The sequence below is a fragment of the Rattus rattus genome, chromosome X (genome assembly GCF_011064425.1).
Source record: "Rattus rattus isolate New Zealand chromosome X, Rrattus_CSIRO_v1, whole genome shotgun sequence".
Taxonomy (NCBI): Eukaryota; Metazoa; Chordata; class Mammalia; order Rodentia; family Muridae; genus Rattus; species Rattus rattus.
The window spans coordinates 64,845,627-64,989,805 of record NC_046172.1 but is presented as its reverse complement, the minus strand read 5'-3'; the positions used below and the strand labels follow the sequence as shown (position 1 = coordinate 64,989,805).

Genomic DNA, 144,179 nt, shown 5'->3' with positions numbered 1-144,179 from the left:
GAGGACCAGCAGTCTCAACTATCCTGTACACCTGAGATCTCTCAGACAGTGGATCACCAATCAGGCAGCACACACCAGCTGATATGAGGCCTCCAACACATATACAGCAGAGGACTCCCGGGTCTGAACTCAAGTCAGAGAAGATGCAGCTAACCCCAAGAGACTGGATGCTCCAGGGGAGTAGGGAGGTGTGGGTGAGTGGGAGTTAGGGGGGGGACATCCTTGGGAGACAGGGATGGGGAGGTATGGGATGTGGAACAGTGAGAGGGTGGACCAGAGAGGGTTAAAATCTGGAGCATAAAAATAAATACTTTTTTTTTTAAAAAGGAAAGAGAGAGAGAGAGAGAGAGAGAGAGAGAGAGGGTCCCAGTGGCAAAGCCAAGACTGCTTAGAATCCAGTAATCAGGTAGGTGTGTCACTGTATCTCACACAGATCTATGTCTTTCCTCTACACTCATTCCTTACTTATTTAACAACGAATGTCAACTTAGCAGGCCAGGGATAAAGAGAGAGTTCACCAATCAGGAGCACTTGCTCTACTTGCAGAGGAGCAGAGTTTGGTTCCCAGCATCCACCCTATGTATCTCACAGTGGCCAGTATCTCCAGCTCCAGGAGATATGATGCCCTCTGGTCTTTGAAGGCACTGGCATGCACATGGACATTCGTATAAACAGACACATAAAATGAAAAGAATAATCTTTTTCTAGCTCAGTTCTGCCTCATTTTTCTCCTTTCTTGCACTTTCCCTTTTCTTTTTTCTCTCCCTTGGCTAACACAGGTTTCCTTTTTTTTTTATCAATGCTAACAGCAAAGTTTATTGAAAATGAAATTCATAGGAATGCCTGTAGGCATTCCCGAGAGCAGAGGTAAGACCAATTCTTCTGCCAAGTGACCCACCTGGTGGCCTGAGGACACACAAAAGCAGAAGTCATCTGGAACAGGACACTCCGGGTTTCTACCTGGCCCAGAGCTGAACCACTCCCACGGCTGTATCCAAATCCCATGGGGGAGAGAGCTGGACTCTCAGAAGTACTGACAATCCTGAGAGCCCAGGGGAGACCTCCACTTCTGCTCACATACCAGGCCCAAGAAAAACATGACTAGTGCCCCCCCAGATACCTGAACCCTAGAGCAGTCAGGGACAGGACCCTTCCTGTTTCTGCAAGCACGCAGAGAGCTCAAAGCCATCGCCTGAAGCACTGACACACCTGAGAGCAGAGATAAGACCAAATCTTCTGCTCCAAGACCCCCACCTGGAGGCTTCAAACACACAAAACCAAGGAGCAGCTCTGTTTCCCAGATCCAGCTGAAAGAAAACGGGTCTTCAGGAAGTGCTGAGACCCAGGCTTACAGGGGAGTTGTCAAGGCACTGTCAGAGACAACAAGACAAGCAAGCATCAGAGACAACCTGATGGTGACAGAAAGGCAACCTAAGCAACAGAAACCAAGACTACTTGGCATCACCAGAGCCCAGTTTTGCCACCAAAGCAAATACTGGATATCCCAACATACCAGAAAGGCAAGATTTGGATTTAAAATCACATCTCATGATGATGATAGAGGAATTTAAGAAGGACATAAATAACTCCCTTAAAAAAAAATACAGGAGAACATAGGTAAACAAGTAGAAGCCCTTAAGGAGGAAACACAAAAATCCCTTAAAGAATTATAGGAAAATACAACAAAACAGGTGAAGGAATTGAACAAAACAATCCAGGATTTAAAAATGGAAATAGAAACAATAAAGAAAGCACAAAGGGAGAAAACCCTGGAGATAGAAAGTCCAGGAAAGAGATCGGGAGTCTAGACACGAGCATCACCAACAGAATACAAAAGATAGAAGAAAGAATCTCAGGGGCAGAAGATACCATAGAAAACATCAACACAACCATCAAAGATAATGTAAAGGCAAAGAGCACCTAAACCAAAACATCCAGGAAATCCAGGACACAATGAGAAGATCAAACCTAAGTATAATAGGTATTGAAGAAAGTGAAGACTCCCAACTTAAAGGGCCAGTAAATATCTTCAACAAAATTATAGAAGAAAACTTTCCTAACCCAAAGAAAGAGATGCCCATAAACATAAAAGAAGCCAACAGAACTCTAAATAGATTGGACCAGAAAAAAATTCCTCCCGTCACATAATAGTCAAAACACTAAATGCACAAAACAAAGAAAGAATATTAAAAACAGTGAGGGAAAAAAGGTCCAAGTAACATATAAAGCAGACCCTAATCAAATTACACCAGACTTCTCACCAGAGACTATGAAGCCAGAAGATCCTGGACAGATGTCATACAGACCCCAAAGAACAAAATGCCACAGCCCAGGTTACTGTATAAAAACTCTCAACATAGATGGAGAAATCAATATATTTCATGACAAAACCAAATTTAGACAATATCTTTCCACAAATCTAGCCCTACAAGTATAATAGATGGAAAACTCCAACACAAGGAGGGAAACTACCCCATACAAAAAGCAAGAAAGTCATTTCTTTGCAAGGAACCCAAAAGAAGAGAGACACATAAACATAATTCCACCTCTAACAACAAATTAGCAGGAAACAACAATCGCTATTCTTTAATATCTCTCAACATCAATGGACTCAATTCCCCAATAAAAAGACATAGACTAACAGACAGGATTTGGAAAGAGGACCCAGCATTTTGTTGCATACAGGAAACATACCTCAGTGATAAAGACAGACACTTCCTCAGAGTAAAAGGCTGGAAAACAATTTTCCAGCAAATGTTCTGAAGAAACTAGCTGGAGTAGCCATTCTAATATCGAATAAAATCTATACTCAACCAAAAGTAATCAACAAAGATAATGAAGGACACTTCATATTCATCAAAGAAAAAAATCCACCAAGAGGAACACTCAATCCAGAATATCTATGCTAAAAATGGAAGGGTGCTTACATTCATAAAAGAAACCTTACTAAAAGCTCGAAGCCCACATTGCACCTCACACAATAACAGTGGGAGATTTCAAGGCCCCACTCTCATCAATGGACAGATCATGGAAACAGAAACTAAACAGTGAAACTTACAGAAGTTATGAATGAAATGGATTTAACAGATATCTATAGAACACTTCATCCTAAAACAAAAGAATATACCTTCTTCTCGGCATCTCATAGTACCTTCTTCAAAATTGAACATATAGTCAGTCACAAACATATAGTCAGTCAGGCCTCAACAGATACAAGAAAATAGAAATAACCCCATGCATCTTATCAGATCACCATGGACTAAGACTGGTCTTCAATAACAACAATAACTACAAAAAGCCCACAAATACGTGGAAGTTAAACAACACTCTATCCAATGATAACTTGGTCAATGAAGAAACAAAGAAAGTAAGACTTTTTCGAATTTAATGAAAATAAAGACAGAACATGCTCAAACTTATGGTACACAATGAAATAAGTGCTAAGAGAAAACTCATAGTTCTGAGTGCCTCCAAAAAGAAACAGGAGAGAGCATTCATTAGCAGCTTGACAGTACACCTAAAAGCTCTAGAAAAAAAGATAAGCAAATACACCCAAGAGGAATAGAAGGCAGAAAATAAAACTCAGGGCTAAAAGCAACCAAATAGAAACAAAAAGAACTACACAAAGAATCAACAAAACCAGGAGCTCGTTCCTTGAGAAAATCAACAGGATAGATAAATCCTTAGCCAAACTAACCTGAGGGCACAGAGAGAGTATCCAAATTTACAAAATCAGAAAATGAAAAGGGAGACATAACAATAGAATCTGAAGAAATTTAAAAACTCAGATCCTACTACAAAAGACTATATTCAACAAAACTGGAAAAATCTGGATGAAATGAACAATTTTCTAGACAGATACCAGTTACCAAAGTTAAATCAGGATTAGATAAACCATCTAAAACAGTCCCATAATTCCCAAAGAAATAGAAACAGTTAATAAAAGTCTCCCAATCACAAAAAAGCCCAGGACCAGATGGGTTTAGTGGAGATTTCTATCAGAACTTCATAGAAGACCTAATACCAATACTGTCCAAATTATTCCACAAAATAGAAACAGAAGGAATACTAACAATTTCCTTCTATGAAGCCACAATTTTGCTTATACCTAACCACACAAAGACCCAACAAAGAAAGAAAACTTCAAACCAATTTCCCTTATGAATATCAACTCAAAAATACTCAATAAAATTCTCACAAACCGAATCCAAGAACACATCAAAACCATCATCCATCATGATCAAGTACGCTTCATACCAGTGATGCAGGGATAGTTTAATATATGGAAATCCATCAATGTAATCCACTATGTAAACAAACTCAAACAAAAAAAAACCCACACATGATCATCTCAGTAGATGCTAAGAAAGCATTTGACAAAACTCAACACCCCTTCATGGTAAAAGTCTTGGAAAGATCAGGAATTGAAGGCCCATAGCTAAACAAAGTAAAAGCAATATACAGCGAACCTGTAGGCAACATCAAACTAAATGGAGAGAAACTTGAAGCAATCCCACTAAAATCAGGGACTAGCTACTCTCTTTTTACCTATTCAACACAGTATTCAAAGTCCTAACCAGAGCAATCAGACTACAAAAGGAAGTCAAATGGATACAAATTGGAATGGAAGAAGTCAGACTATCACTACTTGCAGATGATATGATAGTATACTTAAATGACCCCAAAAGTTCTAACAGAGAACTACTAGACCTGATAAACAACTTCAGCAAAGTGGCTGGGTATAAAATTAACTCAAACAAATCAGTAGCCTTCCTCTACTCAAAGGACAAACAAGCTGAGAAAGAAATTAGGGAAGTGACAACATTCACAGTAGTCACAAATAACATAAAATAACTAAGTGTGGCTCTAACCAAGGAAGTGAAAGATCTATATGACAAGAACTTCAAGACTCTGAAAAAAGAAATTGAAGAAGATCTCAGAAGATGGAAAAACCTCCCATGCTCATGGATTGGCAAGATTAATATAGTAAAAATGGCCATTTTGCCAAAAGTTATCTACAGATTCAATGCAACCCCTATCAAAATTCCAACTAATTCTTCATAGAGTTAGAAAGAGCAATTTGCAAATTCATTTGGAATAATAAAACCCAGGGTATAGCAAAAAAAACCCTCAACAATAAAGAACTTGGGGAATGCCATCCCTGACCTCAAGCAGTATTACAGAGCAATAGTGATAGAAACCCTATGGTATTTGTACAGAGACAGGCAGGTAGATCAGTGAAACAGAATTGAAGACCCAGGAATGAACCCACACACATATAGTCACTTGATCTTTGAAAAAGGAGCTAAAACCATCCAGTGGAAAAAAGCATTTTCAAAAAATCGGTGCTGGTTCAACTGGAGGTCAGAATGTCAAAAATGCAAATCGATCCATTCTCTTTGCCCTATACAAAGCTCAAGTCCAAGTGGATCAAGGACCCCCCCCACATAAAACCAGATACACTCAAACTAATAGAAGAAAAACTGGGGAAGAACTTCCTACACATGGGCACTGGGGAAATTTTCCTGAACAAAACACCAATGGCTTATGCTCTAAGATCAAGAATCGACAAATGGGACCTCATAAAACTGCAAAGCTTCTGTAAGGCAGAGGACACTGTCATTAGGACAAAATGGCAACCAACAGATTGGGAAAAAATCTTTACCAATCCTACATCTGAAAGAGGGCTAATACCCAATATATACAAAGAACTCAAGAAGTTAGACTCCAAAAAGCCAATATTCCTATTAAAAATGGTTTACAGAGCAAAAACAAAAATATTCTCAGCTGATTAAAATGGGGTGAAGAGTTAAAAAACGTTCAACATCTTATCTCAAAAGGCTGAGAAGCAAATAAAAAAAGAAAAGAATCCTGAGATCGTACCAGTCAAGATGGCTAAGATCAAAAAACTCAGGTGACAACGGTAGACTGGCGAGGATGTGGAGAAAGAGGAACACTCTCCATTGTTGGTGGGATTGCAGACTGGTACAAACCATTTCTGGAAATCAGTCTGAGGTTCCTCAGAAAATTGGACATTGCACTATCTGAGGACCCAATTATACCTCTCTTGGGTATATACCCAAAAGATGCCCCAACATATAACAAAGACACATGTTCCACTATGTTCATAGCAGCCTTATTTATAACAGCCAGAAGCTGGAAAGAACCCAGATACCCTTCAACAGAGGAATGGATAAAGAAAATGTGGTACATCTACACAATGGAATACTACTCAGCTATCAAAAACAATGACTTTATGAAATTCATAGGCAAATGGATGGAAGTGGAAATATCATCCTGAGGAGGTAACTTCAATCACAGAAAACACATGTATGCACTCATTGGATAAGTGGGTTCTTGAGCCCAAAATTTTGAATTACCCAACATGTAATCCACAGACCACAGGAAGCTGAAGAAGGATGACTAAAATGTTGATGCCCAAACCTTCTTTAAAGCGGAAACAAAAAATATCCATAGAAGGTGAATGGAGGCAAAGTTTGAGCAAACTAAGAATGCCATTCAGAGCAGTGCCCTACCTAGGGGATCCAGCCCAATTATACAGCCACCAAACCCTAGACAATATTGATGAAGCCAAGAAGTTATTGACAGGAGCCTGATGACCCTGTCTCTTTGAGAGGCTTAGGCATGACAATGCAGAGGAATGCCCAACAAAACTAAACCGAGAACGAGTCCCATTGAGGAATTAGAGAAAGGACTGGAAGGAGCCCTTGGGAACAACTATACCAACCAACCAGAGGCCTAGGGCCAAATCACTACCCCAAACCACACCGAAACAGACTCATGGTTGCAGCTGCATACGTAGCAGAGGATGGCCTTGTTGGGCACAAGTGGGAGGAGAGGCCCTTGGTCCTGCCAAGGCTGGACCCCCAGTGTAGGGAATGTCAGGGTGGAGTAAGGGAAGAAGAGTGGTTGGGGAGGGGAATACCCTTATAGAAAAAAGGGGGGATGGGATGGGGGCTTATGGACCGAAACCAGGAAAGTGAATAACATTTGAAGTGTAAATAAAAAATAGCCAATAAAAAGAAAGAAAATGAAATTTAATTTAAATTAAAATAAAATTCCAGTAAGATAGTACTGAAACAAAAATTAAGAGCAGTTGGGGCATCATTGGAAGAAGAGTGAGGTAAATTAGTGTGGATTTAGGCAGAAGATATAGAACTTATAGGTCGATTTTTGTACTTTTGCAAAAATATCATGGTGATGTTGAAAGCAAGATTGAGGATGGAGTCTGGTGCTCTGAGCCCCAATCTAACAGAGAAAAACTGTACCTCAATCCTACTACAACTAGGTCCATCCCAAACACTGTAAACAAATCTACTGAAAGAATAAATTTGACTTAAATAAAATTCCACCAGTGCTCTAACTCCAGATGTATGCATCTCAGTGGAGAAAATATCCACAAGTACAGCTAAAAATCAGGATAAAATATATTCCCCCCCCAATGTGCTATTCCACAGTAATGGCCCAGATGATAGTGAATTAAGCAAAATTGCAAAGAATTTAGAAGAATAAGAGTAGATATGTTTAAAAAATAAAAGAGTACATAAGCTTCTGGAATAAATTTCAAAAGAATACAAACATACGAATGAAATAAAGAATTTAATACAATATATAAAAATGGAATTCAATAAAGGTATAGAAACAGCCTCAGAATGGATCATGGGGGAAACAGAATACCAGGGCTAGAAGAAAATGTAAATGAATTGGAACATTCATCCATGAACAAACATAGATTAAGAAAAACATTAATGGAACATGTAAGATCTTTTGGGACACCATAAAAAGATACAATCTATAAATTGCGGGCATAAAAGAAGTCCATGCTAAACAGCAGAGAAAATATTTTTAGCTATATTGTAACAGAAAAACTTGCAAATCTATGAAGAGATGTGCCCATCCAAATGCAAGAGGCATATAGAGCACAAAATGACAAAACAAAAAAAGGAAGTCCCTAGGTCTACTGCATTTAAAGTGCAAATATACAAAAGAAGGAGAGTTATGGAAAGCTGCAAGAGAAAAGCACTAAGGCACATATAAACAAAGCCCATCACATCAAAAATTATTTCTCAACAAAAACTATAAAGGCCAGAAAGACTTGGAATTATATATTTCAAGTTCTGAAATGCCACAGGTGCCAACCAAAGCAGAGGAACAGAGTTTGGTTCCCAGCATACTTCCGATGTATTTCACCAAGGTGACCACAGGAAACCCTGTCATGGTTGAAGAAAAAAATCCATGATAAAAGTGGGCTAAAGTAATTTATTACTACATATGAAACCCTAAAGCATCCCATCCAGACACTTTCAGAGTGTGGTATTTCTCAGCATCACACAGAATTTTCTCTCAAAAGGCCAGATATGAAAGTACAACACACATTTCGGCAAGTATAGGAAAACCAAAATAGTTTCTTATATTTTAAATGGTGGAATTACCATCAAATTTATTACCACCATTAACAATTACAAATTCTTAAAAATAATTACAAGTAGTTGTTATCATTACCATGATGGAACAAGGTTAGAAATCAATAGCAAGAAAAAATACAGAAATTCAAAAAGATTAAACAACACCCTATTGAATGATGAATGTATCGCTGAGAAAACCAAGACATTTTAAAATTCCTGGAATATACAGTAAAAGATTTTAAAATGTATCAAAGCTTATGATTCAATAAAAATAGCCCTAAGAGGAGAGTTTAAATTTATAAGGGCCTGTATTTTTAAAAAATGATGCACCTTTAGTCAGTGAAAGATAAAATTAAGCTAAGGTCAAGTTCAGTACATCAAAAAGTAATCTCAGTGTATAAATTGGTGAAATAAACACACAAAAAATTCAAAGGAAAAAAAAGAGTTGGTTCTTTGAAAAGATAATCAAGATCAGCAAACCTTTAGACAAACTAATGAAAAGAAAGTGAAAAGATCCAAACTAATAAAATTAGGAATAAGGATATAACAGATACAAACAAAATTCAGAAAATCATAAGGATATACAATAAAAACTTATGATCCACTAAATTGCAAAATCTAAAAGAAATAGATAAATTTCTAGACACATATGATATAAGATCAAAAAAGAAAATCATTGGCCAGTTTCACTGTTGGAGAGGCAAACATTCAAGAATGAATCAAAAAGATCATTCACCATGATCAAGTCGACTCAATTCCCAGGTTACATGGGTATTTCAACATATGCAAATAAATAAATATAATATGTTATATGTGCTACTTCCAGTTTATTCTTTGTATTTCTGCTTTCAATAAAGGATATACGCTCTCGTATCCTGTTCTTGACACCATGCCTGCAGTTTGTTGCCATGCCTTCCTACCGTGATTGGTCCTTATCTTGCTGAACTATAAGCCAAAATAAAACTCTTCTGTAAGTTGTTCATGGTCATTGTGCTTCATCACAACAGAAAAGTAACTTATTTCCAAAGACTGATGTGGCTATCTACTTTGGTTAGAGGAACTTCCCTTTACTGCAGCAAATAACATCTGCAAAGATATATAACTGGTCCAAGTGAGAAGAATGAGTAACTGTTGAATGCTCAGCTGAAAGTGGGACATCTCTGTTATGCCCTCCAAGGCTCAGGGAACATCAGAGAAGAGAGGGTGGTAGAAATAAAAGAGCTGGCAGAATGAATGGAGTGTTTTGGAACACTGTCTTCTGGGCTCAACACAGCCATTGCACTCTCGAAATCATAGCATCTGTGATTGTGGGGCTAAGACTTGTACCTGATCAGTCTGGTCCATTAGTATAGTCCACCATGAAGGGAGAAGATGAGACCCCATCCCTCTCTAATGCTTGGCACCTATGCACATGTAAACAAGCCTAATGAAACTGATGGGATTATACAAAGAAAGGTTAAAAGGGAGCTAGTTGGAAAGAAGAGGATTGGTGCAAGTGAAAAGGAGACAGAATGTAATGCGGGTGGTGACCATGATAAGATATATTTATACATATATGCCAATATCATATTGGAACCCATTATTATGCATAATTAATATGCACTAGATAACAAAAATTAATATGGATTTTTATAGTTAAGGTTTGTGGGAAGGTTTATTTTATATGACATGAAGTCAAAAATAAAATAGCAATGACTGATACTTGACTACATAAAATCATAAAACAGCATAAAGTATAATGATAATATAAGATAGAATAAACAAAACTAAGATATTTTAATACTAGAGACTATAACTGTCACGACAACATGGTAGATAACTCTTGCAAATTTTTCAAAACTCGGTGAAAGCAGTTGTGTTAGTCAGGTTACGGGAAGCTGTACTATGACATAAAAATATTTCAATAGTTTACCTCTAACACACATTCCTGTCAGGTGAGCTGTGGCTTTGTGGTCTCCTCAACTCCACAATCCAAGCTGAAAAAGCATCTGATAGGTAAGACATTCGTGGTGTCATGGCAGAGGAAAGTTGAATAACACAAACATCAAGCATTTCTCCTAAGTAGGTTACATCGCTTGCACCTACTTCTTATTAGGCACTGTAATTACAAGCCAACCCTGATGTCTATGGGATAGGAGTATAAACCTATTCTAGGTAGGGGGACCCGTGGGGAAAAATAACAAACATTTCGTGTAATAATCAATATATGATAGACAAAGGGCTATAATCCCCAGTCATCTCCCACCATGAACAACACAGCATATAATAAAATTCTGTTTATTGGTGTAAACTCCCCAGTAAGGTCTTCATGGTGCCCCACCATCAGGCCCATGCCCATAGGCAGAGACTCTGGATGAGCCCTATCAGGTAAGACAATAACCCCAGTGAGTTGTGCTTTTCTATTCCAGATCACTTCACTTGTGTCAGGTTGTAGCAGTCTTAGACCACAAACCTACTGCAGCAATAGACAGTGCAAATCAACATGGTTCTTGGTACTACCTAGTGCCGTGCTGGTCTCAGCAGGCTCTGGGCTCAGGGTGTGATTGCAGAGTCTATGGTCATAGGCATTATATAGGAGACTGGAGCTGATCCTTCCAAGATCAGCTGTGAGACATTAGCATAATCCCAATGCCTGAGACACTCTGTGGTGGTGAATGACACGGTTTGGCTTACGTAGATCACAGGAAATTGGTTATTAGGAAATATTATCTCTAAAGTGCTCCTGGAATTTATGCTGAATAGCCTATCAGTGGCAGATTTAGAGAAAACCTGAGCGTGGGTTGCCCTCTAGTGCCAAAACAGTAAGAACACACCACAACAGGCAGACAGGAGATCTGGACTTGCAGCACAATGAAATGCTGAGATTGCAGAAATAAGTAAGAAACTAAGCAAACCGTTAGAATTTAACAGAAGACAGGCACATACACAAAGCCAGATGATAATACTTAACCCTTCAGTGTGCAGATGACACTGGATACCAACAAGTATCAAAAAATTTGCAGGTAGTCAGCTATAATAGCATATATTTGTATTCCCCATACTCAGGAAGCTGAGGCGGGAAGATCGTAAGTTCTAGGCCAGCTTGGACTACAAAATGTAGCAGTGACTCTGAGTCAGAAGAAAAGGAGGAGGAAGAGGAAGCAGAAAACTTACAAGAAGTAAGTTTTTAACTGATCAAAATAAGGTACTGAGAAACTGGCAAGGCAGGAAGCAGGAACATTGACTTCTGGGAATTTAAAAGAAACTCAATGAGCGTCAAGAAAACATGGAAATGACTCAGTACTTTCCCAGAAAAAAATTAAGACAAAGAATTCCTTGATCTGAAAAATTAGCCTAGTGGAATTTAGGATGCTATAGGAGGACTCAGTAGCCAGATAGATTAAAAACAGAATGTAGAGCTAGTGAATTTGAAGACAAGCTATGTGGAAATACACAACAGGAATAGAGATGAACTTTTACAAACTCGTGAAAATTTCAAGACTGTATTTAGAATGACAGATACCCAGGTGTAATAGTTAGTTTTGAATGCCAGCTGAATGGAATGAAGACTGAATTAGAAGACATGTTTCTGGGTGCGTATGTCAGAGCATTTCCAGATAGAACTGAAAGAAAACTCACCCTCAAAGTGGACAGACCCTTCCCACAGAGGGCCAGGCTATAAAGAAGACTGAAGAAGCAAGTTTGGTTGCTGATCAGCATGTCCCATCCCTAGTCTGCATCTTCCTCCCTCCTCCTCCTCCTCCTCCCTCCTCCCTCCTCCTCCCTCCTCCTTCCTCCCCTCCCCTCCTCCTCTTCTCTCTCTGCTTCCCTCTTCCACAACCAATGCTGCTCCTGCCACCCTGCCCTGACAGCAGCTTCTTTGACCTAACACTGTAGACTGCAGACCAGCAGCTCCCAGAGAATCTTCAAGGCCTTCAGCAGCAGATTGAAATTGCTGTGACATCCAACTTCTTGGACTAAGCTACTGTTGAGTTCTCAGTTTCTTTAACATGCAGACAGCTATTGTTGAACTACCCAACTCCTGATATGAAAGCTACTCCAGTACACACACACACACACACACACACACACACACACACACACACACACACACACACACACAGATACACACACACAAATACATACACACACAAATACACACACACAGACACATACACAAATACACACAGAGATACATACACACAGACACACACACAGATACACACAGACAGACAGACAGACACACACACACACACACACATAAACTCTATCTGTTCCATTCTAGAGAATTCTATCTAGTGTACCAGGTTATTGCAGTTCAAGAGGGACTTGTAATGTCAAAAAGGCCAAAAGGTTATTTAAAGAGATATAATAATAATAATAATAATAATAATAATAATAATAATAATAATAATATATCCCTAGGCCCAGAGAAGGATAAAAATATCCAGGTACAAAAGATTACCAGAAATTTAACCTGACCATGCCCACAACATAGTGAAATTATGCTCTCAGAGGTAAAAAGATGAGGTCAACACAAATAGGGGAAATTTCACAAGGCCAGCCTATGATGAAGAACTACATCCAGTCAAAGTTCGGTCAAAGGAAAATTAAATTTCAGGATGAGGACCCTGCTAAATGGTTATCCAATTCCAAGTGATCAGCCCTAAAAACATACACATATGGTGAACTCTAAATGGAATCAGTAAGTTGTGTATGTACATATCTATGCATGTTTGTACATGTGTGTGAAACAATAGTTAAAGAAGGGGTTATGAATATGAAAGGTACTGAGTGGCACAGAAGGAAGAAGGGAAAGATGAGGGTAGAAAATGATATAAACACAATACTAAAAAAATCAAAATAATTACATTTTTAAAAAAGTGACTTCTAGTAATGGGGGACACAGACTCTCAACTGACCATCTCTTTTAGTCAGGTGAAGCTTCGAGTGGTGGGACTAGGTTGCATTTAGCTGAGTTGCTGGCCAAGAGATTTCCATGAAATTCCCCCAAACAACCCAGCCTGTTGCTCAGACAAAAGTTTGCTCGCCAAAAATTTACATCATGGTTCCATTGCCAAAGACAACACTGAGTCAGCTTATTGAACATGGAGAAGCTGAGCAGGGAGACCTCAGCCCTATGCTCTCGTCTCTGGTGCAGGAAGGTACTGAAACATGCACACCAACACAGCCACAAAACTTTTAGCCTACAATCTGTCCTACCTTTAAAATATGCTAGGACAATGGTGGCTCAGAACTTCTGGGAGTAGCCAACCAAAATCTGATTTGACTTAAGGCACACTCCATGAGAAGGAACCCATACCTGACATGGCTTAGGTAACCACGAACTAGAGATAGATAGCTCCGAAACTAACTCCTAACAATATCCTACTTTACATGAGTATATATCCAGTCATCATCAGAGAGGCTTTCTCTGGCAGCAGATGGGAGCAGATGCAGAGACCCACAGCCAGACAATGTGCAGAGAGTGAGTCTGAATGGGAGGTCTCCATCAAATCCTTCCCCTCAGTGCTCAGGGAATCCTGTGGAAGAGGAGGTGGAAAGAATGTAAGAACCAGAGGGGATAGGGGACACTAAAAAAATGGCCCTCTGAATCAACGAAGCAAAGCACATATGAGTTCACGGAGACTGGAGAAGCAAGCACAGAGCCTACAAAAGTCTGCACAAGATCCTCTGCTTATATATTACAGTTATCAGCTTAGTGTTTTTATTGGACTCCTGACTATGAAAACAATTGGGTCTCTGACTCTTTCCTTTTTTTACCCATTACTATTGCCATTTTTTATTTAAGCTCTTGAGAATGATAATTCATTTATTTAGTATTACTCACTTTACATCCCGATCACTGATCCCTCCCAGTCACCCCTTTTCAACAATCCTTCCCCTCTGAGAGGGTGAGGACCCCTGGGTATCCCCCACCCTAGCACTTCACGTCTCTGCAGAGCTAGACGCATCCTCTCCCACTGAGGCCAGACAAAGAAGCCCAGCTAGAACAACATATCCTACACACAAGCAACAGCTTTGGGATAGCCCCGGCTCCAGTTGTTCGGGACCCACATGAAGACCAAGACATCTACACATATGTGCTTGAGGAGGCCTAGGTCCAGCCTGTGTATGTTTTTCTGTATATGTTCTGTGTATGTATTTCTGGTTCAGACTCAGAGCCCCCAAGTGTCCAGGTTAGTTGACTCTGCTGGTCTTTCTATGGAGTTCCTATCCCCTTAAGTGCCACAATCCTTCCTTCTATTTTCCCATAAGACTACCCAAGCTCTATCCACTGTTTGGCTGTGGGTGTCTGCACCTGTCTGAGTCAGCTGCTGGGTGGAGCCTCTCAGAGGACAGTCATACTGGTAGCCTTCCTCTACTCAAAGGATAAACAGGCTGAGAAAGAAATTAGGCAAATGACACCCTTCATAATAATCACAAATAACATAAAATACCTCAGTGTGACTCTAACCAAGCAAGTGATAGAGCTGTATGACAAGAACTGTATTAGTTAATTTACATCAGGTCATATCACCAAGACATGGAATATGACCTTCCTTTGACTTTCCTCCCATAGGAACATCAATTCAAATTATCAGTTCACACAGGAAAATGCTTTCACAAGACATAAGGACATCAAGTGAATGAGTACAGCATTGAAATCAGAAATGAAGGAAGGAAGGAAGGAAGGAAGGAAGGAAGGACAATTTCACATTATGTGTATTCTCTCTACTCAATATCAGATGTCACATCCTAAAACGATATCTTCTAAGTAGGAGAGAGAGAAGAAAGTGAGCATGGGACACTCCAAACTCACCCTCCAAATAAAAATCAACATAGTCCCTCACATAAGATGAACACGGACAGGTTAGTTTTTTCTTTTTTAAATCAGCAATTGTTTAATTCTGAAAGGCAACAAAAGTCTCAAGAGAAATTATCTTCCCGTATACTTGTTAGTTGATCTGATTTTGGCTGATGAAACTTTTTAAAGTTCTTTTCTCTGGGAAATTTCTTGAGAACTATTACATTGGAAGTTTCTTTAGTTTTTCATTTTGACCATGGAAGGCACTACGCAGACACTTGCAGCACCATCATAGCAATATTTGGTCTTTACTGTTGTGTCTATGATCCGTAAGCCAGCAATCTGTATCACTCCTAGCTGAACGCACATTAGTGTCAGGGTAAATGAAATAGATGAACCTGGAATCAGCTTGCCAAGGTAGCTTCCTGAACGTCCAAACCAGCGAACAGGAGGTGTATTGTGCATTCTTACAATCAGGCTCATTATCCTGTCAGAGCAGTTTGTTATCTTGAAGGTCATTTGAAATGGTTCTTCTATGACTACAGTATCTGGAATTTTTTCCAAAGATAGCTTTAGGTCTCCACAACTTTGAGCTTCTCTTTCAAGTGGGACTGTGTATAGCATTGCCATCTCGCCAAGTTCCCTTTTCCACATGATCTTTACACTTCCCATTTTTGTTAGGCCACTAAGGGGTCTTGCGCTGTTCGAATCTTCTTCCTTGACCTGCAGGTGGTATAAGTAGCAGCGTCCTTCTGTTGCCTGTAAAAATGTCCTGGTTCCAAACGTAGATTCATCTCTCCCATCCAGATTGACAGTGTTTAATGGTTTGTGGGTGTACTTTTCAGGTAGCTCCAAAGAAACATTTTGTATAAACACAGTTGCAGATGAAATGTTTTGAATCTGAACTTCAAGAAATAAGTCATCCTTGTCTGAGTTGTGAAACTTGGTTTTGACATCCAGTGGTTGGGAAGGAGAAAATACACATAGTTTCCTTAAAAACATCTCTGCTCAATGAGTTGAATAGACATTGGACTCAAGTAACAACTCTCTCAAAGTCCATTATTTTGTCATGAATGATACATCAATAGTACAGTGTTCTGCCACTATAGCTATGGAAACTGAAAATATGTAAAAGGCTGAATTTTTTCAGTATTATTTTGATATGACTTGCCATCAATTGGATATCCTCACATGACTGTAATTTTCCTTTCTTCTTGGCAATGTCAGCTTATGAGGATTTAAAGTGATGTCAGTCTTCCCTTCAAACATTTACATTTGTGGTACAGAGCTCCTTCTCATGAGCTAGATACAGAAATTAGCAAGAAATTCAGTATCTTAACATGTCTTGAAAATGGATGAAAGCAATCATGCTTAATAGACAATATCACCTTGAGTAGCAGAAAGAAATTCCTGTCTGTTGTAGGTTCATATATTTGACTACAATTTTGCCTTATTAAAATGTATACAAATATTTTTAACCAATGTTTCAGAAAGGCAAAGAGACAAAATACCTTGGTATAAAATCCTGGACATTTCAATTCTCAGAGAAATATAGTTGAAGAGCCACAAAATATCAGTATTGATCTAGTAAAAAGGATAAATTTCGTGGCATAAGTCTTCATTAGATTTTCCATGAGAAAGGCTAAGCAGAGCAGAGTAAGTGACCTAAAATTGATTACTATGTATACTGTCACAAGACTCAGATTTTTAGGACCTGTCATAGTTGTCTAGTATCTGCTCTTGGCATGCTATTAGGAAAGGTTATAGTGGTAAAACATAAAGGAGATGGTTGACCAGTATGAACTCTGGGTTGACTGGATAGTTCATAATAGGTATACTCCTATGGGAGCTGGTGGCTGTGGATTTATGGACTTCCCTTCCCATAGCCAGCTAAATCTGAGAAGGAGAGCAGGAGGCGAGATTATAGACAGATACTTACTACAATAATTTGATTCACACAGTAGTAGAGACTATTTAAACAGTGCTGTTTGTGATTGGTACAATTGCTTGAATTCCACAAGGGTAGGAATTGGGAAGAGAAGATGATAAACAGATTATAATCTCAAGAGAAAATCTGGGCGTGCAGGGGATGGACCAAATCTCACATTATTGACTGAAAATGGGGCAGGCATTTTGAGGCAAAGCTGAGCATGACACATCATGTTCTTTACTGTCATTTTTTTAACCTTTCAAATGTACACTAAAATGTTCTGACATCTTTCTTTTTTGAACTGTGACCTTAATTTGAACAAGTTCAGTAATGTATATTTAAAGTATGTCCCTATATATTTGTATAATCACTAAATAAGATTGCCATGTTATCATCATTCAAGAATATCATTATCTTGCATAAAACTCCTGTGCTGTCCTTACCTATGCCAAGGCATAGATTCTTTTTAATCTACTCTTTTATTTTCTGGCTATGCTTGATTTTGGCACTGCACTGACCAAGATGTGAACCTATTGCGTTGGTTTACAGTGTCTGTTGTAAATGACTCTGAGACTGACGATGATTGTATCCCTAATTCAGACAGGACTCTTTCCTAGAGCTACAGAGGCACAATTTGCTTGGCTATTGTTTCACCTTGAATTGAGCCAGCATATAACCAATGATTTTATGTTACAAAACTGATGATACCTTCCTCCTACCTTCCAAAATCTAAGGGGAATCCCAAATCTGAAACCATAAAAGAGGAAATAGAAAAAAATGAAGTTCTGGAAAATTTATTTTAGCCCATCAAAGAGAACTTAAGTACAACAACCTCTATTCCTCATATCATGGCTCTGTTGTTGCTAGCACATTTGGGAAACAGGAAGAATTGCTGGTGAAGTATCTTGATTGGTCCCCACAGAATATGCCATCTTCATAGGAGAAGACTGGACCTTTATATGCCACTAATGACTATAAATTGTCATTAAATCAATGTACTTCTTTTGGAGAGATTTTTCCCCAAAAAACTATTGATTTTTCAGCAAGAATAGGAAAAAATGACAAGTAAATGTGTTTTTTTTCTTTTCTGTAGCTTTTGATTAATCCATGTCTGTAATAAAAACAGGAGAAGCTTCTTTTTTTGGATAAAAAGAAGCTTATGAGAGAAGCTTCCTTTTGGAGAAAACAGGGCCTATTACAGAGATCAACAAGTGGTCAGTACAGAGAATAACTGTAGGACGCGTAACTGCAATTGATACATCTACACAGCAACCTCTACATTTAAGACCCAGGAAACATTACAAAACAGGGAGGCAGAAGGACTTTTAAAGCCATAGGACCAGGACACCTGTTGCTTTATAGTGTCTTCCAGACAGGATGGGAACAGTATATGCATGAAATCTCATCAATGTAATAACCAAAATTAAGACCTGTATAATGAATGGCATCGCTGATGTGCCAAAATAAAAGGGTAGGAAAAATTTTACAAAGCCCCTCCTCCAGATGAAGAGTTAAAAGAAATCAATAGCTGCTGAAAAGGAAGAGTCAGTATTCTCTATGGAAGAGGTACTTCACAGGTTAAAGTGGTCAGCTGCAGATAGGTATGCACACAAACAAACAATGCTAAATGAACTCAGTAGTCAATATATATATATATATATGTATATGTATATATATGTGCGTGTGTGTGTGTGTGTGTGTGTGTGTGTGTGTGTATAGTGTATGTAACAATAATTATGAGAGAGTGGGAGTCCATAGTAGGAGTTGGAGGTTGGGAGGGAGAGGAGGAAATTATGTAAATACAGAGGTCATGAATGAAATTCTTTAAAAAGTAAGGAATCGATTCTTGCTATGGCAATAAAATAATAAAAATAAAATAAAAGGAGATCAAGGCAATACAAATTGGAAAGGAAGAAGTCAAAGTATTGCTATTCAAAGGTAACAGGATAATATACATAAGCAACCCCAAAAATTCTACCAGAGAACTCCTACAGCTGAAGTGGCTGGATACAAGATTAATTTTTTTTAAAAATCAGTAGGCTTTCTATATACAAGCAACAAACTGAAGAAATAAGAAAAACAACACCCTTCACAATAAACACAAATAATTGAAAAGATCTTAGGGTAACTCTAACCAAGCAAGTAAAAGACATGCATGACAAGAATGTCAAGCCTTAGAAGAAAGAAACAGAAAAAGATCTCAGAAGACAGAAAGGTGCCCCATGCTCATATATTGGCAGGATTAACATAGTAAAAATGAACATCCTACCAAAAGGAGTTTACAGATTCCATGTAATCCCACCCAAATTCACCATAATTCTTGAAATGACAATTCTCAACTTCATATGGAAAATACAAAACACCAGAGGCTAGCGATAAAAGAACTGCTGCGGACAGCACCATCCATGATGTGAAATTGTAGCACAGAGCTTTGGTGTAAAAAGATCACGGTATTGGCATAAAAACAGTGAAGTTGATCAATAAAATCACATTGAAGATCCAGACATAAATCCACATACCTAGGGACACTTGACTTCTGACAAAGAAGCCAGAACTACACACAGAAGAAAAGAAAACATTTTCATCAAATGGTGCTTGTCTATCTGGATGCCAGAATGAAAATAGATCCAAATCCATTACCCTGCACAAAACAAGTCCACGTGGATCAAAGACCTCAACATAAAACCAGACATGCTGAATCTAATAGAAGGAGAGTGGGAAATAGGCTTGAAAACATTTGCACTGGAGACAACTTCCTAAAGGGAACTCCAATGCCTCAGGCTCTAAGATCAACAATTGATAAATGCAACCTCATGAAACTGAAAAACTTCTGTAAGGCAAAGGACACTAATCAACAGGACAAAACAGCAACCCAGAGGTTGGGAAAAGATCTTCACCAACTTTACATCCAATAAAGGACTAATATTCGAAATAGATAAAGAACTCAAGAAACTAGATATCTAAAAAATGAACCAATTTCAAAATGGGGAACAAATCTGAACAGAATTCTTGATTGAGGAATCTCAAATGACTGAAAACACTTAAAGAAATGTTCAACATCCTTAGCCACCACGGAAATGCAAATCAAAACTACTTTGAGATTCTACCTTACACCTGTCAGAATGGCGAAGATCAATAACCACAAGTGACAGCTTATGCTGGGGAGGGTGTGGAGCAAGGGGAACACCCCTCTACTGCTGGTGGGAGTGCAAGCTTGTAAAGCCACTACAGAAATCAATATGGCAGGTCCACAGAATATTGGAAATCTGTCTACCTCAAGATCCAGTTATACCACTTCTGGCATAGACCCAATGAACACTCCATCCTACCAGAAGGACAACTGTTCAACTATATTCATAGCAGGTTTATTGGTAATAGTAAGAAACTGAAAACACCCTAAATGTCCCTCAACCAAAGGATAAAAGAAAATGTGGTACATCCATTTCCACAGTGGAGTATTATTCAGCTGCTAATAACAATGACATCATGAAATTTGCAGGCAAATGGATAGAACTAGAAAAGATCATCCTGAGTGAGGTAACCCAGTCCCAGAAAGACAAACATGGTATGTACTCACTTTATAAGTAGATAGTAGCTGTAAAGGATAATCATGCTACATCCACAGACCCAGAGAGGCTAAGTAACAAGGAGGGCTCGAGATTGTGGTGGTGCAAAGATCTTCTTGGTCAGGGGAAATAGAATAGATTTCTCAGGTGCACTGGAGGTAGGTGTGGATGGAAACAGTAGGGATAAAGTGGAGGGAAAGGAGGGAGAGAGTACTGGGAGAAACAGGTAGAATTGGGGACCATTTCAATAACAAGGTAAAATCCTAGTGCTATGGAAACTCTCTGGAATCTATGAGGATAAGCCTAGCAATGACTCCTAGTAATGAAGGCTATGGAGCCTGAACTGACAACCTTCCATAACCAGACAAGAGTTCCAGTGGAGAGACTGAGAAACCAACTCAGCCACAAAAGCTTCAACATACAAGTTGTTGTGCCTACAAGATATGCTGAGGAAAAGGTGGCACAGAACTTCTAGGAATGGCCAACCAATGACTGGTCCAAGTTGAGACCCATGCAAAGAGAAGGATCCTCTGCTTGACAGTACCTGGAGAGCCAGGAACCAAAGGCTGGATAGCCCAGAGATCTCACATATAAGCAAACATGACTGGCAAAAAAGTCAATGAAGTATTTTCTTCTACTCTGCTATGTTCAGAGACCACAGAGACAGGAGTCCAGCACAATCATCATCAGAGAGACTCCATCCAGTAACTGATGGAAACAGATGCAGATACCCACAGATAAATATTGGAATGAACTTGGGGAATCCCAGAGAAGATGGGGAGGAAAGACTATTGCAGCCAGAGGGGTCAAGGACACCACAAGAAAACCCACAAAATCAACTCACCTGGGCTCATAAGTACTTACAGAGACTGAACTGACAACCAAGAAGCCTGCATGTATCTGTCTGACCCAGGTCCTCTGCATCTATCTATCTTACGGCCGTGTAGCTTGGTATGCTTGTGATTCTCCTAACAGTGGAAATCGGGCTGTTTCTGATTCTTTTGCCCACTATTGAGGCCCCCTTTCTCCTACTGGATTGTCTCACCCAGCCTTAATATGAGTGAATATACCTCATCTTGTAGTAACTTGTTATGCCATTCTCTCCTCCTATTGATGCCAGACAATGGCATCCTCTGCTACATATACGGCTGGAGCCATGGGTCCCTCCACGTGTACTCTTTGGTTGGTGGTTTAGTCCCTGGAGCTCTAGGGGGTCTGGTTGGTTGCTATTGTTGTTCTTCCTATGGGGTTGCAAATTCCTTCAGTTCCTTCAGTCCTTTCTCTAACTCCTCCATTGGGGACCCCGTATACAGTCAAATGGCTGGCTATGAGCATCCGCCTCTGTATTTGTCAGGCTCTGGCAGAACCTCTCAGGAGACAGCTGTATCAGGTTCCTGTCAGCATGCACTTCTTGGCATTCCCAATACTGTCTGAATTTGGTGTCTATATATGGGATGGATCCCCAGGTGGGACAGTCTCTGTTCCACACTTTGTCCCAGTATTTCCTTTAGACAGGAGCCATTCTTGGTTAAAATTTTGGAGATGAGTGAGTGGCTCCATCCCCCAACCAGGGGCCTTGCCTAACTTCTGGATACGGTCTCTCCAGGTTTCCCTCCCCTTTGTTGGGTATTTCACCTAGTGTCATCACGCATTGGGATGACACTTCCCGAGAAACTTCTTCCTTTTCTGGCATCCGGGACTTCCTAGTGGCTACCCCCAAGTTCCCCCATTTGCTACACACCTCTGTTCAATTTCCTGAACTCTGGATATCACTCCTTTTACCTCCCTTACCTGATCCTGCCCCCCTTTTCCCCTCCCCATCCTCTCTTCAGGGAAGGACTGAAGGAGCTGAGGGGATTTGCAACCCCATAGGAAGAACAACAATATCAACCAACCAGACCTCCCAGAGCTCCCAGGGACTAAACCACCAACCAAAGAGTGCACATGGAGGGACCCATGACTCCAGCTGCATGTGTAGCAGAGGATGGCCTTGTTTGGCACCAATGGGAGGAGAGGCCCTTGGTCCTGTGAAGGCTCGATGCCCCAGTGAAGGGGAATGCTTGGGAGGTGAGGTAGGAGTGGGTTGGTGGGTGGGGGAGAACCCTCATAGAAGCCAGGGGAGGAGGATGTGATAGGTTTGTGGAGGGAGACTGGGAAAGGGGATAACATTAGAAATGCAAATAAATGAAATATCCAATAAAAAAGATAATTTTAAAAACTATTTCTTTTCATTTTTATTTGATTTTTCTATTTACATTTTTTCCCACCATCTTTATTAACTTGGGTATTTCTTATTTACATTTCAATTGTTATTCCCTTTCCCGGTTTCAGGGCCAACATTCCCCTAACCCCTCCCCCCTTCTATATGGGTGTTCCCCTCCCCATCCTCCCCTCATTACCGCCCTCCCCCCAACAATCACGTTCACTTGGGGTTCAGTCTTGGCAGGACCAAGGGCTTCCCCTTCAACTGGTGCTCTTACTAGGCTATTCATTGCTACCTATGCGGTTATGTTATTCCCTTTCCCAGACCCAAACAACCCTGCCAGCCTCCCTGCACTGACATTCCCCACACTGGGGGAGGGTCAGCCTGACCAGGGGCTTCTCTCCCTTTGGCTCCCAACAAGGCATCCTCTGCTACATATGCAGCTGGAGCCATGGGTCTATCCATGTGTACTCTTTGGTTGGTGGTTTATTCCCTGGGAGCTCTGATTGGTTGGTATTATTGTTGTTATGGGGTTGCAAACCCCTAAAAGTCCTTCAATCCTTCCTCTAACTCCTCCTATGGGGACCCCATTCTCAGTTCAATGGTTGGCTGGAAGCATTCACCTCTGTATTTGTCAGTGTTTGGCAAAAGCCTCTCAGGAGACAGCTATATCAGGCTCCTGTCAGCATGCACTTCTTGGCATCTAATATTATCTGGGTTTTGGTGACTGTATGTATATAGGCTGGATCCCAGGTGAGGCAGGCTCTGAATAGCCATTACTTCATCTCTGCTCCAAACTTTGCCTCCATATTTCCTCCTATGAATATTGTTGTTACCCCTTCTAAGAAGGACTGAAGACTATGCACTTTAGTCATCCTTCTTCTTGAGCTTCATGTGGTCTTTGGACTGTACTCTTGGGTAATCGGAGCTATTGGGCTAATAGCAAGTTATCAGTGAGTGCATACCATGTGTGTTTTTTTGTGATTGGGTTACTTCGCTCAGGATGATATTTTCTAGTTACATCCATTTCATGAATTTCATGAAGTCATTGTTTTTAAGAGCTGAGTAGTACTCCATTGTGTAAATGTACCACATTTTCTGGATCCATTCCTCTGTTGAGGGACATCTAGCTTCTTTCCAGCTTCTGGCTATTTTAAATAAGACTGCTATAAACATAGTAGAACATGTGTCCTTGTTATATGTTGTAGCATCTTTTGGGTATATACACAGGAGAGATATAGCTGGATCCTCAGGTTGTACTATGTCCAATTTTGTGAGGAACAGCCGGATTGCTTTCCAGAGTGGTTGTACTAGCTTGTAATCCCACCAACAATGGAGGAGTGTTCCTCTTTCTCCACATCCTCACCAGCATCTGCTTTCACCTGAGTTTTTGATCTTAGCCATTCTGACGGGTGTGAGGTGGAATCTCAGGGTTGTTTTGATTTGTATTTTCCTGATGACTAAGGATGTTGAAAATTTCTTTAGGTACTTCCCAGCATTCAATATTCCTCAGCTGAGAATACCCCATTTTTTAATAGGGCTATTTGACTCTCTGGAATCTAACTTCTTCAGTTCTTTGTATATATTGGGTATTAGCCCTCTTTCAGATGTAGGATTGGTAAAGATCTTTTCCCAATCTGTTGGTTACCATTTTCTCCTAATGACAGTGTCCTTTGCCTTACAGAAGCTTTGCAATTTTATGAGGTCCCGTTTGTCAATTCTTGATCTTAGAGTATAAGATCTTCTGTTCAGGAGATTTTTTTTAGTTTGAGTGTATCTGGTTTAATGTGGAGGTCCTTGATCCACTTGTACTTGAGCTTTGTACCAGGCAATAAGAATGGGTCAATTTGCATTCTTCCACATGCTGACCTCCAGTTGAACCAGCACCATTTGTTGAAAATGCTATCTTTTTTCCACTGGATGGTTTTAGCACTTTTGTCAAAGATCAAATGACCATAGGTGTGTGAATTCATTTCTGGGTCTTCAATTTTATTTCACTGATCTACCTGCCTGTCTCTGTGCCAATACCATACACTTTTTATCACCATTGCTCTGTAATACTGCTTGAGGTCAGGGATGGTGATTCCCCCAAAAGTTCTTTTACTGTTGAGTATAGGTTTCGCTAGCCTGGGTTTTTTGTTATTCCAAATGAATTTACAAATTGCTATTTCTTACTCTATGAAGAATTGAGTTGGAATTTTGATGGGGATTGCATTGAATCTGTAGATTGCTTTTGGCAAAATGGCCATTTTTACTATATTGATCCTGCTAATCCATGAGCATGGGGGATCTTTCCATCTTCTGAGATCTTCTTCAATTTCTTTATTCAGAGACTTGAAGTTCTTGTCATACAAATCTATCCCTTGCTTGGTTAGAGTCACACCAAGGTATTTTATGTTACTTGTGACTATTATGAAGGGTGTCATTCCCCTAATTTCTTTCTCAGTCTGTTTATCCTTTGAGTAGAGGAAGGCTACTGATTATTTGAGTTAATTTTATTCCTAGCCACTTTGCTGAAGCTGTTTATCAGGCTTAGTAGTTCTCTAGTGGAACTTTTGGGGTCACTTAAGAATGCTATCATCTCATCTGCAAATAGCGATATTTTAACTTTTTTCCTTTCCAATTTGTTTTCCTTTGACCTCTTTTCATTATCTGATTGCTGTGGCTAGGACTTTGAGTACTATATTGAATAAATAGGGAGAGAGTGGGCAGCCTTGTCTAGTCCCTGATTTTAGTGGGATTTCTTCACGTTTCTCTCCATTTAGTTTAATTTTGGCTACTGGTTTGCTATATACAGATTCTTTTGTTATGTCTCCTGTTTAATTTTTGATTTTGTTAACTTGGATACTCTTTCTGTGCCCCCTGGTTAGTCTGGTTAAAGGTTTATCTATCTTGTTGATTTTCTCAAAGAACCAGCTCCTGGTTTTGTATAATTCTTTTTGTTTCTACCTGGTTGATTTCAGCCCTGAGTATATTTCTTTTACTATGTTTAGGTATGGGCCTTGAATTCCCGATCTTTCCAGGACTTTTTATCATAAAGGGGTGTTGAATTTTGTCAAATGCTTTTTCAGCATCTAATGAGAGGATCATGTGTTTTTTTTCCTTTGAGTTTGTTTACATAGTAGATTTCATTGCTTGATTTCCATATATTGAACCATCCCTTTATCCCTGGGATGAAGCCTTTTTGATCATGATGGATAATCATTTTTATGTATTCTTGAATTCAGTTTGCAAGATTTATTCGCTTTTTTGCATTGATATTCATAAGGGAAATTGGTCTGAAGTTGTTTTTCTCTGTTGGGTCTTTGGGTGGTTTAGATATAAGCGTAATTGTGGCTTCATAGAAGGAATTGGGTAGTGTTCCTTCTGTTTCTATTTTGTGGAATAGTTTGGACAGTATTGATATGAGTTCTTCTATGATGGTCTGATAGAATTCTCCACTAAACCTATCTAGTCTTGGGCTTTTTTTGGTTGGGAGACTTTTAATAGCTCCTTCTATTTCTTTAGGTGTCATGGGACTGTTTAGATGGTTTGTCTGATCCTGATTTAACTTTGATAACTGGTATCTGTCTACAAAATTGTCCATTTCATCCAGATTTTCTTGGATTTATTCAGATTCTTTTGTTATGTCTCCTGTTTAATTTTTGATTTTGTTAACTTGGATAATCTTTCTGTGCCCCCTGGTTAGTCTGGTTAAGGGTTTATCTATCTTGTTGATTTTCTCAAAGAACCAGCTCCTGGTTTTGTATAGTTCTTTTTTGTTTCTACCTGGTTGATTTCAGCCCTGAGTTTGATTATTTCCTGCCATCTACTTCTCTTGGATAAAAGAGACACATGCAAATATTTACACCCAAGCAGTGGACAGAAACAGGAAAAAGGGAAAATCTGGAAGAAGCTGAGAAGAACAACCCCATAGGAGGACCAACAGTCTCAATTAACCTGGACCCCTGAGATCTCTCAGACACTGAATCACCAGCCAGGCAGCATACAGGAACTGGTTCAAGGTCCCTGACACATATACAGCAGAGGACTGCTGGGTCTGGACTCAGTAAGATGCACCTAACCCTCAAAAGACTGGAGGCCTCAGGGAATGGGGAGGCCTGGAGGGGGTGGAGGGTGGGGATATTCTCTTGGAGACAAGGGCAGGAGTGGGATGAGGAACTGTGGGAGGATGGACTAGGAGAAAGGTAAGGCTAGACTGTAAAAAAATAAAAGCAATTAAAAAATAGTTCTTAGTGCTTACTACAACAGTTGTTACAGGATCTTCTAAAAAAAAAGAAGAAGAAGAAAAAAAGAAAAAAGAAAAGAAAAGGACACCAGTGGATATAGTGTTTGGGAAGAAGGCCAACAGTTTCTTACGGACTCTGGACACACTTCTTGTGTCTTAACCAAGAGCCATAAAACGTTTAGATTCCCAGTCCAGCTAGCTCTCCCCATAACGTATAATTCAACCCTTCTTAACATACTGTGATTAAGTTGTTTTAATATATAGCCAGTGATTTTTAATTATGTAAACAAAGTTTCTGTTGTCTACCTCAGACTTGAGATATATGTTTGTGTTATCTGAATCCAATAGTCACAAAGGCCTATGTTTAGTGTTACAAAGTGGAGATCAGATCCTGGGAGGGAAGTCCTATAATAGAGGTTCCTTCACGGTGTCTACTATTAAAGGCCCAATAGTCAAATAAGAAGATAAATATATTCATTTGGCTTCATCACAGGCTACATTTCTTTCTGCGCTGTGCATTATGGTTTACTATAATTCTTAGTCTAGGACAAAATGTCTACATTATTTTAATGTAATGTTGCCCAGACATAAACAATCATTTGGATAGCCATAAAAATTGTCTTGCTTCCAGGGTCTAAACTAGATCCTATCCTTCTTAAGCCCTGGTAACTGTTATTCTGCTCCTCATATTTGGTCCCTACACTTTTTTTTTACTATAAAATGCAAACTTCCAGATTTCAACAATTTGGTGCTAAAAATATTGTCCTGCAAGATTTCAAAGGCACCTGCAGTTCCTCTGACTGCCACAGATCAGAGACATTTCCTTTCCCTCAATAGGTAGAGTCAACAGCACAATGTCAACTAGTAGCCATTCACCCAAGATTAAGGAATGGAAGTCTCCAAGGGGAGAAATAAGCTAGAGGGGCAGAAAGGGTAAAGAGGCAGATGGCTAATGGCTAAAGGCTGATACAGCTGCAGACTTGTACTACAATAGGACATAATGAGATTAAGCAAACAGTAAAGACAAAACCACACCAAACAAGGTAATAGCAAAGTGGCCAACTGAGAAGATTGCTAATTACCCGTTGCTTCATTGTATTGGGAGCCCTTTATCATTAGCTGTGCAAAATTGTCCTCCCTGTCATACATCTGATTTTTATCCCATATCTGAAAATCCCATAAACGGACAAAAAAGAGAGTAACTTAATTTTCCAGGAAAGTCCCAATCCATTATTGGAATTCCTCACCTCTTCTCCAGCAAAGTTGAATTCACAAAATGAACTGCCCAACACCCCAAGGATGTTTCCTCTCCTCTCTCCCCCTCTCCTCTCTCTCTCTCTCTCCTCTCCTCTCCTCTCCTCCCCCTCCCCTCTCCTCTCCTTTCCTCCCCCCCCCCTGTTCTCTCTCTGTTCTCTCTCTCTCTCCCTGTTTTGTATTATTGGTCTTTTGCTTGTATATTATGATCTCTGATTTAGTGTTTTTGTGTTGTGTGGGGTTTTTTGTTTGTTTGTTTGTTTGCTTGCTTGCTTGCCTGCTTGGTTTTTTGTTGTTGTTGTGCTTATTTGTTCCTTTTTTTTTCTAAAGACAGAGAGAAAGAAAGGACATGGAATTGGGTGGGTGAGGAGGTAGGGAGGATCTAGGAGTAGTTGGAGAAGGGAAAATATTGTATTTACAAAAAAAAAGAAGCCCGCACTCAGCCTTTGAGACTGTTAGTATTGCCCTGTAACAAATTCCACTCAATTCCTTAAAGAAGAAGGATGCATAAATTACAAATGTATACACCCAATATGTGTTCATTTAAATGTATAAAGTAGATATTAATAAATATAAAAGGAGAAGCAGAAATAAAAGTAAGGGACTACTCCACTTTCAACAATGGATATATTATCCAGAGTAATTATAAAGAAACATAGGACTTTCAGTACAATGTAAGTAAAATTCACTTAACACAAATATGTAATCATTCAGTCCAATAGCAGCAGAATACATATTATTTTCAAGCATATGTGGAATATTCTACAGGAAGGACATAAAATTTCTAATAAATTTCAAAAGATAGAACACATATCAAATAACTTTTCTGAACACGGGTACAAAAACTGGCAACATTGAGAATTTAGAGAAATTTGAATATATGGTATGAAATGATCAATGAGACAACAAAGAATTTTTTTAAGAAAATAAAAAGGTATATTGAGAAAAATATGTGGAAACACAACATTTGAAATCTAATGGGATTTACAACTCATAGTAGTTCTAAGAAGAATATTTACAGCATCCATCAAAAAGGCAAGCGGTCAACCAACCTTATGGCTAAAGCTCTAACTGGGTAAAATAAGCACTAAGTTACTTTAAGGAATAAAATAGGATCAGACCAAAGTTAGGAAACTAGAGATTGGAAAAGCAGTATAAAACAAAATAAACTTGACTTTTAAAAAGATAAAGATAGGGGACTGGAGAGATGGCTCAGTGGTTAAGAGCACCTGACTGCTCTTCCAGAGGTCATGAGTTCAATTCCCAGCAACTACATGGTGGCTCACAACCATCTGTAAAGAGATCTGATGCCCTCTTCTGGTGTGTGTGAAGACAGCTACAGTGTACTTATATATAATAAATGAATAAATCTTTAAAAAAAACAGTTTAAAAAAAGATAAAGATAACTGACAAATGTTTATGTAGACTAAGAAAAAGGGAAAAAATATTCAAATAATTAAAAACCACCATGCCACAGGGGCACGTGTTCCACTCTGTTCATAGTGGCATTATTTGTGATAGCCAGAAGCTGATACATCTACACAATGGAATACTACTCAGCTATTAAAAATGAGGACATCCTGAGCTTTGCAGGCAAATGGATGGAACTAGAAAATAAACTGAGTGAGGTAACTCAGACCCAAAAGGACATGCACGGTATGTACTCACTAATATGTGGATATTAGCCAAAAAATAAAGTACAGAATACCCAAAATACAAGTCACAAAACTCAAAAAGATTAACAATTTAAAGGGCCCAAGTGAGGAGCCTCAGTCCCTCTTGGGAGGGAGAAGAAAGCAACTGCAAGGTGGAGGGAGGGACCTGGAGAGGTAAAAGGACAGGAGTGGGGGAGAGAGGAACATGATCAGGCAGAGGTGGGGTGGGGAGGACTGAAGCCCTGAGAGCCAGCAGAAAGAATGGAAACAGGTAACCTCGGGATGAAGAAGGTTGGGAGGACCCTCCAGAATGTACCAGAGACCTGTGAGGTGGGAGACCTTCAGGACTCAAAGTCGGGGGGTGGGGGCTCTAGATGAAACTCCATACAATGGAGAGAGGGAACTTGTAGAACTCACCTCCAGCAGAAAGATGGCATCAAGTGAGGGATTGGGTTGCTATCCCACAGTCAAAACTCTGACCCATAACTGTTCCTTTCTGAAAGAACTGCAGGGATGGAAATGGAGAAGTGCCTGTGGGTACAGCGACAGGCCCAAAGTGGGATCCAGTGCAAAGGATGCTCACAAAAAAAGGACCTATCATGACTGCCCTCCAAAAGACCCAACAAGCAGCTGAAAGAGTCAGATGCAGATATTTGCACCCAACCAATGGACAGAAGCTGCTGACCCCTGTGGTTGAATTAGAGAAAGGCTGGAAGAAGCTGAGGAGGAGGGCCACCCTAGAGGAAGACCAGCAGTCTCAATTAACCTGGACCTCCGAAATCTCTCAGACACTGGATCACCAACCAGGCAGCATACACCAACTGAGATGAGGCCTCCAACAGACATACAGCAGAGGACTCCCAGGTCTGGGTTCAGTCAGAGAAGATACACCTAACCCTCGAGAGACTGGAGGCCCCAGGGAGTTTAGGAGGTCTGGTGGGGTGGGTGGGGTGGGGATGTCCTCGTGGAGATAGGGAGGCGGGGAAGAGGTATGGGATGTGGAACAGTTGGAGGGTGGACCAGGAGGGGAATAAAATTTGAAGTGTAAAAAGAAAGAAAGAAAGAAAGGAAGGAAGGAAGGAAGGAAGGAAGGAAGGAAGGAAGGAAGGAAGGAAGGAAGGAAGGAAGGAAGTCTTAGCTGGAAAGAAAAGTAAATGTTACATTTGAATTGACAACACAGATATAAAGGATGTGAACAATCACACAACAAACTGAATAATTTAGCCTAGATGGATACATTCCTACACTTATACAAGCTCCCAAGACTAAACCAAAATAAAATATAAAATCTGAGTAGACTAGAAGCAAGTAAAGGGTAGAGCCTAGCAAAAAGAAGCCCAGCACAGGCGTATTCCATCAAACGTGGAAAGAAGAACTAACACTGACCCTTGCAAACCTCCCCACCCTCAGATAATTGGGAATAGTTTCAAAAACATCTTACAAAACTAGCAATAGCCTTGTTCCTAAAGCTGAGGAACACAAATTTTTGAAAGTAATCAGTGTAATCTTTAACTAATTGCAATCAACATAGCATTAAAAGAGCCATTCACCAGATTTAAGTTAAATCTGGAACGCATTCCTGGTATTAATAATGCAACATAGGTGAATAAAAAAGGATAAATTCATATGATCATACCAATGGGTGCATAAATAGCTTTTAACAAAATCCAACATTTGTGTAGTATAATTTAAAGCGGGGTGTTTTAATACCTCTAGCCATGTTCCTACTCCTTGAATTGCTTTGGCTACTCATGGCCTTTGTGGTTCCATATGGATTGTTTTTCCTAAATTGGTGAAACATGACATTGGAATTTTGATAAATGCGGTACTATATCTGTATACTGATCTTGGCAGTTTCCAGGACAATATCTGTATTGTCATAACCATCTGTAAGTCCAGTTCCAAGGAATTAATACCTTCTTCTGGATTCTGTGGGTACCAGGCACATGTATAGGGTGCACAGACATATATATATATATATATATATATATATATATATATATGTGTGTGTGTGTGTGTGTGTGTGTGTATGTATATGCAAAATACTCATACATGCAAGATAAAAGTAAATAAATATTTAAATATTATTTTAAGTATCCACACTACCCAGTGTTAGCTAAAGATTTGAAGACAGTCTCTATAAAAATGCCAATATGATTCTTTACAAAAATAGAAAAAAACCATAAAATTTGTATGAACCCAGAAAAGACTAAATAATTGTTCATAATATCCAAGGTGTGGGATCCACTTAAGTGTCTAACAATAAATAAACTAAATGTAATATACATACACAAAGGATGTTTTTAGGAGAGTAATAATATTGATGAATTGGGTGGACATCGTGGTAAATGAAATAAGCCACATACAGAAAGAAAAATACTATTTGATCTCATTCTCATATTGAATCCAAAGAAATTAAAAAATAGAAGGAGAAAGTATAATAGTGGTTACCAGGGACTGGAGGATAATGGATAATGGGTAGATGCTGACAGACTACCAAATTTGAGTTAGACAAACAGAATAAATTCTGAAGATAGATTTTACTGCAAGGTGAGTATAAGTAATAATAATATAGTATCTATTTGACCATTCCTAATATCTTTCCCAGAATATTTTAAATATTCTCACAAAAAGTGGTATATGAGATGATAGATACATAAATTCACTTTATTTACTCCATAATGTATATGTATATAAAAACTTCACATTATATTTCATGGATAATGCAGTGGAGAAATCAATTGCCAATAATGCAGGAAAATGTCCTCAATATAACTGTTAGAAAATGCAAATTAAAATCTCAGTGAAATACTAGGTTTCTACACACTACAGTGAGTATTTTAAAAACTCATAATGTCAATCATTTGTATTTATGCAAAGCACCTTGAAGTGTCATTCGTTGCTGGTGGGAGTCAAAATTGCATAATATTTTGGAAAAAACAGTCACTTTCATATGAACGTTCAATATACACCTACTGTGTGTCCCGGCAATTCTACTTCTGTTGTTTTATTTAGAAACAATAAAAGATGGCAAACTATCTATCATAGCTTTAGTTACAATAAGCAAAACTTGGAATCATGCTAAATATCAATTAAGAGAATATATAGGTTGAGGGAGCACAAAACAGCAGTGGCCACAGGCTCTCAAGGGTCAGTGGAGCAGCCCAGAGGAGCCTGAGAGACTCACGGTACCTCCCAGGGGAAACATGACAGTGAATGAAGAGTCTGCAGAGCCCACAGCATCTCTGGAACAACTTTTTTAAAGGTAGGTTTTATGGGAAGATGCTATTGAAAAGTGGTCTCACGAAATTGGGAAAGAATGATAGTGGAGCCGAGCCACAAGAGAATGGCAAACAAACTAGAGACTCGGTGCCTGTGGTATGGGAGTGCTATGGGAGCTTGGCCCTCAGGACAAGGGAACAGTTTGTTGCTGAGTAGGTCAGGTCCTCAGAGTGAACTAGCAGGGCCACAGAATGGAGTTGCTCACCCTGCTGCAGGGAGGAGAGCATGGGGGCCATGATGCTGGCTCCAGGTACAACAGCCAAACCCCAGTGGGGCAGCCAGCATTGATGGCCTGGAGCCATCAGTGGCCTGGAGTTCTCGCCGATCCTTCTCTGGACACCTTGCCCAGACACAAAATCACGCTGACTTTGGGCAAACAACGGGATATCTGAGAGGAGTCTCCGTGATAGTCCAGTATTTATGGTGCTTCAGAAATCTGAAACCTTGAACCAGACCAATGAGTTTTTACAATAAGTATTTTCATGCAAATCCATTTGGGGAAAAATATATAATGTGTGACACACTGCAGTTTGCAATGCCATAAATAACTAAATTTGTGGTGGAGGGGTGGGAACAATGGCAGAACAGAACAACATGCATGGAGCCGAGAGAGGTAGAGACACAGTAGCAACTGCAGCAGTAACAGAGGCAGAAGCAGGACTCTGGTGGACAGGGGAGCACGTTGTTGCTAAATAGGGCTGGCAGAGTAGTGTGTAGCAGCCTGAAGGAAGGTTCACTTTCGGAATTGGCCCTCCTCAAAAGACCTTTATGGTATGTGCTGCTGCCAGAGGCCATGTGGATATGCATGGTCAGTGTTGGTACCTGAGTCCATGTTGATGTCCATGGTCCTTCCTGCTGCTAGAGACCATGTTGAGTATAGTTGAACCAATTTAAACTTATCCCCATCTAGCTTACAAATGAATGAGACTCAGACTGTGGTTATTTTATTTGACTTTGACAATTACTGGGGGGGGTAACCCCTAATCTACTTTTCTAACTTTTTGCCTGGATACTTCCCCAGTGGTGTACCCCAAATACTTGCTGTTTCTCCTGGCCATGTGCTCATGGCCCATCTCCTCTCATGGCGGCTTCCTCCTCTCTCAAGCATCCTTTACCTCTCTCTCTGCAACTCCCAACCAGGTAACTCAAAACCTTCCTACCTCTAGTCCCTCCAGTAATTGGCTATAGCCATTTTTATGTAGCCAATAGTTTTAAATTTAAAACAAGGTTTCCATGACAAAAGCTGGGAAACATGAGAATTCACTTGTACACCTTGACCTTCAGGTACAGAATTTAGCATTAGAATACATAACGACAGACTAAACCTCAAAAATTTCCCCTTTTTTCCTAAATAAAAAAGGCTATTTCTCTTATAATAATAAACAACATACAGTATGAACAATTATAAGACAGTAGTCCCAGTCCCTAAAGTTGAAGTAAATGGTTTTGGTCATCTTATGAGTTATGGATATGTTGTCATTTTAGGGGATGATTACAAATAATTATGGTCTTGGTCAGGGAGAAAATGAAAGAAGGAGCTTATACTAAGGAATTTTTATCTTTCCTTTCCTTTTCTCTGTCCTTTTTTCTTTTTTAGACAGAGGATGGGGGGGTTGAGAAGAAAAAGGGGAAATATATAATTATAGAAATATACATCCTGGGTTGAGCAGATGATAAATAGCTAGATACAACAATGTTAGCTTGTTCAGATAAGAGACTCACAGAATATGGCATTTAAATGTGTTTTTATTAATTTAAAAAATTTTTGACTTTGAAATAAGTCAGCTCCTGGCAACACCCATTCAATTTGGAAGAAGATGAGCATTGAAAGACCTCCATTTAGATATGGCTTCATTTGTGGCAAGCTAGCCACTGAGCAAAGAAAATGCCCTAACTTCATCTGCAGACAGAATGCTGTCCAGAAAGAGCAAATGGACACAGGGACATCAACTGCTGGACTCTGCCAAGAGAGGCTAAGCAAGTCCTTCATAATTTCTGCTTCACAAAAGATCCTTCAAATATTCTGGGTCATAAGGCTGAAGATGATACTCCAATACTTTAGAGAATATGGGGACTATCCAGGCAGTCAACTGTCACTGTCATTTCTATAATTTTTGGAAGCTGCATCCCTGCACTTCCTAAAAACTCAGGTAATATTTGTCCCTTCTCAGGTCTCTGATGAGGTTGAAAACTTGATCGTCATAGTCATACTATAAGCTTAAAACGTTTATGATTTAAGTGGTATTCTAGGTCTAAAAAGATGGTTTTAGGTTGATAATCCAAGATAGAATAGACGAAATTTTTTCCTTAACTTTCAAATACTATGGACTGCACATTGTTAATATATATCATACCTCATAGTTTTATAATTGTTATAATTGTATTCAATTCATATTTGAAAGAAAAAGAGCCTTTTATTAAACTAAAAAGAGAAACTGTAGTGAGAATAATTTATATATTGTATGGATGTATCACCTGTCAATTAAAAAAATCTATGGCTTTTAGAAAAGTGTAGAATAGAAGGTGGAACATTTGAGAGGCAGAAAATATTTGGGAATAGAAAGAGACACACAGAAGAGATTCACCCTGGAAGATGTCATGAGACAGATAAATGGTGCTGGAGAAGGAGCTGAGTTTTACACCTGGTTCTGAAGGGAACCAGCAGTATACTGTCTTCCACGCAGCTAGGAAGATGGTCTCAATGCTTACCTCCACATTGACACACTTTCCCCAACTAGGCTATACACAGTAGTGATTCTGAAGTTGATTTTCAGACTTTAGATTTATTTTCATGGTAGAGCTATCAGAATTTGTTATCATGCTGGATTTCCCAATATCCTTGAAATCAAAAGGCAGTTTGGTACGATCCCAAGCTTTTATACTGATTATCTGTAAGAATTAACTGACCATCTTTATTTTCAATCAATCTTTTAAGACAAAACAATCTACAGAAAGAACGAAAATGAAAGTGAAGTTCAAGAACTCAAATTTGAGTATTTTAGAATGTAATGTATTTTATACATACAAGAGCAAATTTTGCTAAATTAATTGGATAAGAAAGGGCTTCATGGTGGGAACCAAAACTCTGAGGTTAAAAGTAAAATTTTGACTCTCCAGCATCATAGATAACCTTTAAATCTAGGAAATAATAGATGAGTGAGAATAACTAAAGAGGGATCTAGGCACAGTAAAAGAAAACAAAAACAAGCTCTTTCCTTTCGCTGCTGCGTCCGAAGCCATGAGCATGCTCAGGTTATACAGAAGAGGCTTGCCTCTAGTGTCCTCCACTGTGCTAATGTCCTTGAGTCTGGTTGGACCCCCAAAGAGACCAACAAATCGCCAATGCCAACTCCGATCAGCAGATCAGGAAGCTGATCAAAGATGGGCTGATCATCTGGAAGCATGTGACTGTCCATTCCCGGGCTTGCTGCTGGAAAAATACCTTGGCCCAATGGAAGGGTGGGCATATGGGCATAGGGAAGAGCAAGAGGTGACCTGGATGAGAAGAATGAGGATCCTGCACCGGCTTCTCAGGAGATACCGGGAATCTAAGAAGATTGACCGCCATATGTATCACAGCCAGTACCTGAAGGTCAAAGGGAATGTGTTAAAAAACAAGCGGATTCTCATGGAGCACATTCACAAACTGAAGGCAGACAAGGCCCGCAAGAAACTACTGGCTGACCAGGCTGAGGCTCGCAGGTCTAAGACCAAAGAAGCATGAAAGCGTCGGGAGGAGCGCCTCCAAGCCAAGAAGGAGGAGATCATCAAGACTCTGTCCAAGGAGGAAGAGACCAAGAAATGAAGCTTCCCTCTTGTCTATACATAGTGGCCAGGCTGTGGCCTCACGTGGATCAGCCATTAAAATAAAACAAGCCTTTGTCCTTGAAAAAAAAAAAAGAAAACAAAAACAAAAACAGGCTCTAGGACTAATTCTAGTGTGTTCCTAAAATTTAAAGAGGAAAAATAACTGTTGTTAGTGGAGCGGGAAGATTGTGAAACTATTATTTCAATGTGTGTAATATGTTTAGAGAGGTAAAAAAATAATTATGTCAAAAGTCACTAAAAGATTGGTGCTTGATAAGTGATCAGTGGATTTATCAATTCGTATGTTATTACCTACATTGTGAGCAACCAAAGTAGAGTGGTGGAAGAAAACCCTGGTTGTACAGAGTTTAGGAATAAATTGTAAGAGATAAAAATGAAATGACAATTCCATGTACTCTTCTAGAGAGCTTAGATTTTGCTAGGAATGATGGGCTGTACCTGGAAAAGTAGTCATTTAATCTGAACTCATTAGAAGATAATTTCAGTTAAATCCTGAATGTCAATAATACTACTGTCAAGAAGGGAGGAAGTACAAACACTATTGGATCTTCAGTTTAAGCAACTGCCTTAAAAACTCCTTGCTATTTCCCACTTTTCTCCCTTTTGGCATTTAATGACTGGAATTTCTGGTGGAGTTACCTTTTAGTCTTTGCATTTTGTGTGGTTATCTGAGACCTAAGTATTTCATCCCATCACATATTTTCATCCAGTTTCAATGACTGCCATTTACTTATCAAATTTCTGTCACCGTTTATTGAGATATTCTCACCTAGAAAGAGACAGAACAAAATTATTTCACTTAGCAAAATTCATATTCATCTTTAAAAGAACTACTCTTTTACCTTCTGCTTAATCCACATAATTGACAGTTAACAATCCCATAAGACTTATTTAATTTTATTTATTTATGTATGTGTGTGTGTGTGTGTGTGTGTGTGTGTGCGCGTGTGTTGCACATGAACAAGCACATACATGCATGGAGCTGGAAGAGGCCAGCACAACATATTAGATATCCTAGAGTTACACAAATATACACAAAAAAACTATCCAACATTCTTAACTATCAGAGAAACGTGTACCAAAATTACACTCTGATCCATCTTACCCAGACTGGCTATAATCAAAATAAATAACAAATGCTGGTGAGGATGTAGGGGAAAGCATCCTATATACACTACTTATAGGTGTAAATCAATGTAGTTACTATAGAAATCGATATGGATAGTCCCCTAAAAATAAAATTTAAATTACCTTATTATACAGTTATAATAAGTATTATACAGTTATCCCAGGTATTTATCTTCAGAATTTCAAGTTAGTATGGCACTGAGAATGCCTGCTCACCTATGCTTATTGTGGCCTTGTTCACAAATCAGCAAGTTATATAGTTAGTCTAAGGGTCCTTCAATAGATGGCTAGATAATGAAATGGGCATACATACACAATGTAACCATAAAAGAACATATATTATTGCAGGAAATGGGTGGATCTGAAGATCATCATATTAAGCAAAATAAGCTAGGCCCAGAAAAACAAAACTCTTATGTTTTCTCCCATATACATAATCTATGCATAAATAAAATAGAGTGAGACTTGAAAGGAGAAGGAGAATTATTTAGGAAGAGAAGCAGGACCAGTAGGATGGGTGGGGGAGGGATAAGAGAGTGTGATGAGGTAACAAAGATCAACGTACATGATATATATGCAGGAGAACGTCATAATGAAACCAAATATTTTATACAATTAATATGTGTTACTGCAAAAAAAATTGTACTAAGAACATGGAAAACTGATACAGAGCTTAATTAATAAAAGATATATCAGAATCTTTCTTTCGTGCCCAAAGTAAAATGAGTCATTAATGTGGAAAAATTATTTAATCCCTTTTGATGACCATATAGTGTAAAACAATAACAGAAAGAAAAATTACAGAAGCTGAGGTTAAAGGGCATGAAGCAACAGCTTTAGCGAATGTTATTATATACCACCTGTTGCTTCAACTCTGCAGGATTGAAGTGCTTACTCCTCCAGCACGTGAAAGTGTTGATGGCCACTGGGTTTATACTTAGCACAGCCAGACCACTCTTGCCTGCGAAGAATTGGCTTATCCAGAGGTAAGATACTTTATCAAGAGACAGGATACAGGGGTTGGGGATTTAGCTCAGTGGTAGAGCGCTTGCCTAGGAAGCGCAAGGCCCTGGGTTCGATCCCCAGCTCCGGGAAAAAAAAAAAAAGAGACAGGATACAGCCAATGACTAATCACTATGGAATTATAAAAATTTAGTCCCATTTTTCTAATTTGGGACAATTCCTCTGTGCAACCAACCCTGACTTGAAACTTGCTTTTGGAATCAACTAATCTATTTGCTCTAAATATCACTCTATGTCTGCAAGTTTCTACTTCCTTTGATTTCTTATAGATACTGAACCCAAACACATTACCTAGTAAAAATTTCATGGATATATCCACTTCTCAGTTCTATTTCTGAAAAAGTCAACCTGCAACATCATCCATATATTGCTAACCGTATCTGGTCCTGTTGTATTTTACATGTTACATTTAATTATTACATAATAATAGGCCAGGTAAAATCATCATGCCCATTTTGCAAACAAGATTACTGAAGTGCAAAGTACAAAGTTCAAAATAACTTATTTGATGTCCTATAGCTGATAATCAGGGAGACCATGACTTTTGTGTCAGGTACACAATCTTTTTTTTTTAAGATTTATTTATTTTATGTATATGAGTGCACTGTAGCTGTCTTCAGACACACCAGAAGAGGGCATCAGATCTCATTTACAGATGGTTGTGAGCCACCATGTGGTTGCTGGGAATTGAACTCAGGACCTCTGGAAGAGCAGTCAGTGCTGTTAACCACTGAGCCATCTCTCCAGCCCTAGACCACACAGTCTTAATAATTATGTATTAATTCCTTTAATATCTTCTACAATAAAGATTGTTTTCTCAGGTATTATGTAAAAAAAAAACAGGCTGCCTGGCTCTAACTACTTTAGTAAAAATTTCCTTGAAAATTATACCTTTTAATTAAAGCATCAGGGAAGAAATGCTATCCTTAGAGAATCTGTTTTCCTTGGTCCCTTTGCTTTTCATTACAAGAGTCCATATAATTCTGTCAAAACTACTCCAATCCTTCCACCCCTCAGATCAAAATTTTTCAATAGCTTTTCATCTCACAATAAATACTAAATCCTTATATGGTCAGCTAATTTTTTTGTATTCAAAGCTTGTGTAGCTTCTCAATCAGGCTATATCATTCCTTGGAAGAAGTATACTTTCCTTCCATTGACAGCAAGCTTGATTATTTGACTTGGATTTTGCCAATGGAATATAGTACACCTGAGCAGAAAATTTTAAAAAGCACCATATTATTCTAGTATGGCTATTGTGCCTTTTACTAAAAGAATAGATTTTCTGTATGTAGGCTGCTCCTTTGGTTTGTTTACCTGAATGAAGACAATATAAACAGAACGATGGGGAACCCACGGAGATCATGTAAAATGGGTTCAAAAAGTGTGTTGGGGTATACCACTGAGAATTGAAGATTTGTTTTATTTATCTATCCATGTCTTCATTTATTTAAATATTTACTTTTAATTATGTGTAAGTGCATGTGCATGCATGTTCGTGTGTAGGCCATGTGAGTGCAGGTACCTGTGGAATCCAGAAGAGAGTGTAGGATCCCTGAAGCCGGAGTACCAGGTGGCTGTGAGTTGTTTGGGGTATATTCTGGGAAACTGCACTGAGGTCCTCTAGAAGAGTAGCAAGTGCTCTTAACTTCTGATCCATTTCTCTAGTCCTCTTTTAAATATTAATTTTTATTATTGAGAACATCATACATATATACAATGAACCATATCATAACATACCACCACACCCCAGTTTTCCTTCCAACTTCCTTCGAGTCCTCCCCAACAAGGTCCCTTCCCAATTTGTGTCCTCTTTTTTTATTATTTTTTTTTTGTTCTTTTTTTCCGGAGCTGGGGACCGAACCCAGGGCCTTGCGCTTCCTAGGTAAGGACTCTACCACTGAGCTAAATCCCCAGCCCCTTTTATTTTTTTTTAAAATAACCTACTAAGTCCAATTTGTTCTGCCATTATGTGTGTGGGTAGGGGGCCATCTACTGGAGCATGAAAAAATCTACCAGTGGCCGTGTATGTAAAAAAGATTTATTCTCCCTCCCATAGCAGCTATACATTGCCAATAGTGAGCTCCTCAGTAAAGGTGGAGCCTGGCGAGCGTGCCCCCCATCTATGTGAGAATTTTGGTTACACTGATCTCGTGCAGGCCTTGTGAGGGGAACCACAGCTAGTTTGAATTCATGAATCCAATCGCCATGCCAAGTGCAGAACTTTGCATTCCATAGCACTCTACTTTAAATGCTTTCCATGCTCTATTCCTCTTTTGATGTTCCCTGGACCTTGGTCATAAGGGTGAGAAACACGTACCATTTAGGATTAAGCACTCAGTTTGGGGATGCATATTAAAACTGCAGTATAACTCAGAGAAAGCTGAACTTCCTGAAGGTCTTCCTGAAGAATTTAAGACAAGGCCCTGTCTATCCCAGGCTGGCCTTGAACTCTATGTAGCTCATAACTTTGAACTTCTGGTCCCCTGTCCCTCTATTTCCCAAATGCAGGACTACAGGGCCAAGCCACCATACCTGGTTTATATAGTGCTTGGGACAGCACTTGGGGCCATGTGCAAACACTGAGCTGCATCCCCAGCCTGCTGACTCACATATCTTTTTATTAATGTGCATGTGTATATCTTTGTGTGAGTGTCTCCTGGGGCCAGAAGGTATTGGAACTCCTGGTGCTTGACTTACAGGCAATTGTGAGGTGCCCAAAATGGATGTCAGGATCCAAATATGGGTTCTCTGGGAGGTGTAAGCACAATTAACCCTGAAATATCACTGCAGCCCATGACCAACCATCTTTTTTTTTTTTTTTTTGAGCTGGGGATCGAACCCAGGCCTTGCACTTCCCAGGCAAGCTCCCAACACTGAGCCAAATCCCCAACCTCATCTTTTTTAATCTTTATTAATTTGAGTATTTCTATTTACATTTGATTATTATTCCCTTCCCAGTTTCGGGCCAACGCCCCCTAACCCTTCCTCCCCTCTATTTGGGCTTCCTCTCCCATCCTCCCCCATTACCACCCTCCCCCAACAATCACGTTCACTGGGAGTTCAGTCTTGGGAGGACCAAGGCTTCTTCCACTGGTGCTCTTACTAGGCTATTCATTGCTACCTATGAGGTTGGAGCACAGGGTCAGTCCATGTATAGTCTTTAGGTAGTGGCTTAGTCCCTGGAAGCTCTGGTTGCTTGTCATTGTTGTTCATATGGGGTCTCGAGCCCCTTCAAGCTCTTCCAGACCTTTCTCTGATTCCTTCAACGGGATGACCAACCATCTTAAGGAGATAGCTCTTACCTTGAAATCACTTGACTTCAATCCATACCAGTACTCACTGAAGACTAAAATCCAGATTTGAGTTCATTTACCTCATGTTGTATCAAGATCCCAGTCTTGTCCCCCCACCCCCACCCCCATCCATCATGGTCACCACGGACTATTTAGATTCAGGAATTTGATTGATGTATCTTCTCTTAACTCCCATAGAACTTGCTACATAGGGTACTATATAGCACTTAGTGTATCATAATAAAACTGCTGGTCCTTTAGTTCTAGAAAAGGTGCTATGTCTTGTATATGTCTAGCATACTATAACCAGAATATACCTCTGTGCCCATTATATGAGAGGAATTATATATATATATATATATATATATAAAAAATAAATTAGTGAATTAGTATTATTTTTGATTTATTTATTACACTTTTATTTTCAATACATTTTAGTACAGCAAAGCAATACAGGTAAACATTAGTGTTCTTTACACAATAGCAGACAAGAGGGAAGCCAGCCACAACTTAGTGCTTTGTCAGTTGTTACATATTTGTTTAACATCTGAAGTTAGATCACTTTACTGATGAATTTTTTTCAAGCTTTCAAGGAAAAGTCTATATCTATAGCTATATGCTATATATTCTCTTTCAGACAATGCAACAAGATGGAGAGAGTCCTAAAACACGTTGTAACACTATCAAAACTCTTACAGCACAAAGTACAACAGGGACAGCAAGTGGTCAATCACATTCACGTTACTGGACAGTATTATTAAAACAATGGAAACTTTTCAAGGTACCAAACAAGAACTAAATATGAAAAATACGTAAATGGAACTGGAACACAAATATCAAATACAATACGCAACCCCCCCCAACACGCCCACTCCCAATACACGAGAACCAGGGCTCTAGGCCTGGACATACAAGGCCTCACTGACACATTAATCTATCGCAAGTTACGAACAACCAGTGGCTGGCGCCCAGCTTCAGCTCTATTGGCCTCATCTTCCAACGCCTCCCTGTACTGGTCTGGCCAGTCCTGTGGCTCCTTTCTGTGGATTCGGGCCACATATCGCAGGGCTTTCATCTTGGAGGTTTCCAGGCGGGCTCTAGGGCCCCATACAAAATCATACTGCACCGGATCACTGTCAGGAACCCGCAAACTGTCTATGTAGCGCTGACTCAAATACCTACAGGTAATCACATGCTTTCTCCCATTTTGAACCCCCAAGCCCCTCAGAAAGGCCCAGACTGCAGACTCTCTAGCATGGTTGCCCATTATGAAGATGAAACTCAGAACCTGCATTAAGAAATTGTTGCCGGGCCTGTTTGGACTGTCCATAATCTCTTCCATATCTTCCATTTCTCTTCGGTTGTACAGGGTGTAGGAGTGGTTCCTGGGATCAAGGACCACTAGCTCTGTGCCATACACGTGGTTTAGGGTGCGAGCAGCCCGATTCAGGAGGTCAGGGAACACTTTGCTACACTCTCGACCAATGTAATACAGGATTCCCTTCTTTGGTATAGGCAGCTTAGTTGAATCCATCAGCAGAAATAACTGAACCAATTTCCTTGACTTGCTCTCTAATCTTGACTCAGGCCAAGAATGAGGAGAATATTTTGAAGGACAGCCAGGAGCATCTGAATCGGAAGCCAGTAGTTCTGGAGAAACTTCTTGAAAAAGGGGCCTCCTAAAGTGAGGAACAGCTCGCCGGTTATTAGGAACATCTCTCTCAGCCTCTTCCTCCAGAGCTTCATTGTACTGTGCTGGCCAGTCCATGGGGTCTTTGTTATAGATCCTAGCCATGAACTTCAGAATTTTCATCTTGGTGGTTTCTACATGGGATCGTGGGCCCCAGTAAAACTCATACTCGACTGGTACACAGTCAGTTATCGGCCTGTAGTCCAAGTAACGCTGCCACACAAACTCTACAGACAGAAGTCTCTTCGGGTTCCCAAAAACAGAAAGCCTTCTTTCACGCTGCACTCCGAATCTCCAGAGCATCTCCCAAATATCGGCTTCTCTGGCTTGGTTGCCATTTAGGAAAATCTGTCCCAGAATCATCATCAAGAGGCCCATCTTTGGCCCATTTGGGATGTCTTCTAACCCTTCAAAGGGCACTGGTCCCAGTTTGTTGAGCAGGATGTAGGTGTGCTCCTCAGGGTCTAGCTCCTTCAGTTCAAACCTAAAGATGCACTCCAGGTGGGCCGCTGCTCGTCTGAGGATCTCTGGGAACTGGTTGCGATATTCTTGGACAATGAATTCTCTCATTTCAGATTCCTTGATAGGGTACTTGGTCTGATCCTTCAGTAGCAGAAACTGCAACAATTCTGCTACATTTTGCTCCATGGGATCCTGAGGCTTCAGGGTAAGAGCAACGTGGGCGGTGCCCAGGCCCATAATGGTAATGGAGTTGGAATTCTCACTGTCTCTCAGGACCTGGAAATCCAGGAAGCCTTCTGCACACTTTGGGCGTACAGACGGATCATCAGCTTTTTGCAGAGCAAGGGATGTGCACTCGCATAAGTTCATGCCCACAGAAGCACCACAGCTCAATGCTTCCTCAGGGTTTTCATCTTCAATGGACAACCCAGAAGCGCTTGGGCCCTCTGCAGCTAGGGGCATCTGCGAGATGCTCGACTCCTCCTCCAGGTCACGCAGCCCCGAGGTGCTCGGGCCCTCCCCGCAGGGAAGCAGCTCACAGGTGTCGGATCCCTCCGCGCAGGGCGCTAGCGAGCTGCAGAAGCCCTCAGCAGAAATGGATGACAGGGACGTGCTCAGGCACTCGGCTGAGGGGCTGGGGCTTTCACCGGCAGCTGATCGCTCTGGGGTGCGCCGTCCTTTTCTGGAGGTGGACTGCACCTTGACGCTCTGGACCTCACCGGAGGGGGGCGGCATGGAGGTGCTGAGTCCCTCAGCGGAGGGGGGCGGCACGGAGATGTCGGATTCCTCCGAAGCCGAGAACAGCACAGAGATGCTCAGGCCCTCACTGGAGGTGGGCGGCAGGTTGATGCCCAGTCCATTAGAGGCAGTGGGCGGCACCGAAGTGCTTGGAGCCTTACTAGCGGGGGAGGGCTCGTTGATACCCGCTCCCTCCGAGATGGTGGGCGACACGGAGATGCTCAAGCCCTCCCCAGAGGGCAGCGGCTCGGAAATGCCAGATTCCTCGGAGAAGGTGGGCGGCACCGAGGTTCCCTCACCCTCACCCAGGGTGGGCTGCACGTTAGGGCCCTCATGAGATTGGGGCTGCTCGGAGATGCTCGCCCCTTCTGAGATAGTGAGATGCTCAGAGGCCTTTGAGCCCTTAGGAGCAGTGGGCAGCACTGGGGTACTCGCGCCCTCCGAGGCGGTGATTGACGCAGCGGCGTTCGGCCCCGCGGAGACTGCAGGAGGCCGGCGGGAGCCCCGACCCTTCCTGGAGGTGGGCAGCCGGGAGGTGTTCCGCCCCTCGGAGGTGATGAGCTGCCCAGGGGCGCTTGAGCCCTCTGAGGCGGTGGGCGGCACAGAGGTGCTTGAGCCCCCCCGGGGGGTGGGCAGCACGGAGGTGCCAGGGCCCTCAGTGGCGCCGAGGCCCTGAAGGATCTGAGGATCGCTGCGATCCCGGGGGACGGCTGGCCCTGGCACGGCAGCAGGGCGACCCTTCCCGTTGTTTTTGCGCCCATTGGCCCTTCCACCGCGGCGGCGGCGCGAATTCTGGCTTACCAGCGACATGGTCCTGCCGACCGGTGTGTTGAAGCTGACACTGACAGGCCCGCGATCTCACAGACAAGGGTGCGAGGTTTGTAGGTGCCTCTGCACGGAACCGCTGCTACAGCAGGAGTGATGCTGCTGCCAGCCCCGAGCAAGTCACAGGAGCAGAAATTAGAGGTGGTGGGAAAGAACGAAGGTTCTAGCCAGCAGTGAACGCAGACTAGTCTCAGAATACTCGCCTCTCACACCCCGCCTTCTGCCGCAGTCCGCGCAGGCGCAGTTGGGCTCTGCGACAAGGCGACCCCGCCCCGCCCAGCCCCTCCCGTGGGTTTGCGAAAGTGGACCTGGTGATTCTGCACCAAAACTGCGCAATGGCAGGAGGGAGGCTTGGGTAGGGTGAGACAAGGAGCTTGGAGAAGATGGCTAAATGGAGGTAATACTAGCTATTTCTCAAGAGTCAGGGTACCTATTAAAAGGTGTCTACTCAAGTGTCTTAATAGATTAATAGATTTTCAAAATTGGCAGTTAGTATCCTTAGGATTTGCATATTCCTCCAAACTGTTTATGGGGGAAAATGTGCATGGTGCATGGAATGGTGCAGCTTTCGTCCCTTCCCTTGTCTCCTGTCGTTTTCTCTATTGAACCCTCTAATGCCTCTCAAATTACTGCCAGCTATAAGAGCCTGCCCCTTCTCCAAAAGACCAAAGGGCTGGGGTTTAGCTTTACATAGGAAACCTGTAGCTAGCTAGACATTTTCACTGTGCACAGTCCCAACCCTTACCAATGTAGGAAAATGTAATCTCTTTTGTGGGGTCCTGCAATAGTGCTATTCCAACCACACCCAAAATTAATTATCCTAGGACAGTTAGCCCCATGGCGCCTATTAGGAAAACTCACTGTAAACTGCAATTAGCGTGGTTTACGGAAGCAAGTCTTTGGGAAGGTTTCTATTAGTTACTGAGGAGCTACTGGGATATGAGCCACAGTTAAAGTGCAGGAAACTGTCCAGAATAAGACGGATAATGGATAAAGGGAAACATTTGGTTTCCTTCTAGACCGTGGTAACCTATGCTGCCAGTATTCTGTATGTTACTGTGAAGTTAATCTTGTATAGTTTTGGGCAATACCAACTGGACAGCATATGATGCCATATTCCAACAACATTTTGTTACCCACCTTGCATTCAGCACATGGGTTCACAAAATTGATTATGGGCCTAGCACACCATTACATAAATACGTGTGTCTGATTAGCCTCTGAATCTTGGTTAATGTCTATGGTTAGGAGAGCAGGATCATCTTCATAAGTGAGACTTGTGGGAGAGGTTTCCAAGAGAGATGGATTCTGCTACAAACTACTAAGATCAGGCTGGCCAGAAACAAGCCTAGAATGCAGTTAAAATGCCATGTTTTGTTCTGCCCAGCTGAAGGCACACGTAGATTGGGGAATTGAGTGAGTGCTCCTTCTTGTCCTTATTAGTGTGTTAGAGCTCATGTTTCCTAATGGCTGTCAAGCACACACCAAAAAAAAAAAAAAAAAAAAAAAAAAAAAAAAAAAGGAGTTCTTCTATGGGTCTGCACTAGAATTCCTAGAGATCACAATTTAAATAAAGTTGTTAATTTAATAGCCATACACAAAATTATACCATGTACTATAGAATAGTCATATAGGGACCACTCAGAGGTGGTCACATTATTTGAAAACTAAACACTGTCATACATTTGGCCTATTTCTGTTCCTTCTTATCATGACATAGCTATATTTCAGTGAAGGACCACCTGCTTTATCATAACCACTCACAGGGAAACTTTTCCAGAGAGTTCATTTGTACAGTTTTAACAGCCTTTAGGATTCCTCCCTAGAGGTATAGGAGCACCGGAACACCAACACATTTCTTCTCAGGTCAGCTTGAGCACTGCTATTTTTGTGGTTGTACGTGAGGTAGGTGTGTATTGAGAAACAGCAAACACAACTTGGCAAGGGCTGGACCATATATGAAAGTAGAATTATAATCCACAACTGTTAGAAACCTTTTCAGAAAAGTGACACTTTGATCTACAATAAACCTTCCTGGACACTCACCTGCTGCAAACCAGACCTTGCATGATGTCACTTTGCTAACATTAGTAATGATCTAGGGAGCTAAAAGTAAACTTCTGTAACAATCAGCCCCAAAGGACCAGGACTTGATTAATAATTAACAACTTCCATAATTTTGTGTATTCTTCTAACTTAGGTCCAAAAATAGTCAAATGTACAACTCTGAGAAATCACGCAGGATGGCCCATTTCTAGTTAGCTTGCAGTTCTAGTTAGTTGGCCTGCAGCTTCCCCAAGTTAAGTGCCAATCTGTACACACCAGAATGTACAGATACCCAGTCTGTTCACGTCAACCTGTACATACCATACTTTCCCATTATAACATTTTCTCACTCCTTTTTCTGCCATTGAGTCTCTGCTGAAACAAAAGTAACAGCGGTGGCTCCTTGACACAATAAGCCCTGAATAAAAACTCTTTGCACACTGTGTGATCTTTATTACTTGGACTATCTCTCATTTTAGGATGGCTCAAAAACACTTATATTGGAACTGGGATGTGGCTCAGTGGTAGAATACTTGCCTAGTGTAAGTGAAGCCCTGAGTTTGATCCTCCCCCTCCCTCAAACACACCCAGAAAAGCAACATTGATTAGAAATGCCCTTCAAGTACCTGCCAAAGTTTTATTGCTAATAATGTTTAGTAGGCCTAGCAAATAGCTAGAAGTTGAGCGTTTGGATTGAAAATCTCCTAACATCAGAGAGCTGTTAAGAGTTCTCCATGGAATCTAATATGGTTCTGAGTAAGAGCCATCTTGGTGGTAACATTTAAGAGCTTTGATTATTTAATATGGCAGCCCGCTTTTCAATGGCTGTTAGTCAGTTCCGATTGAGTATATTGAGTTGGTACTGTGAGAAGTTAGGCTTTGGAAGAACATTTAAATTGGGTATGCACTGCATTTTCTTACCTAGTCATATTGCCAGTCATGGTGGAAATACATAATTAAGTGCCTGTAGCCACTTAAACATTGTGTATAATCATAATCATCTCATAAATGTTATATTTTTATTTTGATAATTCTTCAGGTTTTGTTAGTATTGGCTTTGGATTATGGTTCTGTGAGACAGGGTTTTTCTACAATAGGCCAAACTTACCAGGAATTTGTGATCCTTCTGCCTCAGTCTCCAGAGTCCTAAGCTTACACGTATGTGCCTCCATGCTTGGTTCGGGTTACAACATTTTTAAGATGCTTGCACCAATCAAGAGTATCTCAGTTATGATGTTGGTTACATAGTCTGCATGCACATTTCTTAAATAGTATTTAAAATGTATTGAGGCTTTGTTTATTTGATGGCAGTAGTTAATAATAGTTTAATCTAATTTGAAATAAGTTAGATCACAGAACTTGGACGTACTTATGAACAAAAGAGTTACCGTAGAATCCAGCCTAGCCTGAATGCAATGAATAGAAAAGGAAAAAAGAAAGGAACGCTAGCCTTAGTAATGATGACTGTGGTTATTTTATTAAGACTGTCCAACCCAAATGCCTAACAGCGTGATCTTCTTTCTCCTTAATACATTCCACCATTGTATGTCCCCTGCTTGCTTGTAGGAAGCGGCATAAAAAGATGGTGCTGACATCCGGTGGTCGTTTGTGGTAAACAACCTTACAGCGCATGTGTTGGCATACCTCCGGCATCTACAAGGCCAGGGTGATTCATGCTAATGAGGTATTTCATGCTCCACCAATCCCTAGAGGACAAATATACAGCCATAGCCTGTTTTGTATATAAGGCTAGTGCCTTTGTTGCTCGGGGTCCCCGTATCAACAATGAGGTGTTCCTGCAATAAAGGCTGTTGAGAAGAATCCGACAGTGTTGCGTCTTCCTTGCTGGCCGAGGTGGGCGTGACACTTGCTGACACTTGTCAATAGTACACTGCCAGAGCAGTCTGTCTGCCAATGGATATGTAGGTAACACTGAGCATGGTACAGTTTTCTGAAACAAGGAATGGATACAATAACAGAGTAGGAGTCAGAAGTCACAGAGAGTCAGTGCTGGGGGGTTTGGTTGTTTCTTGGATGACGTCTTGTCCAAGGAGATAGCAAGAAAGGAAGAAGTGAAATAGACGCCATAAATTCATCCCAAAACAACTTTTTAAAAGAGCACATGGAAAGGTTTATTTCTATATAGTGTAATTGTTTATATAATATGAAGTATCAAATAATAAGACGATTAATTTCAAAGAAGCCAATTGCTTAATGAGAGAGAAATAACTACAAAACATTTAAAACTGTGAACTGTAAATTAATACTGTGTGCTATATGACAAAAGCAAGGAAAGCAACATCACTTCGCATGGCCAGGCCAGGGTGCACGGAATAGGACATGGCTCAATCAAATGACTTTGAAGGTTCTAAAGCAGCACGCAGCACTTACAAATGATTTCACACCAAGAACGACACAGAAATCTAAAAATAAGAGCACACTCTCAGAAATTGTAAGTCGATCCATGCATATTTAGGGAAGACTAGATGGTGGAGGCGTATCGCAAAGCCAGAGAGCAGGATGGAACCTCGTCGGTGAAAGGGATTTTATGCTAAGAAGAAATCGAATTTTATTCTGAAGTACTCACTTGTTTCTTTACACGTCGGAAAACGCCATGCTTTTCAAATATAGCTATACATAACTTTGGCCAACCTAGCTCCCAGAAAGCAACATCATGTTCAGGTTGAGGGTCCACTACATTCGGTTGCAGAACCTTGGATATTGTATGTACTTCAGACAGGAAATACCAGTTCATTGAATTCTGCCTGAAGTATTGCTGAAACTATGTATAAAAATGTTAAAGCAACCCAGTGTGCAGAGATAAATCACAAATTCAGTTCCTACTCTAAAAATATCAAAGTAGTCGTAATGTCAATGAGCAGAGCTCAGCTGTATATGCAAAACTTATACAAATAACAATGACTACAATTAAAAATAATAATTACATGTAAAGATGCTGATTTTTTATTTTACCTTTTCTATATATGCATCTACATACAGAGACATAAGCGAAAAAAAATCAAATAACCTTTAGAAGCAATCTATAAAAATGGGTGGACATATCTTGTACTAATTTTAAAATAATGTTTTTATCTTTTTATTTATTCTTCCAAAATAATGTTCTTATTAAGCAGAATATAGTGCAAAAAGAGTACGTAACATGTGACATTTCTCTATTATTTACTGTAAAACATCATATTTACATGTTATAAAGATAATGAAAATGTCCTTACAGACTAGATTATATCAATCATCCACATGGATGTTTACAATGATTTTCTTTTCTTGGTAAAAGAACTATCAGTATGGCACGATTTGGTGACTTAAACTGGAAAATTAGAATTTGAACAGAAAGGTGCTATCCTAGGAAAAGTGACAATAGAGGATTATGTTGACAGTCAATTCAGGATTAAATCATTTAGAGTATTGAAAATTCAAGGTACACAGCCTGCTGATTCTTCATGAAGAACTTTTCCTTCCCCCTCCCTCCGTCCCTCCCTTCTCCCCTTTCCCCCTGTACCATCTCCCCTTTTCCGTTTTGTTTTCTCTTCAGTTTGTCCAAATTTGCAAGAGTGCCAGAGTGATTCAATCTAACTTACAGGTCCCGAAGTGAGATTAATGTTTAAACTGAGAGCCAAGGACATGTACATCTAGGCAATTCAAGATAAGGTGTGGTCCTGCCCACTCTAACCCATCCTTGTCTCATTCTATGAGGTGATCTGACAAGTTTTTGCAACTGTGAAACATCTTCCCAAGACACGAGTGTCCCCAGCATAGATTCCCAGGGGAATTCCCATTGTTTGAACACATCCAGTCAGTGCCAGGTAGTCATAACTTCCTAGCTTTTGGTTAACTTAGGGTTGGCACACAGTCCCTTAATTCTCAATATTTCAGCTTCATACGTTCTGTATTGCAAAAATAATTAGTGAATTCTAATTTCAGAATGACTGAAAGAAAAGAAAAATTTTGAGACAGGGTTTCTCTGTGTAGACCTGGCTGTCCTAGAACCTGCTCTCTAGACCAGGCTGGTCTTGAACTCAGACATTCACCTGCCCCTGCCTCCCAAGTGCTAGGATTAAAGGCATGCACCACCACCGCTTGGCTAAGAAATTTCTATATGATAAAAATTCAATTACTTTTTTAAAAATTTATTTATTTTATATATAGGATGAGTACAACTGTAGCTGTCTTCAGACACACCAGAAGAGGGCGCCAGACCCCATTACAGATGGTTGTGAGACACCATGTGGGTGCTGGGAGTTGAACTCAGAACCTCTGGAAGAGCCACCTCTCCAGCCCAAAAATTTAATTACTTTTAATGTACAGTATCTTCATAAGCTTAAAACACACACACAAAAGGTGTGTGTGTGTGTGTGTGTGTGTGTGTGTGTTGTGTGTGCGCGCGCGCGCGTGTGCGTGCATCTTGTCAGAATCATAACTTTTGTTTTGGAATCATAAATATCATTTTGGAAAAAGAAAACCTAAGCTGGACATGGTGTTGCACACCCTTAAATCCCAGAACTTGAGAGGCAGAGGCAGGCAGATCTCTGAGTTTGAGGCCAGCCTGGTCAATAGATCAAGTTCTAGGACACTCAAGGTTACACAGAGAAACCGTGTCTCTTTAAACACCTGCATCCCCCAAGAAAGAACCAAAACAATTAAATAATTCCTTATGATACTGTGCTATACTCATAGATCAGAGAGGCTTCATCCAGCAACTGATAGGAGGAGATGCAGAGACCCACAGCCGAGCATTAGGCAGAGCCCAGGGAATCCTGTAGAAGAGTGGGGAGAAGGATTGTAGGAGTCAGAGGGGGTCAAGGACACCACAACAATATGGCCCATGAATCAACTAAGCAGGGCTCATAGGAGCTCACAGAGACAGAACCGACGATCATGGAGTCTGTATGGTTATAACCTAAGCCCTCTGCATATATGCTATGCTTGTATAGTTTGTGTAGTAGGATTCCTAACTATGGAGGTTGGACTATCTCTGACTCTTTGGCCTCCTCCAGCCTTAATATGAGGGCTTGTGCCCAGTCTTTTTTTTTTTTTTTTGGAGCTGGGGACCGAACCCAGGGCCTTGTGCTTGCTAGGCAAGCGCTCTACCACTGAGCTAAATCCCCAACCCCCCTTGTGCCCAGTCTTATTGTAACTTGTTATACCATATTCGATTGATAATCCCTAGGAAGCCTGTTCTTAAAAAGGCCACATTCTTTAATTCTCAGCCTTAGCAAGTGCTATGCCATATGCAGCACTGTTACTAGTCAGGAAGGTTTACTGTTTTTTAATATAGAAATTCATTTATTTTTATTTTATGTGCTTGAGTGTTTTGCCTCGAATGTATGTTCGTGGACTGCCTATGTGCCTTGTCCCTGAGGAGGTCAGAAGAGGGCACTGGATCCTGTAACTGGAATTAAGGACTGTGGGAAACTGCCATGTTGGTGCTTGGGATCTTCCTCTGGAGAAAACAGCCAGTAAGCACTCTTGACTGTTGAGCCATCTCTCCAGCTCCAGTTGACTGGTTTCTACCTGGCAGTGACTATCAGTAATAATACGTTGTCAAAAGAGGCCACCCCTAGCTGAGACAGTCCATTCAAACAACTAGAAAGGGAATAACTTCGTTGACAACCAGGACACAGGTATCTCCGAATGAAACTAGGCCAGTTTTATAGCTAAGCAGACAGTCAGTCACCTTTATTATCCTTTCCCCAAGCACATGACTTCCTAAAAGGATTCATTTACATTATGAATACTTTCTGGGATTAGGGATGATTGGATATCTCTGTCCAATAGATGTAGGCAGTGTTGTCTATTTTGGAACCCAACCTACTAATAAAATGTGGTATAGAGCGGTTGTCTGCTAGGAAGGCTTACTTCAGCTACCGCTAGTTCCTTAAGTACTGAAGTGAGGGTCCGCTAGCGTCAATTAGAGGCAGGCACAAAGTTAAGACTTTCTGAAATAGAAACCCGCTATCATACTCTAACTCAAAAAAGCATTGGAGCTTGCCTACTGCTTTAACAGGTGTCATCTAAGGGAGCTCCTCTTTGTCCCTCAGAGCCTTCTGTCACCTCCCCTTTCTTCTCCAGGCTCACAAGTAAACAGAACCTTGGCTGTGAATGGTTAGCTTGGCTTCAAAGTACATTGTTTGCAGTACCTGTAATTTGAACCAAACAGGGTATTGTTTATCAGAACTAACAGGCAACATTTGACTCTGAGTCCACTTCTCGTTAGTTTTTATTAAATCGAGAGCAGGCTCAACTCACTGAATTGTTTTCATGTTAGCCATCAACGCTAGTATAGAAGACTTCTGTTCGGCAGACTTCATGAGAAAAAAAAGGGATGGGCTGAATTCAGCCTCCTTTAGACTTTCCACATGATCATGCTACACAACACACCCAACTTAGCCAACTGAGGAAACTGACTTTAGCCAGCTATTTATATTGGCTGTTTGAACAGTCTCTTATGAGGCCTTATATGAGGTAGCAGGCCTCCAGACTTTAACATCACATCAGCTAAACCCACAGAAGTAGAAAGTGGTTAGCAGGGGTCAGGCAGTAAAGGGGGCTGGAGAAAGGATGGACAAGGATGACTCACGATCACAGCTAGATAAAAGGAATAAGCTCAAGGGATCTAGTATACAACATGATAACTATTGTTAATAATGATATTTTGCAATCTTGAAAAGTTAGGAGAAGGAGATGGAGCGGAAGATAGCTCACCGTGAATACCAATTGTTCCTTTTCAGCTCCAGTTATGAAAAATGGCTCCTAACTAGATGCTTCCTTTTTGCTGGGTTCCATATTTAAGTACTTATGAAAAAACAGCAAGTTCTAGTACTGCAGGCATTAACAATCATGCCTGATATTTAAAAAAATGTTTTAAAATAGCTGGTCACACGCACGCGCGTGCGCGTGCGCACACACACACACACACACACACACACACACAGACAGAGAGACAGAGAGAGACAAAGACAGAGAAAGAGACACAGACACAGACACAGACACAGAGAGAAAGCACAAAAATTATCTTCATCACTATCATGATGATATCCTGCCGAGTTTTCCTACAGAGGACAGCAGTTTTCTTCACACAACCCCTACCCTCTGGTTTTCCACACCAAGCCTAAGATCCTACCTTAGCTCCACACAGTGTCCTGGTTTGAAAAGCAGTCTATCACAAAGCCCAGCATGCAACTAGCGGTTTGGACCATCTGTGCAGATGGAGTCCTCAGAGGAACAGGATAAAACTTGTTATCTTTGGTCAACTTCAGGTTTGACAGAAGCAATGAAGGATTCACTGGAAAAAGGATGAGATCGATGACTTCTGGAACAGCAAACTCAAGTGCAACCAGTCAACTCTTTACAAAGGTACCTATTCCAGTTAAACTGAGGAAACTGGCCTCAGCTTTATTTTGTGATATTTGGCACTACATCCACAGGGATGAGGATTTCTGCTCCTCTCAGAAAGCCTCAAAGAGTCAGTGCAATTGCATGGAGATCCTCTCATCATGGTCCATTATGGGGTCAGCAGGCAAGCCACTCCTGATTGAGAGGCAGGCATTCTCTACCCTATTCAGGCCCACTGCCTACCTAGTATGAAACCTAGGCAGGCTTACTGACTCCCTTCTTTAGATTGTCACCTCAAAGCAATTCCAATTGTGTGAGTGTTTGCAAAACATGGTGCTACTACTTGCCAGTTTCATGAGACCGGAGTACACAACAGCACAGAATATACATATCTAACTGATGCATACACATCTCAAAATGTAAGTCCCAATCACGTACCATTTCCACTAAATCTTTTTCCTTTGGATCAGATGAACTCCTTATCATAACCCAATTTTCTCCTTTTATCTTTCCTACTTGCTAGTTTCGGTAATGTAATTGTGTTTTTCCCTAAAAGATAACCACGAGGTGGCAGCAGCACACAATAAACTTCCTGTTACCAACAGAGGTCTTCATGCTGACAGTGGGAAATTACTGGGTTAAAGGGGGTGCAGGCTGTCTTAACATGGAGCCATGAAAGATAACAGAAGGGAACCGACCCAAAAGAAAGGGAATGCGGGATCTTCACGGGGAGAGGAGAATCAGGGTAAGATGAAAGACACATTTATATGTGTAGGTGATGTTGAGAAGCATGAGGGAATCTCTGGAGGCCAGTAGTAGCCTGGGGTCTTCTAGCCCAGGGCTTTTCTTACTTAGGATTAGAAAATGTTCAGTACAGTTTCACAGTGGATATACAATGCCTAGCGCCTGAATAGCTACAAGTCTCTATGTGCTACACCTGTAATAACTGGATATATACATATCTGTGTTTGGAATTATCAGGCTTTTTAAAACTTACCCCACAACCAACACGTTTTTGACCTAATGGATTCTAACCTCTTCTGAATAAGTAAATAACATTCAACCAATATACAGAAACCACATCTTTAATTCAGTTACAAAGTGAGTAGCATTAAGAGATGGAAGGGGAAATGGAGATAAAATGTTCTAAGGTCTTCATGCTATTTGGGAAGAAGTGAAAGGAGCCATTTAAATTAGTAAGTCAATAACACACAATAATAAGTATAAAGATGAGGCTGTGTTTCTGTTACATGTATAATATAGTAATATTCATATGTCTTTCAAAATTAGAGGCTTAAAACAACTATCATATAAGCATGAGTGGGCAAGAATAATGGGCATGGGACAAATTCTTTTGGACACGGTCCGGCTGCAATTACTCTACAGTATGTGGTGTCTGAGGGAATTACTCAATCTACAAGGAGTAGAAAGGATGAGCTAGCAAGGGTCACATGTATGGTAATGTTCATATATTAAGTGATGACTCTTCAGCCTTATTACTGGGTACTCTGGGCATCAGTAGGTTGTTCTCTCAGGATCGTCAATGTCTTATATAGTGACCAACTTCTCCTAGAACAAAACAGAAACTTCTAGATTTAAGACTGGACTGCCTGGTTGGGCCTTAGTGGCAGAGGACGTGTGTGCCCAGTCCTGCTAGGGCTGAATGTCCCAGGGTGGGGTGGTACACAAGGGGGTAGACTTCCCCTTCTCCAAGGAGAAGGGGAGGGTGTAATTGAGGAAGGGGTCTGTAAGGGTGGGACTGGAAAGGGGGTTTTAATAGGGTTATAAAGTGAATCAAAATAGATTATTGAAGAAAAAAAAAGACTAAGCCTGGAGTCTCCACATTTTTTGCTATGCTTTTTCCCCCTAAAGCAAGTAACAAAGACAACATAGATTAAAGATGTAAAGGAGACTGGCCTCCTCCTCCTCCTCCTCCTCCTTCTCTCCCTCTTCCTCTTCCTCCTCCTCCCTCTTCCTCCTCCTCCTCCTTTTATAGTACTGTATATTGAACCTAGGATCTCAATATGCTTAGGCAAGTGTTATTGTCACTGAGTCATATCCCTGGCCCTGTGGGAATGTTTTCCTGAGAAATGTTGTTTTAAACTTGCCTATACAATCAAACTTTCCCTCAACTCATAGCCAAGTTAATAATATACTTTGATATCATTTATAACTATGTACACATTCTGCTTATATACTACGTATTCAACCTGTTCAGAATTAACTGACCTCTAAGAAAAACACTATAATCACTCTTACTATGCTTTCAACACCCTGGTGTACCATGTTCCCTATTTTTCCTTTGTGAGCTATTCATACCCCTGACTCAGAACAATGATTATGTGCAAAGCATATCCTAAGACCATTCAATTGAAAACAACCCTCACAAAACATCAAGAAAAATGCTGAAATCAACAGATTGGCATAGATTGATAACACATATCTGGCTTTTTGTGCTATTCTGAATCAATAGGACCCCAAACTAATTTCCTCCCTTGCGAAACTCCAATTCATAGTTTCATATTCATGCGCTGTTCATAAACAGAGAGGACAGCCTTTGTCTAAGAGTCCAGATTAGTGGAGAGAGATCAGAACTCTCCTGAACAAATCCTGACCACTTGGTTAACCTATAACAAGGGTCAGTGTTTTGGCTTTTGCATTGTGCCAGAACCCTCTTTTTTTTTATTTATTTTTTTTCTTTTTTTCAGAGCTGGGGACTGAACCCAGGGCCTTGATTTTATTTTTAAATTTTGAAACAATCTTGCTACGTTAACAAGGCCAATCTAGAACTTACTTTGTGGCCCAGGTAGGCCTTTTGTGATCCTCTTGTCTTAGTCTCCTGGGCAGCTGGAATTACTGCCCGTGCCAGCTCAAACTTGAAGAATGGAGACACGTATGCATAGAGGGAAGGAACAGGTAAAGGCCATCTCTAGTAGCTGAAATAAAAGCTGGTGCAAAGATATATAAGGACTAATAGGAAAATACTCAATTAAAATGAATCTTTTAGAAAGGAGAATGCAAGAAAGTGAGACAAATAGGAAGCAAGTAGTAAATTGGAATTTTACAACATAAAATCTAATAATTATATTAAATGCAATTATGCTACAGACTACAATAAGACAGAGCAATAGCATGAAATTACAAAAATAAAAATGTCACCTACAGGAATTATTATCTTAAACACAAGTTTATAAAAATATTAAAGAGAGAGAAAAATGTATCATTCAAACACTAATAAAATTAAGCTTTTGGTTGGGGATTTAGCTCAGTGGTAGAGCGCTTGCCAAGCAAGCGCAAGGCCCTGGGTTCTGTCCCCAACTCCAAAAAAAAAAAAAAAAAAAAAAAACTTTAAAAAAAAATTAAGCTTTTGTGGTAACAATAACATTAGGTAACATGAGCTTATTTAAATAAACATGAGCGATACACAAAGACATATTATCATAAAATTGTCATTGTATTATGAAGAAAGCAATTCTAATTCCGTTTATATTAGCAGCATAATAGTACATTATATTAAGCAAAAGTTGACACAATGCAGGGTCGCAGAATAACAATTCTCTCAAATATATCCACGTCCTAATTACCAGGACCTCCAGACATGTGATGTTCCATGGAAAATAAAGAAATTAATATGGTGGATATAAATAATATGATGGTTATAAGTAAATTAATATAGTGGATGAAGTTAAGGTTTCTAATAGCCTGGTCATAGAACAAAAAATAGATCTCAAAGGACCCAAGATAATCTCAAAAATAGAAGAGGGAGGTAGAAGAGACAGCATGGTGTTGAAGAATCGTCTATAGTAGGCTGCTTCTGATTCTTTCTGTGAGTTGTTGCACTTTCAGTTTTCTGAGGACAGTCCATGGTGATTTCCTAAGTGGCTCGATCATGTTCCCACTAGCACTATATAAGCGTTTCTCTTGTGTTCTCACCAACATTAATCATGTTAAACAAGAAAAGCTATATGAACATATGCGTATGTCTAGAAAAAAATGAAATCTACTGAGATTAAAAAAAAAACAAACTAATTGTTGCCTCAGAAAGGAATGGAGAAATGGTGAGTGACTAATCCTAATGAGAACAGGATTTACTTTGGATGTGATAAAACGAGATTTTGAATATTTCTAACACTCTACTGAACATTATATTAGATGTGCCAGCCAATGAAAGAAGGGAAAAATTACCTAAGACTAAAGGCTAGAAACAACTGATTTATTATTTGAGAATGAATGATTAGAGGATGCTATAAATCAACATAAGGCAAAGCTGGGCAGAGTACTAGAACAGAAAGGCTACGCAGAGAGAACTCCGAGTACAAGAGGGACTGATACAGGGACCTACTCTGTGGCTGATTATAATTGGTTTTTTTGTTTAGTTTCTGTGTTATTGTTTCTGTCATTATCTTCAGGTTGTCATATTTCTAGCCTGCTTTCCTTGGAGGTGCCTCTGTGTCAACATAAGTTATTGTTCACCGAGTGTTTAGATGGAGCCGGTGTCTAAACTCTGCTGTCTGCCCGCGACCTTTACTTAGGAGATCAGTGTGTGCTCATTCAGAGCTCAGCCAGTTGACAATGCCGCTTTGACATTTACTTTCTACTTGGGCAAGGTCTCATTTCCATCTAGGGACTTATATGGTGTTTGAAAAATGGTATTCCTCTAAATAATGTTGAGGTTTGCTTTCATATTAAGTTAACTTATTTTAAAACAGTTTGATCTCTTCGGGCTTACTTTTAAGCTTCTTCAGATGAAGGTAGAGTAACAATTATTTTGGGAAAAAAATGTTTTCCCGCTTCTGAGAGGGAAAAAAAAAACCTCTCTAGATTTCTTAACACAGTTTCCAACAAAATTGCCTTCTCTGGATGGTTGGTCATTTCTGGACCTATATTGGTTTCAGGGATTTTGTTTTTCTGTTTTCTATTTTTCCAATAGAATCAACATGGGTGTACTAATCAGTACTAAGCTGATGATTGAAATCTAGAACCCATGTGTTGCTGTTCACACCTGGAATCCTAGCATTCGGGAGGTTTATGCAGTTGGATTGCCATGAATTCCAGGCCACCCTCAGCCACAGAGTAGGTCCCTGTATCAGTCCCTTTGCACTGCTTTGGGAGGCACTGCAATTGATTTCAAAGAGTCTCGGAAACAAGCTTCCCCGCCTCAGAAACCAGGGGGGGTTCAAACATCTTTAAATAAGTTATCTGCTTGGGCCCGGTTGGTTATTCTCAGAAAATACAGAGAGGTAACAAGTGTTAGCTGGCAGGCACGAGGCTCGGCGGCAGTTTTACAGAGTTTGTGGGATCTTGGAGTTGGCACTTGTTCACTTACTGCACTCACAAAATAAGGGCAGTAGCACGAGGGCAGGGGAATGCTGGGGGGCAGAATCTGCTACAGTCCTCCCAGCCTCTTTTACCTTGATGAAAGTCCAACTTATGGTTCTTAGTCTTATTATTCCCCGCCAAAGAAAACTCCGATGAGTTTCTGTATTTGAAGAAAGTGATAAATTATGTTCAAAAAAGTTTATTTTATAATTATTTTATTTATTTACATCCCAAACGTTGCCTTCCATCCTGGCCCCCCATCCCAGAGTTCTTCACCCCTTCTCTTTAGCCTCTGAGAGGGTGCCCTCCCCCAGGCATCCACCTTCTCTGGGGCATCAAATCTCTACAGGATTAGGCTCGTCCCTCCTACTAAGGCTAGACAAAGCAGCCCTACATGTGTAGCAGGGGGGTGTGGGTGGGGTGTGTGGCGTGTGTGTCTCGGACCAGCTCATGTATGATCTTTGGTAGGCGGCTCAGTCTCTGGGAGCTCCCTGGGTCCAGGTTAGAAGATACTGGTGGTCTTCCTATGGGGTTGCCATCCCCTTTAATTCCTCCAATCTGTCCCCTAACTCTCCCACAGGGGCCCCCAACCTCGAAAATACTGTTTCTTAAAGGACATGACTACAGTACCATGTCTTGGTCATTTTTTCTTGACAGTCTTAGCCAAAAGGCCTCGGGTGACCATAAAATTTAAACATCTAGCAGAGACAAATACAATACTGATTGGCTAGTAACCAGGAAAAAAATGTCAGCACTCTCAAAGATCTTTACTTTCATCTTACCAGTAAATTTAAATCAACGTATTTATCAAAGATTAACCCATGTCATGTTAAATAAAAAATACTTGGGCTAATTTATCCTTTTTAATTTACATGAGTACTCACTATAAACCAATTTGGTACCATGGAAATACAGTCACTTGTAGAGATAGTAGACATAGAATAGATAAAACGCCCAAAAGATTTTATAGATTTCATTTAAATTTATCATTTGCCAGTTGAGAGCTTTTTTCCCCCCTAAAGGACAGACTATTGAACTAATGACTTCCTATATACCTCTAAGCAATCTTTAATGCTAAATCTTTACTCTCAGTGGTATGTCAGTTACTAAAAACAAGGTAAAAAATTGCATTTCAAAGACAAACTTATAAATATGATTGATAGGCTGTCTTAGTTATTTTTCTATTGCTGTGAGTTATTTTTCTATTGCTGTGACAAAATACCACGACTGGGGCAATTTACAAAAAACAAAAACAAACAAACAAACAAAAAAAAAAGGAAGTGATTGGGCTTAAAGTTTCAGAGGGTTAGAGTCCTTGAACATGAAGCAATGAATGGCATGGTGGCAGAAACAGCTGAGGGCTCACATCATGATTAGTAAGTAGGAGGCAGTGAGAGCTACTGGGAATGGCATTGGTCTACTTCAAAGCCTGCTCCCAATGTCATGCCTCTTCCGACAAAGCCACACCTTCTGATCCTTTACAGACAGTTCCACCAACTATGGACCAACGACCAAACATTGAGCCTATATGGCCTATTCTCATTTAAACAGCCACTGAGAGGTTTATGTAAAAAACAAAAGGTCAAAAGGTGAAGCTAGTTGTAATATACTTAAGTCTATATTGTTCCTTATTTTAAGAACTAATAGGACTGGGCAGATGGCTCTGTCATCAAAAGTTCATACCTGTGGTGGTTTGAATGGCCCCATATGCTCATATATTTGAATACTTGGACCCAGTTGGTGAAATTATATCAGATTTCACTACATTAACAGAGGCCTATAGAAGAGATTTCCCCACTTTGCTGTAACTTGCTTACCTCATAATTCCACCTATGTATACTGAAGAGTGTCATTTATAATCTGAGTTCTGTGACTATAGAAGTTCATGAAACTTACCACATTGGAACATAGTATTTGAAGTAACATAAATCTGTGTTTCTGGGTCATGGTCAATCATATTTGGATCCAGAATGAACTCATATTCCCTTTGAGCTGAGGATTTTTTTTATAACCACTATACTATCGTCTGACGACTTAACTTTCTTTTCAGATCCCATATTTACTTTATACATATTTAAGTGCTCCAATGATGAGACCATATATTCTTATGCTTGTTACATACTTTGTTGCTCTTTTTGAGCTACAATCTTTATTATTTAGTTTTCCCTGTTGCTATATATGGTGGTTAGAATAGGTATGGCCCCCATGTATTTCAATGCTTGGCCTATACTGAGTGGCTCTATTAGGAGGTGTGGCCTTGTTAGAGGAAGTACGTCACTGTGGAGGCAGGTTTTGAGGTCTCATATATAGGCTCAAGCTACACCCAGTACAGAAGGTAGTCCCTCCTAGTTACCTTTGGATCAAGATGTAGAACTGCTTGTACACTGCCACGCTTCTTGAATGATGATAAGTCTAATCCTTTGAACCTGTAAGGCAGCCCCACTTAAATGTTTTCCTTTATAAGATTGCCTTGGTCATGCTGTCCCTTCACAGCTGTGAAACCCTAACTAAGACACTATGTTGATATATCTTGAGAAGCAGCTTAAGGTATTCTGGTAGGGTTTCGTCAACTAGGCATAAGCTACAGTTATCTTGGAAGAAGAATCTTAACTGAGAAAATGTTTCTGTCAGATGGCCGACAGGCAAGTCTGTACTGCATTTTCTTGATTAATGGGTAAGGTCGAAGTGCCCAATTCACTGGGGTACATGCCATCCCAGGGCTAGTGGTACTGGGTGGTATAAGAAAGCAGGGGTTGGGGATTTAGCTCAGTGGTAGAGCGCCTGCCTAGCCAGCCTGGGTTCGGTCCTCAGCTCCGGAAAAAAAAAAAAAAAAAAAAAAAAAAAAAAAAAAAGAAAAAAAAAAAAGAAAAAAAGAAAGCAGGCTTGGCAAGCCTTGAGGAGATCAAGCCAAAAAGCAGTGTTCCTCCACAGCCTCTGTCATAGTTTCTGCCTCTGGGTTTCTGCATGGAGTTCATGAACTGACTTCCCTCAGTGATAGACTACACTATAAGCCTAAATAACCCCCGTCCTCAGCAAGTTGCTTTGGGTCATGGTATTTCATCACAGCAATGGAAACCCTGAGAGAGAAAAGTTTTATTTTGGCTCAAGTTATCAATACTAACTGTCACAGGGTCACTCTGTAGCCCATAGTAGACTTGAATTTGCTGAGTGTAATTTGAATTTCCTAGTGCAATTGCCTCCCAAGCGCTGAGTTTACAAGTGTGGTCTACTGTGTGTTCAGCTACAATTTTTTTTTTATTTATTTATTATGTATACATCATGCAGCTTTCTGCCTGCATGTACACCTGCAAGCCAGAAGAGGGCATCAGACCTCATTACAGATGGGTGTGAGCCACCATGTGGTTGCTGGGAATTGAACTCAGGACCTCTGGAAGAGCAGTTGGTGCTCTTAACCACTGAGCCATCTCTCCAGCCCCTTAGCTACAATTTTTACACTCATTGATGCTGAGTGGACCATTTTTATCATTTAATAATGCTCTTTTTCCAGTTTTAGGTTTGGGAGTTCTATTTTGCTCACCACAAACATAGCTGTCTCTTTTCCCTTTGTTTTATTCTGGATGGAATATATTTTCCCATTCCTTTGCTTTCAGTATGTATCCCCTTGAAAGTAAGGTGAGTTTCTTTTAGACTACTTATACTTGTGTCTTCTTAAAAATATTCACTAAGGAATGGGTGGGATGGCTCAGTTGTTAAAGGCACTTGCTGCCAAGCCGAGGGACCTGAGTTCAATCACTGAGACCCACAAGGTTGAAGGAGAGAAGCGACTCCTGCAAATTGTTCTTTGACCTCTACCTATATTCCCTGACATGCCTTCTCCCCATAGTAAATAAATAAAAAAAAAATTAATTTAAAAATTAAACTAATGTTACTGGAGAAAACTGGAGGAAGGGGTCCCACAGTTCCCGTATATTGTCACAGAAACTGAGGATCCCCTTTGGGATTCTTGGTCTCATAAAGGGAGGAATTTGAAAATGGACTCAGAAGGCCAAGCAGTCAGGGACAATTGTATTAAGCCTTAAGAGAAAAACAAGATGGGCAGGCAGATATCTGAAGGGAGGCTAGAAAGAAAAAATGCCATGTTTTTAAAGTTAGGACCCCAAAGGTCAGCAAGTTCAGCAATGGAGAACAAGCATCCTAGAGCCTCATGGGAGCTTCCGAAAGAGTGAAAACTCCCAGAGTACCCAGGAAAGCATGCCTGAACATCGGCCAGGAAAGAAAAAAGAAAAGGAAAATTTACACTTTTCTGAGGTACAGCCATATTTGTTTCTGCCTTCCCTAGATCAAAGATCCAACTTATAAGAGGAACCATGTTTAGGTAGATTGTGCTGTGGGACCCTTTCAGTGGTGCTGAGTGATGGATCATGATTCTAGTTTTTCAGGTTCTTGTGAAATCTACCCGGTGCCAGAACCCAGGGCTTCGAAGGGATAGGCTGCCTTGCTAGTGTTATACTTTAGGGGTGGAGCTAGAGCTAAAAAGGACAAATTTTAAGAAAATTAGCCATTTCAAATAAGTCCTGCTACACATAAATCACCCTATTCAAGCTGAGCAAAATCTAATTTCCATTAGCTCTAACTGCTTACAGTGTCGGGCAGCAGCCTGAGTTCCCCTTAAGGACCTTAAGTCAAACCAAAGTGAGTTTGTGGCTTTGTTGCAGAACAGAATCTCAGAAGTGGTCTGTACAAAGCAAATTGGAATTTAATAAAGATATTTTATTAGTAATGTACGTTTAATCATGAGAGTTAAGGGAGAAAGGAGGTCAGGAATAGTGGCATGCAGCTTTAATCCCATGGGAAACTGAGAAAGGCAGGTCTGAGTTTATATGACCAGCCTGGTTTATACAGTGAATTCCAAAGCAAGCTAGTGCTACAAACTGAGACTCTCTATGGTGGTTGTAGTATGGGGGTGGGACAATTCTCAGAAAGCATGACACACCCCAGAATATGCCCTATGAACTTGCTTCTCTTTTAAAAGATTTTTTTAGAAATATATGCCCCATTTGATAGGTTTTTGGAAACCCTATCATCCTGAAAAATTGCTAGGAATGTAAATGAGAAATAAAATCAGTGGTGGTTCACCTTAAATTCAGGATCTCAGTTGCTGAGTAAAGTGAATCACGGGGATACAAAATAATGATTATAATTTATTTTGTAAAACTAACAATTTCATTTAAGCTGATCAAGAAATATCTGAGAAAGGAATGAGTACTTTGAGATCATATCCAACAGACTAGCCTGGATCGATAGCTATTTTAACAAATCTCTTATAGAAAGATTAGTATTAGTACAGTGAAGGCTCCAGTCAGAAGACATACTGTTTGGCCTGCAGACCTGCATTTATATCCCTAACACTCGCATAAGAGCAGCATACAGTAATGTGTATCTGTAAGCGCAGCACTGAAGTGCGGGGCACGCAGATACAGATATGAGTAGATCCCTGAGGCTGACCAAACAAAGGACCTTTAGGTTCAATGGTAGACTGTCTCTAAAAATATTACAGAGAGCAGCCAAGGAAGATATCTAATGTCAACCTCAGGCCTCCACAGACACATGACACATGTGCATGCACACACATGACACATTTAGTTGTTTCTGATACAGGGTGCATGTAGCCCTGGCAGTCCAAAACCTGACTCTGGAGACCAGACTGGCCTCAACTTCTGTCTCTCAAGTACTGGCTTAAAGGTGTGCACCATGACAGCCAACCTTATTATTATATTTTATTACTTATTTTCTACTCGTGTTTTAGACTTACTGAGGCATGATTGACAAAACTGTAAAAAAAATACACTGTGATAATTAGCTATATCTGTACTCTATGAAATGATTACCAAAGTCAAATCAATTAACACATTTGTCATATCTTTTCAATACTTTAAAAAACATTTAAGATCTTTTTGTTCAGCAGATTTCAAGCATACCATATTATATTAATTTTAGTCACTATGCTATACATTAAACATTTAGAACTAATTCATTTTATAACTGAATATTTGTGATTTTTTCCAAAAGCATCTCCCCGTTTCCCCTACGCTTAAATTTTGGCAACTACTATGTTCCAACTGATTTCTTAGTTTGATTTTTTTTTAGATAACACATACAAAGTGATTCCATATAACAACTTGTTCTCTATCTGGCTGATTTCAGATACAGTCTCATTTTTTCTATGTTGTAGCATACAGTAGGAAATACACCTTTTCTTTTCCTTTATGCACTCATACATAGGTACACAGGTAGGTCAGTTCTCCATCACGGCTGCTGTAAGCCATTCTGAAATAAACAGGGTAATGTAATGATTTCTTTAAAATGTGACTTCAAGTTGAAAAGATGGCTCAGCAGGTAACAATGCTTGCAGTTCTTTTAGTGGAACCAAGTTCAGTTCCCAGCATCAACATCAGATAGGTCACAACTCCCTCTAACTCCAACTTCAGAAGTTCTGACACCTTCTTCTGACCTTCACGCCCACTGAAGCAACTGCATAGGTGCCCCCCCCATATATAAACAATAAAATCCAACTTTAAAAAAATAGATTAATAAGGCCAGGTGTGGTGGCACGTGCATATCTTTAATCCCAGCATCTAGAAGGCAGAGGCAAAGGCAGCCAAATCTCTTAGGAGTGAGGCCAGCCTAGTAGTTCTAAGCCAGCCATGTCTACACAGTGTGATCCTGTCTTAAACAAATGAATGAATGTGAATTTAAAAAAAAGGAAGACACTTAGCGACATAATTTCCCAAATAAATAAATAAACAAATAAATAGAAATAAAGGAAAGAGCTTGTTTCATTAGCTTTGTATATGCATATAGAAATGGCACCACTGAACCCTATGATTTTATTTATAAGATTTTGAGTAACCTCCATATTGTTTTTCACAATAGCTGTTAACAATTTACTAAACCAGCATAATCCCTAACAACAATCTAAACATTTGTCCTTACACCCACATACAAGTGGAGTTCTCACCCTGCAGCAAGGAAACTTCTTTGCAACAGGTATGTCAGATACATGATTTGCAAATGTTTTCTTCCATTCTGGAGGCCGCATTTCAATATTCTTGTTTCCTTTGTTTTGAAGGTTTTGGCTTGAAGTCTCACTTGTTTGTTTTTGTATTTGTTGCTTAAGCATTTACAGTCATGTGCAACAAACTGTCACCAAGATCCACAACAACCAGTTTTTCCCCTATATTTTGTTTGTGGAGTTTTGTGATTTCAAGATTTATATTTAGTCTTTGAGCGATTTTTAATCTTTCTAAGTGATGTGTCAGAAATCCTGTGTCCTCCCTTCCTCTTATCTTTTCTCCCTTCCTTCCTCCCCCTCTGTGAATACCCAGGTTCCCAATACCATAATTCACCGAAGAATCATTTTTATAGTTATATGTATGTGCTTGACACTTGTAAAAGATTAGCTGACTGTGAAGGTATAAGGTATTTCTAGGTATGATGCTCCATTGTCTTTGATTCTGTTTTAATCCAAGTACTGAAATCAAAAGCCTTGTTTAAAAATAGAAATTAAAAGGATGTCAATATCATACAAGCTGACTTTCATTCTGACAATTCCATGCATGTCTATCAATCATACTTTGTTCATATTCATCCTCTCATTTTCTTCCCTTGCCCTCATCCCTTTTCCCAATGGTCTTTCAAAAAAAAAAAAGTCAATTCTGCACATCAGAGAAAGCATGTAATAGTTTGTCGACTTATTTCACACAATGATCTCAGTTCCTTCTGCTGATTTAATTCTTTACATCTCTGTAAAACTTCACTGTGTACATGCTAGTTTGTTTATTCAGCCCGTTGATGGGGACCTAGTCTGCTCTCCCACTTTGGCTATTGTCAGTCTGCTGCAGTAAAGACGGACGAGCAAGTGTCTCGCCCACAGGCTGCTGACTGAGACTCCTTTGGGCACACACCCGAGAGCAGTATAGCAGGATTGCATGCTATTTCTATTTCCACATATTGAGGGTCCTCTCCACTACTTTCCATATTGACTAATTTATATTCTCACTACAAAGAGTAAGTAAAAATAAGATAAAACATCCTTTTTAGGATTATCCTGACTCTGAGTGAGACAGTAAATACTTCCATGTAGAGCAGTGACTCAATAAACGTGTGCCTTTCTAGTTACTAAAGATTAAAGTAAAATTATTTCCATTTTATCTGAATATCAAAATCAGGCTCCAGCATGGTGGTGGATGCTTTTTAATTCTGGCAGTCAGGGAGGTAGGCGATCTCTGAGTTCAATACCACCCTAGTCTACAGAGTGAGTACCAGGACAGCCAGGGCTACACAAATACTGTCTCAAAAAAGCCACAGCAAGATCCGAATAATCTGATCCTCATATATTTTTCTTTTCATTATTAAAAAAATAAGACAGAGCAATGGCACTTGCATAATATTCTTGCTGCCTAGGTAAAAATATTCCTTAAGTAAAATCTGAGAAAAGAAAGTCGCTTAATAGTTTGAAAAAGAGCTTTATTTTCCACGGGCAAGAAGAATCAAGTCCTCTGTAACACAAAAAATATAAAGGGAAAAACCAGATGTGGGAATATGAGGTGTGATCCTAGTACTTGGGAGAGATGTAAGGATCATAGATTGAAGGCCAGCAAGGGCTACACAGTGATTTCTACCCCAGTGTGAGCTATGTGTTAACACTCTAAAGACCCTGACTCAAGACTCAATTTCTGAGCCAGGCATGGTGACACATACTTGTAATCCTAGCACTTGGAAACCTGAGGCAGGAGGCTCACCACTTTTTAAGACTCCCCTTGCCTCCTGTTTCCAGTAACATGCTCCTCCATTTCTTTCTGAGCTCTTCCTAGCAGCACCCTAAAAGTCCACTTTCCTGGCCTAGGCCTAGTGGTGAATGTACTCAGAAGGCAGAGGCAGGAGGATCTATGTGAGTTTGAGGCCAGCCTGGTCTATATAGAAGTTCCAGGGCTATATAGATATCCTATCTTAAAGGAAAGGGAAATACACACATGCACACACAGACACAAAGCCTAAACAATAAAAAGTTTGTATTCCTATTGACAGTCTCTTCAAAACAGTTTAGGATTCTTTTCTATCATAGTCTTCGAATTTCTCCAGCTTCTACCCACTGTCAGATTCCAAACCCAAGTCCTATCTTTTAGGACTTGGTGAAGTCTAGCACCTCCCTTCTACTACCCAAACCTGCAGCTCTGAAATACTCTGTAACCAATAACCATGTCTTGGAGCTTGAGACAATATCCATTTATTGTCTAGGAGTTAGGAGTACAGGGATAGCTTAACTAGATACTCTACTCTGGGGTTCCCAGGGCCCACACCATACTAGCAATCCCACCTTCCCCCTCACTAGCAGGCAGAATTAAGTTCCTTAGAACTAAATGGAATCCCCATTTTCTTGAGGGCCATCAGCCAGAGAAAAAAATTTCACATTTAGTCTTCTCAAAACATGGCTGTTTGTTTCTACAACAGGACGCCTGCTGCTCTTGCTTGACCCTTTTAAGGACTAACCTATTCGGAAGAACCTACCCAAGCTAATGTTCCCTTTGATTAATTTAAAACCAAATCATCCCCAACTTAGGAATAAAGTTTCTTCATATTCACAGGCTTTGTCGACACTGAGCAGCAGGGAATTCCACAGGGCTGTGCATGGCAAGGGAAGAACACTGACACCATCTTATGACTCATTTAAAGCACCACAGAACCATTCTGCTTACTGTTCCCCTCTAAGCTGCCTCCTGCCTCTTAAGAGTCTACCTGCATGCTCTGAAGTCACTCCTTTTCATTTTATATCACTTGCCTCAAGACACTCTGATTTTCATGTTTCTTATCCTCTGTAAATCTAAACAGTCATTAAGCTAGTTGTCCAGTCAGTGAAAAACCTGGAAAGAGCTACTTTTTCCTTTAATTGAAAACATTTTTTTTCACATAATATATCCTCATTATGGTTTCCCTTCTCTCTATTCCTCCCCACCTCCCTTCTCATGTGAATCCACTCCCTTTCTCTCAGTAGAAAAAAAAAAACAGGCTTCTAAGTAATAATAATAAAAATAAAATAGGATAAAAATAAAAAACAAACCCATTGGGATTGGACGAAACAGAGAAGAAAAAGAGCTCAAGATAAAGCAAAAGAAATAAGAAACCCACTTCTTTTCACACTAAGAAATCCCTTAAAATCCTAACCTGAAAACCATAATATATCCACAGAGGACCTGGTGTAGACTTGTGTGGGCTGCCGCAGGCTCTGTGATGAAACTGTAATTATATATGGTCAATACTTTTTTTTCCTCAACCTCTTAGTGTACATGGACATACAACTAGAGAAAATTACACAGTATAGATTTTTCTTAACAGCCTGGCTGGTATGAAATATATGGAGCTCTCCTCTTTCAAAACTATACATTTTTTTTTAAACTATACATTTTTATAAAAGGAAATTTTTAATAAATGTTTGAAATACTCTTTAAGAATCTCCCAGTAATAAAAGCAAAGTGATATTTTCCTAGTATTCAAGGCATTTATCCTCAAATAGCATTGTTTGTTTATAAGGCAGGGTTTCTCTGTGTAGCCCTGGATGTTCTGGAACTCACTCTGTAAACCAGGCTGGCCTCAAACTCAGGTACTCATCTGCCTCTGCCTCTGAGGTCTCCACCTGGCAATAAATCCTTTTTTACACAAGAATGTTATGGTTTGACTTGAAAGAGTACTGTCTGTATGTAAGTGTTGTAGTTTCCTTTAATTTTCAATGATCAAACTCTGTTTGCCTGTGTACCTGAGTAGATAACTGAGGTCTTCACTCTGAACAGTTTCACTTGAGAAACACTTCCTCACATTATCAAATCAACAAATATTTGTGTCAAACGCAAATATATACTCTTGCCCATAACATTATATATGGGTATATTAGTGTTTATTATTACTAGCTTAAGTTTCAGGTTAACAACCTACCTATGAGAGGATGAACAAGGCAGGATTCTGAGTATGAAGCTAGTATTACCTACATATTGAGAACTGGGCCAGAATGGTCTATAAAGTGAGACTGTCACACAAACGCCTACCAACCAACCAACCAACCAACCAACCAACCAACCAACCAACCAACCAACCAACCAACCAATAAGCAAATGACACAAATTCTCAAAAGGAGATAAAGGCTCTCACTCTTCTCTAATGAAATGGGCTATATTCTCTAACCTGACAGTTCAGGTTGCTGTTCCCTCAAGTATGCATATCTTTCCAATACAGAAAGAGCCATAGTCACCACAAAGGAAAAAGCCATTTTTTCCAAACAATTCATTTTTTTGAGACAGTCTCACTCTGTAGCTCAGACCCGACTCAAAGTCACAGAATTCTCTTATCTCAGCCTCCCAGGTGTTGGAATTACAGGTATGAGCCACTAGGTCTGGCTATGAGTCAATTCTTATATAAGAACTTCTAATCCCAATACCAGGTACAAGCTAACAGGTTAAGAGAACTTTACTACTGAGAACAGTGAAGAATTAATAAACAGATAGTTTTATATGAGATAGTGGTGAGACTATATACCTGATTTTTTGAAGTGTCAAATAAATGTAAATACTTTCTAAAGTCAGTCATAAGTAAAATAAACCAAAAGGAATTTATTTACAAAATGTCTTATTTCAACAACAGTTACAGCCAAGAAACAAGGTATCAAGCAATAATGAACGAAGAGACTCCACTAATCATGTTTAAGCTATTATGCCCAGAGTAGCTTCTCTTGCTAGCTAGAAAGATGTCCGTCTGAGTCCTCCACTTGCACAAGGGCATCATTTAACCAATGGGGGCTGTGTGAGCAGCACAGACATGTGTGGGTTCAGCTGAGTCACAGGTTTCTTGGCTTTTTCTCCTCCCTTGTTTAGTTTTTTACTTTTCTCCTTCTCTGTTGACTCCTTCCTCTTTTTCTCCTCCACTATCAGCTCCTTTCTCAGCTTCCTCTTCTTTATTGTCAGCTCCTTCCTTTCCTTCTTTGTCCTGAACACTGACGGAAACTGCTTTGTTATAGCCTTCCCGGTTCCGAGCAATTTCAATGGCAAAAAATTGAATCCTGGGTGCTGAAAGGTAAATAGAATTGATTGTCCTGGCTTGGATAATTATGTGTACTGACTAAAACCAAATTCTAACTAGCATAAAAGCCATTCAAATATATGTTATAGTAAGGAACAGGACCTTGAAAGATATAAAAAATAAGATGACCTCCAAGCTAACTATCCTTGTTAGTGAGCCCAGACTCCTTATTTAGATCCTCTTACAGAAACAATGCCCAAGGCAAGAAACTCACCAAAGATAGTGTTCTCTTCAGTGTAGCCCTGAGAACAATCCAGTCGCAGCAAAGTACCATAGTTGTAATCTTCTACGATCCCTTCGAATTTTAAACAGAATGGCCTCCACTTCTACAAAGGCAAAAAGCAACATCTTAACTGATAAAGCCAAGAGTCTAATGTACTTGAGCCAGGAAAGTGGTTTGAGCTTCCCAGCGATGATAAAAGCCAGGGTCAAAGAGACACAATGAAGTGACTGTCAGCTTCTAGTGAAAATTGTACCCTATTTCTGTGCTCTATGTTATATTGTAGACTGCTGCTCCCCCCTACACACAATATTTTGATCAGGAAAACAAAAAAAACCCAACAACAACAACAACAAAACAAAATAAAGAAACCAACCACCTTAATCTTTTTACTACGGAATTAAAATGTAATTTGTAAAATGGATCTATGTTTTGCTCTGAGTTATTTATCAGCCACCTCAAGTCAAAGTGCGTACTCATCCTCACCAATGTGACGAGACAAAGAAGGCAGGGATATACCTTAACGTTATATATGTCCACCGAGTAGGGGAAAATTCTCAAAAGATCAATGACAGCCTGCTAGGGCTTCAAACTTTAAATTCTTCGTTAGCCAAGACCCCATTTGAAGGAAAATCTTTTTCCTATTATAATCTCAGTGCTCTGTGTCAGCATGAGATGATCATGTAAGTTAGAAACACCATTGCTATGCCATCCAGGACCTATGATCAATGGAACAAAAACTCTGAGTGTCAAAATGCTGCACTATATTCCCTGTACCCTATTAACTATTTCACCATCCAATCCTTCCAGTTAAATTTCCTGCTAAAATAAACTCACCCCTCTCCCCTTAAAGGAGTATCTAAGGGGGAGCTGAAGTGCCCAAGGAGAGGAAAAAAGTCTATAATCACACCAAAAGCACAGAAGACAGAAATTAATTAATTCCATAGCTGACTTAATTATTACAAAACCCAGGTTCCTTACTCTTTAAGTCCCTTGGACAAATGTGAAGTGTATATACAAACATATAATCAAAGTTATTGGCCAGATGTTAGATAATGCTTAAGAGGATACTTACCTCTTTAGCTGATTCTGATTTGAGTTCTTCTGGGTCCAATACATCTACCCTGAGTGTCTCAAAATTTTCCCGGAACTCAGAGTAGATTTGGTCATCCACCTTGGTGAGTTTCAGAAACTGTGGGTCAACTGATGAAATCAGCTGCCAGACGACAAAACAGACATAAAGATACTTGTCACTAGTTTAGACTTCTGCCCCGCCAGTGCCACACCATCAGAAAACCTTATGGTTCTCAGACTGAAGATTACTTTAGACAGTATTAACAGTATTAATTCATGGTGTTGCATGAAACCATTAAGATGGTCTTAAGAGCCACAGCAACAGTCCCCTCTCTTTTTGTTTTTCCCTTTTCTTTCTTTCATTTTTTCCTTTTACTATTTTGGCAATTGAATGAACCCTTCAGTCCTAGTATTGCCCGACTCCTGTTCCGTGATTGTTCATTCATTCAACAGACATTTTAAGTGTCTGCTACTCTTGGGTCAGGCATCTTCCCTCCAGGTAGCAAACCACAGGGGGGCAGGCAAGCAGAACTTCTCATTATCAAATCCGCTTCTACCCTTGTTCCCTGGAAATAAGATTTTTCAGTAGTTAAAACAACAAGTAAAACTTAACAATTTAAGTTGCCGAGAACCGAGATCAGCATAGCATCATACACCAAAATTACATGTTGACTTCTGCTTAATGATGACAACTCACTTTATAATAGACTTCAGCATGCTGCATTGTTTGAATGGCCCAAGCCATTTCAATATCAGGCTGTAAAAGAGGAAGAAATCTCTCAGTAGTGTAATGGATAATAAATTAAAGACATCTTGCTAAATCTCAAGAAGTCTACAGAAAATGTTGCTGTCAGGGATAAAAAAATGAACTAGTGGATTTTGCAATATAAACCTTTTGCCCCTACAGTGACCAAAAGAAGCTGTCAATACAGAGTAACAAAAATAATGAACCACTGGACATCTTTTTCCATCACCTAATGAAAACTATTACACTAAATATAACAAAAATAGAATTTATTATATGCATAATGATATACAAATACATTGTATTATATGAAAATTAACAACATAACTACATTAATATACTCACTCACACACCTCTGAGTTGTTGGGAGGACAAAAATGCATGTGAAACTATTTTTCACTTTCATTGGTGTAGCAATGTTATAGTCATCATTTGTCTTTATCAGATAACCAACTTTCCATTCTGTAAAACTCCAGAACAAACGAAGGGGCTGAATATGTCTGAACAAGTACCCACTGGCTGTTTCATGGGGCTCTTTTTCAACCCCCCCCTGTTGTCCCCTTCATGAAGCCAGAAAAATCCATCTCCATATGCACCTCCCACCCCCCACCAAGAAATTTTCCTACCTTTGAATCCTTATTTCCTGTCCACTTACACACACATTGAGGACCCAGTTCAAGTTACACTTCCCACATGAAATCTACTACCTCCATCCTTAAAAATCTTTCCTGCTAACCCTTTCCACCCTATTGCTTAAGCCACTCATCTAGTACACAGTGCATTCTGATTGCTACTCCTGACAATTGCTCTGATTGTTCTTTTTTTTTTTTTCTCTCCCACAGATAGCTTGTACAAAGGTCCATATGAAGCACGCTACAAACTGGTGCCACTTTACTGCACATTCATTCATTTTAAAGGCTCTTTAAAACTACTATGTTTTGCCTCTTCCCCCAGACATTATGATTTGATCTGATATGGGCTGTAATCTGGATATGGGGGGGTGTTCAGAGGCTTCCCGGGTGGTTCTAAAGCATAGAAAGTTAGGGACTCACTTTCACAGATTCTAGAGTAATACATTTGTCACCTAAGATTACACTGACGTGAAGGTACAATTTTTGGCTGATGTGGGGAAGTTGAAGATTTCAAACAGTAAAGGAGCTTATAATTTAAAGCCAGGGCTTTCTGACACCCTGGGTGGCTGGGTGGGCGGGAAGTATGAGTCATACTCACGTCGTTGCCATATGACTCGGGAGGGTAAGAAAGAGCATGGGCGATGGACAACGCTTCCCCAGAAACCTGAGAAGAAAAAAAAAAGCGGCGCTGAGTGAACGATCCCCTGACTCCTCGGGTAGCTTACCACCCAATCTCCACTTGGGTATTTAACTAACCCCAGAGCACTAGCTTACCGGCTCTTCGCTTTCGCTGGCAGCATCCATGTTGCCGCTAGGTAAGTGCGGCTTTCCCCTCCCGGAAGTGACCTGTTGCGCGCGCTGCCTCAACAGTTAATTGAAAGCAATAGGGCGGAAACGGAGACCAGCTTTTCCGTCTGCGCCTGCGTGTGCCCTCCCTTTGCAGAGGAAGCTGTGGCTCCGCCTTATCCGGGCCACGCAGGCGCCAGACAAGGTGGCGTGTTGTTACTTAGCAACGCTATTCCTCTAGCCAAGGTGTTAGACTATTCAATAAATCAATGGGGAAAATAAGTTGTATAAAAAAAATTAAACATTTTTTAAAAAATGATGCTGTTTTTAAGTCCCCTGTGTGCCGTGTTCCCATTTCACGCGAGCGCATCCACACGCACGCCCGCACGCCAGCCTTAACCATTTACAGGCTAGGTACTGGAAGCAGGATGGGGGAAATCAGAGATGAAGAAGGATTTGCTACCTGTTTTGGAAGAACTAGCTGAGTGAGGTAACAACGAGGTGAGCATCATCATACACTGGGAGCAGACCTGAGCTGAGTCATGATGGGCGCTTAATCTAGCAGGTCAGAAAGACTGAAGGCAGAGGGAGCATGGATGGTAAAGGTATTAGTGAAAAAACATTAAAATACCTTGCAAAGAACAGTCTAGCTGGAAGATAGTCCAATCAGGAGCTTTGTACGATGAATTTCAAAGAGATGAGAATTTAAAAAAGCAAGTCAAGGCATTTCTTTGTTTGTGTTTGTTTTTGGTTTGGATTGGTATTTGAGACTTCTCCACTCTCATTTCCAAAGTGGCTGCGTTTGGAATCTCACCAAAAGTCAGAGAATTCCCATTCCCACATCCTCACCAGAATTTCTTACCAATCGTTTTCTTGATCTTAACTGATGTGTTTGCAAGAAGATAAAGAGGGGTAGAGTGCGGATATGTTCTATGGAGGTGTAGTCAGGTATGGGTGAGGGGGTGCCTTTGCGGCCTATGCTGAGGCATCCTTAACCCTGAGGGACAGCTACAGGGCTCAAGAGGATAGTAGGGGGGTGGGGGGGGAGAGAGAGAGAGAGAGAGAGAGAGAGAGAGAGAGAGAGAGAACAGGAGGGAAGGGGAGAGGTAGAGGAATAGAGGCTGACCTTGAGCACGTGGAGGGGGCGGATAGGGAGAGAGTGGGAGCAAGAAGGCAAGAACAGGAGAAAGGAGGGGGAAACAGCCCCTTTTATAGTGAGTCAGGCATACCTGGCTGTTGCCAGGTAACTGTGGGGCAGAGCTTAGACAGAATGCTAACATTAACCTTTCTAAACCTCAGAGTTGTTTTAATTGACATTTCTCTAATTGCTAAAGATGCTAAAGCTTTAACGATAATCCTTAGCCAAGTTTTCATCTCTGTTTGTTTGGTTTGGTTTTTTTGTTGTTTTTTGTTTTTGTTTTTTTTTTGAGAATTCTCTATTCAGATCTGTAGCTACCACCTCCCTCCAGCCATTTTTAAACTGGATCCTTAGCTTTCTTGATTTTTTTTTCTCTTTCTATAGTCTGGATAGTTTATCAAATGAATAGCTGCCAAATGTTCCCTCCCACTCTGGGCTTCCTCTCTAGGAGCTTATTGCTCCATTTTCTGTACTCAAGTATTTTAGTTTTATGAGGTCTCCTTTGTTAATTGTTTGCCTTAATTCATAATTGAATGGGGTCCTGTTCAGAAAGTCTCTTGCTATACCTATATGTTGTAGGGTATCACCCATGTATTCTTATAGCACTTCCAGCATTACAAGTTTCGCATTGATCTATTTGATCCATTTCAGGATGATTCTAGTTCAGGGTAATACCTATGGGCCTAATTTCAGTCTTCTACATGTGGCTATTCAGTTTTCAAAGCACCAATTACTGACGATGCTGTCTCTTCTCCAGAGTGTATTTTGGCATCTTCGTCAAATATCAGACTGCTGTAAAACTACATGCATTCATGTTTGGATTTCTATTTTGTTCTGTTGATTTACTAGTCTGTTTTTGTGCCATTACTGTGATGATGATGATGATGATGATAATGATGATGGTGATGATGATGGTGATTATGATTATTATTATTATAGTGCTGAATTTCACCAAATTATATAACTACACTATTCCTTCACATACGTTCAAAGGACTAGATGCCCTGTTTTACAGATATTTGCTCAACCACGTTCATCATTGCTCTGTTCATAGTAGCTGGAAAATGGAAACAACCTAAATGGTCTTCAGCTGATGAAAGGATAGTGAAAATGTGGTGCCTACACACAATGGAATTCTATATCAGGTGAGAACAAAATGGAATCATGAAAGCGGCAGGTATATGAAACTAGAAAATAGTATACTTAGTGAGGTAGTCCAGACCCATAAAGACAAATGCTGCTTTCTCACTCTGATTTGTGGATGCTAGATTTGAATCTTGAGAGGTGAATGTATAACCTGAAGTTAACACAGAAACCATGAACGTTAAAGGAGACAGTGGGAAGGGGTAAGATGAGCTATAAAACAGGAGAGTAGAATGAATTGAGCATTTAGAAAACCGAGGGGGCTTTATGTGGCAGGAGGGAGGGCAATCCAGAGGAAAAGGGAGGGAATGGCGATAAAGAACACTAAACAGGATTGAAAAGCCACAGCCATTACGTAAGCATTATTTTGTGTTTCCTTAAACTACATATGTAATATAATTAAGTCTGTGTAAATGAAAATGTAATGAAGTACAGCATGTGTAGTGACAATGCTCTCTCCAATTCAGACTACTTAACAAAAATCACTGGTGTCGGGTATGGGACACTTCCCTTCAAGTTGTTGCTCAGAGGAGTTCAAGAGACTCCCCAAACAATAAAAAGATGTGGAAGGTTAGAACTTAAAGTCAAAATTAGAAGCAGAGCAGCTTGAAAGTGGTAGATGATAAAAAAGAAAACACTGACAGGTGAGGGGTGAATAATGCCCTCTAGAACAATTTGATATGGAGTATAAAGGAGAATAATGCCCTCTAAAACAATTTGATATGGAGTATAAAGGAGAATTGGAGTCCTAGTATGAACCACAGGCTTTCGAACAAAACGTGGAGGAGGGTGCTGTTACCGAGTTAGAAGACACAGGAGGAAAGATGAGTGTCATTTGAGAAGCTGAGTTGGAAAACCTTACTGGACTCATAGAATCGATAAGGCAGACAGAGACCTGAGCAGAGATAGAAATTTGATAGCAGGCACTATTTAATTGTGCTGTTCATGAGGAAAATATTAAGATTGTAAAGGCTCAAAATTAGACAAGGCAAGGATATAATCAACTATGAATAGGCAGGAAAACAAAGACTAAATACGAAAAGAGTTGTCACCGAGACATCAACAAAATATATGGCAGAGTCTCACAAAAGCCAAAGGATCAGAAAAGTTTTAGAAATAAGTGATGAACAAAGGCTAATGCCCTGAATATACCAAGGGCAGTAATGCTGAGAGGTAATTGAAATCAGAGGGTGTGGGGGAAAGAGGGCATAGGGGACGGCGATGGCACTATTTATAGGAAGTTCTGAGAAGTTGCATATAGGAGGAACTATCAGGTCTAGGAACTCTGGATTGTGGTAAAGGACAAAAACCTTAAAATTGTATTGTTTATCCATTTATAAATAAACAATTCAACAGTGTTACATATATTCATGCTTTTCTACAGCAGGTCTCTAGCAACTTTTTGTGCTGCAAAACTAAACACTCCATGTTTACTAAACAACGAATCCCCATTTCCCTTTCTGCCAAGCTGCTGAAGTCACTATTCCGTTTCTGAGTTTGGCTGTGTTAGATACTGCATATAGGTGGGCTCATGCAGTTAGTCTGCTTTGTAACCAGCTGTTTTTGCTTGACCTCCTGATTTATAGGATTTCTTTCTACTTTAAGCTGAATGATACTCTATGGTATGTAGATAGAATGTCTTATTTGTTCAGGGAGAAGCACTTGGATTGCTTTTAACTGTTGACAAATTGTGAATAATGCCGCTGTGAATATGTAAATAACACTTTCAAATTCTGCCTTCGCTTACAGTTCTGGATAGTATCTTTGATCATGTAGTTAATGGATCTTTTTTTTTTTTTTTTTTTTTGTCTTTTTGCAGAGCCTCTTGTATTTTTAAAGTTATTATTTGAGGTTTGGAAAGACTTCTATTCTTAGAACTTAGCCTTATGCAGAAGGCTTTTGGTGGGGAGGGGGAACTAGGCGAACCTACACAGAAATAGGCAGCAGAAGTAGGAAATTGAGGTGTTGCCTTCAGGTGCTACTTGTCCTCTTGTACAAAATACCAGGGGACAGCTGAGAGAAAGAGATGTACTGAAGTCTGGCCTTAAGAAAACTGCTTTATGACTGTGGAGCAAGCCATTCACAAGAATGAAAGAACGGGGTTGGGAATTTAGCTCAGTGGTAGAGTGCTTGCCTAGCAAGGGCAAGGCCCTGGGTTCGGTCCCCAGCTCCGGAAAAAAAAAAAAAAAAGAAAAAAAAAAAAAAAAAAGAATGAAAGAACCAATTTAAGAAGCAGATGGAAGGTTTGCAAGGAACAGCTAACACAAGAGAACATGATTCCATCTATGTGTCACCCAGTGATCAGAATATAGGGTGGATTGTCGATGTGGGTGTTGAATGTTAGCAAATGCTCAGTACACAGAATGACAGAGAGAGGCAGACTGAAGCTCATCACAAGTAAACAGTAAACTCAAGAGACACACCTAGCCTTTTACTTCAGGAAGCAACCAAGGTAATTTGCTTTGTTTAATACTTTAGGAAGATATGTTGCTTTCAATATTTGAATTCAAATATATAATGTGTGAATAGCATATATAGTTATTTTTAATATTTTAAAATAAAGAAACTGTTTACTATTTAACTATTTACAGACAGATATTTGTGTTGACCAGTAATTAGATCCTAAGTGTTGGATAAGCCTATCTTCTAACCTAAAACTGCAATAAAGCTGTCACATAGAATTTGGTTTGCTTCTTTTTGTTTTGTTTTCCTCACCAATAGGTCTGGAAATTAGACCAGGTAGATTTATTATAATAATAATTTTTACTCCTGCCTATTGGTTAGCTATTCAAACACTAGAGAGAAGAAAGGTGTAGAAGTAAATGGCAGTTCACAAGAGTCAGTGGACTTTAAGGAAGACATTATGATGCTCCCATAATAGCAAACAGTTGTTAAAATCTAATGTTAACTACTGGTGTTTTCATTTTTTGTCTCTGTTCTTCATTCCAGAGGTGTTTTGACTGCACGACCAATGAAAAATGAAAAATAAAATGTTTTCCTATGGAAACATTATTATTTCCTAGTGGGATAAGGGTTGAAGCCGAAGAGATTGGCACTTAAATTATGTTTTAATAGTCTTTGTTTTTGCAAGAGGACCTCTGATATTTCGCCATTATTTTCAGACGCCCAAAGTCCTTTGCTTTTTTGTATATCATCATGCTTCTTATGATTCCTTATGTCTGGGGGGTAGAAATCTCTTAATGTGTTTCCTCAAACAACAGGAAACTCAGTGTAGAAAGAGTCTCAGCATCCCACCTACAGGAGATACCGTGAGGTCTTTCTCACAGACGGACGCAGGAAGTAGATAGTGAAGCAGGTCTCTGACAGCCTGAGTGTTCTAGGGAAGAGATGTGACAGGTATTTAGCTAGAGATCAAAACATGGCACCATGTGAAAATTTGAAGCCTGGTAAATAGGAAACAAATATCACCATTGTATTTTTTCAAGGCATTGATGCCTTAGTGGAATGTTCTGTCATGCCTTTTCTAACCACAGCTTTGTTTGTTTCTTCTCCCTGGTTGTGGGAACAAGTTTTAAGGTTAATCTTTTTCCGTAGTTAAATAGCCAAGAACGCTATAAGAAAGTCTACCTGGCAGGTGTGCCGCTTGGTCCATGCTGAAGAACCACTGGCCTTATTTCATTTCCTAATTTATACTGGGTGTGGTTTCAAACCTTTTTGTATAAACTGAATTTCCCATTACTTTTTGAAAACTTATAAGAATTTTTATTAATGTGTATGTATGTATATGTGTTTTCATGTACATGTATTTGTCCACAGAAGCCAGAAGAAGACATTAGATACTCTGGAGCTTAAGTTATAGGCAGTCATCAGTTGCCAGATATAGGGATACTCTCTTGTGTACTGTGTTAAAGCATTCACCTGTCAATAAAGGCTGAATGGCCAATAGCAATACAGGAGAGTTGCCAGCCAGTGGAGCAGGAAGAAGGAGGCTGGGACGTACCTAAGGAGCTGTAGGCCAGGCCAGTATTGTTGAGGTAGAATAGCTGAGAGTCTGCCCAGCTATAGTGTCAAAGCTTATAATAAATGTAAGTCTCCTGTGTCTTTATTCAGATCTGGGGTAGGCATAGAAAATCTATACAGTTATAGCCAGGTGTGGGTGCTGGAAACCCCAAGTCACTCTTAAGCACTGAGCCATGTCTCTAGTCCCACCTTTTGATATGAGTACCATGCACTATAATGTATACCAAACATGTTCCACGCTGGACAATGATGAGTCTTATGATTGTTGCTTTCAGAGTTCAGTTTATAGGAACTCAGTTAAGTTTGTTCATTCTGATTCTCAAATTTTCTGAACTTTTGTTTATTGACTGTCTTAGGGCTTCTATTGACATGGTAAAACTCCATGACCAAAGCAACTCAGAAAGGAAAGGGCTCATTCCTTTCATATTTATTTCCACATCACAGTCCCTTACTGAAGAAAGTTAGGGCAGGAATTCAAAGCAAGAACCTAGAGGTGGGGACTGAAGCCAAAGCAAGTCCTGCTCATTGGCTGGCTCCCCTAGGCTTGCTCAGTCAGCTTTCTTATGTCACCCAGGACCACATGCCCAGGGGTGGTCCTACCTTCAGTGAGCTAGCAATCAACCAATCAAAGAAAATGGCCTACAGACTTGCCTCTAGGCCAAATTGATAAAGGCAAATTCTCAGTTGAGAGTCCTTGTTCCCAGAAGATTGTTGATTTGTCAGATTTACATAAAACTAACCAAGACACTAGCTGTTTGATGTGTTGTCTCTAAACTTTGTGTCATAGTCCAGAATCCCACTTCCATCCTGCCTCATGGCCATCAAGTGCTGCTTCAGTTTTCTCAGTGTGTGAAGTGATAGCTTCTTGCTGAAAGAATATTCTTCTGAGCTTCCTGTGTGGACATTCCTGTCCCTATTAGGGGCCCATAGTCCTATTTTCCCCTGTAGACATTTTGACCATTGCTCATGTGGGTGACAAAATACTGTGAATAAATATTGTTGTGCCTAAGGTCAGATCAGAGCTCTCATTCTTTCCACATTCTGTCTCCAGATGCCTTTTAATAATCTACCATAAAGTAAGAAAATTAATTCCAAGAGGCCAGCCAAGAGCTCCAGCTACTGTTGTTTTGTACCCAGTGAACAGATTTGCTTTTCAGGAAGGAAAAACTAGAAAACATCAAATATACGTGAAAAATTAAGTTGATTCCTAATTATGCTCTTTTAAAACAGTCTTGTACATATACAATTATATATCTTATATATATATAATTATATATACATATACACATACTCACTTGTAAAATGAAAACAAAACTATACAACTTTTAATTATTCTACACTGCAGTGTGGAGCAGCAGCTAACATAGGAGGCCTGCTCAATTTACGGCAGTTAGGTACAACAGTATTAATATTTTGGTCACAGAACTTAATCAGTAAGGCTTGGAGGCATGGGCTTTAGAAGTTTTGATGGAAAACCCTTGTAAAAAAAGATTAGGTGATTTTTATAAAAAGGCATGGCATGGGGGAGGAATTCTTGACATCTCTTCCATCTTGTGATTTAAAGATGTTCCTCTGGAGTAGCAAGCAACAAGGCTCAATTTTAAACGCAGTGAGAGGTCATAACCATTTCGTTCCTTTTTCTTCCCAACTTCTAAAATGTAAAAAGCTGATTTCTAATGGTCATAAAGTACCCAGTCTCATAGTTTTAAAAGCAGCACAAACTAAACTTCTATGCTTTTATTTACTATTATAAGCCTCTGTATAAAGAAAAAAAATGCATATTCGGGAAAGTATATAGTAAGCCAGTATCAAATTAAGGAAATCATAGTAATCAAAGAAACACATTAAAAATATTTTTTCCAATCACTAGATTGGCTTAGAATCAGGAAAGCCTGGGGATTTAAAAATGCCAGAAAAGGTCCAAGTTTCTATAAGGAAGTTTTTTTTTTTTTTTTTTTTTTTTTGACTGAGATAGTGTTTTTCTAACCACAAAGGGCAGGGGAAGAGCGAGTCCGAATGCATTTGTGAAATCATACTGCCACCAAGAGGCTATCTTTCATAAGGTAAAAAACAAAGGCCGGGAGTGTGTTTCCTTTATGCCCGACTTTGGCTGTTTGTCCTGGGACCAGTGAAGATACAAAGAGAGAGAGAGACTGAAAAAGGAAGGCTAAAGCCAACTGACCAGAATGCCCCACCGTTTAGCACCGGAGGGTGCCCCGGAAGTGAATTCGCAATTGATTGACATATTGTTCCTTCAAATCAGAGCCTGGAAACCATGGCAGCAGCAGGAAGTTCCGGCTGTTTGAAAGTTGCGGTTCCGGTGTTCAAAATGCCAAGGATGATGGGAAACTTGAGCTTGTTTATCGGTTTGTACGGAACGCCACCCACCTTTCGGTAAGCCAGAGCATTTTTGTTCCAGCACGGATGCGAAGTGGCTGCCTTTTCTGGTGGAAATGAAAGCCCCGGCTTGGGGCGCGGGGGCCGGGGGGAGCGGGGGAGACCTTATTCTTCAGACCTTTGCACATATGCATTGGGCTGTACTGAACTACCCAGTCCGCTGTGTATTCTGGACCATGCAGATGTTTGGCGGGAAGTTTGTCTAGTCAGGGCTGGTGTTGACTAGGCAAGGGGGGGGGGACCTGGGGGGAGCTAGCACTGGGATTCTAAGGGCATAAATCCACACACCTGTCTAGACATCCGTCTATCCTTTTTTTTTTAAAGTTAGAAAACAATATAAAACCATAACTTTTGTGTTTTATAAAAGGAAGCCAGAATATGCTTGATAGAAGCAGTATGGTGAAGGGGAAGAGTGCCTCAGGAGCCCATGCTGAGGATCCTTTTACCGAGGTACCAGTATAGTATAGAATAGTTTATTTAGGGAAAAGGAAAGGGGAGTTGGAAATGAAGTAGACCAGAGAAGGACATGGAGAGGGGAGAGGGGAGAGAGGCGAAAATGGGAGAGGGGGAAAGGGAGAGAGGGGAGAAGAAGAAAGGAGAGAGGGAGAGAGGGGAGATAGGGAGAGGTAGAGAGAGGGGAGAGGAAGGGGAGAGGCTGGCCAGGAACATATGGAGAAAGAGGGGGTAGGGGGAAGGGGAGAGAGAAAATACAGAGAGGCAGAAAGAGCAAGAGAGTAAGAGGATAAGAGAATAAGAGCGTCTATCCTTTCATACAGGAAAACATCTGACCCCTTGAAGTGCTAGATCCTGGATATAGAAATGATAATTGAGGACATTAGGAATGTTGTGATGTGACATTAGTGACTTTGAATAGACTTCAAGTATAGATGCTTACAGCATCATTCCTGGTAGTTACTTCTAGACTTTGAAAACTAGCATTAGAATAGAAAGTTGTACTAGTGAGGTTCAAGGGATGCAGAAGTGCCAGCCCTAGAGCTTGGATCACAATGCATGAGTGTTAGGGCTTTAAGAGTCCTGAGGGTGGGGGAGCCTGATTCCCTTCCTTTTCCTGTTCTGCTTTCCCATCTTGTCTTCGTCCTCTATGGGTCCTGGGATCTTATCCTTTCAGATTGGACATCTGTGGACTTCGCTTTGATGTGAGGACAGAGTGTGGTGCCTACAGACCTCCAGTGCTATCAGTGGAATACTAGTGGAGTTTTAATTCTGGTTAAGAGTTTGCAATGGGGCCTTGCTGCAGTGTAACTGTGAAGGTGTTTTAAAGAATCTTAAGATTCAGCATAGTGAAATCGTGAAAACAGCATGGTAAATTGAGTAAAATAAACTCAGGCATATTGTTGGTGGGCAAAATTAGAATCCTTCCCAAGTATGATTCATGCTTCTTGGTTCCTTCCTGTTCTGTGTCCCCTTTCCTCTTTCTCCTCTCTACCTCTCCTCCCAGTCTCAGTTCCCCCTCCCTCTGCCCCCTCTCTCCTTCCCTTTTAAAGTGTTTCCTGTAGTTTAGTCTGACTTCAACCTTGAATTTTCCATCCTTCTCCTGTTTGCTGAGATTATAGGTATATGCTAGCATCACCTTTGGCTCGTTTCCCTCTCTAGGTTTGGAATGCACAATGATGAGACACAAAAACATAAACATCTCCAGAAAGAAGCTATGATAAGCTTCAAGGTTTCACAGTCCAAGTTAATATCTATGGACATATGACCAAATGATCTGAGAAAATTCGATTCCTGGCAAAAGAAGTGTAACTAGAGTCAGGCAGGGTAAGTGGCCTAGTTAGGTAGGGAAGTATGAGCTTGGGCTGCAGGGGAAGGTTGAGAAAGGCAAATGGGTGGGCACATTGCTGAAATGTAAGGGACAGAGTGGGGAAATTTTCTGCATTTCCTGCTTAAAGATACCTCACTACTTCACTTCAGTTGAAATATTAAGGGTACCCCACCCAGTGTTTGGGTCCCAGACAATGGAAATTCTTTTGTCCCATTCTATTGGTTGGTTGTAGTTGACTAGGATACAGTTCTTTCTACAGTCAGCACCTTTCTCCTTTCCAGATACAGACTGTAAAGTACTTTGTCTTCTTTGTTCTAAATACTAAGATTTAGGATATAGGCTACATTTTGTATATAATGTAGGTACATTTTGAGGACAGACATTTCTTGTAGTTGGGGAAAAACCACTTAGAGGAAGATATGCGATGGTGTGTTTTAAGCCATAATCATTACTGACTGCTTCCATCCATTTGTGATTTAGCAAACACTAAGCCATGCCAAGGGCTTCCTCCGTACTCTGTCATTCAATGACCTGGACAGATTGATAGCTGAACTCCTTAAATAGAAGAAACTAATGCTGAGTTGGTAGCAGCAGTTTAACCACAAAGAAATAGAGCCATGGCCTCAGTCCAGCTTCATCTCTAACCAAGTGTTTCTACAAGCAGCCTTCCCCAGACCAACACCACCATAATCACAAGGGAACTTGTTACAAATCCAAAGCCTACACTCATTACTCCAAAACTGGGTTTCCGGCCCAGCCACCGTGTTTTATGCCCTTTCTAGGTGGTTCTGATATATAATTAAATTTGTGAACCACTAACCAGTACCCCAGGTCTTCACTAACCAGTAAATCTGAACTTTCAGAGGCTTTGATGCACTTATATATCACATTCAGAGTTCTGAGTCATAGGCTTGTCCATACTGTAGGCTTTGTGCTGTATTGGACCGTGGCTTTCTTAGGTGAGCCTGGTTATTGATGATGGGAAGGATTAGCCTCTAAAGTCCTGACTTCTAAAAGCAGACAGGCTATGGGATTCTTAGTTACCCACACTCTACTCTGTGTGTGTGTCTCTCTCTCTCTCTCTCTCTCTCTCTCTCTCTCTCTCTCTCTCTCTCTCGCATGAATTACATAATATATAGAGAAATCTGGGATGCAGGAGGAGGAAACAAGGAACCATCAAGCATGAGTGAAGCTGGGAATAACTAGAAGGATTCTAATTTGGGCTACTGGGTAGAAATCGTTGCTAAGTTTCATTCAGGAAATGCTGGGCCCTGATGAAAAAAGAGGCAATGAGCAGTCTAAGAGTTTGCTCCTGAATGAGATGACATGTGCTTATCAGCCAGCCGTCACCACAAATAAAATAAGGTTTTTGGAAATGTTGAGATTATCATGCTGTGAATGAAGATCTTATTACCAAACTGATGATTAATAAGGCTGGTATGCGTCTCCCACTGTGTGTATAGGGGTGGTATCCAAGTAGTTTCTGGTTTGAATGCTGTTCTCGGTTGCTGAAGAGAACTAACCTTAAAGGGTACTTCCCTGTTTAATAGTAAGTGACTTGGTGTATATTTTTCATATATATAATAAATAAGGATGAAGCTAAACAGATTGTGCTTGATTTGTGGCAGACTGGAACACAGAGGACTACTAGATTAAGTGGAAACAATGCCCAGGCATCCCAGTGCCCCCACTGATGGTCCAGCTATCATCAAGATGGTGACGAGCTTCATATGACCTGGAGGAGGTAGGTGACCTATCCTTGTTGTGGGTTAGGCAGTATAGCAGCATAAGCTGCTCCTTAAAGCCCCAGCTCTCCAGGCCAAAGTGCTTCTATGAATCATGTCTTAGATCCTGGTGCTGAAGGCTTCTGTAGAGCACGAGGAGCAACTAGTGTCCGAAAATACAGTTCTTGTAGCTACCAACATGCTATAGCCTACCAACTGTCAGGTGTCATAATTGTCCTTATTGAGATCTAATGACTACATGGATCTCTTGCTTTGTGATATACTGATAGGAATGGTCGCTAAGAAGCAGGAAAGTAGAGGTCAATAGAAAAGGACCATATGTAGAGGAATTTTAATCCAGCAACATGGTTGCTCTGGCAAGGGACTATACACCTTTAATTCATCTGGCTGGAATCCAGACATACCCATTGTTGGAATCCCAAACAATGAAAGTCAAGTTAGTTTATAGTAGGAAGCATTAATATTTGAAAGCGACATCTGATTAGAGGACAGTTCAGTCAGTTTAGTGCAGTTCAGTTGAGTTTGTGCAGAAGCAATTCAAGCCAGAGAATAAGAAGGAGCCAGAAAATTGCAACAAATTGTCAGAGGTAGTATAAGGCCAAGCAGAGCAATTTAGTGAGAAGAAGGTGAGAGAAGCCAGATTTAATCATTCAGCTTGGAAAGGAGTTTCCAGCCAGAATACCTGAGTTGAACCAGCCAGCCGGAGTTCAGAAAGAGCTAGAGTGAGCTTATTCAGCAGTAAGTCTCCAAGACAGCAATTCCATCCGGCGAATAAAAGTTACTTTAACAATCGGGCAGCAGTCTGCTTTAGTTTACATCAATGTGGATAGAACCATGTATATGGCCTCCCGCAGATGTCAGGAACTGTTAAGGGAGGGCCCAGAATTGTTGTAGAATGCCCAGACTTGCTCCCAAATGAACTGGTAAAAGAGAAGTCGAGCATATCTGCCCAGTGATAGAATGAAAGAAGTAATACCTAGAGCTCAGGGTAGAGGCAAAGAGTAGAATCAGTGTGACCCAAAATAGTGGTGGAGAAAGCTACCCTTCCATATAGCAAGCCGCCTGGCTTTTGCATATGGTAGTGGAGGAGGCACTGTTACAGTCTTTGTGTAGCCACAAATTTGAATTCCCTAGAACCTTAAATAGACAGTGAATCACATGGTCCTATCTCCCTCCTGAAGTTTTCATTTGTTTGATACTCTGTGTAAGGAGTTTGGGGACAGGAAGTTTTTTACTGTCATGAAACTTAGAAGAAAAGTATTTCAAGGTGACCCTTCATCTGGAAGAATCAGTACATATACATACTTATGTGTATATAGGTACATAGATGTGTGCACTGCCGAGATTCTTTTTTTTCTTCAATACATTTTAGAAGACATTTTGCTTTAAGCATGTGAACTCCAAGTATTGGGTTTACTTGAGCTGGCCATAGAGATTTCTTCCCTTTTCTAGAAGAAGCATGGCTTTTAGTTCCTGATAGTAGCATCAGCATGAAGGATGAAGCATTTCATAGGACCGGAGGTATCCATATGGCAGTTTAGAGTAAGTTGGCCAATGGAACTCTGGAATCTTGACAGTTAGCCAGTCCCTACTTGAAGGTTACGAATGGTAGTGAGTCATACTGGTTTCACTTGTCTTGCTCTGAGTGACATTTCTGGATGTTTTCTCACTTTTATAAGCCCCAAGTTGTGGTGCGCCTATTTGTGCCTCTTCAGCATGACCAAAGGGGAAGGCATAAAGGGTGACTTACTGCTTCATGTAGATTGATACATGCCACTTTCTTCAGCAAAATCTAACCTGTAGGCAGAGGGTAGAAAGACCACAAAACCACACTCTTTCGATGAGTCGCAAAGAATGAACATTGCCTGAGAACATCTTCCTAGGTTTTCATCCATATCCTCAAGGTACTCACTCTCTTTCATGTGGAGAGCCGCAATAACATTCATGGTGCTGGCTTCCACTGCGCCCCACGTGGAAAGCCGGGATAGCTTTTGCCATTACAAGATGGTGCTGGCCTCCGCCGCGCCAGCCGACTTCCTTTCAGGAAGTTAACTGTGTGCGCATGTGCAAGAGTGTGTTCGTGCCAGGTCTTTGCCCACTCCAGGGCGTGCCTATGAGATCATGGGTAAGCGACCAATCAGGTGTGGATGCCCGCGCTAGGGTGTATATAAGCCGCGCCATGCCGGCGTCCCGGGCCCTCTCTTTAAGATACAATAAACGTTTTAGCTGCAGAAGGATTTGTGTGTCCCCGCGTGTTCTTGCTGGCGAGATAGCGCCGGGCACTTTCATGCTTTTGTTCCTACCCACATTACTACATCACAAATTATGTTATTTCTTCAAATGTCTTACATTATGTTCATCCTGGTCATAATTTGGATCTTGAGTCACTTCTGAAGATGTGTTGAATGCTTGGTGGCCTGCTATGGCACTATTGGGAGGCTGTGAGGGTGGAACTGTTAGGGGTGTTAGGCTGAGAAGAAGGAACTTAAGCCATGTTGGACATGCCTTTGGAAGTGATAGTGGCCTCCTGCTTCTTGACTACCATGAGTGAAACAGGCCTGCCTATGTACTCTGCTATGATGTAGAATGTCACCATAAACCCAAAACAACAGGGCCAGTGCCTGTTGAAACCTCTGAAACTGACCCAGAATAAACTTCCTCCTTTTCAGTTGTTTATCTTAGGTGTTTTTGCCAGAAAGCTGACTAATGAACCTCTCCCTGCTCTTCACTGATTCATTGATAAAATTGCACAAGACTCCACCCAGGCTTCTAATTGAACTAGTACAACTTTCATGTAAACCTTCATATTTACTATTCCCCATGGCAGGTAATAGCAGCTACTATTCTCCTGATCATTCACATCACGGACTGAGGATGACCAGGCTTTATTCTTTACCCCTCATTTTTCACCTGTAAAGAAATCTTGTGAGTTCTGTCAAAGTAGTTGTGTTAAATGAGCGACTGCACTGCCAAGCCACCATCGGTGTATGGGTTATAAGAATTGTTTCCTAATTCTTTCCCTGCTCTATCCTTCTCTTGTCCGCACTGATGTCCCAGAAGTTGGAGTATATAGTACTTCTATTAAACATGTAGGCAGGGCCTGTGAATACAGCTCCGGTACAATGCGGCCAGCATGCATAGGTGTCTGGGTTCAATCCCTAGAACTTGGAGAAAAAGAAACATAGAGTCAATGCTAACGAATGCCTCAACTGAAAAACAACGTGGTAATTAGGGCCCGTTACACTTGTCTGTAAGACTGTCTGTGATTTGGGTACCAGTTTCTTTTCTTAGATGCTCTCTCTTAGTGCTCCCTTTCCTCCTCCTCCTCCTGTCTGTGGTGACCATCTTACCACTCCTAAAGTAGAAGCTTTCATGCACTCTGCTCTTTTTCCCTTGGGGGCGGGCGTTCTTTCCAGTGTTATATCACACACCTATTTTCCAGATCTCTCAAGTCTTTGTTTAAATGACATTTTACAGTGTGGCCTATCTCTGATCATGTTACTTCAAATGGGAATTCACATCCAAACATACAGTTCCCTGTTATCCTGCTTAGGATTCTTTTTAAAAATTGCATTTTGTTCTTCTTGCATACTTATTTCTTTACTATGGTTTTTGCTTGTCTCTGCTCACTAGAAGGTCAGTTGTACTAGGCTGGCTTTTGTCGTTATCTTTGGTGTGTGTGTGGTTACTGACTAATTTTTTGTTGTGGATGAATAGGCTGTACAGCTCTATTCATGACTAGTGAATGAATAAATATATAAATATTGTGTTTTTATGGCTATTTTTAGATCCAGTAAACAATGAGTATGAGATAAAGTGCCCCATAACATTATCTTTTTCTTAATTTTTCCTTTTAGTTGTACCATCATGGACAAAATTAAAAAAAAAAAAAAAGAATGATATTTTTAGTGTATACCATAAGCAAACAGTAAATAACCCTAAGAAAGAAACACAAGGAATAGCTGAAGCACTCGGGGTTGAGTTTGGAGCAGGAGGATCACTCAGAGTTCAAAGCCAGCCCTGGCTACATGAAGAGATCCTGTCTCAAAAAGAAAAACAAAGTTTTAAAAAGGGCTGGAATGCATAATGCTCAATTGGTAGGCTACTAGAATTCATGAGGCTTGGGCCCACGCAACCCCAGTGGGGTGGCACACTTTTATTTCCAGCATTCTAGAGGCAGAGGCAGGGAGATTAGAAGTTCAAAGTCATGCTTGTCTAAATAGGGAGTTCCAGTCCAGCCTGGGCTAGAGACCCTGTGAAGGAAGGGAAGGAGATGGGGAGGTGGTAGGAAAGTAAGCAATAAATAACTAAAACACATTGACACCCGTGAATACGTGTACACTGTGTACAGGCAGTTTAGGGGTGATGAATATTGTGTATTTTAAGTTTGTTAAGCCATTTTTCTGTTCTTACTAATCAAATAAGTATTTTAGGTGATGTATGTGTTCATTATTTTAATAGAAGCATTTTACTGTGTGCGTGCGTGCGTGCGTGCGTGCGTGCGTGCGTGCGTGTGTGTGTCAAAATACAGGCTCAGGAGATGGCTCAGTGGGCCAAGTACTTTTCATGCAAGTATGAAGAACTGGGTTCAAATCTTCAGAACCCATCTAAAACCTGGCATGGTAGTCTGTGTCTCTAATACCAGTGCTCCTATGGTGATCTGGGAGGTGGCAACAGGAAAATTCCAGAAGCTATCCCAGAACTACCATAATAGGAGCAATGAAGTCATTTTTTTTCCTATAAATTCCTTCTTGTTCCTTCACCACCTTTTCCCTACCTGCCCAGGGAATGTTCCTGACGAACTGTAATAGAACATGGGCATAGATAGTTTTATATAACAATGTATACTAATCTCTTTACTTCCTACATTGTGTCCTTGAGCTTTGCTATGAGGGCAAGACTGGTTTATAAAGCAGTCCCCCTCCCCACCATTAATGAAGTGAGACATAAATGCTTAATCCTTTTGTATTTTTTATTATTTTATTTTATTTTAAGACAGGGTCTCACTATGAAGTTCTGCCTACTACCTACTGTTTTGAAGCCACTATTAAACCAGGGTGGCCTCAAACTCAGATATCCACCTGCCTCTGCCTCCTGAGTGCTGGGATTAATGGTGTGCACTACCATGGCCAGCGAGCTGCAGCTGCTTGACTCTTGACTTAATGTTGGGATGACTGTCATCTTTAGCAGTGTTCTCATAGATATATGTTCCCATATGTGCCAGTGGTCAAAATTACGTTTCCCTCTATCCCCACCTCATTTATTATTTATTTCTTTTTTCGTGTGTGTGCGTGTCGCACATTTGTATGAGAGTGTGGTATGGGCGCATCCTCAGGTATTAGCTCTTCCCAACTTCATACAGAGTTGTATTTTTGCTGCTGTGTACACCAAGTCAGTTGGCTTGTGAGTTTTTCTTCATTCCATTTTGCTCTAGGAGCACTGGGATTAGAGAGTGCTACTGCACTAGGCTTTATGTGAGCTCCAGGAACTCAGACTCAGGCCCTCACACGTGTATATCAAACTCTCTACCTACTGATCCAGCAGTCCAGTCTCTATGCAGTGTTTTTTTGTATTCTAAAATGTGCAGCTTGTAGTTTTTAGCCATCCTAAATTCTGCTTTTACTTGAGTGATCTTTCTTAGGCCATAGCTGCAAGTGTGAGCTAATATACAACTCTGTGCAGAATTCCAAACAAGCACCCCATTGTCCACAAGTTTTTAATCAGAGACAATATCTCAGTGTGGCCTTATAGACTAACTTCATATCCTTCCATTGAAAGCTAATCTGTAATGTGATGGCATAGTTGTTTTTTTTTTTTTTTTTTCCGGGGCTGGGGACCGAACCCAGGACCTTGCGCTTCCTAGGTAAGCGCTCTACCACTGAGCCAAATCCCCAACCCCGGCACTTAGTTGTAGATACGGAGAAAATCACTAAGTCATGAATGTGTTATGGATATCAAGGAAGTAATTAAGTGATAAATGTGTCGCCCTTGAAACTTGGATTACCTCCCTTACATCAAGAGGCCAGAAAGCTAGCTCCTTGTATATACAAGATGTTGGCAGTTTGCAGCCTAGAAGAAAATACTCATCAGATCCCAGCTGTGCTGCCACTGTGATCTCAGACTTCCAGCCCCCAACACTGTGACAGATATTTACTTCCTGCATTGTATCCGTGAATTTTGCTCTGAGGACAAGCCTGGTTAGTAGTCAATGGTACACAGTGAACAGCTTATCTTACTCCCGTTTATGAAGTCAATGGGAGACAAGGCTGCTTGTTTCTTGATTCATAACTTTGACTTTGTACTGAAATGGTATTTTTATTATTTGCATGTCATCTAGTGTATAATACCTCATAATAGCAGTCAAAATTAGCATAAGCCTGTAATTCAGTCATAGTAAGTTTGGGCACAGTGGCCTAACACAGTTCCAATAGTTACAAGATGAAGTAACACCAAACACTTTCTCAGCCAGTCAAGTTTGCCTTTTCCCATGTTAACCATCTTAAGGAAAGGGCTGTCTCAACATCCTGCATCCCAGGACCTAGCAAATAAAGATTCCTCAGGATCTTCTCTGTAGAAATCTCTGTCCTGTCTCTTTCTAAACTGAGGCAACCTTGGGCAAAACTTAGTCCAGCCTAATCAACAGCTCAGGGCCTCCCCGCTCTGCAGTCTGGCAGGCTACTACTAAAGTAGGAAGACAACACATAGGTTTTACATGTTGACAACAGAATCAAAGACTAGTTATACTAAGATATACAAGTACAACCTTGGGACACGGTTTTTTATTAAAGGATTACAAGTGACCTAGTGGGTTATTATATTTCATTCTGATGCTGAACATCATGGAGACACTGTTAGTTGGGATTTTCTCTTTAGTGTGATTTGGAGAGCACGTTACTTAGTAGCCATAGAACTTTCTATCATTGAAGTTTTGGAAGGATCTATGGAAATAAGATATCTCTCTTAATTTACCTTTTTACATTATCTTGGGACTTTTGGCTTTATCCTCCTGAAGTCCCAGGAGTATTTATTGATGTGCTCAGAGAAATTCCCATACACATTTGAGTGTCTCACTGTTGGAGCACTGTGAGTGTCACCTGACATACCCCACCAGAATTTCAGTTGTATTGTCCCCTGGAGGTCACGCAGAATAAGAACCATGCCCTTGGACAGAGCTTTCTCCAACTGGAGTACAAGTTTTTATCCTCTGGTTTATAGTTCAGTTTATTCTACGTAAGACAGATTTCATTTCGAAACATTTTACTTACCTGCCTCCAGCATCAATCTGCCTACTCTATGATATCTGTTGATTCAGGTTGGAAATCACTCCTCTCCTGTGAGACTCCTTGAGACAGGGCCTCGGAACAGGGCCGAGACCTTCAAAAGAGCCTCTGGCTTATCATCACTGATCTCTTCTGCTCTTCCTTGTGTGTCATAGGTCACAGTTCTCTCATCATCTTTGTCATAGTCCTGAAAGCTCTCCAGCACCTCTCTCTCTCTCTCTCTCTCTCTCTCTCTCTCTCTCTCTCTCTCTCTCTCTGTGTGTGTGTGTGTGTGTGTGTGTCTGTGTCTGTGTCTGTGTCTGTGTTGTGTGTGTGTGTGTGTGTACACACGCACGCACATACCTGCACATATATGGCGTGGAGGTTCAAGTTTTCCTGCTGATTCTCCCTTGTATATTCCCATTCTTTTGCCCATGTTGCTGATATTGTCATCAATTTTGCTGACCTTTTCCTCAGTGTTTCCTTGTATCTTTATTTTTCACATCCTACATTAAATTCATCTGCTTGTTTGTAACCTCTTTCAGGTCATTGGTCATTCTTGTCAGTGAACTTTTGGGATTTTTGTTCAGCATTTTACCTGTTAGTATCTTTTGAGCTCTGTAGTTGAGGAATTAGGGTCTTTCTGTGGGAGTCTTGTAGCCTTGCTTTGTGTTACTTGTTTCTGTGTTGCGATTAACACTTTTTGGTAAATCTTGGTAAAATTTGGGACTCTTGTTGAGCAGCCTTTTCAGTCCCCACTCCTACAGAGAAAAGAAGAAAATTCTGTAGGAAGTGGCTTGTCTCACCTCCTTCCACTAGTGAGCCATGTTCAGCTTAGTTCCTTCCAATTTGTTGCCTGTCTTTGCACATCTCTGGTTTCCTCTTCCTTTGTGGATCTCCAAAAAGATTCCTCTCTTTGGGCTAGTGTCTGGGTTCTCTTACTCTGATTCTGTCCTTTGTAGGTTTATATGAAGGCAGCTTCTGGTTTACCATTTACCCACTTACTCACTTCCTTTACATAGACTCTGGCAGTCATGGGTGGCTTTCCCCAACTCTCAAACTAACAGATGACAGAAGCCCAAAGGAGCATAAAAAAAGTCATTAAGGTAGAGTCATCTTGGAGTTTTCTTCATTTCAGACTAGATTGGATTTCTATCAGACTGTATTTAGATCTGAAACTATGGCAGGGAAGAGAATTTTTATAAACTGGAAACCCAAAAATAAAAGTTGAAATGAAATGCATTATTGTTTTCCCAATTTTAATGACAAAATATTTGTCAGCATATATTACCAGGGCTCTGGATATTGTTGGTAACAGCATAATTTGGTATGTTTATTGAAGGTAGTGTTAGCACTGTCAGATTATGAGTACATATAGACTGTATGTAACCCAGCAGCTTCACTTCTGAAAACATATTTCATGGATATGCTAGTGTTTATATGTTTGAAAAACATGTATACCAAGTCACTCACTAAAGCATTGTTTATAATAGCAAAACTTAAATGTCTAAATAGCACCCATTAAATAAATAAATCCTCGTGAATCTGTACAATGAGTCTATTAATGAGGAAATGTTTATATACTGCCGTGTAAAGACCAAGGTACACTGTTAAGTGAACAGGAAGTGTTTGTTAAAATGTGTATTGAATATTGCATATCATATTGGGAGGGCTATATCTTTACTCGAGCACAAGCACATGTACTTGAAATTTACCAAAGAAATGAATGACACTCTTTACTTTTAATAAGTAGCTAAGTAAGAACAAAGGAAATAGAAGATTATGTCTCAAGAAATACTTTTCATTGTATCCCTTATTCTCAGTTTTTAATTAAAACATTTTCTGGTACTAGAGCTGGAATGCAGGCCCTGCACATGGTAGGAACGTTCCTGAACTATGAGCTACATTCCTAGATTTTTTTCTCTTTTAAAAATTTTCATCCGGGGTTGGGGATTTAGCTCAGTGGTGGCTTGCCTAGGAGGCGCCAGGCCCTGGGTTCAGTCCCCAGCTCGAAAAAAAAAGAACCAAAAAAAAAAAAAAAAAAAAGGAAGCATAAAAATTTTCATCCAATATAGTTTGATCATTTTTTGACCTTTTCCCAACTTCCCAGATTCTGCCCCTACTCACCCACCTTCATGTTTATTCCATCCCCTCAAAATAAAAGAAATGAAATGAAAACAGAAATAATCAAAGGACCAGTAAAACAAAAATGCCAAAACAACACACACACACACACACACACACACACACACACACACACACACAACACCACACACATACACCTGCCAACACACACAAAAATATCCTGTGGAATTTGTTCTGTGTTGGCCAGGTACTACTAGGCATAGGGCCTGGCCTGGACTGTGGTTGATATCCAGTGACATTCCATTGGAGAAAGCTGATTTTCCCTTTGCCAGTACGTATCAATTGCAAATAACTGCTTGGTTACGGGTAGGACTCCATGGCCACCTTTTCCTTAGCACTGGTACCCCATCTGGCTTGACCTGTACAGGCCCTGTACATGTTGTAGCAGTTTCCCTTCAGAGGAGAGGTTGATGAAGATGTCTTATTTAGGACTGAATACTTCAAAGTGTCTTCACTTTTGCATAGTATCCAGTTGTGGGTCTCTGTTAATTTTCATCTATTGCAAAAGAAGCTTCCCTGATGAGGGTAGAATGATGCTGTGAACTATAGCTATATTGGTATGTCTTTAGAAGTCATTTTATTCCTGGGTCCCTTAAACAGAGTAATAGTGTTGGGTTTTTCCCTAAGCTGATGACCTATCTAGTCCTAGATTCTAGGCCCCTTTAGCTGTGTCTGGTATAGGTTCTGTCTCATGTAGAGGGCCTTAAATCCAATCAGAAAGTGGTAGTTACTTCTAAACATTTGTGCTACTGTTGGACCAGCTTATCTTATAGGCCAGTTGTTTTAGGTTGGGTAGCTGAGTTAGATATTATTGTAGGTGGAGGTATTGTTTCCCTAATTGGGTCGTGATTATGTCAATAAAGACAGCGGGAGCCAATTGCTGGGCTGAGAAAAATGGTGGGATTTCCGGGTCCCTGGAGGAAGAGGAGAGGACGAGATAGAGAGGGGTCAGCAGGCTTTGGGGAGAGGAGCACAGATGTCCTGTAAGGCCTGGGGGTAACTAGAACCAGCTGAATCCTGGTAGAAGGTAGCTGATGAGTTTAGGACAATAGATTCTGTGCCCAGCAATTATGTTATCTGGCTGGTTTTAAAATGTTAGAACTGTCTGGTATTTTCTATCCACAGAACAAAGGTGAGCAGAGAAAGGGCACAGCGGGGTAGTTATTGGCGATTTGGCACAGCTAGCTTCGGGATGGTGGCCACTGGAGAGCTATCATAGCGCCCAGCATTCATGGGAAAAGTGTCAGAGCTAATAGTTGGCAGACCTCAGTGGGACGGAAGGCTGCAGATCACAGAGCCCAGCCAAGACCACAGCGGAGCTCTTGAGAAAGAACAAGTGTGTTTTCTAAAATTACATGCAACAGATTGATGCCTGTGTTTCTCCTCCAGGACTGTGCAGAGGACCTTCTAGCACCATAAACACTAATCAGTGAGCAATGCTGAACTTCTAATTAGGCAAGAGCTCAACCTCTTCATGCTTGAGGACATAAGTAAGTACTGTTTTCAGCAATCAAACCTACCATCAGCTCATTGGGAGCAACAAAGAGTTTTGGCAGTAGTCTATAATATTTGGGGAAGGACCACAGAACTCCTTTGTTCAGTGACTCACAATGTGATCCATTTGAACTCCACACTGGACTTTTTAATTAGTGGCATAAAGTATCCAGTTTAGACATTGTCTCCTCCACTATACAGTGACTCTGTGTGAATTCCTTTCTTTTTCTTTTTCCTTTTTTTATTGCATATTTTATGTATTTACATTTCAAATTTTATGCCTGTTCCACTTTCTCCTATCTCCCCGCCCTGCTTCTATGAAGATGGTCCCACTCTCACCCACTCCCGCCTCAACATCCTGGCATTCCCCTACACTGGGGAAAAGAACCTTCACAGGACCATCCTCCTATTGATGCCAGACAATGCCATCCTCTGCTACATATGCAGCTGGAGCCACAGGTCCCTCCATGTGTACTCTTTGGTTGGTGGTTTAGTCCCTGGGAGCTCTGGGGTGTCTGGTTGGTGATATTGTTGTTCTTCCTATGGGGTTGCAAACCCCTTCAGCTCCTTCAGTCCTTTCTCTAACTCCTCCATTGGAATCCCCTTGTTCAGTCCAATGGTTAGCTGCAAGCATCCTCATCTGTATCAATAGGGCTCTTCAGTAGAGCTTCTTGGGAGACACCCATATCAGGCTCCTGTCAGCAAGCACTTCTTGGAATCAGCAATAGTGACTGGGTCTGGTGGTTGCATATGGGATGGATCCTCGGGTGGGGCACTCTTTGTCCCTATATTTCCTCCTGTGAATATTTTGTTCCCCCGTCTAAGAAGGACTGAAATGTCCACACTTTGGTCTTCCTTCTTCTTGAGCTTCATATGGTCTGTGAATTGTTTCTTGGGTATTCCAAGCTTTTGGGCTAATTTCCACTTATCAGTGAGTACATACCATCTGTGTTCTTTTGTGACTGGGTTATCTCATTCAGGATATTTTCTAATTCCATCCATTTGCCTAAGAATGCAGTCATTGTTTTTAATAGCTGTGCAAATGTACCACATTTTCTGTATCCATTCCTCTGTTGAAGGACATGTGGGTTCTTTCTTGCTTCCGACTATTATAAATAAGGCTGCTATGAACATGGTGGAACATGTGTCTTTGTTGAATGTTGGAGCATCTTTGGGTATATGCCCAAGAGTGGTATAGCTGGATCTTCAGGTAGTACAATGTCCAATTTTCTGAGGAACCTCCAGACTGATTTCCAGAATGTTTGTACCAGCTTTGCAATCCACCAAGGTGGTGTAGTGTTCCCTTTCTCCATCCTCACCAGCATCTGCTGTCATCACCTTTTTTGATCTTAATTCATTCTCACTGGTGTGAGGTGGAATCTCAGGGTTGTTTTGATTTGCATTTCCCTTATGACTAAAGATGTTGAATATTTCTTTAGGTGTTTCTCAGCCATTTGGCATTCCTCAGCTGTGCATTCTTTCTTTAGCTCTGAACCCCATTTTTCAATAGGGTTATTTGCCTCCCTGCTGTCTAACTTCTTCAGTTCTTTGTATATTTTGGATATAAGCCCTCTATCTGTTGTAGGATTGGTAAAGATCTTTTCCCAATCTGTTGGTTGCCGTTTTGTCCTAACCACAGTGTCCTTTGCCTTACAGAAGCTTTGCAGTTTTATGAGATCCCATTTGTCGATTCTTGTTCTTAGAGCATAAGCCATTGGTGTTTTGTTCAAAATTTTCTCCAGTGCCCATGTGTTCGAGATGCTTCCCAACTTTTTCTTCTATTAGTTTGAATGTATCTGGTTTGATGTGGAGGTCCTTGATCCACTTGGACCTAAGCTTTGTACAGGGTGGATCGATCTGCATTCTTCTACATGCTGACCTCCAATTGAACCAGCATCATTTCTTGAAAATGCTATTTTTTTTCCATTGGATGGTTTTTATCTCCTTTGTCAAAGATCAAGTGACCGTAGGTTTATGGGTTCATTTTTGTGTCTTCAATTCATTGATCTATCTGACTGTTTCTGTGCCAATACCATGCAGTTTTTAACACGATTGCTCTGTAATACAGCTAAAGGTCAGGGATGGTGATTCCCTTAGAAGTTCTTTTATTGCTGAGAATAGTTTTTGATATCCTGGGATTTTTGCTTTTCCACATGAATTTCCAAATTGCTCTTTTTAACTCTATGAAGAATTTAGTTGGAATGTTGATAGAGATTTCATTGAATCTGTAGATTGCTTTTGGCAAGGTGGCCATTATTACTATATTGATCCTGCCAATCCGTGAGCATGGGAGATCTTTCCGTCTTCTCAGATCTTTGATTTCTTTCTTCGGAGATTTAAAGTTCTTGTCACACAGAACTTTCACTTGCTTAGCTAGAGTCACACTAACGTGTTTTATATTATTTGTCACTGTTGTGAAGAGTGTCCTTTTTCTAATTTCTTTCTCAGCCCATTTCGCCTTTTAGTAGAAGAAGGCTATTGATTTGTTTGAGCTGATTTTATATCCAGCCACTTTGCTTAGTTCTCTGGTGGAATTTTAGGGGTCACATAAGTATACTATAATGTAATCTGTAAATAGCAATATTTTGACTTCTTTTCCAATTTGTATCACTTTGATCTCTTTTTTTTTTGTCTAATTTCCCTAGCTAGGACTTTGAGTACGATATTGAATAAGTAGGGAGAGAGTGGGCAGCCTTGTCTAGTCCCTGATTTTAGTGGCATTGCTTCAAGTTTCTCTCCATTTAGTTTGATATTATATTACTTTTACTATGTTTAGGTATGGGCCTTGAATTCCTGATCTGTAAGATTTTTATGAGGGAGTGTTGCATTTTGTCAAATGCTTTCTCAGCATCTAATGAGATGATCATGTGTTTTTTTTTTTCTTTGAGTTTGTTTATATAGTGGATTACGTTGATGGATTTCCATATATCGAATCCCTGCATCCCTAGGATGAAACCTATTTGATCATGATGGATGATTGTTTTGATGCTTTCCTGGATTCAGTTTCTGAGAATTTTATTGCATATTTTCGCATCGATATTCATAAGGGAAATTGGTCTGAAGTTCTCTTTGTTGAGTCTTTGTGTGGTTTAAGTATAAATGTAATTGTGGCTTCATGGAAGGAATTGGGTTCCTTCTGTTTCTATTTTGTGGAACGGTTTGGACAGAATTGGTATTAGGTCTTCTACACAGGTCTGATAGAATTCTGCACTGAACTCCTCTGGTCCTGGACTCTTTTTTGTTTATGAGACTTTTAATAGCTCCTATTTCTTTAAGGGTTATGGAACTGTTTAGATGGCTTATCTATTCCTGATATAACTTTGGTACTGGCATTTGTCTAGGAAATTGTCCATTTCCTCTAGATTTTCCAGTTTTGTTGAGTATAGGCTTGTGTTACGATTTGATAATTTTTTGGATTTCCTTAGATTCTGTTGTTAGGTCTCTCCATTTTTATTTCTGATTTTGTTAATTTGGATACCTTGTCTGTGCCTCTGGTAAGTCTGGCTAAGGGTTTATCTATCTTGTTGATTTTCTCAAAGAACCAGCTCCTGGTTTTGTTGATTTTTTTGTATAGTCCTTTTCGTTTCTACTTGGTTGATTTCAGCCCTGGGTTTGATTATTTTCTGCCTTCTACTCCCCCGGGTGTATTTGCTTCTATTTGTTCTAGAGCTTTTAGGTGTGCTGTCAAGCTGCTAGTGTATGCTTTCTCCTGTTTCTTTTTCAAGGCACTCAGAGCTATGAGTTTTCCTCTTAGCACAGCTTTCATTGTGTCCATAAGTTTGGGTATGCTGTGCCTTCATTTTCATTAAATTCTAAGAAGTCTTTAATTTCCTTCTTTATTTCTTCCTTGACCAGGTTATCATTGAGTAGAGCATTATTCAGCTTCCATGTGTATGTGGACTTTCTGTTGTTTTTGTTGTTTTTGAAGACCAGCCTTAGTCCGTGGTGATCCGATAGGAATTCAGTCTTCTTGTATCTGTTGAGGCCTGTTTTGGGACAGATTATATGGTCAGTTTTAGAGAAGGTACCATGAGGTGCTGAGAAGAAGGTATATTCTTTTGTTATTGGATGGAATGTTCTATAAATATTTGTTAAACCCATTTGGTTCATAACTTCTGTTAGTTTCACTATGTCTCTGTTTATTTTCTGTTTCCATGATTTGTCCATTGATGAGAGTGGGGTGTTGACGTCTCCCACTATTATTGTGTGAGGTGCAATGTGTGCCTTGAGCTTTAGTAAAGTTTCTTTTATGAATGTAGGTGCCCTTTCATTTGGAGCATAGATATTCAGAATCGAGAGTTCATCTTGGTATATTTTTCCTTTGATGAGTATGGAATGTCCTTTCTTATTTTTTTTGATAACGTTTGGCTGAAAGTCGATTTTATTCAATATTAGAATGGCTACTCTAGCTTGTTTCTTCGGACCATTTGCTTAGAACATTGTTTTCCAGCCATTTACTCTGAGGTAGTGTCTGTCTGTGTCAATGAGGTGTGTTTCCTGTGTGTAGCAAAACGCTGGGTCCTCTTTACATATCCAGTCTGTTAGTCTATGTCTTTTAATTGGGGAGTTGAGTCGATTGATGTTGAGAGATATTAAGGAATAGTGATTGTTGCTTCCTGTTATATTTGTATTTGGTTGCGAAATTATGTTTGTATGCTTTTCTTCTCTTTGTTTTGTTGCCAAGACAATTAGTTTCTTGCTTTTTCTAGGGTGTAGCTTGCCTCCTTATGTTGGGTTTTACCATTTATTATCCTTTGTAGGGCTGGATTTGTATAAAGGTATTGTGTAAATTTGGTTTTGTCATGGAATATTTTGGTTTTTCCATCTGTGTTCATTGAGAGTTTTGCTGGATACGGTAACTTGGGCTGGCATTTGTGTTCTCTTAGGGTCTGTATGACATCTGGCCAGGATCTTCTGGCTTTCATAGTCTCTGGTGAGAAGTCTGGTGTGATTCTGATAGGTCTGCCCTTATATGTTACTTGACCTTTCCCCCTTACTGCTTTTAATATTCTTTCTTTGTTTTGTGCGTTTGGTGTTTTGACTATTATATGACAGGAGGAATTTTTTTTTCTGGTCCAATCTATTTGGAGTTCTGTAGGCTTCTTGTATGTTTATGGGCATCTCTTTCTTTAGGTTAGGGAAGTTTTCTTCTGTGATTTTGTTGAAGATATTTACTGGTCCTTTGAGCTGGGAGTCTTCACTCTCTTCTATACCTATTATCCTTAGGTTTGATCTTCTCATTGTGTCCTGCATTTCCTGTATGTTTGGGGTTAGGAGCTTTTTGCGTTTTACATTACCTTTGACAGTTGTGTCGATGTTTTCTATGGCATCTTCTGCCCCTGAGATTCTCTCTTCTACCTCTTATATTCTGTTGGTGATGCTTGCATCTATGACTCCTGATCTTTTTCCTCACTGTTCTATCTCCAAGGTTTTTTCTCTTTTTGATTTCTTTATTGTTTCTACTTCCATTTTTAGGTCCTGGATGGTTTCGTTCAATTCCTTCACCAATTTGGTTGTGTTTTCCTATATAGTTCTTTAAGTATTTCTGTGTTTCCTCTTTAAGGGCTTTGTTTACCTTCGTTGTCCTGTATTTCTTTAAGGGAGTTACTCATGTCCTTTTAAAAGTCCTCTGTCACCATCATGAGATGTGATTTTAAGTCAGAATCTTGCTTTTCTGGCATTTTGGGTTTCCAGTACTTGCTTTTTTGGGAGAACTGTGTTCTGATGATGCCAAGTAGCCTTAGTTTCTGTTGGTTAGGTTCTCGCGCCTGCCTCTTACCATCTGGTTATCTTTGATGCCAGTTGGTCTTGCTGTCTCGGACTGGAGCTTGTCCTTCCTGTGGGCCTTTGAGCCTGTGATCTTAGGAGTGAGAGCACTCCTGGGAGACCAGCTCTCTCCAGGTAGGTTTTGAGTGTAGACAGCTGTGGGACAGCCTTAGCTCTGGGTACAGGTGGAGACTGGAAGGTCCTGTCCCTGAATTCCGTTCTTATGTGTATATTTTAGGAAGCTTCTACAATAGTAGCTTTCTATATGGTTTTTCAGAAGGCTTTAGTATTATCTCTACCCTTAATCCTTGTTTTATTTTCTTTCCTCTTTTCCCCCATTTAGTCCTCTTATTCTAGTTTCTCCTCTATCTCTCTATCATACTGTATTCTATTTCTTCTTTCTTAGATCCTTTTTTTCTGTCCTAGTCCTTTACCTAGCCTTTGTAGATATCCAAGCTTTAGTGTTCAGCCCTAAACACAGATACATATCGACAGTAATACTAAATGGATGCAATGGAATCGTGTTTACACACAATCCTTTTAATTAAAGAATAAAGGGTTCATGAATTTGAGGAAAGGGCAGGGGAAGACACTGTCTCTCCACTGTCAGTATTCTTCAGTGGGAGGATGTGCAGTGGGGAAGGATCAGGATTATCTAATGCATTCTCACGCAGGAAATTCTCAAAATGATTTAAACTTTAAGCTAAAAATATAAATACAGTATCCCTATCTAAATAAAATACCATTCTGGAAGAATTTTTAGTTCTATGAAAATAATACTCAACAACTCAAAATATTTTATAGCAATCTATAAAATATAATCTCTATTTCATTATATGTATGGGTTCATGTATGTACAGTTACCTGAAGAATCTGTAGAGAAAATGTACCAATCCTTCAGAATGGTGATGGGTAATTCTGAGTTACCCTTTTCCTTAGCTTAGATACTTGTGAATTTTTCAGAATTTTAACAATGATTGATATACTAGTTCAATGATGAGAGGGTAATATAAGCTTATTTAGAGCATAAAGTCACAGTTAAAAGCATATACAAATATTACTGTGAAAAAGGCAAGTAGTAAACAGTGGGGAAAATGTTTGTATTACAATTTTTTCAAAAGACAAATACAGGGCTAATGAGGTGGCACAGTAAAGGTGCCTGTCGCCAATCTGTGGTGCTGAGCTCCAGTCTCCAGAACCTCAGGTGGGGAAAGAACGACTCCTAGAAAGCTATCCACTGTCTGACAACCGCATGCCTTGCGCATGCACGCATACACTTTTTGCTGCCTTACGTACAACAAATAAATGTGAATTTTAAAAACCAGAAAGTAAAAAAGTTGTATGCTTTATAAAAGTGTGTTTTAAGAATGTGTTTACTTTGATTTAGTGTGTGTGTGTCTGTGTCTGTGTGTGCACTACAGCATGCATATGGATGTCAGAGGACGACTTGCTAGAGTTGGTTTTCGCCTTCTACCGTGAGGGTCTCAAGGACTGAACTCATCGTGCACTTAGCATCACATGCAACCTTTACTCACTAAACTCTCAGAGTAGCTAAGTTATAAAAGATTTTAACACCAATCAACAGTGGCCAATATGAAGAGGACTTTTTCTTTTAAGCGCTTCAGCCATTTTGTAACCAATAAATCTTGAGTTGGGAGAGGATTTGGTATTTTTTCTTTGAAGCCCCAGGCTGAACTTGAACTCACTGATCATTCTGCTTCAGCTTCCAAAGTGCTGAGATTACAACAGTCTTAATATTCAGTTTTATTTTGGAAGGCTAGGAAAGTAGTTCCTTGGCTCTGTAATATTGTGTCCTTCCACCTTTAAGACATTGGGTAAAGGTAAAGCCAAGGTGAATTGGGGAGATGGAGAGTGAGACATGCAATACAGGACCTTTGCCCTGTGACATCCTTGAAAGCACATTGCTCATCTCATACTACCTCCCATAGGGTGACAGTTATTATTGCTGAAGAATTGGGAATAGAGGGACATTTTTTAAAGTCGTAGGCTTAATGTATGCTGGGCTCATCTCAACCTCCAATTCCTACTGTGTTTCAGGAGTTTGTTTGTTACATCATTTGTTTCATTTGTTTGATTTCTTTCGATACAAGCTCTTCCTCTGTAGTCCAGGCTAGCCTGAAAGTTACTATGTAGTACAGACTGGTGTAGAACTTGCAGATCCTCCTGCCTCTGTCACCCATGTGCTAGGATCACAGGTGTGCACCACCATGTTCATCCAGGAACTAATGTGTTCTCTCGAGCGAGTACACACACACACACACACACACACACACACACACACACACACACACACACACACACACACATTGAATTAGAATAATACCCCCTTGGAACATTTCTTTCCCTGTTATATCGTTACTCATTATAAACACCTAAAACAATTCTCAAAAGCAGGAGACTGAAAAGAAAGAACCTTAAAACAAAAGAAGTAAGCACACAGGGCATCAGCCTAGGGATTCAGGCTATCTATAGTTTATAGCCATTGTTCTTTGTTTGTACAGGCCCTACCAGGCATGACAGTGGACTAGGGACGTAAGGTTTTGAAAATTGCTGAAGGAAGAACTCAGACTCAGATACTATGCAAAGACAAAGTGTTTATTCTGTAGCAATAACCAGCATGGGGAAGACAGCCATTCTTTGAAATGGTGACCCCAGACAAAGGCATGGAGACCTTCTTATAGGGAACTGGAGGGAACTCTCTAGAAGGATAGGTAATTTAAAATTTCATTGATGGGGGGGGTGGGCGTCACACGTAGTCAGTAGTCTGCATTCCTATGTCACGAATGTTCAACCATGTGGTGAAATAGGGCTACCCAGTACAGATGGCCCATTCTGAGATAAGGTATTTCCCCATTTTGTGGTTATCCCCAGGTTGTTCTTTGGGAGAGGGTTTTATGATCTTATTTTGAATTTTATGATCTGTTCTTGAGGCGGTGTCTTATGGCCTACTTTCTGGGACTTATGGTCTATTCCTGAAGTTGGTGCTTTATGGCCTTTTTTCAAATCAGGCTTGGTCCTCAAAATGGAGACAAATGGGGTTTATATTACCCTTTCAGGGGAAGGACAAGTGAGTTCATTTAAGATATTGATGTTTTTTAAATTCTTCTGGGGACTGGAGATAAGGCTCATGGTTAACAGTGCTTGCTGCTCTGCAGAGGACTTGAGTTCAGTCCCAAACCCCCGTGTTAGGATACTCAAAACAACCAGGTAACCCAGTGCCCTCTTCTGGATTCTACAGGCATATGCACACATAGGACATACGACATATTCAAATGTACACACAGACAAACCTTACAAAACGTACTAACCTGAGTGGAAAGAGTGACAACAGGAGCCAGCCTTCTATCACCACTTTGAGCCAGGTACAGTTCTAATGACATATTTCATTCTTAACACTCCTTTGAAATAGGCACTGCTATTACACCACCTTATACCTAAGGGGAGATCTAATCCTGAATCAGAGGTCACACATCTGCTTGGTAGATTTCCCTAGGTGCTGTTTGGATCAAAAAGCCTCCATGCAGACCCCGCATATTAAAGACTTGGTGTGTAGCCTCTAGGAGTGTTGAAAAGACAGCAGAATTTTCAGGAATGGAACTTACTGGAAGGAAGTTAGAGCAGTAGGGGAATGCTCTGTGAAGGCACATTGAGATTACAGGCTATTCCCCACCTCCCCACTTTCCCAACTGCTTGGAGTAGTTAATCCTCCTCTGCCACATATTCCAGTTATGATCTATTATGTTACCATAAACACAAAGCAGTGGGACCATGTAACCAGAGAATGAAACTGAAGGAGAGTAAAGCCTTCCTCTTAAGTTGATGGAGGTGTTTTGTTACTGTTACAGCTGAGGGAAACACCAGAGCTAACAGGGATTCAGCACTGATTGAATATGCTGTTAGGTTTTCTTGTTACCAGAGGTTCATTTCCTAGGAACATGGGGTTATGAGCATGTGCTGCTGATAAACCAGTGGAAGCCAGAGCTCCGTTGAAACTTTCGTCTGGTTTGTGTATCAAATGATAACTTTACAGATGGTTTGCTCCTGTTGCTGTTCTAATAACTTGAGGAACACCTCAAGAAACCCTTGCAACTTGGATTGTATTTCGGTGGCTGATTTGTTTTCTTAGGGAATTGCTCGGTGCTCAATTCTGCTTTTTTCTTCCAGAGTTCAGGATCAAGCTCAGAAGCTCACAGCTGCCAGCAGCACACTACAACTGCACCGTCTCCTTAGTCCATGCTCACTCTTAAATAGCCACAAAACATTCAGTGGTATGGCAAAGGAAACCTCCATTTCATTTAGATGTTTATGATATTTTTCCCCACTTTAATTATTTTATGTAGTTGAATATGATTTTTTTCCTAAGGAATTTTTTGTATCTCAATGTAAGACTCTTCAACCTTTATGTTATGCATAATTTCCTGTAGTTTCCAAAAGTGCTTTAATAAAAAGTTTAATTTTAAACTGTTGTGTTTATAAGATAAGAGAGAGTTGCATGTTCTGTGGAAGTCCTGGGATAGAAGTTTCCTCATGAGCCCATACTTTGACTGTCCCTTCCCCCCTGAGACCACCACACAACAATATAGCATAGAGTAGAGTTTATTCAGGGTCTGGGGAGGGGAGTTAAGAGGACAGTAGGGGAGAGAGGGGGAGAGAGAGAGAGAGAGAGAGAGAGAGAGAGAGAGAGAGAGAGAGAGAGAAATAGAAGAGTAAAAGAGAGGAGCACATGGAGGGAAGTGGGGAGGGGAAGAGCAAGAGAGTGAGAAGAGCAAGCAGCCAGGTAACTGTGAGGGTGGAGCATACCTGACTGTTGCCAGGTAACTGTGGGGGTGGAGCATACCTGACTTGCCAGGTAACTGTGGGGGTTGAGCTTAGATAGAATGCTAACAGAAACAGTTGTGGATTTATATGTAGTTATGTGAATACATATATCCTTTCCTTTAACTTTTTCCCTGATGACATCTTCCAAAAATAAATAAACAAGTAGAAAATGGACATTAATTAATATAATCTACTAAGCTGATTGATGTTTCTTTCCTACTTATAGGTACACTCATTTATGTATGTGTATGAGTTTAATTCTATGTAATTTTATCACATGTAGGTTTATGAATCTATGACCGTCATATTTGGGATACAGGGTATTTAACACCACAGATTCCTTAAATGTTACCCTTTTATTACCATGCTATTTCTACCCCCTTACACTCCAGGCCTATCCCTAACACTTAAAGAACATACGTCTCTGATACATTGCTAGGATTTTGTATTATCAAAAATGTTACATTACCACCTCTGGTCCCACACCCCACAGCTGCCCAACATCATCCCTCTGGCCTAAACCCAGCCCACTTTGCTTTTGGTCGCTCATGTTACAATCATTCCATTCTCTTTTTAGTAGTTGGTAAGTAACACAGACCCACAACTGACTATGGTGTAGAGAAAATGAGACTGGGAATCTCTTTTTCTAATTTTTGGTTGATCAACTCCATTATGGTAAGATAATATATTCCATGTGATTTTCGTTGCTTTATAACTGATAGAATTTTTTATGATCCAAGAAGCAATCTAGGCTCCTGCACTTTGACACATGTGTTTCTACCCATCTGAATTCTCTGCATTTGAGAAGTAACCATTTGCACAAGAATTTCCACATTCATTGTTTCCACTTGACTTCTGTAGCTACTGTTAGAGTCTAAAGAAATGGTAGTTCCTTAAATTTCTTCTGCTTGGCTTATGTGTTGGGCGGGGATGTCTGTTGAACACTGCTAAATGTAATTTCAGAATGGTAATGTCTTAAGCTGTAATTTATACAATTGCCTGTAAGTGGTGTAAAGCGACACAAAACAACTCCTTTTCTTTCATCCTTTGTTTCGGCTTGGGGTTTCTCTCTCTCTCTCTCTCTCTCTCTCTCCCTCTCTCTCTCTCCTCTCTCTCTCTCTCTCTGTCTCTCTGTGTGTGTGTGTGTGTGTGTGTGTGTGTGTGTGTGTGTGTGTGTGTGTGTTTTGCTTGCTTTGTTCTATTTTTGGTTTTTTGAGATTTTCTTTGTGTGGCCCTGACTGACTTGCCCAGAACAGGCTGGCCTCAACTCACAGAGATCCACCAACCCTCTGCCTCTCAAGTGCAGGGATTAAAGGTGTGTGTCACTGTGCCCTGGCCATCCTTTTAAAGAATCAGAAATGGGTGTTTTCTGTTGCCCTGAAAGCTGGTATACTCCCTTGAAAAATACCCCTTTTTAAATACATTTGCCAATTTTGGACATGAAAAAGATTTATTATTTGTAAGGGCCTTTACTGATAGTAGGCCAAGTTTACATTTGCATGTTTTTATTGGCTATTTTTCCCCTTTATCTTTTTGTTTCTATTGTTCATTTTCCTGTTCAAGGTTAAGAGGAAACCTTGGCTTTTTCTTATTGTTATTAAAGTAATACATCTCATTATGGAAAATTAAAAATACAAGAATAACTCTAAAAAAAAAATAAAACATACATAGTACCATTATTAATTTTAATACATTTTACTCATTCCTATATTGTTAATGTGTCAGTGGGATATCATGAGCTTAAATTATTTATTTTGTCCAGTTTACTTTCTGATTTTTAGATAAAACTGATAGTGACTCTGTTTTACTAGACTTTTTCTATATATCCTTTAAGTCAAAAAATTTTAAATGTGAGGTACTCCCTGAAAAAGAAAGGGAAGAGTGGTAGAGGAAGATACTTGACGTTGGTCTCTGGCCTCTGCATGCATATATGTATATGTACATACACACTTTAAAATCATAAATAATAAAGTTTTATGCAAGCTGTGATCATTGAAATTGCTATACTTATTTGTGAAGAAGTTACGTAAAATAATTAGTTTGACATGCATGGAACAATAATTGATGAAAAACAAGCCTATGAATTTAAAAGAGAGCGAGGAAGAGTAAAGTGTATGGGAGGGTATGGTGGGGGGAAAAGGAAGGGGGAAATGGTATAATTAGAATCTCAAAATAGAAAAGAGATAGGGATGGTGAATAGGTCAGCAGTTAACAGCACTAGAGATCCTGAGTTCAATTCCCAGCAATCACATGGTGGCTCATGACCATCTGTAAAGTGATCTGGTGCCCTCTTCTGGGCACACAGACAGAGCACTCATACATTAAAAAAAAATACATAAATAAATAAAAAATAAGATAAAATACAAAATACTTAGTTCTTACATCTAAAAATATAGCTTGTATCTGTTAGTTGTTGAATTACCTCCTTTTATTGACTCTAGTTCATGTGGAGTTTCAAGGACAACTTTCAGGAGTAGTATTTTTCCACCACGTGTGTCCCTCTGTTACAATGGGCAGAGGCCCCCTGGGGAAATAGCATCCTTTTTTTTAACACAGAATATTTAGACCTCTTGCCTCAAAATCAATGTTTTAAACCTACTTTCTAGAATTATCCAAACTTCCTTTTAAACTTGTTTTAATTTCTTATACTTATTTAAGTATTTTCTTTAGCAAATATCTTAGGGTTTTACTGCTGTGAACAGACACCATGACTAATGCAAGTCTTATAAAGGACAACATTTGATTGGGGCTGGCTTATAGGTTCTGTGGTTCAGTCCATCATCATCAAGGCAAGAGCATGGCAGTATCCAGGCAGGCATGGTGCAGGAGGAGCTAAGAGTTCTACATCTTCATCTGAAGGCTGCTAGCAGAAGACTGGCTTCCAGACAGCTAGGATGAAGGTATTAAAGCAAACACCCACAGTAACACACTTACATCAACATGGCCACACCTCCCAATAGTGCCACTCCCAGGGCCAAGCATATTCAAACTATCACAGCAAACTTATCCAAAATAAAAAGCTTCATTTTATATTTTATAATTTCATTTATGTATCTAGTATCTGGCCTCCTTTGAAACATTTATCTTTACACTGTCATTCTCAAAGATAGTCTGTGCAGTGGTCCCAGCTATATAGCTCTGGGGTGAGCATGTTGAGGGGGCCTAGAGGGATCCCATCTCACACACACACACACACACACACACTCACACACACACACTGAAACAACAAGCTGTAAATTCTTCACTTCTAATATAGTACAACAATTTGTTACCATTCCATAGTAGTCAAGCTCACTGAGGCTTAGTTTCTCATTGTGCTATTCTCAGATGTAACTGACTGCAGGGTTCAGCAGCTTCTGGTTGCAGTTTCTCCATTTCCTTATTAACAACTGTATTCTTTTTTTTTTTTAAAGATTTATTTATTTATATGTAAGTACACTGTAGCTGTCTTCAGACACCAGAAGAGGACATCAGATCTCATTACAGATGGTCATGAGCCACCATGTGGTTGCTGGGAATTGAACTCAGGACCTCTGGAAGAGTAGTCAGTGCTCTTAACCACTGAGCCATCCCTCCAGCCCAACAACTGTATTCTTTATGCTATACATTTTAACTAGTTTTTTTAAAGATTTATTTATTTATTTATTATATATAAGTACACTGAGGGCATGGGATCTCATTCCAGATGGTTGTGACCCACCATGTAGTTGCTGGGATTTTTGAACTCAGGACCTCTGGAAGAACAGTCAGTGTTCTTAACCACTGAGCCATCTCTCAGTTTTAACCTCCAAAGAAGGTCTTCTTGACCTTGCTTTGCCAGTCTTGCTTTTGCTTCCTTTAAACTTTAGTATTCTTCACAGAATCATTTTGGAGAGCACTGAATGACACAGTATCAAGTGATTTAGATTGGCATGCATTTTTATTCTCCCAGTTATCTTTTTCAGAGTCATTGTCTATGTGTTCTAAACTTCCTTGGAATTCTGAACATTTTCTGCTTTTGAAGATGCTCCTGATTCTGCAAAGATCTGATCGTCTTCTTCATTCTCTACTTTAAGTTGCTTCACCACACTACAAAAAGAACACGCTGTTTTCTCTCATCTTTCCTCAAAGGTTACTGTCCTGAACTATTTTATTTGTATGGGGTGATGGTGGATTCCCACAGGTCTGAGGAATGTCAGGTCAAGTCAATGCTGAATCTGACAGGCTTTCACTTGGAAATGAACTCCTGATTTCCTCCTTCCTTAGCCATGCCCACAGTAGACACACAGCCAGCAACGTAGCAGTATAAGGACCCCGTCCCTGGGGGCAGGCCCAGAGCCTGTCTACCCCGTGCAGCATCTGCGTCGTCTCACACATTACTTTTGTTTCCTGCACCCCTGCACAGTGTATGGATCACATCTTGTTTCTTTCTCACGTTCCATACTTTTGTCTCAATTTGCTATTTTTTCCTGACATACTGTAACAATTTTGGATAGTATTTCCCATCACCACCTGTGTGGGGCTTGCCTATGTCACTGCTTGCCTATGTATTCCTCCCTGCTGTATGAACCATTACTGCCAATCCTTAGCCGCAGGCGACAGTGGTTTTATCTATTCTGTCTTCTCCATTGAGCTTCCCGCTAAGCTGATGCTCTGCCTTTACTGCTACATCACAGAGATTTCACTAATTTGACAAAGCTCCACAGAGATCTTAGGCTGATCTAATTATATTTAGGTCATTCACATTGTCTGTCTGTCTCTGTCTGTCTCTCTGTCTCTCTGTCTCTCTGTCTCTCTGTCTCTCTCTCTGTGTGTGTGTGTGTGTGTGTGTGTGTGTGTGTGTGTGTGTGTGTGTGTATTACATATAGTCTTTCATCCAGAAAAATCAGGGCAGGAACTCAGGACAAGAACCTGGAGGCAGAAACTGGTGCAAAGACCATGGAGGAACGTTGCTTACTGGCTTGCTCAACGTTCTTGTAGCATCTGAGACCACCAGCCCAGGTGTAGCACCACCCACACTGAGCTGCACTCCCCTATATCTATCATCAATCAAAAATATGCACATGCTTGTCCACAAGCCAATTTATATGGGAAAATTTTATCAAGGGAAGTTCCCTCTCCCAATGACCATAGCCTGTGTCAAATTAGCATAAAACAGCCAGCACACATGGTAAGACAAGAAGACAACTTTGGCTGTCACTCTTTAAGTGAAGTCTACCTTGTTTGTTTTCAGTTTGTTTTTAGATAGAATTTCTTACTTCCATAAGCTCTTCAAAACCCTGGGGAAATGAATGTCTCCATCAACACAGTTCTGGTGTTTACAAGCACATTCCACCACATCTGGCTTTGCTTTTAGACTTTGAAAAACAACTTATATGTATGGATGGATGGATGTGTGTGTGTGTAGGTGTGATGATAATGGATTGAATAAGCCAGCCCCAATTAAATGTCCTTATAAGAGTAGCCCTTGGTCATGGTGTCTGTTCACAGCATTGGAAACCCTAGCTAAGACCGAAAACATCTTCAGAGTTCCTAGTTTGAGAGATGAGAAAAACTCATCTGGTCCATGTAGGAGAATCTCCGAGTCCTGGGGAATGTGCAAAGTGCAACATGCTAATTTCCTTGGCTTTTCCTTCTGGAATCTCTGGCCTATGGAAAAGGTGCTAAGTCAGTAATTTTGATGTAGTCTCTTCCAGCAGAGCCTCCAGGCAACGGGTCACGACTTGACAGAGGACCAGCACTTTTAAACCAGAACTCTGAGCTAGGGAAGATGAAAAGTTCTGGTAATGTGGTGCTCTTGGTAATCCACCGCGACGCTATATTGGAACCCACACCTACCTGGAGTAGAGTTTCTTACAAACTAACCTGAGAAAAGAGAGAGCTGGTCGTGGCTTAGTAACAGCTAAAATGCCACAGACTCTCACCAAGATTTAGCATGTTTTATCAAATAATTTATATTTCATTTTCTGCATGTCTTTGGTACAATTTTCATACTCTGAGTGGAAGTTGTCAAAACCATTGCCACCATTTAGAATTGTTTTGCTGAGAAAGGAAGAGTACTCAAGGCTCCCTATGTCTCTGTCTGTAAAGTGGAATTCTTTGCTTAGTGATGTACTTTTTTTACTTAAATTCACCATAAGTCAAATAATAGTGGTATAATGGAATAAACTGAAGTCTAATAACAAGGAAATAATGAAACATAATATAGTATTCAAATGACATGGATGAAGTATATGAGGTTATTAAAAGTGTATATATACCACTGTATATAGTCATTTGCCACATGGCAACATTTTAGTCAACCATGGAATGCATCTCTGGCAGTAATTCCGTAAGATTAGAGCGTAGCTAAAAAGTTCTCATTTTGCCTAGTGTTGCCTGGGCCATTGCAACAGCATCATAACAATTATTATGTTTGTGAATGCTAATAAAACTAAATCTACTATGTAGTTTCTGTTATTAGAGTGTATACTCTATTCACTTTTAAGAAGAAACAGCCTGCAGCAGAATAATACATCTTGTGTTTAGTATCTTGAATGCACATAGCAACCATCTAAGTTTGTTTAAGTAAAGTCTGGTGTTCACAAAAATCATTTAACATATTCTGAGACTACATCCCTACTGTTAAGCAAGTCATGACAGGCATATAGAACAGTCTTAATTATATTAAATGTGTGTATTTTTATGTAATACATAGATAATATTTAGGAAAAATAAGTTAAGTAGTTCACTGCAGTAATCGTGTGCTGCAGGGCTGTTATTTTCTTGTTAGTCATAGAAATCTAGCTTGTCAACTTTTCAGTGATTTCCTGATTGCTGTGTAAATAAAAACCCTCGGAGTTCTTTTTGAAAAATATTTACAAAGAATCACTACCATTGTATACTCTGATCACAGGTCTATGAAAATCTGTCTAGAGAAGTATGGTATGATGGGAATTAAATAAAATACCTATTGAGCACTGAGGGTTACACTTGCAATATTAAATACTCTGGATACAACATACAGTGATATGCCCATTTTAGGCTACTGTAAGGTGGATTTGTTTTTGTAATTGATTTAACTTTTAAATAAGCACACATAGGCTCACTTTGGCTGTACATATACTGAAGTCAGAATAATCCAGAGTAGATAGATAGATTAGCATTACCAATGTACAAGCATTCCATATTTAAAATAATAAATAAGGAAATAAATAAAATTAGCATGCAAGATATAAGGTTTATTCTAGCATTTTCATATATTTCTTGTTCTTATTGGTGTACTCCCTCTGTTCTCCTCCCCCCACCTCCCCTGTAGCTCTTGCTGGTCTCCATTTTCCCCCACAATATCCTCTTCTGCCTTAATGTCACATATATTCTAATATCCCCTTTTCCATCCCCCACTTTAAGATATCTTCTTTCTCTCTCACAGTCCTCTTTCTAGATTCATGACCCTACATTCTCACGTACACACATACCCACACATAAAAGAAAAAACACAATATTTATCTTTCCGAGTCTGGCTTATTTCACTTAACATAATGATTTCTAATTCCATCTTTTTCCTGTAAGTGTCTTGATTTCAATATTTGTAGCTGAAAACTTTCTGTTGCATATATATACTATATTTACTTAATTCATTCATCTGCTGATGGGCATCTATGATGGTTCCATTTCCTAGCTTTTTGGATTAGTGCAAAAATAGAGATGAATATGTAAGTCTGTCTATAGTAGAACTTAGAATACCTGGGATGTAAACTCAGGAGTAATAGCACTGGTTTGTGTGGTAGTTGCAGTTTTCTTGTTTTGTTTGAAAATTCCCACATTTGTCTTCATAGTAGCTGCACGAGTTCCAATTCCCACCAGCAGTGTATAAGGTTCCTTTTCCCCATACTCTAGCCAGCATTTGTTGATTTGGTTTTTGTGATGTTAGCCATTGTGATTGGGGTGAGACGGGATTTCAGGGTTTTGTTAGTGTCCGTTTTCATGATGGCTTAAGGATGTAGAATACTGTTTCAAATATTTATTGGACAATTGTGTACCTTCTTTCGAGAGCTGTCTATTCAATTCATTAGGCCATCTATTGGCTGGGAGATTTGTTTTTACACTGATAAATCTTTACAGTTCTTTTGAGTTTCATAGATTGACCTGTGTCTGATGTATACTTGACATAGATTTTTCTCACATTTTATATACTATCACATCACTCTGGGGACTGTTCCTCTTGTGCAGAAGTTTTTATTTTCTTTTCTGCTCTGTTTTGAGACAGAAATCTCCTGCAACCAAGACTGGCATGCCAGTTCACTAGCTGAAGAGACCTTGACCTCCTGAGTCTCCTATCACAAGCTTATGCGTGTACCACTATGCCTGATTAATGCAATGCTGGGGACCAAACGCAGAGCCTCAGGCAAACTAATCAGACACTGAGTCGCATCCCCAGCCCAGCTTTTAATTCCATGTAATCCATTTGTCATTTCTTGGAGTCATTTCATTACTTGTGCTATTGGAGTTCTTTTTTTTAGCATTTCTTGCCTATGATAGTATCTTGAAGTTTTTAACTCTTTGTTTTCTACTACAAATTTGAAGGTTTAGCTAGAGGATAAAAAGGTTTAGCTTTTTATCCTCATGTGCAAGAAAACTTGATATTTTTAGAATAGCTGCATTATTGAATTGATTCAACCCAATCCCAATCAAAAGTCTAATAGTGTTTTTCACAGAACTAAAAAAAAAGGTTAAACAGTCTTATATATAACTCATATGGAAGCACAAAAGATAGTGCAATTCTAGCAGAAAGAATAATCCTGGGGTTGAGGATTTAGCTCAGTGGTAGAGCGCTTGCCTAGGAAGCGCAAGGCCCTGGGTTGTCCCCAGCTCCGAAAAAAAAAAAAAAAAAAAAAGAATCCTAAAATTATTGTATTACCTGATCTCAAATTATAATACAAAGCCATCGTGATAGAGACTATTACATTAGCATAAAAATAGACATATAGATCAACTATGTAGACTGTGGGACCGGAAATGAACCTGCACAGCTATGCCTACCCAAGTTTTAAGAAAGGTGTAAAGCCACATCTTGGTTAAAGGTGCGGGGTAGGGAAGACACTTTTCGGCAGTCTCTAGGAGTCACATGATGAGGTTCTATTGGCTTTGCCTGTCTTTCCGAGTCAGAAGGTTTTACTTCCCTTCTGCCCCTTTTGGATGTCAACCAGAGTCTTGGTGTACTTTTCTCTATATACCTGTTTTTTCCCCCACTTTTTCTGAAGTTTCCCTGTTTTCCATGCAGCTGAGTGTTAGCAACATGGCTGACCTCCACCAACTTACAAATCTATAAAGAAACTTCTCTGCATAAAGCAAGAAGAAGAAAGGTGTTTGTGGATCTTGAACCTCAGTGTCAACCAGGCTGGCCTTGAACTCACAGATCCACCTCCCTCTGCTTCCAGTGAGTTATGATAAAAAACATGACACCACAGGGTTGGGGATTTAGCTCAGTGGTAGAGCATTTGCCTAGCAAGCGCAAGGCCCTGGGTTCAGTCCCCAGCTCCGAAAAAAAGAAAAAACAAAACAAAACAAAACAAACAAACAAAAAAAAAAAAAACCATGACACCACCCAGTAAAACCAACCTTTTCAACAAATTATTCTGGGAAAACAAGAAACCCTCTTGCAGGAGAATGAAATTAGATCTATATCTTCCATTCTACATAAAAACCAATGTAAGCAGCAGTGAAATGATGGCTTAATGGGTAAAAATACTTGTACAGGCCTGAGGACCTTGGTGCAATCTTTAAAATAAAGATGGAGGGGGAAAAACCAAATTCCAAAAGTTTGCCTCTGATCTCCATATTATTCCATGGCATATGGGCACCTGTACACACACACACACACACACACACACACACACACACAAATTTTTTTTCTGCTGGGTGTGGTGGTACCTTCCTTTAATCCGAGAATTCAAGTGGCAGAGACAGGCAGGGGCCTGTGACTTCAAGGCCAGCCTGGCATACACAGAGAAATCCAGGCTGGCTAGGGCTACAGAGTGAGACTTTGCCTCAAATTTTGTTTTCTGTTTTCTAAAAACTTAAAAATTCAGTTTGGTATTAATAATATCAGATATACTCTATTATAAAAAATGAGCTAAAATAATAATAGAAAATGCCATCCTGAGAAGAATTGTAGTATATAAGAGAAATCTATGAAAAGGTGTTCTGTACTAAGAGCACTTAAAGAATGCCCATTTTTGAAGTGCGTGTTATGTCTCTTCAAATCACTTTGTAAAATCATTGCAGTGGGGGCTGAACCACCATTGGATGTTGCTGATCTTTGACTGTAGACTCCCAAAAGTTTTGTCAAAATGTTATGTCCTATAAAGCATCAGAGGAATGAAAAATTACATTTTAAAACAAAATGTCTGGATTTCTTGTGTTTATGAAGTGCCAGACTTCATTACTAGATTTTTTGTGTTAAATAGGAAATACTTCACTATGCTTTTCTGTCGTCTTTGAGTTGAGGGTATGTGTGGTGTGTGTACCTGTGTGTGTGTGCATGTGAGCATGCGTGGGTATGTGCTCAAGCCTGTGGAGGCTGGAGATTGATGTTAGGTGTATTCCTTAATCGCTATCCACTTTATTTTTGAAAGAGAGTTTCTCACTGAACTTGGAGCTCATCAATACAGTGAGATTATCTGGTCAGCAAATCCTAGGGATTCTCCTGCAGTCTGGATCTCCAGTACTGGGATTTCACTCCCCATGCCTCTGTACTTCTCTTCCTACCTGGGTGCTGAGGAATGAATTCAGGTCCTCATCGTTGTATCGAAAGCACTTTAACAACTGAGCCGTCTTCCTAGTCCCTGCGTTTTCTTTAAGCCATAGTCTTACTATGTAGCTCAGGCTGGCCTCAAATCCATAGTGATCCTCTTGCCTCAGCCTCCCTAATGCTGTGATTACAGGTACGTGCCACTGTGCCTGGCTTGTATTTCTGAACCCTTAATGCTAAGAACGGAAAATACAGGGCCTAATCCTCAACATTAATTTCCAACGTAACAAGAGCAAGCAGGCAAACGAGGAACTACGGAGCCCAAGCAGATCTGAAAGCACTAGCAGTAGAACACGGACTACAAAACCTGCTAGTGTGAGGGCTTGGGGCGCTTTATTTAGGTTGCAGCCTTCCTTTTATTGAATCCCAAAGATGGCTGAGTAGAGGAGCTTGCTTTTTGTCATCTTCCTGGCCTGCTCTTTCTCCTGATCTTACTCTATGGCTCCTGGGACTGTATCCTAGGTTACTTCAATGCTTTGCCATAATAAGAGGTCATATCACAGATATCAGGTATTATCAGTAGACAGCAAATGGAATCTTAAATGTAGATAAACAGTGCTGGTGAAGGCAGAAATCCTTTTCTACAGTCGCCCTCACAGCCTCATTGGACAGCATATTACCAAACGAATGGCTCTAGCCCAGAAGCTCTGGTATAACCTGTGACCATTGCTGTTTCTAAACATACACATCCTCACTCCTAGGCCTCATTTGAAGCTCTTATTATTTGCTGATCTGTTTGCCTCTTTTCTATCTTGTAGAACTTCATACAAGATTCATTGTGGATTTTTTATCCTATTTATCGTTAAATATGTTTTTAATTGAAATAGATTTATATCACTTTCTCCCTCCCTTTCCTCCCTCCAGTCCATCTCAGGGTCCCTGCTTCCAACCCTCCTATGTCTTCCCACTCTCAAGTTGATAGCCTTTTTTATTGTTTTATTTATTTACATTCCAGATGCTGCCCCCCTTCCCAGTGCCCCCTCTAAGAATTCTTCACATCATCCCCCCTTTGCCTTTGAAAAGGTGCTCCCCACCCTCCACCAACCTCACCCATCCCCCACCTCAATTACCCAAGGCCCACATCCCCCTTCCCTTGGGGCATCAAGTCTCTACAGGATTAGGCGCATCCTTTCCCTCTGAGGCTAGATAAGGCCGTACTCTGCTACATATGTGCCGGGGGCCATGGACAAACCCATGGTTGATGGCTTGGTCTCTGGGAACTCCCAGGAGTCCCGGTTAGTTGCCCTGTTGGTCTTCCTATGGGATTGCTGTCCCCTTCAGCTCCTTCAATCCTTCCTGTAACTCTTACATAGAGGTTCCTGTCTCGGTCCAGTGGTTGGGTGTATTTGCATCTGTCTCAGTCAGCTGCTGGGAGAGTTTCTCAGAGGTCAGCCATGCTATGCTCCTATCTGCAAGCACAACATGGCATCAGTAATAGTGTCAGGGTTTGGTGCCCACCCATGGGATAGATCCCAAGTTGTGCCAGTCGCTGGATGACCTTTCCTTCAATCTCTACTCCATTTTTGTTCCTATATTTATTTTAGTCAGGAACAATTCTGGAACAAAAATTTTAAAGGTGAGTTGGTGACCCCATCCCTCCACTGTCTACTGGAGGTGGTCTCTACAGGGTCCATCTCCACACTTTTGGGCACTGTGCCTAAAATCATCCCCATTGAGTCCTGGGAGCTTCTCACACCCCAGTTATCTGGGACTTTCTAGAGGTTCCCTCCACCCCCAACTCCCTGCAGCTACAGATTTCCATTTATTCTCCTGGCCTTCTGGACTCCTCTCCTGTCTTCCCTCACACCCAATCCTCTCCCCCTTTTTCTTCCCCCTCCCCTTTCCCACTCAGGTCCCTCCCTCCCTCTGCCTCCCAGGATTATTTTGTTCCGGCTTCTGATTGGGATTGAAACATTCTCCCTTGAGCCATCCTTCTTGTTAAACTTCTTACGGTCTGTGGGTTTTATCATGGGTATCTGTACTTTATGGCTAAGATCCACTTATGAGTGAGTACATACCATGCATGTCCTTTTGAGTCTGGGTTACCTCACGCAGGGTGATATTTTCTAGTTTCATTCACTTGCCTGCAAAATTCACTATGTCCTCACTTTTAATAGCGGAATAGTATCATTGTTATATACATATATATGTATGCATATGCACAAATACATAAATACCATCTGCTGAATCTGTTTTTGTTGTTTGTGTTTGTACGGTTTCAGAGATAACCACTGTGCATTGAATAACCAATAAGGGGGGTCATCCCTGAGAAAGGCTAAGTCTCCTTTTCCTAGTAGCCATTACTTTCCTGTAGTTCTTTGTGTAGGGTGGGGCCCTGCAAAAATGTACTCTTCCAAGTTAACATGTCCATTGTGATTATCATTGTTCTGGCATTGTTTATGCCACCATTTCCAGGAGTGCTGTTTAAAGGAAGGTAAGCCACTTGGGTTGGCAATTGCTGCCCACAAGAACCATGGACAAGCAAAACTCCCAGGCATAGGAAAACTTATTTTTTCAAATGGTTGATCAGTGTAGTCTAAATAACTCCCCAAACAATGCAGACTATTGATGTAGCCCCTGATAGCCTCTCATGGTCTGAAGACAGGCCCCTGTTGCTGAAGATACCACACTTTTAGGGCATAAGACCTGGATAATTCAAGTGGGATCTGACCTGAAAGCCACTTTCCTGCAGTCTAACATCCATGGTACCAGGAACTATGATGGAAACGTCGGAGGGAGTGAAGTAATAGAACAGTCCTACCTAGCTGCAACACCTATGAACAGTGACGTGACCACCAATGGCAAGATATGCATAAAGGTGCAATAAGTTGCATTCACACAGCAGGGCAATCAACATCTGTCTAAGTGGGCTTAAAGCCCATTCAACAGAAGGGAAATCATGCCTGGTACTGGAAATCTAGCCAGCTTCTTGGGACTACTGAAGTCATGGGCGTCAGAAAAGAATCTACTACTGCCACTTTCCTAGACCAGCATAGTTGCTTACTATATTCTTAATCTTATCCTTAAATCCACAGATAGCTATCTCTTCACGAAAGAAGCCTCTCTTTAAAACGAATGGAGACCATCATGAAAAAACACCACTGGACACAAAGCAGTACTCGTGTGTGGGACCATAATGGCCCAGGGTTATGGAGGAAGGGTCAAGGGAGCTTTAACCCTGTATACCTCAAACCTGAAGACAGCAGGAGTTGGCTACTGCCCTGTCCCAACCTAATGCCAAAAAGCCTGCTCCCCCACCATCAACCCTAGTAAGATATTTTCTTTACTCCATCAGTTATTAGGCTTCATTCATTGTTTGACCTTATAAGGATTTTTACGCCCAGCCCTACAGCCCCTGAGTATGTAGATGAAGCATCTCCCAGCATCCCTGCCTTGGCCAATGGTGCACAGCCACACAAACCTTGGCCAAGAGAAACGGTCACTTCCTTAGCACCAATAGACAGTTCTCTAAAGTTGTTCCCGGTGTGTTCATTGCCTGCTCACTCATGGTGACTGAGATCCTGCTCTACGCTCTACACTCACACTCGTTTCTCTCCCTCCAGCCCAGCTCAAGGGGCTACATCAAACTGCCTGCGTCTGCGGATCAGGAAACATTGCCGGAGAAGAGGGCAGAAAGATTGCGTAAGCCAGAATACCAGGATATTCTGGTTTTGCCCGGGGCTTCATGCATACCAAGCAAGAGCTAAAATACTCAGCTAATCTCTCAGCCTCATTATGAATTTTCGAACTTAATTTTGTCTATCATGTTCATTTCCATAGCCACCATCTATGGGCTATCCCCATCTATCACCTCTTGTAGGTTTTTATCATCTTGACCTCAGTACTCTTTAGCCCACAGTTATAGTCATATCTTGTATCCTTTTATAATGTAAAACCCTCCCAAATTCTACTCCAAAGCTCTGTTTTCTGACCCAAATCTCCTCTGTTTTCAACACAGAACCCTTTGTTCCCCAATGCCTTTGTTTTCTGTGTTTTTTTTTTTTCCATCAGTAGTAAAATGTACAGAATAGTTGGCTGTAGACATGGCTCAACATAAGAGGATTTGATTACCATGAGTCATGGATTAAACACCTAGCACCACACAGAGACAAATGTAGGGATGTAGGTTTAACAGTTTACTCATTTGTGAGTGTTATGTACATTCGTATATATGTGTCTGCATTCATGTGTGGTGGGGGTGCACATGCAGGTATATATGTGAAAGGCAGACACTGGGTGTCTTTCTTGATTTCTCTCTACCTTATGTATTGAGGCAGGGTCTCTCACTTGAATCCAGAGCTCACCAATTCAGGTAGTCTAGGCAGGCAGCTTGCCCTAGAGATGCCCTGTCTCTACTTGCTGGAGCACTGGGAATATGGGCAGACTTCCATGCCTGTACGGCACTTGCCTGGGTACTGGGGCTCCCGCTTAGCAAGTGTTTTACTCAGTGAGCCATCTCCCGAGTCCCCAAATCTACCACTTTAATAATTTAAACTGTATAATTCAGTAGAATTAAACACGTTCTCATTGTTATGAAGTTATTCCCATCTCCACTCACAGAATTGTCTAATCACTCCAAACACGCATTTAACAGATGTTAAACAGTTAAATCCTCATTTGATCCTCTCCAAGTTGCTGGTAAGCTGTAATCTACATTCCGCATCTGAATTGTCATATAAGTTTCATTTAAGTAGAATTATAGAAAATGTGTCTCTTTTGTCTAGTTTATTTCACCAAGCATATTTTTGAGGTTCATTCAAGTTGCTGTCTGAACGTGAATTTCTTTCTATTTAAAGGCTATTATCTCATTTTGAAAGCACAGACATCCCATTTTGTGTACATTCATCTGTTGGACACTTATGTTGCTTCCAACTTTTGGCTATTGCGCATAATGCTTCTGTGAACATTGGTGTACAACTGTCTGCCTGTACCCCTGCTTTCACTGCTTGTGAGAATGTATTTAGGACGGGAATGGTCATATGCTAATTGTATTTTTAACTTTCTGGGGAGCTAGACTCATCAGGACTTGTTACTTCGTTAAAAATTGTACCGAAACACACATACAATGTCAAATTGACTGGGCCATTGTATCAGATACATGGGAAAACATTCTGAACGTTTGTGTAAGTGCTCTAGGATGGGGCGAACACTTAAACTAGCAGGCTTTCCGTGAAGCTGGTGGCACGCCATAATGCTGGTCCAGGTGCCATCAATGAAAGACTGAATAAAACAAAAGGACCGACCTTCCCTGGTCAAGAGTGGTTCCTTCATTAGTCTCTGGACTTAAACTGGGAATTGACTTTTGAACTATGACATCAACCAGTGTTTTATCTTTACCTTGCCACGCTTTCCTGGTATTTTGTAGTTTACAGTCTCATCAATTTTATGAGATAAGCCTTTAAACTAGATTTCCTAGACTGTTCTTCTGTTGCCTGAAGTCAATAATTTCAATTGTCTTCCTTTCAAGTTTACTGTAAACTCAGGTCCTCCTGTTTACAATACAAGTACTTTCCCTACTAAATCATGCCAGGTCCTTTGCTAATGTTTTAAAGGATTTCTTTCAAGTTTATGAGCTTTCTCAGGCTTTCAGATTTGGTCTTTGTTGGAATAGCCCTTGACAAGTTAACAACTTCTGAAAGGAAAGACCAGCCCAGGGGGCAAGATTACGTTTCCCAAGGCCCTTTTCTGAGCACACAGGTTGCCTTATCATTCCGATAACTGTCATAATTTCCAATATGCATATGACAGCTGTTACAGACCCTAATGTCCTAGACATTCTTACTTCAGCTTCTTTGTGTTTTCGAGAGCCTGTTGTTTGCCTCCACTTATGACAACTTGTCCCAGAGGACTGTGGCTCTCCACTTTTCTTGCAGCTCGTGTGAGCAGTACCGAATGCCCCCTCTTAGTTCCACATTCAGTAAAGATGAATGCCAAGTACAGTAAAGATGAATGCCTTGAATCAACCATTTGATTTTTTTTTTTTAACACGGGACAGAAAAGCCGTACACAGTAACATGAAAATTGAGTGTGCTCTACTTCTTACTGTTCAACGGAGAGAACTGAGTGCTGCGGTTGAATCTTCAAGACCAAAACAAGCAATCACAGAGTTCTCCAGAAAGGATGTGGTACAAGAGTGGGCCTAATACCACCACCTGTCACTTTGATGATGCTTTTTCTATTCGCTTGGTTGATGCCAAATCTTTGGCTCTTTCTCAGATTGCCAATGTTCTTCTAAAGAGTCTCTGCTTGGATTTCGTTTGATTTGCTTTGATTTCCTTGTTTTTCTTTCTGAGAAAGAAGAGAGCCTAGATCAGTGGTTCTCTGATCTGTGGGTTGAAACCACTTTGGCAAACTTTTATCTCTACAAGTATTTCCATTACAACTGATAACAGTAGAAAAATTACAGTTATGAAGTAGCAACAAAAATAATGTTATGGTTGGGGATCACAACAGCATGAGGAACTGTATTAAAGGGTCACAGCATTAGGAACCACTGGCTACTTCATCCAAAACTTCACTGCTGTTACTCCAAGCCCAGAGGATTATCAAGATTTGTTTTATTGAGGGCTTAGGTTCCATTAGTGCTTTGCCTTCCAAACCCTTATAGGTTCATGCTCCTTTACATTTGTCATGTCTTGCTGTCATCCTTGGATTGGCAGAGGAGCAGAAGGTCTTTGGTAAAATTCCTTGAAGCACCATTATTTGCAGAGGAGGGAGTGGAGCATATGAAAACATTGAAAAGGTCCTTATCGCCCATGCAGTGTAGGGCAGAGCCAATGGCAGGGCTAGCCAGTGAAGGGATTGGGTGGGATAAACAAACTGATACACCCCTTCACCTGTCATACAATGTTATCCCCATCACTTTGATGTAAAAGCTTGTTGCTAAGAATTCACGGCATGAGGTACAGATCGCTTAGTGTAAAGTCTTCCTGGGGCTTTCGTGTTTATGGACAAGTCAACTGAAAAAGAAAGGAAAGAAAAGAAAGAAAGGCAGAAAGAAGTAAAGGAAGGAAGGGAACAAGGAACGAAGTTAAAAAGGAAGGAAACAAAAGGGAAGGAGGGAAAGGAGAGAGCTTGGATCTGTCGCATTATTACTACGGATTTGTCTGTTACATTGGCCTCCTGAAGATGGCGGCAGTGTTCTGTGGCATCGACCGCAGCAGGCCTCTCCCTCTAGTTCCAGGAAAATGTTTCCATGCACTGTAGGTATGAGATGCTTATGACTCTTCCTTGCAGAGATTGTAATCTTTAACATAATTGTTTATCAGTGTGATGGGCGAAGATTTGCCTCACAGCACTTTTCCCCATTTGCATTTCTTTGATACTCAGGAAAGAATCCGATTTCTGTGTCTCAAAGCAGTTCTCTTTCTTCTCTGAATGATTTTCATATCCTTTATCCTATATTTACACCAGGATTTAATTTTGTGGCTTTTACTTTTTCTCGTTACAAAAATAATATGCATGCACTGTCGAGATTCGAGTAAACTTAGAAATTTTACATACTCCCATTTATACTCCCAGAGACAATGGTTTCAACGTTTAGATTCATTTTTACCACCGTCTGTGTAGTTACTTGCCTTGATCACATTTTAAATAATTTTGCTCTATATCCTGTATGCTGATATTTTCTGTGCTGTTAACCATTCCGGCATATATTTTAAACATAGTTTTACTTTATGATTTAAAGAATAACTCATCAGTACTATTAAATACTAGAAGATATAATTTTTGGACAACCCAAAAAATTACTGGTTAAGGTTTTGGTATGTATGTTATATTATGCGTGAGTCTATCTGACTGATTTCATGTGCACATAACGTGGAGCCAGGGGTCAATTTCAGGAGCCATGCATCTGAGACAAGGTCTCTCGCTGTCTGACTCTCAGTAAGTTAGTCTTCCTGGCCAAAGTTCATGCAAAGAATTCGAGCATAGCAGCATTCATTTGTATTCCCCAAACTAAGGAGGTGGAGATGGGCAGATGTCTGAAGCTAGCGCTCTCTCTCTCTCTCTCTCTCTCTCTCTCTCTCTCTCTCTCTCTCACACACACACACACACACAGAGAGAGAGAGAGAGAGAGAGAGATACACATACTCACACATACAAACATGGTTTAATTGTGTTAGCATTCATCTCTCATCCATGAATCTCAATAACACACTCCATAAATCAACTTTGCAGTTTTATTTACAAAAGGAAATTCTTTAAGAAAAAAAATATAACTTAATTTAAACTTTGTTTATCCTAAACTATTGAGGAATTAAACTTAGAAAACAACAGAATCAATGAAGACACCTAAGCACAGCTCTCTCTGTCCCTAAGCCTGTATCTGGACCTTGGTGTGTACTGTCTTCTTCCAAAGTCAGTGAACCACAGCCACTCCAAACCCCCAGCATTCCCTCTCTAGCTCATTCTCTCCTGCCTCTACCCTATGCTTAAATCTGAAGTAGGTGCTATCCCTTATCTTGGCATAGTGAATTCACTAACTTTTCTTCACACATATGCTCCTGAAATTATTTTTTGTAGTGTAGTCAAACATCCAGCTTTACCCAACTTCAGGCCCCTAAGGGGTTGGGGGTCGGGGAGTAGGTGGGGCAGTGGCTCCTAATGGCTGCTGGGCTGTGTCTCACCACTGTTGCTGACAAGACCAGGCCAACATCCCCCTAACCCCTCCCCCTCCCCTTCTATATGGGTGTTCCCCTCCTCATCCTTCCCCCATTACCACCCTCCCCCCAAGAATCCCATTCACTGGGAGTCCAGCCTTGGCAGGACCAAGGGCTTCCCCTTCCACTAAGACCAGAGATTTTTAATTTGATACCTTAAATTCTCTTCCCATTATTAACATGCTTCAGGTAAAGATAAACTTCTAAGGGTATATGTGGTACCCTACACTCAGAATTTTGTCACTAATGCAGAGATGGGGGGATGGGTAATTACCTCACCTATAGTCATCAGGGAGTCTAATAATACTGGCAGTGAAAACAACAGCAAATGGTCACTGAATCCTTGCCCTATGTCAGACATTAAAATGATCTCTTTATATAAATTGACTCACTTAGAATTCATAACAAGATGGTGGTGCACACCCTTAATTCCAGCACTGACTGGAGAGGCAGGGGCAGTTGGATCTCTTAGCCTGGTCCACAGAGTGAATTTCAGGACAGCCAGAACTACACAGAGAAACTCTGTCCAAATAAACAGACAAACAGAAAAAGAAAGGAGAGAGAGAGAGAGAGAGAGAGAGAGAGAGAGAGAGAGAGAGAGAGAGAGAGAAGAGGAGCGAGAGGAGAGGAGAGGAGAAAAGGAAGAGAGATTCATAATAACTCTTTAAAGTATGGCTACTATAACCAACACTTTATAGATGGAGACACCAAGACATAGCTGCAGAAACAAAGAGATCCAGTGAACAGAACTGTCTAAATGCAAACGTGAGAGATGAGAAGTCCTTGTGTTCATCCATATTTTAGAGAAGATTATTTTAATCAAGGTAAATGTTGCTTTCTGCCTAGAGGTGGAACAATAAACAGGAGGAAGCCTGTGCATTCGTTGGAGAAGGGAAGACCAGAGAAAATGGTACAGAAGTGGAAAACAATTACAAAAGGAAGTAGGGAGTAAAATATACACTTTTCTTTTACAGCATGACTTCACTAAAACATCAAGTTACACAGTTTTTGCAGGAGGATCGTGGGGCAGATAAACCCCAGTGAAGCTGGTAGAAACCAAAGCGAAAGAAAGAGCACCAAGCAAACACATCTAAGGAGATATTTTAAACGGGACTGTGGATTAGTAAAGAAGAAAATTAAACAGGGAAGTAATTGTGAGAGAAACAGCTGCACCGGGAAACCAACTGTCAGTAAAAATAACCCCAGGCTGCGCAGAGCGGCCGTAGGGCTTGGACAGAGTTGCAGAAGCATAGGCAGCTGCTTTAATTGGAAGCCCCCACTCTTGCACTCCCTCACAAATACCCCATCCTGAGAAGTTATGCTTTAAGGATAATTAGAAGGAAAAGGCACAGTATTTGATGGTGCTGTCTGGCATAAAGTAAGTGCTAAGTAAATGTCACCCGTTATTGTCATTTCCACTCACATTATTAAAACAGGATCTTTGCTCAGGCCTCTACATCAAGTCTCTCTCCTTCTGTCAGCCCATCATCCCACCGGTGACTTGTATACCTTACCTGGAAGGGCTCATTGCTGCAGCAGAAAGTACATGGGCTGGCTTACTACCTGGACAGACGGTGCCTGGACAGTTAAGAACATCTGGTGAAATGCTTGGAAACCTGCTTGGCCACAGTTCAGGAGGTTTACATTCACTTGAGTTGCCTGGCAACAAATAGCATTCATTTTTAATGAAAGGAAGGTCTGACAATATTGAATTATACCTGAACTTTTATGATTCTGGAAGACAGGGCCAGTTAATGCCTTTCCGGGTCCTGGAGATAGTAAAGTCCTTCTCTAGCATGTTCAGGATCCTGAGTTCAATCCCCAGAACAGCAAAAAACAAAAACCAACCAACCAGCCAAAAACATTATGAAAATCTTTCCACAGTTTTTGTTTTCTGGGAGACTTATTGCCCAAGAATGAACCTTCCCCAGTGACTTGTATGACTGCCATGTTTACCTATAACAAAGCCAGTCACACGCATTACTTTCTATGTTACTAGTTGAATTGTTTGTATTCCCTGACCCCTGACCAATTGGGACAATGTACCTAGGGCCTTAACTTGATAAAATAAAGTAAGCTTTTCTCTGCTTCCCAGGCTCTTTAACTTTGACCCATCAGCAGCGTAAAACAGCACAGTCATTCCTTAATGGCTCCTTTACCCTCCAGGGGAAAAACATTTCATAATCACTTGCCATGTGCTTTTGTCCCTCTTCCTCACTCCCAGTTCTTTCTAGCTTCGTTAAGTTTTTCCTGTAAAAGAAGAACTAATAGATAAGTGTAATGGGTATGGGGTAACCCCAACACTGAAGAGACAGAGGCAGGGGTGTCTGTGAGTTCAAGGTTATCCTGGTCTACCTCATAACTTAAGTTCTAAGCTAGTTAGGGTTACATAGTGCACCCTGTTTCAAAAACACAACATAAAAAATTAATAAACTTAAATACATACTGAATTGGAATGTGTTTTCCTGCCTGACCTTTTAAACACAAATTTCCTGGTCAAAAATGGTCACTACTGTATTGCAGTAATAATCCCCCTTCCCTGCACTTTATTCTAGAGTTTTTAAAACTGTGTATAGTATATACATGTATGTATATGTTCACATGTGTGTGTGTACATGCAGGTGTGCTGGCATATGTATGGAAGCCAGAGGTTAATGTCAGATGTCATCCTCATTTTTTCTCCATGTTATTTTTTTTAAGACAAGGACTCCCTGAACCTGGAGTTCCCTTGGTTTGCTAGCCAGCCACACTTCCAGAAAAATGGCTGGCCAGCAAGCCAAGGGATCTGTGTGTCCACTTCCACAGCAACGAGATGACAGGCGTGCTGGCTAGTGTTGTGTCAACTTGACACAAACCGTAGTTATCTGAGAGGGGGGAACCTCACTGGGAAAGATCCGACTGTAGGCAAGCCTGTAGGTGGGCAAAGGACCAGCCTATCCTGGATGGTGCCACCCCCGGGGAGGTGGCCCTGGGTTCTATAAGAAAGCAGGCTGAGCAAGCCATGAGGAGCAAGCCAGTAAGCAGCACCCCTCCGTGGTCTCTGCATCAGTTTCTGCCTTCAGGTTCCTGCTGTTTGGGTTGCTGTACTTACTTCTTTTGATGCTAAACAGTGATATGGAAAATCAACCCTTTCCTCCCCAAGTTGCTTTTGGCCATGGTGTTTCATCACAGCAATAGAAACCCTAAGTAAGATAACAGGCTTTTCACATGGGCACCAGGGATCTGAACTCATGTCCTTATGCTTCCATGGTAGACAGTTTATTGGATAAGCCATTTCCCCAGCTGTTTATTTGATAGGTTTAATAAAGTTTATGAAGGCAACATATTGTAATGTACAATTTATTCTTTATGATTCCTTATCAGATTTTCTACATTTCTCAAGGTTTTACATGAATGTGTTTAGAAAATAGCTGTTTTACTTGCTGGGAAATGTGTCCTGGGCAAAGCAAACTCCATTCTTCTTGTCTCTGTTTCAGTGGTTTTTCAGCATGGCGATAGTATCAATCTATTTAGCAACTGTATCTAATTGGTTCCAATGGACTGCTAGAGAAACGATGTTAAGAGTTAGTACAGCAGCCAGAGCATAAGATGGCCTCTTCACTTACAGGTGGTTTCAAAATAGCACCAGACTGCGGAGCCACATATGGCACTTTAATGCACCATTTACATGGCTTTCTTTGACGAGTGCCATTAGAAGACCTCCTAGGAATTGCATGTTAGAACACAGAGATTTAAATTTGTGAATAGGCACTTCTGTAAAAGGAGACTGAAGTTTAGCAAATGTCAGCATGCCACGGTCACAGGACTGTCACGATGCATATGCATTTCCACAGTCCTGACTTCTAACCCTGGGAATTGTTCTTGGGTAGACATAACCTGGGGTTTAATATTTCAGAACTCGGAATGGAATGGAGGAAGAGGTCTTCTGGTGGCCATCTTACCAGGTAGATCAGGTTCATTGCTAGAGATGCCATGGTTATTTCCTTGGATAATTCCTCCCATCCCTGCTCCCAAACTCTCAGCATATGAAATTATTAGAATTAGACTTTGTAAAATAAGAGAGGGAAAGTTCTAACTATTTGCACCTGCGCCTACAGAGGAAGACCAGAATCACTTTTCCAGTGGGTATCCTAACTAGAGTTTTTGTTTACTGTCCTTCATTTTTAAGTACTAAGAAAATCCGAACTTAATAGTTGGTCCTCAAAATATCCTTAGTACTTAGAAATGGAGCGGGATCTAGGAATCCTCTAATGCTTCCCACAGTCTTCTCTACGTTGTGATTTTTGGTTCTTTCAAACTTTCCAGCTGTGTCACACCTAGAATCTACTAAACACCTAACACACTTCTCCCATCGCTTCTCTAATGCTCTGCTGTCCAACCAATGAGAAGCTGAGGACTATCTCTTATGGAATAGTCCTAAGGAAGGTCCTGTGAAAAGGTCAGGGAGTCCCATGGGATTCGATCTCTTTGCATTGGAGCTGCAAGGATTCAAGACTTGCTCCTCTTAATAAGTTTGATTGTTATTTCTGTACTGGTGTCTTTTCCAAGAAATATGACAAAGTGAATGGTGGAATTAAAGAGAAGAGTGTCTGATTGCCATTCTAAACGTGGAATAAATGCAGAATGGTTCTCACCAGGAAGAAACGGTTTGGGCAGAGAAACCTTTTTAGGCCGTCTCATTACTTGTGCATTTGATACATACCCTACTTTCACAGTGTGTTAGTTGGAGGGTTTTCTACCATAATGTAGGGCCTCACAGAACAACTTAAAAGAAGAAAGAATTTATTTTGACTCACGGGTTTTGTTGTTTTTAATGGAATCTTATGTGTAGGAGTGCTTTGCCCTCATGTGTGTTTGCTGGAGGCCAGAACAGGGGGTTTCAGGTGGTAGTGCACCACTGTGTGGATGCTGGGAATTGAACCTGGCTCCTTCAGAAAAGCAGCAAGTTTTCCTAACCACTGACTGAGCCATCTCTTTGACTCCTTGGCTCACCGCTTCCCATGCTTTCAGCCCCTTTGTAGAAGGAATGTCATGGTAGAGGAAGCCGGGTGACATCATGGGGAGTCAGGAAAAGAAAGAGAAATGTTTTTTTGTGCCCTGCTCTTTTTTTCTTCTTTTTATTCCACCTGACTCCAGTCAGCCTCCCACATTCAGGTTAGGAAGCCCAGTTTCACTGTTGACCTAATTATTTTCCCCCTCTACCTCACCCTGCATTTCCAATCCTCCTGGAAACAGCCAGCGGTATGCCCAAGTGCCTTTTACCAGTCTCCTTGGACTTTTCACCAATCTAACAGACAAAATGAACCATCACAGGGAGGGTGATGCTTCTTCCTCCTTGAGAATTTAGTGACCTCAGAACATTGTCTGTATTCTGATAATTACAATATGTCATTAAGGTATTGCTGACATTTTATGTAAGTCCCTGTATAAAATTTTCCAAATGTAAAATATCAAACCATATCATACATTGGTTTTCTAATCTTTTAAGTTAAAATTAAATAATATTAAAGGTGTTTATAATATCCTCTGGATGCGCTTATTCTTCTCTTATTACTGTTTTTTCGACTGTGTTATTTAAATAGTTTGTGTGTGTGTGTGTGTGTTGAATTAATTTACCTAATATGCAAAATTTTTATGATTAAGATATCCCTCTCAAATTCTTAAGTTGGAGTCCCATTGCATCAACTCAGACTGAATCAAGTGTATTGCTAAATTTCTGTAAGACCTTGTGTCCTTACAAAGAAGATTAGGAACACATATATGTGTATCACAGAGAATACCCGCAAGGATGCTGATGCAGTGGGAGAACAAAGCCATATGCATGTGTGGAGAGAGTCTAGTCAAACCAAAGTGACTAATACCTAAATCCCAGTATCTGCCTCCACTTCTGAAAGCTGATAAATTTTTGTTGTTAACTCACCCATTGTGATATTTTGTTATGACAGAGCAGTGAACTAGAACACGTTTCAAATTCATATATCATACTTACATAGGAGCATGGCCAATTTTCTCTGTATTATTTAGTTTTAGCATGTGAGCTATCAAAGTCCACAAGTATTCTATTTTGTTTTCATTGGAAGCTATGCCCTTCATATAAAACTCCATGTGTTATCTTCAGGCTCCCCTTTCTCCTATTAGTAGACTAGGGAAGACATAAGAAATTGTGGCAAGATGGAGAGAAGTCCCATCCTGCCCTCTTCTCCACAACTGTTCAAGCAAACAATGCGGACTGTTTATCTCTACTCATGCAGAAAACTTCCCGGAAACCGGAGATACTGGATGAGAAGATAGAGAAGGTTGGCCATTAATGTGCTGGCTTGGGTCACTACGAAGTCTTTCAAGTCCCACTGCATCCGGAGGTCATTTTCCCTCTTGGTAGTGCTGCTGTTTTCATAATTACTTCCTTCTTTGACCTTTTCCTCTAATAAACTGAATTTGGAGTTAGACTCCTCCATGCCTCCCCTCCAGGGTCCTAGGTTTTTTCTTGTTTACCCAGTGCACATGAAAATGTTATAAAATAACACTCAAACAGAATGTGAAAAGAATAAGATTTTTAGTTAGAAAAGTAAAACACCAGATAGTGATAACTCAAGAGGCTTTTAGCCTGAGGTCTCTAATTATTTTTCTGGTCTCCGTTAGTTAGGGTTTTTTTTTTTGTACTGGCAAAACAGTCTGTTTCTGTAATCCCCATTCACAACATTCATCTGCATTAAGAAGAAATTACATAAAATATGTGAACACAAAAAAATCAATTTATTTAGTTTTTGTCAAAACTAGTAGGAGCCATTTTCATTGGATCTCAGCCTCAGCCTTTTCCACGGACTGCTACAGTTAACAGGTGCCATGAAACAAAAGCCAGAAAGAATGTGTCGCTGTGGTATCCTTATTGGCCTAGGAAACCAGTCTTTCTCCCAGCTCCAGGAGTCAAATGTTCTGGGATGGGGTGGGAGGGGTTATTCAGAAGGGTTTTTTTTTAAAAAGGCATAATAATATGATGTAGGCTTTTGCTAGGTGATTTTAAAAAAAAAAAGCAAGGCTCTGGATTAGATGCTATAAAGAAGCAGAGACAATTGAATGGTTAGATATGTTAATACAGCTTATAGAGAGAACTGACTAGTCTAGGGCTGAAGTTGTAATTGGTAAAGAAACAATAATCATTGATCTTTTAACTGAGAGAAGAAGTTTTAGTATTTCATAGGTTGCAAATTTTCCTTATATTTTCTTGTGGTTAGACAAATTTACAGAGTAGTCTTTTCCTCACATTCTTTTTTCAAAAAGACTTTGTCTGGTGCTGACATTTTAGAAGATACTTTATGTCCTTTAGAGAACAACTCAGCCTTGCTACAAGAAGAACTGGAAAGCTTTCAACAGCTGTCAGGACAATGTTTGATTGTTAGGGGCTGATTTTTCTCCTTTCGGTTTTAAACTAAAATACAACAAATAAACAACAAATAAATAAATAACAACAACAACAGCAGCTTGGCAACAGCAGCAGCAATAAACAAACAACAACAACAACAAAAAGAGAAACGCAATTTTAGAATGGGGCTAGAACTAAATAGAGTTCTCAGAAAAATGAAGTACAAATCGATGAAAAAATTTTCAAAATAGTCAGCACCTTTAGAAACACTTAAAAATGTCCAATAACTTTAGGCATCAGGGAAATGCAAATTAAAACAACATTGGCATTTCAGCTTATCCCAATCAGAAGGGCTAAGATCCAAAAAGGAAAGAAAAAGACTATAAATGTTGAAGTAGATGGGAAAGGAGGGAACACTTACTCACTGCCCCGTGGAGCCACTATGTAATCCGTGTAGGTTCCTCACAAAGCTAAAACTAGATCCACCACGTGATCCAGCTCTGCCCTTCTTGGTTATGTACCCAAAGGACTTCGTTTCCTACTCTAGAGACACTTGCTCATTCCTGTTTATTGCTCCTCTCTTCGTAATAGTCAGGAAATAGAAACAGCCTAGATGTCTGTCAACTGATGAATGGATAGTGCAAAATGCGGTACATTTGTATAATTAAAGATTGTTCAGCCATCACAAAAAGCAACTATGAAATTTGCAAGCAAATAGAGTTGCAAACAATCACTCTGTGTGAGATGACCCATACACATAAGGCAACCTTCACATGTTTTCTATTATTTAAGGATGTTAGTTTTCAATCTTTAGATAATGTATGTTTCATTTGGAATATCCATATAGAATACCCAGTTTCACCAGGAAATTAGGAAGAGGCTGGGGGCCTTTCCAGGGAGGGGAATTAGAACTCAGTGGCATAAAGGGTTAAAGGGGAATAAATGAACAAGAAGGGTTGAGTTGGGGTGAGGGTGGGAGGGCAGGGTAGAGAAGGTGATATGGGGAGAGATAAATACCAAAGACCTTTCAAAAAAGACATGTGAGAAGTTACCACTGTAGAACCTTCCTAAAATATACACATACACATACACATACACATACACATACACATACACATACACATACACATACACATACACATACACATACATATACATAAAAATGCACTAAAAATGGAGTCACTCTATAATGGATCATGATGTCCCTACAGGCTGAAAAATAAAATAAAATTGCCAGTGCCAAGAATGGGTTACCTCTTTTGGAATTGTTAGACAGTAAGGTTCCATAGCCCCCACCCCCCAAAGTTCAGATTATTGACGATGCTATTTAGTTACCCTGCAAAGCCTTACAGTAAGTCAGATCATATTGCTGAAGACACCACATACTTGGGTTGCAGAACATGGAGAAATCAAGGTGGTACTCACCTGGAAGCTTCATCCCTACTGGGTAGCTTTAAATGACAGTGAATAGAATTCTATTCATGCTGCTGAAAAGATAAAAAATAATCATTGGTTTGCCCACCTATGAACTCTGTGTTTACAATAACTGGCATGGCATGATATTTCTACTAGCCAAAGAGCAGAATAACACCATGGAGAGTAACCCGCCACTTTCTGATTATTTAATCCCTGATCTACAAGATCAAACCCATACATTAGCACCATTATTGCTCCAAGAACTTGTGGCTATACAGGCTCTATGCTCTAGGAGATAAATGACTACTGTTATTCTGCTAAATGGACATAGTATTAAACCAACTACTAATGACTTATCATTATACTTATAGATTAATGCATCCTTGGACTCTTATGAGAGAAGTTTCTAGTAACACAGAGACCTACAACTGGTTAAGGTATAGAGAAGAATAGATTGTGCAATGCCCAACCCTAAACAGGGCATCTATTGGTCCAACCCTCCTCCCAAGGCCCAGGGATCATTGTGGAAGAATCATTAATGTTAGAGTCAGTTGTAGTGAATAACTACACAGAAATATTATCTCTTGGCACACAGTAGGGCAGCTGCAATGTGAAAGCTTAAGCTATACGAAATCCCATCAAGGAAAGGAGAGGTGATCATGAAGTCTCACTCCTACTAGAAGGGCTATTGGCAATTCATAGCTGATGAGATAAGGAAAATCAGCTTACTCTAAGGCTAAGCCATGGTAAGCTGACCCATTTTCCAGTAAGAGTGGTACATCCAAGAATATATGCGATGTAGAAAGTTAGTTGTGGTAAATGTTTTTCTGAGGCACACAGGTGAAAGGGTGTCTCGCTAAAGCAAATGCACGAAAGACTGTTTTCCTGAAGCAGATTCAGGTGAAAGAATGTTTGGAACATGTTGTTGAGCTCAACTTGAAAACACATCATCAAGAGAAACTCTCCAAAGAACTGCTCTCAAGGCTCCTGAGGCAGCTTGCCTCTTTAGCGGCCTTACCTCAGGCCAGTTGGCAAGCCTGGTGGTTTCTTCAGGATTGAACTACAGCTGCTTGGTGTCTGCTTCCTGAACGGACTGGACTGTAGCTGCTGGTTTGTGCCGAGGTCTCCTGCCTAGAGGACTGGTCTTTAGCGGCTACATCTTATTTGGTGTTTCCTATGGGACTGAACTGCTGCCCAAGAATATCAAGCTCACCACCCAAAGAACTATTGCTGAACAGGTCCGCTCCCATCCCAATAACTTTTCTCTTCCACTACCTCTACTGGGTGGTGGGCTAGAGGAGAGGTTAAACCCCTATTAAATGTAGGTTGCAAAATTTATGCGTGTGTGTGTGTGTGTGTGTGTGTGTGTGTGTGCGTGTGTGTGTACAAATTCAATTTGATGGGTTACAAAAAGAAGAAGAAAAGAAAACACAAAATCAGGAAGTATGCTGGCAAGTTTTATGTCGACTTGACACAATCTTGAATCGTTATGAAAAGGATTCTGAGAGGTGAGGCGGGGGCGGGGATATTACCTTACAAGATTGGCCAATGGGCAGGCCTGTGGTGCACTTTTCTTGATTGATGGTTGCTATATGAGGACCCATCTCACTGTGACCAATGCCATCCCTAGGCTAGTTGGTGCAATAAAACAAACACACAAAACCAGGCTGAGCAAGCCACGGGAACAAGCCAGCAAGCAGCGCTCCTCTGTGGCTTCCTTTTCATTTTTTTTTTCCTTCAGGTGCCTGCCCTCATTGAGTTCCTCCTCGGATTCCCTCACTGATGGACTGTTATTTACTTGGAAGTGTAAGAGGAAGTAAGCCTTTCATGCCCACACGGCTTTTGATTATGCTGTTTTATCACGGCGACAGAAACCATAACACAGGTAGCTAAATAATAGGGGTTGGATCTGGGAGAAACTGGGAAAGAGGGTAAATATGATCAAAACGTGCTGTATGACAGCTCAAAGAACTAATAACAAGTTTACAAAGAAAATAATGCAATAAACCTCTCAATCTAACTGCTAGAATATTAAAAATAACTTCACAGTTACTATATGTATATATACTATATGTATATATATGTATATGTTACTATATGTATATTATTGCCTCATCCCAAGAACTCACCTTGTCCTAAATTTTTTTTATTATTGTTGCCTTGTTTTTCTGTTTTATAAATTTCATGTGTAAACATAAAAATTTGTACTTTATACTTTTGCATGGTTTTGAATTTAGTTCATTCAACAAAGCAAAATAATGTTATTTATATAGGAATTTTTCCTGAGACTTTTTTTTTTCTTCCGGAGCTGGGGACCAAACCCAGGGCCTTGTGCTTGCTAGGCAAGCGCTCTACCACTGAGCTAAATCCCCAGCCCCGAGACTTGTTTTTTTTCATACAACATTATCTTACTATGGTCAGCCTGTTTTGCAATATATACCTCTAGTACACTATTCTATACTGTTGTATTTTTGGAATGTACCAACAGTGTGTTTAACAATTCTTGTATTCTTAGTAAATGTTTTATTTTGACTGATGTGTTCTAAAAAAATAGTGCTTATATGTACTTTTTACATATTGGTTCCTTTCTATGTTCAACACAGTTGTGGATTGTATAGCTAGAAGAATGGCCAGTTCATGTTCAAGTATGGACAATGCCAGTTTTTTTTCAGGGGATTTAAATGTATAATCTCGGTGGCAATGTATATAAGCGTAGTTTTATATTCCCCATAGTTTTCATATAATATTACTTTTGTTATATTTTTATCGTTCTAACCGCTGGCTTGCTTTTCTTTTAATTTCTAAGGAGAGATTCATTTCACATGGTATATTGGCCTTTTATGTTTTCTCTTCTATGAAACACATGTTTGTTCTTTCCTTTGTTATCAGTATTATTTATCCTTTACTGTTGATGTATGACTGATGGCAATGCTTTATTGAATAGATCGTGATAGATATCTGCTTCCCATCTTGAGCTTTATGCTCATTTCTCAAAGTTTTTTGAAATTAAGTTTTTGTATTTTGTAGATAGAGCTTTCATGTGCTTTGAAATATTTCTCTATGAAGGAAAAAGTCCTAAAAAGATACTTTGTTATAATTTCCTTAAGAAAAATTTTCATGTTCTTCATCTGGAGGTTCTTTAAAAAGATACAACCAATTTTCAAAAACAACTTCGATTTCTAGCGTTCTTCCAGTATTTCTGTTCTATATCAAAGTTCCATCTGCGCATGTCTCTGCTCCAGGGCTGTCTTCTGTGTTCATTGATCTAATTTCTACTCTTTTCTCAGTTTTTTATCAGTAGATTTTTTTCATATATTTCGTCTATTTGGGGAGGAGGGAAATTGTAGTCTAGTGTGGCCTCACAATCATCCTGTCTCTGTCTCATGAGTGTTGGATTACAGATACATTTACCAAAGTAGCCAGCTTCCCCTCATTTGGCAAATTTACGCGTAATGTTACAAATTTCAACATATACAAAAGAAGTAGATAAAAATGTAACACTCATCCTTATACCTGTATCAGAAACTTGTCTTCAATAATTAAATATTGACCTATATAAGTTTGTCATAGTTCCGCCCAGCTCCTCTTGGTCTTCTGGAGTGTTTTAAAATAGATTCTGGGGATCATCATTCTTGTCCTTATATATTGAGTATGTGTCTCTAAAATAGTGGTTCTCAACCATCCTAATGCTGTGACCTTATGTTGTGGTGACCCCCAAGCATTACATTATTTCCTTGCTTCTTTATAACTATAATTTTGCTATTGTTAGGAATCCTAATTTAAATATCTGATATGCAAGATCTGATATGCAACCCCTGGGAAAGACTCTCAAAGGTGTCGTGGCTCACAGGTTGAAGACAGATGCTTTAAAAGTAAAGGGGCGCTGCCTGACAGTGGTAGCAGCACTAATCTTGAATCACAGCACTTAGGAGGCAGATCTCCAAGTTCAAGGCCAGCCTAGTCTACAGAGTAAGTTCTAGGAGTTACACAGAGAAATCCTGTTTAAAAAAACACAAAAACAACAAACAAAACAAAACAAAAGGAAAAGGAAAAGACTGTTAAGAAAACATATTCACTTATCATTCTTAAACAGCCTTATTACATAATATTCCCCTCAAATCCCTACCTAAAAGTCAATTATTCGCTTATGTTGGCCAATATACATTTGTTATAGTTCCACCCAACTCCTCTTGGTCTTCTGGAGTATTTTAAAATAAATTCTGAGGATCATCATTCTTATCCTTATAGACTCTTTGACAGGTTGAAGACATATCCCAGTGGTTAATATCATGTGTTGTTCTTGCAGAGGACATGAATTTGATTTCCAGCACCCATACTGTGTAGCCTACAAACACCTGTGACTCCAGTTCTATGAGAAACAACACCTTTCTGGCCTTCACATTTCTAGCCTTCCTGGGATCCTCCTAACATTTGCACACACACACAGAGTTAAAATAATAATAAATATAATCTTTCAAAAATAAAATGAATTCAGGACCCAAATAATGCCTACACATTGGTATTGTTTGATATTGTTTTTAATCCTCCTTTAGTCTAGGTTCTCTCATAAGGCTTCATAGCCAGTAAGAAAATCAGAAGCTCAGCTTTAAAGTGGGGAAATGGATATAAACAGACATCTCACCGAAATGTACATATGCCAGATAAGCATTTAAAAAGTGATGCACACTGCCATGTCTGAGAATTACAAATTAAAGCAATGGCCACAGCAATATAAATACATCACATGAACATACACTGAGCCTATCGCTTCACCTACTAAAGGATATCTTGTTTGTGTGCAAGAGCTGACAACTGTGCATTAAACTTCAAGAAACATTTGTGAGCAGGTTTTTGTGTAGACCTGAATTTTTGTTTTTATTTTTTTCAGTACACAGATTGAATATATAGATGTACATTTTCAATTTGTTTGAATAAATGGACTGTAATTACCATATCGTATGAGAAAATTATGTTTCGATTTGCAGAAAACTGCTACTCTTCTGAAATGTCTATCATTTTGCATTCCATCACAGTGAATGAGAGATGAGAGTTCCCATCTCCCTACATCCCTGCTAGCATTCAGTATTGCCATTGTTCTGAATTGTAGCCATTATATATATACATATATATATATGTATATATCTTTTGTATGTTGTATATATACACAAATTTAAGTGATATATATATATATAACTTAATATATTATATAATACATATATAACACACACACACACACACAAAGAATTTAATTGGGCTTGCAGTGTCAGAGGGTTAGAGCTTATCATGGCAGAGAGAAGTCATGGTGACTGGAGCAGCAGCTGAGAGCTCACCTCCCATGCATAAGCAGGAGAAAAGTGAACTGGGGATGGTGGAAGGCTTTTTGAAACTTCAAGTCCATTTTCTTCACCAGGGCCACACCTCCTCCTAATTCTTCCCAAACAGCCACTCAGGGGGAACCTCAGTATTCAAATATATGAGCCTTTCTGGGTCAATCTCTTTCAAACCAGCAGAATAACTGAAGCAGAGACATTCTTGTTTCAGGTACTGAGTTTCTTAGCATCTATCAGGATTCATTGCAAACCAGTTTGAAACACAGATATGCAAACACACACACACACACACACACACACACACACACACACTGTAAGACGTATTAAAATAATACCAAAGAATTTCCTTTGCCAGTTACTGACCTTCACTTA

At 40.2% G+C, this 144,179-nt stretch overlaps 3 protein-coding genes, 1 long non-coding RNA gene and 1 pseudogene across 6 annotated transcripts; 2 read left to right on the top strand and 3 right to left on the bottom strand.

The window, feature by feature from the left end:
* Nucleotides 1-15,450: 15,450 nt before the first annotated feature.
* On the bottom strand, nucleotides 15,451-16,215 carry LOC116887958 (trafficking protein particle complex subunit 13-like). The gene has a single exon (XM_032889403.1). It carries the CDS (start codon nucleotides 16,213-16,215, stop codon nucleotides 15,451-15,453), a length of 765 nt encoding a protein of 254 aa, XP_032745294.1.
* A 20,354-nt stretch (nucleotides 16,216-36,569) lies between these two features.
* Nucleotides 36,570-37,203, top strand: LOC116889294 (annotated as a pseudogene).
* A 127-nt stretch (nucleotides 37,204-37,330) lies between these two features.
* On the bottom strand, nucleotides 37,331-76,688 carry Pbdc1 (polysaccharide biosynthesis domain containing 1). Of its 2 annotated transcripts, none has more exons than XM_032890425.1 (6): nucleotides 76,569-76,688; nucleotides 76,393-76,458; nucleotides 75,115-75,174; nucleotides 74,419-74,559; nucleotides 73,338-73,449; nucleotides 37,331-37,928 (listed from the first exon to the last, which is right to left on the bottom strand). In XM_032890425.1, exons 1-6 carry the CDS (start codon nucleotides 76,596-76,598, stop codon nucleotides 37,852-37,854), a joined length of 486 nt encoding a protein of 161 aa, XP_032746316.1. In that variant the 5' UTR covers nucleotides 76,599-76,688; the 3' UTR covers nucleotides 37,331-37,851. The 2 variants fall into 2 exon arrangements, with proteins under 2 accessions (XP_032746316.1, XP_032746315.1); XM_032890424.1 differs by lacking the exon at nucleotides 37,331-37,928 and adding an exon at nucleotides 72,634-73,110.
* Nucleotides 43,004-46,533, bottom strand: Magee1 (MAGE family member E1). The gene has a single exon (XM_032890423.1). The coding sequence runs from the start codon at nucleotides 46,304-46,306 to the stop codon at nucleotides 43,541-43,543; it is 2,766 nt and encodes a 921-aa protein (XP_032746314.1). The 5' UTR covers nucleotides 46,307-46,533; the 3' UTR covers nucleotides 43,004-43,540.
* A 1,989-nt stretch (nucleotides 76,689-78,677) lies between the features above and the next one.
* On the top strand, nucleotides 78,678-109,913 carry LOC116889295. Of its 2 annotated transcripts, XR_004386372.1 has the most exons (5): nucleotides 78,678-78,863; nucleotides 85,106-85,236; nucleotides 88,651-88,766; nucleotides 99,561-99,661; nucleotides 109,617-109,913. It is a non-coding gene; the product is annotated as an uncharacterized LOC116889295 (long non-coding RNA). The 2 variants fall into 2 exon arrangements; XR_004386373.1 differs by lacking the exons at nucleotides 78,678-78,863; nucleotides 85,106-85,236 and adding an exon at nucleotides 86,919-87,018.
* The last annotated feature ends 34,266 nt before the right edge of the window (nucleotides 109,914-144,179 follow it).

Excerpts from the sequence above, each read along its gene's own strand:
- Magee1 (XM_032890423.1), bottom strand. The coding sequence starts at position 46,306 with ATGTCGCTGGTAAGCCAGAATTCGCGCCGCCGCCGCGGTGGAAGGGCC.
- Pbdc1 (XM_032890424.1), bottom strand. The coding sequence starts at position 76,598 with ATGGATGCTGCCAGCGAAAGCGAAGAGCCG. Across the intron at positions 75,175-76,392 it reads CCGAGTCATATGGCAACGAC|CCTGATATTGAAATGGCTTG; the intron begins GTGAGTATGACT and ends CCTCTTTTACAG. Across the intron at positions 73,450-74,418 it reads AATCAGAATCAGCTAAAGAG|AAGTGGAGGCCATTCTGTTT; the intron begins GTAAGTATCCTC and ends TTGCCTTTGTAG.
- LOC116887958 (XM_032889403.1), bottom strand. The coding sequence starts at position 16,215 with ATGTTTTTAAGGAAACTATGTGTATTTTCTCCTTCCCAACCACTGGAT.